Raw genomic sequence first — 143,938 nt, 5'->3', positions numbered from 1 at the left:
GCCCATTGACTTAAATAGGCGCACATAGAAAAATTCGAGAACTTCACGGGAAATTCACAAATTTTTCTGCGAAGACAAACGGGACAAATTCGCCACTGGTTTTGCTTCCAATAAGGATTAATTATATCTTAGTTTGGATCAAGTACAAGCTACTGTTTTATTATTACAGAGAAAAAGGAAATCATTTTTAAAAATTTGGATTAATTTATTATAATGGAGTCTATGGGAGACGGCCTTTCCGTAACTTTCTGGATAATGGGTTTCTGGATAATAGATCCCATACCTGTACTAGAAAATCATGCAAACATTAAGGGGCAGATTTACTAAACTTGAGTGAATAGTTTGAATGCATAATATTTAAATTTCGAAGTATTTTTTTGGGTACTTCGACCATCGAATTGGTCAAATTCGTTTGAATTCGATCGAATCCAATGATTCCAAGTAAAAATCGTTCGACTATTTGACTGAAGTACAGTGTTAGCCTATGGGGACCTTCCAGACCACTTTTCGAAGTTTTTTTATCGAATAAAAATCATTTGATTGATCGCTTAAAATCGTTCGAATCGAACCTTTTGCGCTAAAATCCTTTGAATTCGATTTTACTTCGAGGGGTTTCTTAACCCTCGAAATTCGACCCTTGATAAGTCTGCCCCTAAATAAGCCCAAAAAGATGTTTTTGCTTCTAAAAAGGATCCTCAGTTTATTACTGCAGAGAAAAGAGAAATCATTTTAAAAACATTTGGATTGTTTCATTGTAATGGAGTCTGTGGGAGACGGCCATTCTGTAATGGGATAATGGGTTTCCGGATAATAGATCCCATATCTTACCCAAAACATGAAGACAAAGTTCGGTTTGTAGATTACTGAATCCTACATTCACTGTACAGCAGTCCAGATTCTGCATATGAATATTTCTATAGTGTGTCAGTGTTTGTATGGTTAGATTTAAGATACGCACAGATACAGGACACAGCAGTTGCTCCAGTCTGGTCTGTTTCCTGTGACAGTGGCCAGTCCGTGCCCAATAACCTCTGCTTTGGATCAAGTACATTATCTATTCTCTGCTGCTTTTGTTTTTTCCTTATAAGGATTTGATCTTGTGGTGACACTACATGTAGACCTGTGACAGGAAGAAGCAGCGTTCTCTCATCCTGTTTGTAGCTACGAGCCTAGTTGTGAATCACACACCCCCATCACTGGCAGCTCTGCCAACAACAATATGGCGGCTCACAGACGCTCCATGTACAGCTATGGGGATAGGCACAGAAACCCAGCTAGATCAACTGGAAAATGAATGTTGTGCCAAAAGGTCCATGGACTCTTCAGTTACTGTTTTGTTAGTTATGTTGATAACTGCGAGGGTTAATGTTATGTAAAACAGAGACTGAGCAAAAAAGGATTAAAATTATTAATAATAATGTAGCACACCCGTGAGTGTGTTATGAAATTGTGCTATTGGGTATGATCTTGCAAAGTATACTGGTGACACCCCAGATCCAGTGAACAGACAAACAAGAATGGCAATGCAACAGGCACAGCCTTATTTTATTTAACAGCTGAAGCTGTAAGAAAAGAGATTAGTTACTTAGAATAGTAGTAAATAACAATAATATAACAACAATAACAGCTGTAAGAATAGCCCAGTGTAACCCTGGTGTGCACACCTAAGTCTCTCCCAACAAGTTGCCAGCTGGATATAGTGTGTATACCGGTGGGGGCCCCTTGTGATGAATGCAATGCTGTCAGCCTTATTTATAATCCTTGCAGGTTGATGAGGTGACTATGCAATCCCTGAAATCACCTTCAGTAACTTTACTGGTTCACTGCAACTCTCTCAGCTGATGATTGTAATAACAAAAAGGCACATCTGAACACATGTGAAAACATCCAGCAACTTAGGGCTCCTCTGTCCATAGAAACCTCACATTCTCACAGATAGAATAAGGCTGAATATTAATCTTCCAAACTGGCAGGGCAGGGGTTAATGGTGACTCGCAGTTTATCAGGAACTCTGCTTCTCCTCTCACTGGATTTTCCTCCTGATCAAAAATGGCTGGAAGGCCACAACCCAGGATCACACTGGCTACTGGGACCTTGTGCACTTTCCCTCCAGGGAATAACAGGAACCAACTTTCAGCAAAACTGCAGTGTCTTCCTCTGCAGATTAGTGACAGTTTCTCTTTCTGACTAATCACTAATCCTGGCTGCAACACAACTGCCCCAGTCACTAAGTCTTCCAGCACAGCACAGTCCTCCTTGCTGGTTAATTCCCCCTCCCCATCCGGTTCCTGGGTTGGGCTCCTATTGGCTGTCTCCATGCACTTCCTGTAGCAAGGGCTTGTTGGAAATGTAGTTCTTAACCCCAAGCAATAGTTCTGCCTCCATAAATATCAAACGTTTGCAGTCTCTGTTTTATCACATCAGGGAGCAATTTAGTAATCCATTGTCCATTAATACTAATTATAGTCCCGCATTATAATGTTCAAACAGTCTGCACACATAATAGGGTGCTACACTCTCCACCCACTATAACTCTTGAGCCCCATCAAGATGAACATGGCATTAATATATTAACCACATACATATTATCTAGCACATAGGTACATAATAGTACACCTAAAATACTTTATACGGTTGTTTCAATCTTATGTTTCACATTGCAAACATGAGTCTTATATGGGGTGCCACCAGATTTTTCTTCAACGAATGTTTCCTGGGCAGAAACCAATCTGTGTGAAGTGAGAACGCTCTCTTCAGTACTATTTCCTAGAGAATTGTAAATCAGTCTTTGAGGAGGTCTAATAGTTCTGGGCTCCCTTGGATTGACTACTTGGGCATCATTTAAGTCTCTTAAATCTTGACCTTCATCTTGACAATTGAGTCCAAGCTGATCTGTTGAAGAGTGATCAGTCTCTGTAGAATGTATTACGCCATTTGAGTCATATTCAAGCTCTCTGAAGGCTGATTGAGAAGCCCCTGAATTTACTATATGTAACTCTGGCATACATGGGACAAACTCAGGTGCATTGGCATTTAAGTTCCTGTTAACGTCAGAGTTATCATGGAGAGTTCCTTCCACTACACCATCTGAGAAGAGGTAATCTAACCCCCAATCATCATCATCACTGTTATCTTCACAATGATGTTCAGATGTGGTATTATCATTCCTTGAGGGTGTCTGTCCTTGTAGCCTCTGAGATCTTCTCGGTTTAGTATTCATTTGTCTCTTTGCTGGTTGAGACCTTGTCTCCCGTGTGGCTTCCCTTAAAGGTAAAATGTGATTTCTGTGCCAGGTTTTTATAGGACTGTCCTTCCCTTCTGGGCGAAGTTGGTATACTGGTAGATTTGGTAGTTGGGAGCAAATAATATATGGTTGTGATCCCCATCGATCAGCCAGCTTGTGTTTGCCTGGGACTCCCATATTCCTTAGAAGTACTCGATCACCTGGCTGCAAATCATGATATTTCACTTTTTTGTCATATCTGCTTTTGTTTTGCTTGCATTTGTTACCAGCCGCTGTCTCAGCTCTTTCATAGGCTTGCTGGAGGTTTTTCTTTAGCCTTTCTACATAGCTCTGATGCGATTTGACAGGAGTGTCATCAGCTGTGACCCCAAATATTATGTCAATAGGTAATCTGGCCTCGCGCCCAAACATTAGGAAGTAAGGTGAGTACCCAGTGGAATCATTTCTTGTGCTGTTGTATGCATGAACAACTGTGGCAATATAGTGACTCCAGTGGCATTTCTTCTCTTTGGGCAAGGTGCCTAGCATGTCTAACAGGGTCCTGTTGAACCTTTCAGGCTGAGGGTTACCTTGTGGATGGTAAGGAGTGGTTCTTGACTTCTGAACTCCCAGCATTGATAACAACTCATGCACTAGCTTACTTTCAAAGTCTCTTCCCTGATCCGAATGGATTCTTCTAGGTAAGCCATAATGAACGAAGAAACGTTCCACAAGAACCTTTGCAACTGTAATGGCTCTTTGATCTTTGGTGGGAAAGGCCTGGGCATACCTGGTATAATGGTCTGTTACCACCAAAACATTGCTAATACCACCCTCATCTGGCTCAATGGATAGGAAGTCAATGCAAACAAGATCCATGGGCCCATGGCTTTCCATATGCAGAAGATGAGCAGCCCTTGTTGGCAAAGTTTTCCTCTGTATACATCTGAGGCAGGTACGACAATAGTCTTCTACATCTTGTTTCATACATGGCCAATAGAAACGATCCCTTACAAGGCCTAGAGTTTTCTCATACCCCAGATGACCATGTTCATCGTGAAGGGCCATAAGAACAGAGTCTCTGTGTTTCTGTGGTAGCATCAATTGCCATTTCTCAGTGTCTGCTATACTTGGAGCCCGTCTGTATACTAAACCACCTCGTAGTTGCAGTCTGTCCCACTCTTTCAGAAGCAATCTGGCCAGAGGATGAAGATCAGTTCTGAGTAAATCAGCTTGTTGTTTCCTTAAGGCCTCCAGGGCCAGTTGACATAGGGGATCCTCACTTTGATCTCTCTTGATGTCTCCTTTGCTGAGAGTTGGGATGGTGGATGTCTCAACAGAAGTCACATTGCAATAAAGCCTAGGAATCCCACTGGAAGTCATTCCAACCTTCTCTGCGAAACATTCACTTGTTAGTCTAAAAGTCACCCCTTGACACATGCTTCTCACTCCAGGTGCTGGAATCTCAATCCATTCATCATCTGGGTGCAGATTTCCATGAGGTCGTCTAGACAGCCCATCAGCATCCTTATTATTCCGACCTGGTCGGTAGCGCAAACTAAACTTGTAGTGTGCTAGTGCGGCCATCCATCTATGACCAGTGGCATCCAGCTTTGCAGTGGTTAAGATATAAGTCAGTGGATTGTTGTCTGTCCGTACCTCGAATTCTGCTCCATATAAGTAATCGTGTAGCTTATCCACCACTGCCCATTTTAGTGCAAGGAATTCAAGTTTATGAGCAGGGTAGTTCCTCTCAGAGGGTGACAGGCTTCGACTGATGAAAGCTACTGGTCTTAATTCCTCATTATACTCTTGGTATAGAACACCTCCAAGGCCCTCCCTGCTGGCATCTGTATGCAACACATAGGGCTTAGATGTATCAGCATAGGCTAGCACAGGTGCATGAGTAAGGCAATACTTTAGCTGGTCAAAAGCTTGTTCACATTCTCGAGTCCATCTACCTTCTATGGACTCTCTGGCCCATCCTTGGCCTTGGGACTTCTTGCCTTCATTCGATTCTTCTGTCTCAGAGCTGATTTGAAGCAACTGATTCAACGGTTGAGCCACTTTTGAGAACCCCTTCACAAATCTCCTGTAATACCCACAGAAACCCAAAAAGGACCTCAGTTCAGTAATTGTTCTGGGTTTGGGCCATGATGAGACAGCTTCAATCTTGCTGGGGTCAGTGGCTATTCCTTCTGATGACACCACATGGCCCACATAGTTCACTGAGGGCTGACAGAATTGACACTTTTCTGGGGACAACTTCAGGCCTTCCTTCTCAAGCCGACTGAATACCTTCAGCAGTCTCTGTTCATGCTCCTCTAAGGTCTTGCCAAAGACTATTAGGTCATCTAAGTATACCAGTACTTCCAAAAGGTGCATGTCCCCTACTGTGCGTTCCATGAGGCGTTGAAAGGTGGCAGGTGCTCCACAGAGGCCTTGGGGCATCCTATTAAATTCATAGAAACCCAAAGGACATATGAATGCTGTCTTCTCCTTGTCTTCTGGGTGCATAGGGATCTGATAGTATCCACTTCTCAGGTCCAATACACTGAACCACTTGCTCCCAACCAAGCAGTTAAGGGCATCCTCAATCCTGGGAGTGGTATACTGGTCTGGAATGGTACGCTGATTTAAAGTGCGATAATCCACACACATCCGGATTGAACCATTCTTTTTCCGTACCACTACTATTGGGGATGCATAAGGGCTTCGTGATTCTTTAATGATTCCAGCAGCTTTTAGCTCTTCCAGGTGCCTGCGAAGATCTTCTAGGTCCCCTGGAGCAATGCGCCGTGATCTTTCACAAAAGGGTCTATCTTCTCTGAGACGGATTCTGTGCTGTGTGCTGGTAGCGCATCCCATATCAATGTCATTTTTGGAGAATAAATCACTGTGCTCTTTCAAATGCTTCTGTAAGCGCTTCTTCCACTCAAGGGGAATGAAAGGATTACTAAAATTGAAAACTTCGTCTTCATCTGTGGCTTCTGCTCTATCACTCACCAAGCTACCCATAGGCATAGGACTAGCTGAGTAGACTTTTCCTAAGAGTATATGTGAATGAATAACAACAGGTTCACTGGTTGTATTTTTCAGCCCAACAGTGACAGTGCCTTGGTTCTTCTTCAGACAATCAGTTGGAAAGGTTTCAGGAATCAGCTCTACTCCAGTAGGTAGATCTATCCCTTGCCCACCTTCAATAATCAAATTCGGTCCAGTATGTTCCCAGCACATTTTTACCCTGGCTCTCATGCAGGTGATTTTTCCAGGTGGTACTAGACATTCTTTCCTCTGAAGTGACCACACATTTCCTATTCCATCTGAAGGTTCCTCCTTCTGTTGAGTTAGGGAAGTCAGTACTGGCTGTAGCAATGGGTGTATGGGGGCTCTCTGTTTCCATTTCAACTGCAATTGTGGAGCTAACATTCGCCTCACCAAATCCGTATTTGTGCCCACCACTAAAGAGTTCTGCAGGGCTCCTGGAGGTCTGGGGCACACTACCGCCAATGTCTCAAATACTTCTTTGGTCCCTGCCACAAGAGGAGAAAATTCTAATTTAATGTTGACATAACCATCATAGGGGAATTTGGTTTCACTCAGACCCCATATTTCCAGATGTTCCAACTTCTCCAGAGGTATGTGTGATAGGTACTTCTTATAAAAATCTCTGTACAGTAGTGTCACTTGAGCTCCTGTATCTAGGAGTGCCTCGGAGTAAACACCTTCAATTTGCACAGGTACAATGAGAGGTGGGCCAACCAGGCGTGACCTTGGCTTTTGCAACAGTTTATCTTGGTCTGGTTTACCTTGTTGACAGTTAACTATGTTGTTGTTCTTTTGATTTTGCAGGTGTCCTTTTTCTGTGTCAGTATGCCATTTGAGTGGATTACTGAGACATTTATATTTTTTTTGAATTTGATGGGGAGGTATTGGAGGCTGGGGAAGTGAGTCAATCTTTTTGTATGGGGTGACTGCCTCTCGCACTTTAGAAATCCTGTAGGTTTTCCTGGAGCTTTCTTTAAATGGGCACCCAGCTTGCTCCTTCACTGATGCCCCTGTAGTTTCCCTGTGACTTTCTCTTTTCCTCATTCAGTAATTTAGCTAATTTGTCAATTACCTTCCTTGGGTTTGGTTCGCGGTGGCATCTTATTCTATAATGGCCTGGCTCTCCACACTTGTAACATATCTCTGTATTCCCAATAGAACGAACTTGGGTATGTAGAGGATTTTCAGTCTCTGCAGCTGCTGTACTGAGCATAGTGCCAGTCACCTCTGGAGTAGATACATGAGTCTTGGCTAATTGGGTTACTAGCTCAGTTAGCATGTCTAGTTGTGCCCTCAACTGGGTAACCTCTTGGCTCGATTCCATAGGGCATACAGTGTTTACTGCAACTTTTGTTCCAGATACATTGTTCACTGTAGATCCTTTAGCCTCTAGTCTGGCCTCTTCCTCCCTGACTTCTTTAATCAGCTGATTGTATATAAGTGTTTCTTCCCCTCCTTTCAGTCTCAACTTTAGCATGATGGGGTCAAGGGGTTGGGCCCCCTGCCAAATCTGTTTCACTCTTACCTTGTCCACCAATTTGGGATCCAAACCCTTCTTTAGCAATATCTGGTGTAGGGTCTTATCTAGACGTCGAATGTAGTCTGATAGTTTCTCCCCAGGCTCCTGATAGGTGTGCTCAAACTGGTATAGTAGGTCAGCTGCTTTTTCAGTTCTGCCAAACACATCCTGCAAAGCTTCCAAATAGTCATAGGCAGTGCAGTCTTGTTTACTGAGCTTCAGATTCCGCACAGTATCCGCAGCTGCTCCCCTCAAACTCTCAGAGATTCTTTGTTTCTTGTGGGCTTCAGGAATATCCCATTCATCCAGGGCCTGCATAGCCTGTTCCATCCAGGACTCATAATCATCTCCCCCTGTAGGGACAGGCTGTGATCCAGAGAAGAACCGCAGCTTGCGATAGCCAAACCCAGAATAGGGAACACTGCTATTGTTGCATTTCTCTACAAGGGTGCCTAGAGCAGTTATAAATTCAGACCCTATGGTTGTAGATGCGGCTGAAGATGACCCAGTAGCAGTGGGAGTGGCATGTGGGTTCTCTACAGGAACGACTAGCTGGGCTTTGTGACCCTCCTTTCCAAACTCTATAGTAGGGTACACATCCAAGCTTAATATCTGGCAATCCCACTCCAATAATGCATTAGTGGTATCAGTAACAGGGTCTCTTTTCATGCCTCTTATGAAGCAGCGGCTCTGGGGAATTACCTCATCCATTAGCTGATATATCTGTTTAGAAGTCATATCCTTTGTAGGAAGCAGCAGTGCCAGGCAATGATCTGGATTGGCATTTACAGCTTCACACCACTGTGCAACAGCTTGAGGATCCATATTTAATCTTTGGAATGTCTGCTAACTTCTGAGGGAAATGGGCATAGTCAGTACCAGTAAGTGAAGCCCAATCCCGGACGAGCCCCCAAATGTAGCACACCCGTGAGTGTGTTATGAAATTGTGCTATTGGGTATGATCTTGCAAAGTATACTGGTGACACCCCAGATCCAGTGAACAGACAAACAAGAATGAGAATGCAACAGGCACAGCCTTATTTTATTTAACAGCTGAAGCTGTAAGAAAAGAGATTAGTTACTTAGAATAGTAGTAAATAACAATAATATAACAACAATAACAGCTGTAAGAATAGCCCAGTGTAACCCTGGTGTGCACACCTAAGTCTCTCCCAACAAGTTGCCAGCTGGATATAGTGTGTATACTGGTGGGGGCCCCTTGTGATGAATGCAATGCTGTCAGCCTTACTTATAATCCTTGCAGGTTGATGAGGTGACTATGCAATCCCTGAAATCACCTTCAGTAACTTTACTGGTTCACTGCAACTCTCTCAGCTGATGATTGTAATAACAAAAAGGCACATCTGAACACATGTGAAAACATCCAGCAACTTAGGGCTCCTCTGTCCATAGAAACCTCACATTCTCACAGATAGAATAAGGCTGAATATTAATCTTCCAAACTGGCAGGGCAGGGGTTAATGGTGACTCGCAGTTTATCAGGAACTCTGCTTCTCCTCTCACTGGATTTTCCTCCTGATCAAAAATGGCTGGAAGGCCACAACCCAGGATCACACTGGCTACTGGGACCTTGTGCACTTTCCCTCCAGGGAATAACAGGAACCAACTTTCAGCAAAACTGCAGTGTCTTCCTCTGCAGATTAGTGACAGTTTCTCTTTCTGACTAATCACTAATCCTGGCTGCAACACAACTGCCCCAGTCACTAAGTCTTCCAGCACAGCACAGTCCTCCTTGCTGGTTAATTCCCCCTCCCCATCCGGTTCCTGGGTTGGGCTCCTATTGGCTGTCTCCATGCACTTCCTGTAGCAAGGGCTTGTTGGAAATGTAGTTCTTAACCCCAAGCAATAGTTCTGCCTCCATAAATATCAAACGTTTGCAGTCTCTGTTTTATCACATCAGGGAGCAATTTAGTAATCCATTGTCCATTAATACTAATTATAGTCCCGCATTATAATGTTCAAACAGTCTGCACACATAATAGGGTGCTACAATAAAGCAAATCATACTATTGTTTATGTTTAAAACACAGCCTTTTTCAGAAGGTAAGTTTCCCCTGGCCATTTTATTCTTATCGCTCCTTTAACACTAGGGGGCAGATTTATCAAGGGTCGAATTTCCAAGTAGAAAAAGCTTCGAAATTGGACCATCGAATTGGAATACTTCGGGGCAGATTTATCAAGGGTCGAAGGGAATTATCGAAGTAAAATTCGAAATTGGAAGTCATTTTTATATACTTCGACCATCGAATAGGATACTACGACTTTGAATTTACTTCTAATTCGTTTTGAAGTAAAAATAGTTCGAATAATCGACCATTCGATAATTGAAGTACTGTCTCTCTAAAAAAAACCTTGACTTCAATACTTCGCCAAATTAAACCTGCCGAAGTGCTATCTTAGCCTATGGGGACCTTCTACGGCATTTTTCTATGTTTTTGAAGTCAAAGTAAAAATTGTTCGATCGTACGATAAAATCATTCGAATCGTTCGATTTTACTTCGACCGCAGAATAGCCAAATTCGATGAAAAAAAGTTTGAATTCGATATTCGAATTCGAAGTATTTTAATTAGATGGACAAATTTCGAAGTATTTTTAACTTCGAAATTCGACCCTTGATAAATCTGCCCCTTCGAATATCGAAGTCGAAGTTTTTTCACATAGAATTTGCCCATTTGCAGTCGAAGTAATATGAACGAAGTAAAATGAATGATGAAATCGAACTATTCGAAGAATTTCATCCATCGATCGAACGATTTTTCTTCGACTTCAAAAAACTTAAAAAAATGCTGTAGAAGGTCCCCATAGGCTAACATAGCACTTTGGCAGGTTGAATTTGGAGAAGTATTGAAGTCGAAGTTTTTTTAAAGAGACAGTACTTGGATTATCGAATATTCGAATATTCAAACTATTTTACTTCGAATCGAATTCGAATTAAATTCGAAGTCGTAGTATCCTATTCGATGGTCAAAGTATCCAAAAAATTACTTTGAATTTCGAATTTTTTTATTTCGAAAATTCCCTTCGACCCTTGATAAATCTGCCCCGAAGTATTCCAATTTGATGGTAGAACTTCAAAGCTTTTTCTACTTCGAAATTCGACCCTTAATAAATCTGCCCCCTAGTGTTAAAGGTGCGCTAAGAATAAAATGACCAGGGGAAATTTACCTTCTGAAAAATGCTGTATTTTAAACATAAACAATAGTATAATTTGCTTTATTATTAATAATTTACCAGAAGAGCACCATGGCCAGGAAGTTCCCAGGGTAGAAGAACAAAGTCACTGTAAAATATTTTATTGCTATGTTTTTATTTATCTAAGTGGGATATCAAACTTGTAGATCTTTGGTTGTAGAGCTAACAACATGCACTTATCATAGAAGTTTATGAGGGATTTGGCAGTTGTAGTACAATAGTTTAGGGGTCTCAATTTGGACATCCCCGAGGCTACTTCTTTCAGATTGGTCCTCACTTTTCTGGCATTGTCATAGATATCCCTCATACTACCAAACATTCAAATTAAAATATCAGGAAAATACCTAGGAAAATTCCATCAGACCTTTCACCATAAACCTGTCCAGGTCTATATCTTTGCACTTGCAATATCCAGAATTTGCAAGTAAGCCCTGGATATCAGGTTCTATAGTGGCACCCCGCCTGCTCTGCGCTTAAAAGTTTAGCATCGGAGTGGATCAAAAGGGGCTGCATCGCTAGCACAAGAGTACTTGTTTTCAGCACTAGCGGAGCCGAATTTCCGGTTTAAAAAACGTAAATTCAGCTCTTAAAGTTACAGGAGGCGGCTTGTTGCCGCCTCTTGTAACTGGTCGTTCACTGCCGTCTGAAGCAAGATGCAATATAGTCTTTTTTTAATTTGCTTTTATAGTTCATTCTGTTTGAGACAAAAACAGATCTTAGTCCATTACAATGATAACAGTTGAGATTACAAAGAGTGATGGAACGCCATGCCTCTTAGGGACCATAAATTCAAGGGATGTTGAGTAGGTACATAAATCCTTCAACTCTGACTCCTCAGTTTATGGTAACTCCGACTCCTTCGTTTTAAAGGAACAGTAACACCAAAAACCAAAGTTCATAAAAGTAATTAAAATATGTACTGTTGCTCTGAACTGGGAATCTATTTAGTGTCACTTACTTACTCCGTTTACTAAAGTGCGGTAAATTTGACTTTAAGGGGCAAATTTACTTATGGTCGAATATCGAGGGTTAATTAACCCTCGATTTTCGACTGCCGAATGGAAATCCTTCGACTTCGAATATCGAAGTTGAAGGCTATACCGCAATTCGTTCGATCGAACGAAAAATCATTAGATCGAACGATTAAATCCTTCGAATCATTCATTTCGAAGGATTTTAATCCATCAATCGATCCATCACTTAGACTATCGAATGTTCGAATAGTCGAATGATTTTTAGTTTGAATCGTTTGATTCAAAGGTCGAAAGTAGTCCATTCGATGGTTGAAATTGCCAAAAAAAACATTCGAAATTCTAAGTTTTTTTTTATTCTATTGCTTCACTCGAACTAAGTAAATGGGCCCCTAAGTTTCCGCATGTTATCGCTGAGAATATTTTTCCGCCAGAATATTCGCAGCGACTAAAGAGCGATGCGCTCAGAAGTCATTGTGATCACTTGCGGTAACGAACCAGCTTACGTTAGCGGTTAGTTTAGCGAGTTTTGAATTTTCTGGCGACAAATTACGTTTTTGCAAATATTTATACTATAAAATAGTCTTGTTTTATGGCAGTTATTATGGCAATTTTTACTGTGACATTTATGGCCAGAAATGCATCTTCAAAACTCATAAACTTTATTAATGATTATACCATCCAATAACATTACCAGAGTAACACCAATCAAACATGTCTGCATCATATAAACCCTTCTGCCAATAGAATCATAGGAACAAGAAATCATACCAGTCAATCAATCAATGTAGCCAATCACAATGAAACCAAAAAATTAAACCAAAAAAGCCTCAAGGAAACTTCGGGCGACTTCGGAAAACAAATTGTCGCGTCTGATTAGCGCCGGCGGTTTTTCATTTTAACACGCGCAGAGTGAGGGAAGGCGTTTGGGGAGATTGGTCGCCGCAAAGACGAGGCGATTAGTCGCCAGGCGACCAAATCTCCCCAAAACGCCCAGTGTGACCCTTAATTCTCAAATTCTGTTTTACTCACCTTGTGTTAACTGATTCCTTGCTGTCTGTAAACAAGATAGTGAACCTTTCCATTGAACCCCATCAAGCTAATTTATGAAAGCAATTGCAATGTGCAAACAATAAAAAGGGATGCAAACACCAAAGTTTTTACCCATATTGCAGCATTTCCCCTATTTTACCTGCTACAATCATAGCAGGTACCTGCAGAAGTGGGTGATACTTCACTGTAAAAAAGTAAAACAAAGAGGCGATTGGTTGCTACTGGCAACTGCATTTAGCATTGTTGTTGCTTTCAAGTTGAAAGGAGCATATTTAACTTCTCGTATTTATAAATAAGCCTTTATGTCTTAAGATTTTCCTTTTTTTTTGTGTCCACCCCCTAGTAAAACTCTTGGAATCTTTAGGATGACCTTTTATCACTGGTTGACTCCTTTCTCTTAAGGGTGGTGGCACACGCTGCTACTTGGGGTCGCCCAGTGACAAACCGCCTCTTCTTTGAGTGACTAATCTCCCCCTGAGATGCCTTCACGCTGGCTAGAATGCAAATCATCGGCTGGGTGGCACTCAGAATTCTTTGTTTTCCGAAGTCGCCCGAAGAAGAGGAGATTTGTCGCTGGGCGACTATTCTCCCCCAGTAGTCACGTCTGACACCACCTTAATACTCAGGGGAGTTGGGTGGTTTGGAATGAGTAATACATTTTAGATAATGTTACATATTGCAGTCTTATGTCCCCTATATTTATTCTAGGAATCTAGGGTAGATATATTGTTGCTTGCTTTTTTCTGATTTCTTTTTGCTAGCATTATCTTTCGATTCAGGCCTCCTATTAATCACCCTCCAGTCTGGCATTTCAGCCACTTCAGAGTTTCTCGAGTCAAAGAAACCCTAGCACCCAGTTGGCATTTGAAGGGGATGTACATGCTTCCCAACTTTTCCAATTTAGGTGGGACTTGTTTTAATAAAGTGAACTAGAAGGTATGGGTCTACGGAAAAGACAGTGGGGTATTGGGAGTAGATAGGGAGTATGTTTAGATTCAATGGGCATGGCTGGGAGTTACCATCTATTTTTGATGGTTAATAGGGTTGGTAGTATGAGAGTAACAATCTCAAGTAATTTGCAGTCGGTCTATAGTTATAATTTTGTGGGTTTTTCTTTAATTCAATTGTATTTTTCAAGTAACGGCATAAGTTCCATAAACTGTATATACGAATGCATAACGTGAAAGAAAAATAACATAGAAAACAGAAAAACCAATTGCCACTACTCTCATGAACAGTACACAAGGGTATTGCTAGGCTTGAAACCCTAGGTCATGTTTCAACCACTTTCAGCTCAATTTAAGAAAGAAATGTTATTTAATTATTTACTGTTATCTGTTATTTTTGTACATTTCCTGGTCAAGGGGTTTTCTTTGTGCCAGGGGGCCAGGAGAGATGCTTTCTTTTCTCCTCTTCTTATAATGCAGCTTCGCCAAGCACAGACAGACTTCTCAGGAAATTATTATTTCCTGTGCAACTATTTATTTGCCAGATATAATCAGGAAGGGCAAAGAGTACTGAATCACAAATGACTGCTTAGAAACACAACTTCCCTCCTACAGAGCTGTACTGAAACTGTTAAACATCCACCCAACCCCATCCGCATTACAGAAATAAATTTCTCATTCTAATTTTAGGTAGTTCAGTATTACCAGGAATATTCAGTCAGCCGCTTTTAGGTTGTCAATGGAGGTCGGAAATAAGAAATTAATGCCCATGTGTCTAAACATAAAAATAAACAAAGCCTGGTGTATGTTCATTAAATTACGTATTTCTTTGTTTGATTGAGTTTATTTCAATTGGGATGTGGAGTTATAATTAAAATATAATCAACTGGCCTGCAAGCATGTTATTATTACATTGCAGATGATTTGCATACCTTGTATACAGTTTAAAATGAAAATTTGGCCTGGTTTTGCCATGCCTGCTAGCTACCCTGTTCATATCAAATTAGGGGTTATGCATGCCCAGATTTACCCAAAATCCAGCCCACTTGGGACAGGCACAACCCCTTTTAGGGGTCCACCAATTTGGGTTGAACAGTTATCGATAACAAACACTGCCCAATATATACACCCAAAATCCTTCCTATAATGGTCAAGCACAACTCCTTTAGGGGCCCACCAACCAACAATGCTCATGACTTTACCTTTGGCTGTATCACTGTTAATAAAAGAAAAAATATGGTGTTTTCCTAGATGTAATAAAAAAATAAAAACTTTCTTTGATGAACATCAATTGGAAACAGTAGTCCTGCATGTTTTTTTATCATCTGAAAATCGCAGATGATACAGTATATGTCTGCCATCTTTTCTGTTAAAACATACTAGCCTTTTCCTTTATTAAAGGGTAGTGAAAGTGTAAATCATGTGGGGGCTGCAAATATGTGATATTATGCACTCACCACTCACCAGTGATTATAATTGCTACTCTTAATGAAGACATATACAGTAAGATAAATGAAACCCCCCTAATTTTGTAGGCAATAATAAATAGTACAGTATATGGTGTTGGTATCACATTGTGCTACAAATTATTATCTTTTAAAATAGCTCCCCATATATGTTCTTTGGTCCCTCTTCAAATTTCAAATGAGGAGTGGGCGTGTCCTAACAATCCCTGCCAGAAGCACAGTAGTTGGGGGAAACCAATCACAGCCCTGCAGTCACAAAAGCAAAGACAGGCTTCAGTTCCCTATCAGGTCATCCGAGCTGCTGATTGGTTCCTATCCTAAAGTGCAGTGTACTGCTTCCCTGCACAGCTTGGGAAAGGAGGCAGCAGAAAGTGTAGCACTGTAAGGTTTTTGCAGAAATTTACAATAAAGTAACCAATAAACACAACTTTTTCAAGCACATTCCTTAAATGAGTAAAATGTACTGGCACATTCTTGTGTTTTACATAAAATGTCTCCTTTAAAACATCACAACCTCTTAGTGATATTAGCAATGACCCTTAATTTAGGCTTTCCTTGTCTTGCAATAACATTGCCATTAAGCACAATATTTACCAGCCTGGATGGCAAATTACCACTCAGACAACCATACAAGTGAAAAATTAAGCAGGAAACGAATGCATAGATGGAGCATTACAAAAAAAATGCTGCAATTATAATTCGGGTTTTAAGGACCCCTATGAAAAGGTCATCATCAATTACATCCTACCATCTCATTTTCATTTATGGAGTGTTTCATGGTATATTAAAATAATCCATCACATTTAACAGCAACAACAAAATCCATAAACATATTTCACATGTTTCTCTAGTCTTCTGTAAATACTGGCCAAAGGAAATTCTGTGCCAACATGACTATAAAGATTTTCATTCATCCAGGTCATGGTATATCTAGTATAGGTCAATCTAAAAACAACTGGACTTGCTGAGTAATCAATGAAGATTGATTTCATGCCTCGTTCAAATCACTTCTTTGAACGATGTCAAGGTGGAGAAACCATCCCTGAACAGAGGCGGGGGCCTTTGACACCACCTGTCTGCTACATACAATTCTGTTCTAACATCTGTACCCCGGCGGTTTCAGAACACTTCACACATCCATTCATGCAACTCTCACAAGTAACACCTGTATCTAGGAGTTGCATGACACATTGGTAATCCTATCACAGTAACTACACAGAATCTACACCTCTGTGAATTTCTTCAGATGTCACCTCTTTGAAGAGTTACAATGTGCCATTGTGATTGGATTAGTGGAAGAGTTTATATTCCGAAAACTTCCCACACCAGTCAGTTGAACTGAAGAAGCTGCTCGGATGAGTAGTGAAACATCTTCATTGATTACTCAGCAAGTCCAGTTGTTTTTGGCACTAAACTAAACTGGGTTAATAAACTACCCTATTTTAGCTTTTCTATTCCTTGGGGGGCTCTAAGAATAGGTGATGCCTTGAAACACATTTTATTTTCCAGGTTTCCTTGTCTCTCCCAGTAGGTACGGCTTCTACAGTATATGAACTAGGGTAACATTTATAGACGTTTAAACTACTGTTATGTCAGTGCACCGAATACCGGAAAAGGGATAACGTAGGCTCAGGGGGTGGTTCTGTGCTAAATTGCACAAGTGCAGTTAGCAACCAGTCAGTTATTTTCTTGCATTTTTCATGAAAATGGATCTCATTTCTTCAAATGAAAATGAATAACGATATCCAGATATGGGATTTATTATCGGGAATATTTGCAACCTGAGCATTTCCTGTAATTTAGAGCCTTAAAGGAGAACTAACCCCCTCCAATAGGAAAAAACCCATCCACTACCCTAGATATTCCCCCCCTCCCTGCACAGTACATTATTCCAAAAAGTGTCCCTAAATATCATGCTCACTTATTGAAGCGCACCGGAGCTCATTTTTTCCAGTCCATTATAATGTACTGATCAGTTATTTCTGTTTATAAGAGATGTTTCCCTTTAACAGTAGGTAACAGATCATTTCAGAGTAACTTGAATTCAGTGTGCCTCCCTTGTCCTGTTCTGAGTGTACAGAATCTCAGAGGTCAGAGCAAGGCTGACCACATCATGTGATAGTAACAGGAAATTATAAGAAGATGCTGCCTTCTAGTGAGCAAAGTTGGTATCTAATAAATGATTCAATGTTATCAGCTCCCAAGTCTATACAATCTATACCTAGGTCTAAACCCAGGGCACCCATTCACTAAAGATTGTTAAATCAGGCAATACATCATTACCTGTGAACAATGTGATTTTTTTTTCAAATGTCCAAGAGTCTATGGGTGTACAACATAATCATTACATAAACATTTTTAGTGGAAAAATTACAAAGTATGGTCCATATGCAACCTCAACCAAGTATTAAGCTAGCCATACACTGCAAGATCTGCTTGTTAGTTTGACAAACAATTGCATGTCAGTCGTTTTGATCATCTACGTACTAAGTTAAATTGGGTTGATCTGATCGTAGGCCAGTTTCTGGTACTGTACAGTCAAAAAAAAGATATACCTTCAGAAGGAAAACAGAGACGTGTTCTGATGTTACTTGGCTCAGGAAAGGGAACAGAACCCTCACATGCAAGATGACTCCAGAACACTTCTCTATGTTTCTTTAAAAGGTGCATCTCTTCCATTGTACAGTTACAGGAAATGACCAGCAGGTGGGGATGTTGTTACAAAATTCATTGTATTAGCAGTTAATAAAAACTTAAATAGCTCTGAAACGGAAAAAATACATAATTAATGTAAACTGCAGAAGTGCATTGGACCCTAAGCAATATCACATGCATTTTTAAGGCTTACTTATCCTTTAAAGGGTATGTAAAGTCTAAAATAGAATAAGGCTAGAAATGCTGTATTTTGTATACTAAATATAAACATGAACTTACTGCACCACAAGCCTAATCAAACAAATAATTTATGCTTTCAAAGTTGGCTACAGGGGGTCACCATCTTGTAACTTTGTTAAACATCTTTGCAAGACCAAGACTGTGCACATGCTCAGTGTGGTCTGGGCTGCTTGGGGATTGTGATAAACAAAGCTGCTTGAGTTCTGCATGGCTGGGAAGTAAGTATGATTGTTTCCCTGCTCAGCAGTTAGGGACCATCTCACTATTCCTATCCACAGCAGTAAATGAAGGGAGAATTTCACTGCATACAGTCAGGTTTCTTATAAAAATGGTACACATTTTTTAATTCACTCATCCAATCTCTGTACAGCTTTACTTCTATACTAAAAGGAGTGGTTCACCTTTAAATTAACTTTTAGTATGTTATAGAAAAGCCAATTGTAAGCAACATTGCAATTGGTCTTAATTATTATTTCCGATAGTTTTTTTTATTATTGCCTTCTTCTTCTGATTCTTTCTAACTTTGAAATGGGGGTCACTGACCCCATCTAAAAAACAAATGCTCTGTAATTCTACAAATGTATTGTTATTTCTACTTTTTATTACTTCTCTTTCTATTCAGGCCTCTCCAGTCTCTTATTCAAATCAGTGCATGGTTGCTAGGGGAAATTGGACCCTAGCCATCAGGTGGCTGAAATTGCAAATTAGAGAGCTGCTGAATAAAAAGCTAAATAACTCTAAAACCACAAATAATAAAAAATGAAAACCAATTTCAAATTGTCTCAGAATATCACGCTTTACATCAAATGAAAAGTTAGCTCAAAGGTGAACCACCCCTTTAAGCAACGAATGAGGGTACAGTGAACTGAATAGGAGAAAAATCATGCAGGCACCGGAGCTCCAGTCCTCTCTTCTGAAGCTTGCAGCAGGCTGACAGCACTTACCAACCATCACATTATACAACATAACTATGGTTATCTACACCTGGCCATAACTAAACATCATTGATGATCACATAACCTTACAATTTAGATTCCACTCAAACAAAAAGCATTCTACCTTCACCCTGGTGGGGGCAATAGAGTGACGCAGATACATACACATGGAGGACTACAAGACACACTACAAGTCATGTGAAGTGACTCAAGACTTGACTCTAATTATGTACAGGTATGTGATCTGTTATCCAGAAACCCATTCCAGAAAGCTCTGAATTATGAAATAATTGGTCTCCCATAGACTCTATGATAATGAAATGATCCAAATTTTTAAAAATGATTTTCATTTTCTCTGTAATAATAAAACAGTAGCTTGTACTTTCAAACTAAAATTGTATTAATCCTTATTGGAGGCAAAAGCAGCCTATTTGGTATGATGTCCTAGTAGATTTAAAGAAGAATTTAACCCTGTATAAAAAAAACTCGTACCCCCCACCCCAGGTTATACTCCTTTAGATATAGAAGAATTGTGCTTAAAAAAAAGTCAGGCTGATTTATTGAATATTTCTGCAAAACCCCTAATAATCCCTCCCTTCCTGCTCCCTGAATTCCCAGGCTGTGCAGGGAAGCTGGCGGGACTCAGCTCACTGCACTGTAGTACAGGAACCAATCAGCAGCTAGCAGGACCTGATAGGGAACTGAAGCTTGTATTTGCCTGTGTGACTGCAGGGCTGGGATAGGCCTACTGTGCTTCTGGCAGGGACCGTTAGGACACGCCCACCCTTCATTTGAATCACAGACAGGCATCAATGAACATCTATAGGGAGCTTCAATAAAGGGGCTATTTTTAAAGATAATATTACTTTTTAGCACCCTGTAAAAGCAACACCATATATTACTCATAATTGCCTACAAAATTAGGATTTTTTCATTTATCCTATATGTCTCCTTTAAAAAGTATTTTTCTGCTAAAACCTGCGGCCGAGCTGGGGGGGGGGGCTACATGGGCTGTCCTGCACATGTGAAATTAACACTTAAATGACTTAAGAACAAAACAATAAATGTCCTTAAAGGGTCCGGTCAAACCCCTGATCTCAGTCCAACTAATAATACAGTATTTAGGAATATTCCTTTGTAATTAAAGGGGTCCTGTCACCTTAAGAAACAATTCCAAATCCTATTTTATGATGTTAGTCAAGGAAAATAAACCTCACTTGCCCTATAAAAAAGGTTTAAATCTTGTTTTCTTTAGTTTTGGAATCCACAATCACAGTGAGACAGGTGCCATTATATGAACACTATTATAAAGGTATCCTTTGCATCATACCATAATCTTCAATTCTAATTTCAGAATGGGGCACCTAATGCCCATGCTACACAATTATATGGTGAGAGGGGGAATGTGGGGAGAGCAGTGACATCTAGGAAGTGCAGAATGGAAAGTGAAATTAATTGTCTGCCCCACGGCCTCCACCTCTATACCTAAGGTAGTGATCCCCAACCAGTAGCTCGTGAGCAACATGTTGCTCTCCAACCCGTTGGATGTTCCTCTCAGTGTCCTCAAAGCAGGTGCTGATTTTTGAATTCCAGGCTTGAAAGCACATTTTAATTGCATAAAAACTAAGTATAGAGCCTCTTATAGGCTGCTGGTCCACATAGGGGCTACCAAATAGCCAATCACAGCAATTATTTGGCACTCCAGGGGACTTTTTCATGCTTGTGTTGCTCTCCAACACTTTTTACATTTGAATGTGGCTCACGGGTAAAAAAGGTTGGGGGACCCCTCTAAGGCATAGAGGAGGGACAGCCAATATATGATTGACAACTGAGACTTTAAACAAGTTTATAACAAGTGTGGATGTTTTAATACAAAAAAGAATTTGGGTTTCATGTTTAATTTGTAAATTACTTTATTAATACAAATTTTATGTCTGGATGACAGGCCCCCTTTATAGGGGTTGTTCACCTTCCAAAGACTTTTTTCAATTCAGTTGTTTTTAGATTGTTCCCCAGGAATAAAGACTTTTTTCAGTTATTTTACATTATTAATTTTTTTTTACTGTTTTTCTAAAATCTAAGTTTAAAGTTGAATGTTCCTGTCTGCGGTGTTTCAGTCTGGCAGTTCAGCCTCAGTAATTCAGGCGCAGACTCTAAACTGTTACAATTTTGCAACATTTAGTTGATACATTTCTCAGCAGCATCTCTGGAGTATTACCAACTATTGTATCAATTTCAACAGCCGCCTGCTCATCAGGGACAAAGATAACAAATGTATTAACTAAAGATATCCATTTACAACAGTTTACAGGGTCGGCGACTCCACCCTCCCAGAGCTGCTTCAGAAGGTGAAAAATTACACTTTACACTTTAATATTAGAAAAACAGTGACATAGAAAAAGTCGTGATTTCTGGTGATCTATCTGAAACCAACTAGTTGTTTGAAGGTGAACCACCCCTTTAAGGGGAGCTATTTTTAACAAGATTCGGCTGAATCCAAGAGCCTGGCCAAACCAAGTCCAAACCCTATTGGAAAAAAAATAGAGTGTGCAGCAAGTTTTTTGGCTGGCACCTCTGCATTTCCGTAACTGGGTATCTACACTATCAATATGACCCACCCTTAACGTGTTTCAATGCAGAAGAGATAAGCACAGGCAGGGGCGAGTGGGGGGAAATATTGGGGCTGCCCCTAAAGCTACCTTGTGTATCTGTGGATATTATATACTGTTCACCCCATGTAGCCTTTGTCTTTCATTAATTAGATTGCAATTTATCTATCAGAACCAACTGAGATATCTCTGATAAATGCAAATACTTTCGAGGTCCAGCCCCTTATGCTGCCAACCAAGCACACAATCTGCCTGAAGCCCTCTGTCCCTCTACAGCCCTAGTTCAACTAAAATACCTCACCAACATCCTCAGAGAGTTCTGTCTGAATCCTTCACTTCCCCAGGACCAGCTCTACTGGAACAATCTCTTACCCACCCCCAACTCTGCCAAATCCTCCCCCATACCAGCTGTTTGAAACAATTAAGTCTCCCCTCCAACCCTTTGGGGACTAATGAACTTCTAATTAATGAAATGCCATTTAGCTGACACATCATGGTACCTAAATCATCCCAACCTCTTTGTTCAGTTGGTAGAAACATTGTATATGTAGCCCATTCAAATAATTTGAAGGTAGATATCAGTAGATATGTGCAAAACACATTTAAAGCTTAATTTCAGTGTAGCTATTTTAGTGTATAGCCACCATATATCCACTATTACAGTTAGATTACATATAGATATGTTCTTCTATGCTATAATCTCCACTGCTAAATCAGGTGCTGTTGTGTTATTAGTTCCACTACTACTGCTGCTATTACAGTTATCCCCACTTCTACTATAGGCACCATCTCTCCCTACTATACCTGGTATCCCACAGGCACAGTCCCTTCCCAGAGACTATTATCCCCACTGCTACTATAGGCACCATCTCTCCCTACTATACTTGCTATCCCACAGCCTCAGTCTTATCCCGGAGTGTCTATTATCCCCACTGTTACTATAGACACCATCTCTCCCTACTATACATGTTATCCCACAGCCACAGTCCTTTTCCAGAGACTATTATTCCCAGTGCTACTATAGGCACCTTCTCTCGTACTATACCTTATATTATCCCCACAGCTACTATAGGTGCTACTGTGTTATCCAGAGCCGGGCCAACCCGGGCAGGCGCCCTAGGCAGCCTGGCGGGCCGAGGCGTTGGCTCTGTGCGCGCTCGACTGCACATGCGAAATGTGTGCGCGTATGCGCAGAAGCGCATTTACGCGGAAGATGCTAGTGCCAGTCGAGGAGAGACGGGACCGGACACAGGGTAGGCGACAGAGCAGGTACGTGCCTGGTGCCCTCTTAGCTTTGCGCCCTAGGCACGTGCCTACTCTGCCTACCCCTAGTTCCGGCCCTGGTGTTATCATAGCCACTACTACAGCAGCTAATGTGTTAACACCACCACTGCTAGTAAATGTGCAACTGTGTTATTATACCCCCTGCTACTTTAAGTCTACTATGCCCATTGTGAGTATAGGGGCTACTGTGCTATTATCCCCCACTGCTACTATAGGTTTTATGCCTACTGCTACTAAAGCTGCCACATTGCTATTAAACCATTACTGCTATTGGTGCTAATGCTTTCTCAACTCAATCATAAAGCCAATTCTGTTGGAACAAGAGTTTCTATTGCGTGGGCATAGTGAGTCTATTCTATATGGCATGCCAATTCGCCTGTGGGGATAATATAGGCGCTACTGTGCTATGACTCACACTGCTACTATAAGTGCTACTGTGGTTTTATGTCTATAACTACTATAGATGCGACTGTGCTATTTCCCTCACTGCTACAATAGGTGCTACTGTCAGGCCTGGCGAGGCCAAAAAAGCCCGGGCCTAGGGCGGCAATGGGGAGCACTGGGGACTCAAAGCTCGCACATGTTGGAGGGGTTGTGCAGGCAGGTTCGGTGCTAGAACCATGCAGCCTGGGGGCGCCGAACCATGAAATCTGTCCCTGGCTACTGTGCTATTATCTTCATTGCTACTATAGGGCTCCTGTGCTTTTTCTTCCACTGCTACTATAGGAACTACTGTGCTATTATCCCCACTGTTACTATAGGGGCTTATGTGCTATTATCCCCACTGCTACTATAGGGGCTCATCATCCCCCCCGTTACTATAGGTGCTATTATTCTCACTGCTACTATAGGGGCTTCTGTGCTATTTCCTCCTCCTGCTATCATGCTACTATCCCTACTGCTACTATAGGTGCTATTATGCTATTATCCCCACTGCTACCTTTAACTGCTACTGTGCTATTATCCCCACTGCTACAAGAGGTGTGCGTGTGCTGTTATCCCCACTGCTAGTATAATTTCTACTCTGCTATTACCTTGTTGGCACTCTAGGATTATCTTTATTGCTACAATATGCATTGCTGTGCTGCTAGCACATTCAGGAATAATTGACAACTTTCTATGAACAGTACTATATTACCTATCTGTTTTTTATATTGATGACATTAGCTTTTTTTATTACCAGGGCTGGTAAAATGTTGGTCAATTGATGGTCAGTTTATGCTGCTTTCCCAACTTGATCGTTGGGTGGGTATGGTGAGCCTGCTGAATATGGCATTCCCATTGGCCAGCTTTGTTTGCACATAACTTTTCTTCTGCTTTACCTAAAGGTGGCCATACACGGGCAGTTTTAAGATGCCAATATCAGTCCTTTAGATAGATTCGGCAGCTTATCTGCCCATGTTTGGGGCATTTCAATGGGCCTTCTCAAAAGATATCTGGCCAAAAATCAACCTGATATTGATCGGGCAGGGTTTGATTTTCCTTTGTGAGCGAGAACCGTATTGGCTAGTTGATGCGATCCTCAGGCTCAGCCCAATGTCGCACTGCATTTGGTGGGCAACCGGATCTTTTTTTTTAATTTTTTATAATTCTTTATTTATAGTTGTTTTTTTTTTTGGGGAATAGGGTACAGAAAATAAAAAAGGGGGGGGGGAGAAGGAAGGGGAAAAAGAGGGTAATTTGGGCATATTATTCGCATAAATCCACTTATAACATCAAGTGCACATACCATTGGTTACAAATTAGTCCTCTGTATGCAAGTATACTCTGCAGCCTAATGTTTTTCCTTACAGGTTTAATATTTTCATATATTTTTCCCAGGGTGACCATATTTCCCAGTACTTTTCACTTTGGTTGTTTGCTAGCAATTTCCTCCATCTGTCTAATTTCCTCTGTTTTTATAAGCCACTCTCTAAATGTTGGTGGGATTGCTGATTTCCATCGCCTAGGGATTATCGCCTTTGCTGATTGTAGTAATTGCAAAGTGAGTGGGTCTTTTATTATTTTCCTTGTATTTTCATGTAAATTGAAAATAATACCACTTGGATTATCTTTCCTAATCTTGTTCTGTGTTATCTTTCCTATGGCATCTATTAAATTTTCCCAATGCTGCTTCAACACTGGGCATGCTGACCATATATGAGTATGGTTACCTTCTTCTTCATAGCACCTCCAGCACCTCCCCGAGTTATTAGGGTACATCCTGTTAAGTTTCATTGGGGTGTAATGCCACCTTATTAACAATTTGTATGCTGCTTCCCTTGTTTTTGCTGCTATAGAAGTTTTTTAAATAGTTTTAATAACATCTTTCCATAGATCTTCAGGGATCTCAATCCTTAACTCGTTCGCCCAGTGCCTACGTTGTGAATCGAAGCTAGGATGGTAAGTCTCAAGGAGTAGCTTATACATTGTAGATAGGGGTTTACTAATGTCCTTTTTGAGCAGTAATTATTGATTCCAAAAGGGTTTCTGCTCTCTCCCAATCTGAGCTCAGTCTAGAGTGTATAAACCCTTGCAGTTGAGTATAGCTCCAGCCATCTCTGGGATGTGAACCCCATCTTTTTTGGAATTCTGACAAGGGCATCATTCTCTTGTTTCTGATTAAGTCTCTTATTTTGGTAGTTTTAGTACCCCAATTCTCCCATCTACTAAATGCAACCGGATCTTATAGCATAGTGTATGGCCACCTAAAGACTGGGATACAATATTGAGTGAGAGCTTCTAACTGCTCAAAACTGAAGCTATGGGCCCCTGGTCATGTGTATATACAGGTGTAGCAAAAACAACTATGGCTCTCGCACACCCTGAAGTCAAGTAGAGTAACGATACCTGGTGCACTAAGGTAAAAGATCGGCTGCCTCACACATACAATGCTCCATAGAAAGAAATCCAAAGGCACACAGGATTGATGCAAGCAAGATTGCCTTGCATATTTAATGCAGAGTGCAACATTTCATGCCCATTTGTCAAGTACAAGTATAGGACAAGTTATCCAGAAAGCTTGGGACCTGCAGTTTTCTGGATAACAGATCATAATTTGGATCTTCATACCATAAGTCTACTAGAAAATCATGTAAACATTAAATAAACCCAATAGGCTGGTTTTGCTTCCAAAAAGGATTAATTATATATTAGTTTGGATCAAGTACAATGTACTGTTGTATTACTACAGAGAAAAGGGAAATTATTTTTACAATTTTGGATTATTTGGATAAAATGGAGTCTATCGGAGATGGCCTTTCTGGATAACGGATCCCATAGCTGTAATGTTAGACCAGAGAAGGTCTGCCACAGACTTACACTTACACTGCATGTTTTGGTGTCACTGAAAGGTGTAGAACCATACCTCCCAAAAAGTTAGACTCACAGCTTAAAGGGCAATTCACCTTCATTAGCAAAACTTTAATAACTGAAAAAAAAACACAGAAACATCTCCAGACTTTCCGTAACCTGCCAAATTTGATAAAATGACCATGGTAATTAGGGAGTGTGGCATACCTCCCAACTTTTTGGAAGTAAAAAGAGGCGCAGCTAATTTTTTTGACCACGCCACTTTCTTTGGCCAAACCCCATAATTACCATGTTCATTTTACAAAAATTGGCAGGTTATGAAAGTTTGAAAATAATTCTCCTTATCTAAATAATAATAATTCTCCTTATCTTTTGTGTCTCAAAATTGTTACAAAGTATCTTATTTGCACCTTTTAGCTGTTCTGGGCTCTCTGCTAAAAGCCAATTAAGTGAGAAACTTTGTTTTTTTTTTCTGGCTGTTCAGTGCAGAGAAAATAGGGACTTTCCAGTACAAATGAGGGACTGTGGGTTGAGCTGTCAAAAGAGGGACTGTCCCTGCGAAAAAGGGGCAGTTGGGAGGTATGTGCGGCCACAAAAAAATGGGCGTGGTCAAAATAATTATTAATCATTTTATCCCTCTTTTTATTTCCAAAATGTTGGGAGGTATGGACTAGAAGTCTAGATGAAGCCAACCATTGTTACATTGTTATTTGTGGCACAATAAGGCACTGACCTCGCTTCTTACAAAGGGTTATGTTCAGACTGTAGCCAGTTCTAAATAGATTGTGAGGGCTGTGCTTGAATGAGATCGGCGGGGTTGTCACATACACAACAGGGTTACTGGGCTAAAACTAACTGAGGGACAATGGGATGCAGCTATATCACCTGCTAGTGATCACTATGTGACCATTCATCCGGATATGAGCAGTAACAAGCCTTGTGTGATGTTTCCATCTCTCTCATACCACTCCGCTGCTCCCTCTCCTGACGTCACACTTGTCCCCACCCCTCTCGGGCAATGGGCTGCCCCATAAGGGCCGGCGGAAGGAGAGGCTCTAGTAGTCAGTAAGACCGGCTGCAGGATGGAGAGCGTGCTGGGATGTGACGATGAAATCTGTAAGTTGGGGTTATGCTCGTTATTCTGTGGGTCATTGGTTCTGTGCTCCTAAGGTTGACTTGCCCTGGTGCATGGATGCGCTCAGTTGCCATGGTGATGACGGGACTATAGGTACTACTTGCCTCTCCGGGATCCCGGTCTGTCACTGCGTGGAGCTGCGAGTCAGTGGCAGGGAAGTAGCGGCGCTCCTCGCAGCCTCAATAAAATCTTACTTCGCTGTCTGTAGGACTCCAACACAAGCTGACTGTCTCAGAGCGGGCTAGTGTTTATAGTAAAGGCGAGGTAGTGTCGGGAAATTGCATCTGAGAGATGTATAACCTGTAAGCAAAAGCTAAACTACAACTCACAACAGGTGCTCTCTCACCTGTCAGGCAACACTGCTCATCTTTCTTCATCTGTTGCAGGGAGTTGTCGTTTTAAAATTGCAAGAGACAATAGAAGGCGAGGTCCTGGCAGAATTGGACTCATTCCCAGCAAAAGAAGTATTTTAAAATGGGTTGATCTACCCACGTTAATGTCACAGGCACCAGACTAATGAATCCCAATGCCTAGGGGCCCACAGACGTTAGGGGCCAATCTTGCTTTTTCCAATATTAGTTTTATTTTCATTCAAAAATGTATTTTTAATTTTGCTGCTGGATGTGGGTCCTGTCTGGACGGAGGCATTGTACCTTCTGGGAGAAGATTAAGTTGTCAGACAAGGCGATGGGACCTCGAGGCGTCATAGAGAGCTCAGGCGCACGCACACATCTTACCTTGTCTGGCTGCCTCACCTTCTCCCAGCAGGTACCCACCATGCACCTGTCCTGACAGGACCCAAGCCCAGCAGTGCAGATAACAATAAATACACAAGAACATGCAAATAATAATTTAAGAAAGCGAAATCATGGACCCCTTCTGTCTCCAGGTGCAGCCGTGTTGTATATTTCGAAAATTTTGTTTAGTAGCCTAGAAAGGGGCCTGTGGAAAGTGTATTCTAGGGGGTTCACAACTTATTTATCCCCCACTGCACCAGGGGCACCTTCTCCACTAACAAATCAGCCCCATTTCTGCTGCCTAGAGAGATATTGCCAGTGGCTGGGAAATAGGAGCCAGAGCTGAGTGCCCAACGCAAAGCTGGCAGATTCTTAGAACACACAACTCTGTAGTTTAATTATAGTTATTATGTTTTCCATCACTTTTCTGTGTATCTACCACCCCATTAGTAAAGTTATGCCGACCAACATTATCAATGTGTGCTCTGTCCTCTCTCCTGGGTTTGTGTTTTTCCTTTATTTTCTTCTCTGAAACTTGTTTAGCCCCTGCTTTCATATAGCGTGTTGTTTGCCATTGTACTTTGTCAACCTTTCCTTACATGATCATTTAAAGAAATAGTTCAGTGTAAAAAATAAAAACTGGTTAAATAGATAAGCTGTGCAAAATGAAAAAAAAGGTTTCTAATATAGTTAGTTAGGCAAAAATGTAATGTATAAAGGCTGGAGTGACTGGATGGCCCTAGGCAACCTGGCCGGCCACGGCGCTGGCTGAGTGAGCCCAATAAGAAATACTGATACTATGTTAGACGTGACTATTAGCACTTCTGGTGCAAAAGTGATATTGTACCAAGAACACCTTTTTCTAAATAGCTCAGAAATCTCTGTGTACATAGATGTCTCTGTGTATATTATGTTGATGTACACTTTAACACAAACAACAGCCTTGGTAAATAATAAACATTACCATTTATAAATTATGTAGCATACAGAAGCCCCGTGACAGCAAAACAAATAGACATAGGCTGCAGTCAAGTGCACACACAAAGCAGTAAATAGCAGATGACAACAGCTCCTGTCACTTGTTATTCCTGCCAATGGGTTTAAATTCAACTCGTCTTTCATTCTTCCTTTTAATGGGAAAATATAGCAGTGCCTTTGTATAAATTCAGGACACCTGCAAGGTAAAACTGCAAAGAGCTTAAACAGAACCTGTGGCCTGTGATAAAATCTGGTGTTTCGATTTGTTAATACAATAGAACCCCCAGTTTATGTTATTTTGGGGAACAGAAAAAAAGATGTAATATCCAGGACAATGCAAGAACGGGGATATGATAAAGCTCAAAGGCAATATGATCAGCAATTAGATTTAAATATATACTTAAAAACAAAAAGAAGATGCTGGAACGTTAAAACCTTTGACATAAACGTACTTTGTGTGTGTAAAGGGGCTTATCAAGTTGTGCCCTTCCAATATTGGGATTTTACAGTTCACATAGAAAGGACTAAGAAAACAATATTTACTGGAGGTAACAGGGCATCCCAAGTGAATTTAACCCCTAATTGGTTCTTTTTTTTTCTGTTAAAGAAAAGTCACCTGCCCAGGCAACTTTCCATTTTAGCACCATACCCACATTTTTCTTTGCTTTCCTAGTGATGCCTTGTGCGACTGACACATGCGGGGTACAATTAATAACATTTCTGACGTTACTGGAGCGTGCATGCAACAACAAGGGTTCCATGGAAAAATGAAAACACAAGAAGCGTGGTGGCACTGATATATAAAGCACAGCATTTTTTACAGAGCAGGGAACACCAGTCTGGGGTCTTAGGTTAGAAATGACATTTACTGAGGAGAAATTGTCACCCCAGGGACTTTCCTTGTTCTTCAATTACAGTATCTGTTATCCAGAATGTTCTGGATACATGGGACTTTCCAGATAACGGATCTTTCCATAATTTTTACCTTCATACCTTAAGTCTACTAGAAAATCATGTAAATATTAAATGAACCCAATAGGCTGGTTTTGCTTCCTATAGGGATTAATTATATCTTAGTTGGGATCAAGAACAAGTTACTGTTTTTTTTTTATTATTATTATTATCATTATTATAATGATGATGATGGATAAAATGGGGTCTGTTGAAGATGGCCTCTCCGTAATTTAGAGCTTCCTGGAGCTTTTTGGATAATGTGTTTCCAGATAATGGATCCTATACCTGTACTACAAGTACAAACTAGGATTTAAGGAAATAATCTGAAATATGTGTTTGCTCCAATACAATTTTTGAAAATCCTGGCTTCAACATGAACAGATCTTGGAAAGGAAAAAGCAGGGAAATGTATATGGTATGGTAAATTTCTTGCCTAAGGCAATATAGGGAAATGTATAGCGTGTTTTGTGTTTGTTGTCCCTACTTTAACTGCTAAGGTGTATCTCCATAGTAAAGTTTGTTAATATTCTAACCCATAAAGACTTTTTTTGTATAAACATCCTTCTGTGCAACAAGGTTGTCACCAGGAATGTAGACCGTAGAACAGGGAGTGGTTCTGGGACTGGGTCGGAGCAAGAGAGCCACGGTTATTTTCTGGGGGTTACAATAGCTGCCCAGTTTGTAGGGAACAAAATAACAGGACACAAGGCCCTATTCCCACATCTGTGTAGTATTGTATTAAGGAACTTATTGTAGGAGATAAAAGAATGAGCTGTTTAAAAATAAAATTTCTCATTATACTCTTTCTCATGGAGAGCTTTATGGTAGAATCCTATGCTGAAACCTGAACATGCAAGCCACATTTTTACCTGTTCCGACTCTAATAGTGTAATAGTGTAATCCGTATTAATAATTGTACACATACTGCAAAAAATCCAGGGTCCACAAAATTTACAACAAATGCCACATATTTTTGTATAATATCCAGCCATTACATGGCATGAAACACTTAACACAGTTAAGTGTTTAATGTAAGTGTAACACCGGCACCTATTTGTGTTTAATGAAGGTTTTTGTTGTTGGGTATGTAACTCATTGTGAGACTGCTTGAGTGGAATGTTAGCATTCTACCCTTTCTATTCTATATTAGAGTAATATAGGGCAGCTCTGCATATAACATTGTGATATTGCAGCCACCCCATAAACTGGAGGTAAAGAGGCAAGTGCAGTGTTTTTAGTCCATTTGGGGCATGTCAAAGGCAGGTGTAAGAATAAGGAGGACTTGAGATTAGCTTCTCGTGTATGGGAAGATCTGGTTTGGAGGCTGCTTTTTTTCATATGAATTTAGATGTTATGAGGAGAACTTAAAGGTCAGTGTAAAAATAAAAACTGGGTAAAATAAAATAAAAAATGTTTCATAATATACAGTAGTTGGCTAAAAATGTAATGTATAAAGGCAGGAGTGACTGGATGTCTAACAGACCATAGCAGGCTACTTCCTGCTTTTCAGCTCTCTAACTCTGAGTTAGTCAGTGACTTTAAGCAGGGCCACATGGGACATAACTGTTCAGTGAGTTTGCAATTGATCCTCAGCATTCGGCTCAGATTCAAAAGCAACAGTGCCCCCCATGTGCCCCCCCCTCAAGTCACTGATTAGTTACTGCCTGGTAACCAATCAGTGGAAACCAAGAGAGCTGCAAAGCAGGAAGTAGTGTTCTGGCTATTATGTTAGACATCCAGTCACTCCAGCCTTTATATATTACATTTTTGGCTAACTAACTATATTTAAAACATTTTTTATTTTGCACAGACTATCTATTTACCCAATTTTATTTTTATACTATAGGTGTGTTTTGCCTTTACGTTAACTTTTAGTATGTTATAAAATGACCCATTCTAAACAACTTTTCAAATAATCTTTATTATTTCCTTTTTTTTTTTTTATACATTTTTAATAATTTGCCTTCTTCTTCTGACCCTTTCCAGCTGTCAAATGGGGGTCACTGACCCCATCTAAAAATCAAATGCTCTGTAAGGCTACAAATGTATTGTTATTGCTACTTTTCATTACTCAACTTTCTATTCAGACCCTATTCAGAGTCTCTTATTCAACTCACTATGTGGTTGCTAGGGTAATTTGGAATGTAGCAACCGGATTGCAAAAATTGTAAACTGGGGAACTGCTGAAAAAAAAGCTGAATAACTCAAAAACTACTACTAAAAGTTAATTTAAAGGTGAACAACCCATTGAAAGAAGCTTGTGTTGTGTGTACTTAAGCAGTAAGATGAATTTTATGAGCATGTGTTGCAATACCCTAAAGAGGATAGCTCCCATTGTGTTGTCACTTTTGGCCATTTAGTGTGACATAAGCCTACATGGCATAAGTGGTCAAGTAGAGATAAAATAAGTCAACAAAATTATCTGTACAAAAATCAGTTGTAGGTTAATTGGAAGTGTCACATGGAGGGATATGTGCGCTTATTTATTTATGGCTCGTGTGGAGAAAAAGTGGCTTTAAAGGAACAGTAACACCAAAAAATTAAAGTGTTTTAAAGGAATACAAATGCTATGTACTGTTGTCCGGCACTGGTACAACTGGTGTGTTTGCTTCAGAAACTCTACTAGTTTATATAAACAAGCTGCTGTGTAGTCATGGGGGCTACCATTCAAGGGCAGGATACATATTAGATAACATAAGTTCTGAAGAATCTCATTTTATAGTACAGAGCTTATCTGTTATCTGCTGTGTATCCTGTGACTTTTCTCCTTTTTCAGCTTTGAATGGCTGCCCCTATGGCTACACAGCAGCTTGTTTATATAAACTATAGTTGTGTTTCTGAAGCAAACACGTCATTTGTACCAGTGCAGAGCAGCAGTACATTATATTTTCATTAATTCAAAACACTTTAATTTTTTGGTGTTACTATTCCTCTCTCTCTCTCTCTGCCACGGTTACAGTTGCTGAGATTTCTCCATCCTTGTCTATTCTTCACTTGGTCAAATGAACCTTGATGAGCCCAGCATAGTGTTCAGAGTGGAGCCCCAGGGACAGAGTATCTAAGCGATGAGCTTCACTGAATGACATCAATGTTAACAGTATTGAGCTCTATTGCTGAATTGCAAGTAAACCCTGAGCTCCAACCATAGGATAGTGCTTCCAGAGCCCCCATTGGGCAGGACGGACATCTAACAGGGGCCAAGAGGAAACGGGGTAGCATTTACTACAACGAGTTGGTGTTTGGGTGGTTCTGGGGAAAGGGTTATGTAGTTGCAGTGGGCCAGGGGCATGGTTTAGCGGGTGTATAGGGCACACTGGGGGTCATTTATAAACACTGGCCAAATTTGCACCTGGGCAGTAACCTATAGCAACCAATCAGTGATTAGGTTTTTTCAGTCAGCTGCAGGTTGAACACTGAAAGCAATCATCTGATTGGTTGCCATGGTTTAATGTCCAGGAGCAAATTTGCCAGTGTTTATAAATTAGCCTCACTCTATATGAGTGTATGATGATGATGGGATCTGCCTGTGCTTTGTCTGTATTAGTGAGTAGTTACACCCCCCCACACACACACACACTCAAACAAACCGTGTATATAGCAAGATCTCTAACACAATGGCAGCCTGTCAGCTCTAATCACAGAATGCACTCAAATTCTTGTACCCTGCAAATGGGAGGGAAGTAATTTTATTGCGGAGCACTGAAGCACATGAGAACCGGATGAGGCAGCTAGTTATAAAATCTATCTTTAACTGCTCTACCCAACAACCAATGGCCTTGCCGTTGTTATTGTCATACTGTATTTGCTATCTATATATTTATAGACCATGGCTCACAGATGGTGGGAATAAAGTAAGCGTTAATGTATTGTCCTTATGATCAGAGCATATTTGATGGAAGATGTACAGATCCTGCATTGTTAGTTATTTATGTAATTTAATTGGATTCAGAGGCAGTATAATGAACAGCATGGGAATGGATTTACATGGTTAGTGCTTACAGCTCTACAGATGTTGCACTACAACTCCCAGCACCAGCGAGTATTAATGCTGTCTAACAATATCAGACTGTCCTTGCGATACTTAGTTGTGTGTTCTTGACTGTTTGCAGTTTAGGTCATACATGTAGACAATTACGATCTCTCCTGCAAACATTGTTCGATATACAGGTAGAAACAATAGAATTCCACCTCTATCTGATGCAATAACCCTGGTTGATATTCAGGCACCTTCAAAGGTGCCCGATCAAAATTTTCCATCTTGGCCGATTGATGAGACAACTGACAGCCAAGTCTTTTGCCAATATGAGTCGCCTCGTCTCCCGCCATACATACACACCAAATACGGTAGTATAGTACTTACCGTAGTAGTACCCCCATTTTATGTTTTTCAGGGGACCAGACAAAAATGGTGTAAATTCTGGGAAAATGTAAAATCAGGGAAAAGAATTATGCATATTATATTAATTACACAACATGTTTCAAGCTCTACTGGCTCTTTAACAAGTGTAATACTGGATGAGTCTGCATTTAGTATCTGCCCTGATATGGATAATTAAAATATATAAAAAAACACATTAAAAAAATAATTTTGTTGAATTTGTATCTTCTAAAAATCACTTGGTGCTCATGTAGTCTGACGTACAGCATTTGATATAATTGCAAGGTTCTTTCTTTTTGTGGTGTTCAATCCTGTGGTTTGTTTCAGTGCTCCGCTCAGAGAGAGAATTTCACAACGCAGCCAAGACAAACGATATCGAGAAGATGAGGCAGCTGATGAAGCATCGAGTGGATGTTCGGGTCAAGAACAGTGTAGGTACAGTGTCTCTTCTGTATTACTGGTATCTGGTCCGGAGAGCATTCTTTCTTTACATGGAATCTCTTACAGCCAGGGTCCTTTCTATAGTTTGTACAAAGCTGTAAGTTGTTTGTTGCTTTACCAGGAAACAGTAGTTATAATACCTGATCATTTACCTAGGACAGGGCAGTACTATGCTGTTGAGTTTTGCAAGTTCTGCATTTCTAGCAGATACAGAGACTTCTAAAATATCTATTCTGAGAAGTGTAATGAACCACCTATTTGAATACATGAAACTGCAATGGCTGGTACAGTGATCCACTTTGATACTGATATACGCAGCCATATTTTGTCCCCCTTTGTTGAGAAAGTTGTGGTTATTGTTATGGTATTTCAATTTTCAGGCAAAGCCAAACTATGACTTTGCTGTTGCTGGTTTTGTCTGCAGAAGTTTGTTGAGAGTTTTAGTTTATTGTTTGGCATGAAATAGGTTTGGTATTGAATGTTGATATACACATAATATTATAGCTTTCTTATCAGTGGATCATGTTGTTTCTCTGTCACCTCTGTTTCAGGCAGACAGGACAGCCCTACACTTGGCAGCCGGAGCTGGGCACAAGCAGGTGGTGCAATTACTTTTGGAACATTTACCTCTGGATGAGGAAGACAGTGTATGTATGAGAGCTGTAGATTGTCTCTATGGCTAGATTTATAATGAAATGATAATGAAAATAACTGCTGTTAAATTTAAGGATGTATAAGTCAAAGAATAGCTTGACCCTATAATGGCTGAAGATCACACAGTCAATATATATCTCCATGTATATCTGAAGCTCTTACAAATTCTGTCTTCAGTTTGCTGTTTCTAATAGACTACTCTTTTTAATTCAGTTTGGGATGAACGCTCTGCTGCTTGGGGCCTGGTTTGGGCATCTTCCAGTCCTGAAGATCCTCGTAAATGCTGGAGCCAAAATAAACTGCCAGAATAAGGTAATACTTTCCCTTTAACATTTTACACCTAACACAGCATGTACATCATTGCTGTAAGAATATTGCAAAGCGGAGGAGCATGTCTTACCTCAAATCATGTCTTGTCTATTGTCAAGGCAAACAGAATATATAATTGGAAGAGGAGCATCGATCACTCAGAGGGTTTGGGAAAGGCAAACAGAACTAATTCTTTAGTTATCAGAATGCTATGCCCCAGTTGAACCCTTTCTAAAGCTGTAGAGCGGTTGCTAGAGAATGTTACATTGATATCGGCATTAATGGCTTAGTTGTCTCGTTCCCCTGTGTATCATTTAAACTGCAGTTAGTAGGCTCACATATAACCTTTATGGCAGGCTTGCAAATAATAGAAGGTACAAATAGAAATTAAATTTTGTTAAAAAACAGTGGGTATTGTTTGGTAAGCGATTTGCACTTTGGAGCAAAAAATCTTAATTACTGTGACGTTGACGACATTTCACAATTACACCGCTGGAATGTGAAAGGAAGCCGATAGACTCAAAATAGAATGAAATGTCTTTACCTGAGGTATTGAAAATTGATAAAGACTATTCTTTTCTATAGCAGTCTAATGAACCTTAATGTTTTCAGTTGTTATTTATTTTTCTTATGATAATGCCCTTTAAAAAAGTCCAGTGCTGAGCTGTACGATGCTGTTCTAGAGGATGTTATTGATAGTGAATGAGAAACCTAATTTCCCATTGTTAAGTGCACTACTTGTTTCCTGATACAACTTGCCTAGCCTTAGGGGTTTCCCAGCTTTTATTTAAAAATTCATTTTCTGCTAATTAGCTTTTTGTATATAAGCCTAATGTGTGTGTAAGGCCCTGGTAGAATGGTTGGCTTTGGCCACCTAAAGAACGCGAGCAGCCCCTCAATTTGGAAACCTTCTTTTTTTATGTAAACAGCTCTGCTAACTTTACAGGAGACTAAGAAAAAAAAAAAAGTAATTTATATTCTAGGGAATCCAGCAGTAATTTGAGATGGGTTCATGCAATAAACTGTGCCGTGCCCTGTTTACCAATAGAACTTTCCAGAGGAAACAATGGCATCTCTTAGAAGTAGAAGAAAAGAGGTTTCAGCTTGAGCTGCAAAAAGGGAACACATTTGTTTTAGAGTGAAGACATTTTAATATAGGAATGGTGAAAAACAGCAGAGCAAAAGTTGCTTAAGTTAACCCAACCCAAGGAAACCTGCTCCACTTCTACCAAAATTAGAATTTCCTTTCTATACTAATGATACACAGGTTGAGTATTTCTAAACCCTTATTCACCATAACCTACCCGTTCTTAACCCAAACCAGCCTGACTCCATTGTAAAAAGTACTGAAACAAGATAGAGCGATCGCACACCCACAGCAGTCCTTGGCGATTGTAGCTTGGTGCTCAGTATGAGAGGACACGGCAGCCTCCCAAATATATCAGGAAAAGGAAAATACTGGCACACAAAGCGTTTGCAGCAGGTAAGCCTTGCTTTAATTCAAAAAGTGCGGAATGTGCAACGTTTCGGGGTCACGAAAGGGACGTGACCCCGAAACGTGACCCCGAAACGTTGCACATTCCGCACTTTTTGAATTAAAGCAAGGCTTACCTGCTGCAAACGCTTTGTGTGCCAGTATTTTCCTTTTCCATTGTAAAAAGGCAACACCATCCCATCAACAATGCTGTCAATGACGGGGAGCCCAATCACACCACAGTGACAACTACTGCGTTCTGTGGCAGCCCATGCACACCCACATCCAATATAAATTAATGTTTTGACCCAAACCTACTTGACCTGGGGGTAAACTAATGGGTCCCAATATTTTTGCCAACTCACTTCTCACTTATCTATACATGTTAATTTTTTGTTTTCAGAGCGGACTGAACTTGCTCCATTGTGCAGCTCTGAGAGGTCACATCAAAGTCATGGAATTTATTATGGAGGACCTGGAAGGCATCAAGCTTGATAAAGTAGATAAGGTAAGCCTGCCAAGTACTGATGATAATGATGAGTCAATTTCCTTTAATGTGTTTTCCGCCCCCCTTAAGGAGTGATTGGTGCTTTGCTGGTGCACTCTCAGTGCTCCGCCTTCTGGCAAAATAAATAGGTGCTTCTGAATTGGTGAAGAATTTAACTTTAGTGTTAAGAAATGTGAAAAATATGCAGCCACCATGCAACTCTGTAACTGCTGCTATTACTGTAAATTCCTCTTAAAGTGTAACCAGCAATATCTAACTTCTGAAATTCTTAGCAGTAGGGTTTTCAAAGGAACAAGCTGTCTTTTGTTTGTGTGTGTTTTGTCTTTCAGTTTTCAGTTCAGTGTTCATTTTAGGGTGAGGCTAAGCTTAAGGGTTGTAAAAACAAAAGGGAAAAAAGCAAACATTTCTTGAGGCCACACAAGTAACATAGTAAGTTAGGTTGAAAAAAGACACACGCCCATCAAGTTCAACCTTTTAACTCTATTTTAACCTGCCTAACTGCTAGTTAATCCAGAGGAAGGCAAAAAAACTCATCTGAAGCCTCTCCAATTTGCCTCAGAGGGGCAAAAAAATCCTTCCTGACTCCAAAATGGCAATCGGACTAGTCCCTGGATCAACTTGTACTATGAGCTATCTCCCATAACCCTGTATTCCCTCACTTGCTAAAAAGTCATCCAACCCCTTCTTAAAGCTATCTAATGTATCAGCCTATACAACTGATTCAGGGAGAGAATTCCAGATCTTCACAGCTCTCACTGTAAAAAACCCCTTCCGAATATTTAGGCGGAACCTCATTTTGTCGGAATGGATGACCTTGCGTCAGCTGAAAATTTACCTACTGGTAAATAAAGCATTAGAGAGATTATTATATATTTATACATAGTTATCACATCACCCCTTAAACGCCTCTTCTCTAGCGTGAACAACCCCAACTTGAGCATTCTTTCCTCACAGCTAAGATTTGCTCTTCTCTGTACCCTCTCTAATTCAATAATGTCCTGTTTGAGCGCTGGAGACCAAAACTGTACGGCACATTCTAGATGGGGCCTTACCATTGCTCTAGTCTATACAGTGGAAGAATAACCCCCTCCTCCCACAAATCAAAGCCCCTTTTAATACAACGCAAGACCTATTTGCCCTTGATGCTGCTGACTGGCATTGCTTGCTACAACCAAGTTTATTATCTACTGTACAAGAACGCCAAGGTCCATTTCTATTATGGATTTGCATACATTTAGTGGCTGCATGAGATGATACTTTTCTCTGCAGCATCTGGGGAACAACTATTGCAGTGATCCCCAACCAGTAGCTTGTGAGCAACATGTTGCTCCCCAACCCCTTGGATGTTGCTCCCAGTGGCCTCAAAGCCGGAGCTGATTTTTGAATTCCAGGCTTGGAGGCAACTTTTGGTTGTATAAAAACCAGCTGTACTGCCAAACAGAACCTCAAGTAGGCTGCCAGTCCACATAGGGGCTACCAATAGCCAATCACAGCCCTTATTTGGCAGTGCACCCCCAGGAACCTATGCTTGTGTTGCTCCCCAATTATTTTTACATCTGAATGTTGCTCACGGGTGAAAAAGGTTGGGGACCCCTGAACTATTGTATCAATTCTAACCGCTGCCTTTAATGAAACTGAGGGATTCTGCTCAGCAGGGACAAAGATAAGAAATGTTTCAATTAATCGTATCAATTTAAAACAGTTAAAGGGTCGGCAACCCCCCCTCCCAGAGCTGCTTTAGAAGGTGAAAAATTTAATTTTACACTTCAATATTAGAAAAAAGGATCACAAATATAGTTTAGAAAGTAATTACAAAAAGTCTTTATTTCTGGTGAGCTATCTGAAAACAACTGAACTGGAAAAAATGTTTAAAGGTGAATAAACACTTTAAACTTCAGAGTAGTGTGTGTATATATATATATATATATATATATATATATATATATATATATATATATATATATATATATATATATATACATACATATACATACACAGTATAACATTTCTGCATACTCTGTTTACAGCTGTACAAATAGACAAAGATTCCATGTGGGATTTACTAGTCAGCACTATCAAGTCCTTGTGGTTTTATAAGATGGCATATTAAATTTATATAATGTATTAACTAAACTTCTTTTTCCAGTCATCTGCCTTAGGTTTGTCTTTATAGGGGCCACAAAATTTGTCCCTTTATACGACTTTTACCCGTCATAAATCAGAGTCTCAACAGCTTACTTTTCATTTGGTGCTTGTACTCATAAACCATCTTTTTTTCCTTGTAGTCAGGCAAGACCGCTTTTCACTTGGCTGCAGAACATGGCCAGTTGGAGGCTGTGGAATTCCTAATTGGTTCTGGGTGTCAGCACAGCTTAAAGGACAAGGTAATTTCAAAAACAAAAAGTAGAGAAAGTAAATATAACTGCAAGTCTTCTTACAGACTTCTTACCAGTTGTATAAAAATGGTGTGTGATGAAAAACAGTGTGTGATGTTGGCAGAGTAGGTACTAATAAATGACTTGTCTACTCCTACTAGGATGAAAACACTGCTCTGCACTTGGCATCCAAGAATGGACATGCAGAGGTCTTGCAGAAGATTGTAGAGACTAGGGTTGACTTGAATGAAAGGAATACAGTAAGTGAAGTCTCCTATTACTATAGTCACTAAACACAATAGTAATAAATCAATTACATATGATAAAGGTCCATATTTGAAAGCCTGCATTTTCATTTCATTCTTGTATAAAACATCATGTAAAAAGGTGCATATTTCAATTGTTGAATAATTCAAAATGGCAGCCATACAGCACATCATAAGATGTTTGTTCAGTAAGACCTACCTAAGAAACATTGTAGTGGGGGCCACATAGTAATGATGAGTCTCCCCAGGAACATTAACAAAGTCTATGATTTGACGGTTAGTTGGCTAATGGATTGTCTGTTTGGTGAACATCGCAGGTAGTGCTAGTGTAGTACATTTATTGGTGAATAATAGACTTAATGAGTGTCAGTATCACTTTAAAGGGGAACTCCGGTTTCCAAACCAAAATTTGATAAAGAGGCCCATATAACACAGAAACCCCTAATATACCCTTCCCAGTTACCTGTTTCTTCAAAAGGTATCAATAAATGCCATTTTCTATGCTGAAATCCAGTTGTTTAACAGATCTTCTCTTTCTGCATCATTTGAAATCCTGGCAGGGAAGGAGGGACTAAACACTGATGTTACAAATTGTAACAAGTCTCCACAGCTTACAGAGAGCAAGCAGGAATTACATAACCCACAATGCATTGCAGTATGATGTTCTGTTCCTTATTGAAATCACATGTGCAGGGAATTGTGGGGTTTGGAGGATGCAGATGGCTGCTGATACAAAGTAACAGTAGTCAGACCGCTCAGCAAAGTAGTCAGAAAGATCAGCAGAAGAGCAGGGGGCTAGGCTTAGGGAAACCATTAGAAATCATGAAATGTCTGCATATTTTTTAATTGATGTATATTGCAAAGTTGCTTGATATTATGTTTACTTTTCAAAAAGCTAAAGTTATGGTTTTGCGGAGTTCCCGTTTAAGTGAACTTAAAATGATGGCTCGTATAATAATAATGTCTATTCTCCTGTCCCTTTCCAGAGTGGAGCTGGTGACATTGCTGTGATAACAGAGCGATATTGTGTACAGTATAGACAAGGGGTTATGTTTTGTGTGACTTCCCTTACTAAGAAGACTCTGAATTATCCTGTAAACTAGCATAGATTGTTGGCACATTTGCTGTACAAGGTTGTTTGATATTTACTTGGCACAAGCCAAGCTTTGTCTCTTGTTCATTTTGTAAAGTAACCTAATATTTTCATTCTGGGAATGTGTACAGTTGCCAAGTGTTTGTCATACAAATCAATGGTTATACGGTTTAAATAGCTTGGAAATCATTTGCTGCCCAGAAACCTGAGCCCAGCCTGGCACCTTCAGAATGTACACAATTCTATTAGAGAGTCTGAAGCCAACTCATTATTGTACGTCCGTGTTCCCAGGCTGCATTCACCCAAGATTTCTGTCACTAAATAGTGCTTATTAAAAATGAGTTACCTGACATAACAAAAAGGTCTGGTTTATAACCATAATGTAATTGGATCATATGTATAATACTGAAAAAAGGATTAGATTACCCCTTAGTCATGCCTTCTAAATGTGATTATTTGTAAAGAAATTTGTGAAGGCTATAAGGAAGAAGAAATGAAATAATGGCAAAAATACAGATACAAAAAAAGGAGGGTTGTGGGTGCACTCCTACGGCCATATAAAAACATTTTTAAGTACAATAATCCACTGTCTAAATAATTCAGTGAATATGCAAATGCATGTATTTAAAAAAGAAAAACAGGGTTTTTTGTTACAAAGTTATGATCATAAAATTGATAAGCCACCATACCACGTCAAGGTAAACCCCATACAGTGGTCCCTAACTTGTTTACCTGTAATCAAAATAAAAAAGGTTATATACCTCTCTGCTTAACAACATTACTCGGAGTGCACACTTGTGTGTGAGTATAGGTGTGGGTATAGATGTGAACAACTTCTATGGTCCAGAGGGCCGCAATTTTTCTGGCCTATGTGGTGGAGGGCCGATAATGGAAGCCATTATTGGCCACTCCCCCTTTTAAACCACACCCACACATTCCCTAACGAGAATTTCCAAATGCTAACAACCCTCCACAACCAGGTTCATCGTTCCCAGTCAGAGTATGGCACACACAGGTAAAGTAGGACAAGCAGATTATGGCACTGTAAAAACCAAAAAACTGCTCCAAGCTTCTTCTCCATTCGATACCCCCACCAGCAGTTCCTTTCATATACAATCCCAGGTGCTCAGCCCATCATCCCAACTGAATACACCATCCAAACACAAAAGAGGCGGCACTCCAGATAAATAAATGATTTATTGCAGCAGGCTGCCGACCAAAAACACCTGACACGGTTCTGGAATAACTCCCTTAGTCATAGGCTTCCAAACATTAAAATGCAAATCCCTTAAATACACAGCATCATATCGACTCCTACTACTTCATAAATAACATTTTAGTACAACTTACAATGTTAATTTAAAACCAATTTATTGTTATCAATTAAAGCCTTAGTGCACTACTAAAACAAGTAGAGAAATGGACTTATTAAATGAATTGTATATTGATGGGCCTTTAGTAAAGCAAAATTCACAAAAAGAGACCCTCAAGTATTATTACACGCCTAACATATTCACTCCTAACAGTTCAATATATCATTAATATGCAATATAAATGTAAAGAGATAATATAAACAAAATTTTCCAGCATTTTGGATATTCACATCCACAGGAAATCAAATTGTCAGCTTATGCATGCTTTGTACAAACTTTGTAACTAAAAGTGTCTTTTTTAAGAAAGTTACAGTTCAGTTGTGCAAGAATATTTTTTCAGGGGGTTATATATTGAGAGTGCTGGGGCTACCTTGTTTAGTATGTAAATTAAGCCTTGCCCCTAAGAAAGGGGAGGAGCAGCATTTCAGCTTGTTTGTTTAAAAATTATTTATATATATATATATATATATATATATATATATATATATATATATATATATATATATATATATATATATATAAAAAACAAAAAAGTGAGGTGCACACCAGGAACGTTTTTTAAATGGTTAAAAAGTGAATTTTATTTATTTAATGCATTTAAAAAGGTCAACGTTTCGGTCTGTGTCTAAGACCTTTCTCAAGACCATACATATATACATATATATATATATATATATTAGTGAAAAAGGAAAAAACAATTTCACTGCTTATTTCCCATGCTGGCACCCAGGTATTAATTATATATAATTTGTTGGATGTAATGTTGTGTTATAAATAAATACACTTCATTCACAAGAAATCAAGAGTGTGCTGATCCTTAATCGCTTTGTATATATAGATATATAGAGAAATAGATATATAGATATATAGAGATATAGATATATATACATACATTTATATATTTAGAAAAAAAATTATTACACTACTGGTCCTTTCATCCTAGAAACAGCATTCTGGGGACAACCAGAAACAAGAATATAACAGCTTAGAGAAGTGCATATACATCAATAGATATGAGGCTTTCTCAGACTTTAGGGCCACATAGGGGCTGCAAAGAGAGATGGGGAGTGAATACATGCTTAGAAGTAGAAATGCTGGTACCTGCATGTCTTCATATGCTTTGTACTGCTCCTGTCTGGACAAACCAGTTCCACTTTAAATCTCAGTAATAAGGCATACTTACTTGGTTGTGCAATAATTCACAGTGTACACTATACTGTGCAAAATAGGATGATGATGATGTGGCATCGAGTAGCAGTGAATCGGTATCTTATGTGTTTTGTTCTATGGCAGAAAAAAAAATGTATCCTACAAAAAGAGATAACAACATGTTCTTGAACACTCGCTTGGCTGGACTGTAAAACTGCACCAGTTGCACCGGCAATGATAGTAAACATATTAAACTGATGTTTAAAATGCAACATGTTAATTAGTAATTTGTTTCCATGGTGGAATGTTGTAAATTAAAAAACTGTTAATAAAAAAGAGACAATAGCAGTTCATGTTTATGATGTATTTGCAGGAAGGCATGACAGCTTTGCACTTGGCCACGGAAGGGGGATATTTTGATTGTGTGAGAATTCTACTAGATGCAGGCTGTGAGGTGAATATCCAGACAGAGGTATGTGTGTCCACTGAAGTTATACCTAGTGGTCCTCCTGCTCTGTTCTTTTATATTTGGATATATATTTGGACAGAGACAACTTTTTTTTCTAATTTAGGTTCTGTACATTACCACAATGAATTTTAAATGAAACAACTCAGATGCAGTTGAACAGCAGACTTTCAGCTTTAATTTAGTGGGTTGAACAAAAAGATTACATAAAAATGTGAGGAACTAAAGCCTTTTTTAACACAATCACTTCATTTCAGGGTCTCAAAAGTAATTGGACAAATTAAAAAACTGAAAATAAAATGTTCATTTCTAATACTTGGTTGAAACCCCTTTGCTGGCAATGACAGCCTGAAGTCTTGAACTCATGGACATCACCAGATTCTGGGTTTCCTCTTTTTAGTGCTCTGCCAGGCCTTTACTGCAGCGGATTTCAGTTGCTGTTTGTTTGTGGGCCTTTCTGTCCAAAGTTCAGTCTTCAACAAGTGAAATGCAGCTCAATTGTGTTCAGATCAGGTGAGTAACTTGGCCATTCAAGAATATCCCACTTCTTTGCTTTAATAAACTCCTGGGTTGCTTTGGCTGTATGTTTTGGGTCATTGTCCATCTGTATTATGAAACACCTCCCAATCAATGTGACTGCATTTAGCTGGATTTGAGTAGACCGTGTCTCTGAACACCTCAGAATTCATTCGGCGCCCAAGCCATCACTCTGCCTCCACCGTTTTGCAGATGATATGGTATGCTTTCTATCATGAGCTGTTCCACGCCTTCTCCATACTTATTTCTTGCCATCATTCTGGTAGAAGTTGATCTTGGTTTCATCTGTCCAACGAATGTTTTTCCAGAGCTGTGCTGGCTTTTTTGGATTTTTTTTTTTTTAGCAAAGTCCAATGTTGCCTTTCTATTCTTGATGCTTATGAGTGGCTTGCACCTTGCAGTGCACACTCTGTATTTACTTTCATGCAGTCTTCTCTTTATGGTAGACTTGGATAACGATACACCAACTCCTGGAGAGTGTTGTTCACTTGTTTGGCTGTTGTGAAGGGGTTTCTCTTCACCATGGAAATGATTCTGTGATCCTCCATCACTGTTGTCTTCTGTGGACGTCCAGGTCTTTTTGCGTTGCTGAGTTCACCAGTGCTTTCTTTCTCCAGATATACCAAACTGCAGATTTTGCCACTCCTAATATTGTAGCAATTTCTCAGATGGGTTTTTTTCTGTTTTTGCAGCTTAAGGATGGATTGTTTCACCTGCATGGAGATCTCCTTTGACCGCATGTTGTCTGTTCACAGCAAAATCTTCCACATACAAGCCCCCCCCCTCAAATCAACTCCAGGGCTTTTATCTGCTTCATTGATAATGACATAATGAAGGAATTGCCCACACCTGCCCATGAAATAGCCTTTGAGTCAATAGTGTAATTGCTTTTGAGCCCCTGAAATGAAGTGATTGTGTTAAAAAAAGGCTTAAGTTCCTCACATTTTTATGCAATCTTTTTGTTCAACTCTCTGAATTAAAGCTTACAGTTTGCAGTTCAACTGTACGGAACACATTTTAGGAAATATCAGGAGAACACATGCTCCTGCGTTCGATCTCCTAACGAAGAAGTATGCAGACTCTCCTCTTATTATAATCCCTGATCCCAAGAGGCTGCAGTCACACCTCCGAGGTGCCCACATATGCTGTTGCGATCACCCCTCTCGTGGCTCATTCCTCAGCCATCCCTCCCTCCTTGATCCTCAGCCCTCGTTACAAAAGCTCTCCATCCTCAGCCCTCCCTCCTCCGCTCTCAACCCCCCATGCTTAGACCTCAGCTCCTAAGCCAGGCTGATGGCTGAGGAGGGAAGGCTGATGGCTGAGGAGGGAGGGCTGAGGATGGAGAGCATTTGTACTGAGGGTTGAGGAGGACGAAGAGCGTTTGTACCGAGGAGGGAGGGCTGAGGATGGAGAGCGTTTGTACTGAGGGCTGAGGAGGATGGAGAGAGTTTGTACTGAGGAGGAAGAGCTGAAGGCAGTAGTAGGAGGACCGAGGACCCAGGACGGAGGTGCGACTGCAGCCTTTCAGGATGGGTAAGAGAAAAAGCAGGCGATGCTGCATTCCTCTGCTATAGGAGATCGCATGCAGGAGAGCGATTTTCCCTGAGGATGTCCTAAAATGCATTCAGTACAACTGCATCTGAGTTGTTTCATTTAAAATTCATTGTCAATTCATTGTACAGAACCAAAATTAGAAAAAAAATGTCTCTGTCCAAATATTTATGGCCCTAACTGTATGTCATTACTAAGAAGCCTTGTCTTATTCTGTTTAGCAGAAGGGCATGAATTCCCTTCATTACTGTGCCTTCCATGGATATGAAGACATTGGCAGGATCCTTATAGAAGCTGGGATCAACATCAATGCTGTAAACCATGTAAGTACATACTGTAAAGTTGAATTAACCATTCATGACATCTCCCATTCTTCCACATATGAACACTGCCATTTTTTTTATTTCACAGAGAAAATCAACTGCTCTGCACATCTCCATACTGCAGAACTTCCCTGCTATGGTCAAGCTCTTAATAGACTTTGAGTGTGATCTGGACATCCCTGATTATGTAAGATCTGGCGGATCATCCCATTTGTATGTATGTATGTATGTATGTATAACTTTATTTGTAAAGCGCTGTTAAGGAGCCTCAGCACTGTACAGTGCAGGAAAAGGGTAGAACAGCGATACTGATACAGGTATGGGACCTGTTATCCAGAGTGCTTAGGACTTGAGGTTTTCCGGATAATGGACCTTACTGTAATTTGGATCTTCATACCTGAAGTTGAATAGAAATTCATGTAATCATTAAATAAAACCAATAGGCTGGTTTTGCTTCTAATAAGGATTAATTAAATATCAGTTGGGATCAAGTACAATGTACTGTTTTATTATTACAGAGAAAAATGAAATCATTTTTAAAAATTTGGATTATTTGATTATAATGAAGTCTATGGTAGATGACCTTTCCATAATTCTAAGCTTTCTGGATAATGGGCATCCGGATAATGCCTGTACACGTTTTTCACTCCATGCACACCATTCATTATTATGGGCAAATGATTGCAGCTGTGTGTAAGTTATCTCCGTTACATCTGCTCCATTTGTCATGATATAAGCTTAGCGGAAAGCACACAAGAGAAGGGCAAGCCTACATAGAAATAAATCAGAGGAGCATATGTCAAATAATTAAAAGGATACTGGGTAAGAGACAGAACAAAATTAGGGTATACGGATTATGGGCAACCTGGCAGGGTAAAGGCTATGATAAGCCAATAACTGGTAAGATGAATGAAACATTTAGGAAATAGCAGAACCATCCATGCCTTTTAAGGAGAATTCAACCCTAACCCCTTCCCCCCAGCCTAAGTGTTAGCCTGGGCAAATGCCACAAACGCTTTACTTACACATCAGTGCAGATGCAGGCAGCGGAGTTCATGAGAACCATCTTCAGCCGCTTCGGTAATCTTCGCAATGAGACCGGCGTTTCGGCAATTTTTGTGAGTTTCGGCACGTGCTCAGTTGTCTGGAAACTGAAAATTGCTCCAACTGCACATGCTCCGACATGCTGGTCTCATTCCAAAGATTTCTGAAGCGGCTCAAGATGGCATCCGTGAACTCCGATGCCTGAATCTCCCCCGAGGGGTAAGTAAAATGTTAGGGGCATTTGCCCGGGGTAACACTTAGGGTGGAGGGAGGGGGGTCTATGTATTGTAAGGTGGTAGGGGTTTTTTACATTTAAGGTTGAATTCTCATTTAAGATTTTTCCAAAATTTATGTGGTTTTTAATAACTCTACAGAGGCTGCAAACTCCTCTTCATATTGCGGCAGAGCATGGACGACAGGACACGGCTGAAATGATTCTCATCGCTGGAGTACTGGTGAACCTTAAATCACAGGATAAGGTATGGTCACATATTGCAGAATTGTTCAGCAGTGCTGTTAGCAAGGATCCGGCATCTCCACATGTTGTTTATCTACAATTTTGAATATCCTTTCATAACAAAAGATTGTCAGTGTAATGCTGACAGGTGCATAATATTTTATCCTAAAACCACATTTCAACTTCTCATTCTAGCAGGGGAAAACGTCTCTGGATGTGGCAGCACGGGGGAATCATATCAATCTGGCAGATATGATTATTAAGGCTGATCGCTTCTATAAGTGGAAGAAGGTAAAAAAAAACAAATCGTTCATATTGTTGTTATGTTGTTTCCAAAGTTCCAAAGCCCATTCCTTTCAAATACTGATACCTGTATTACATTATGCAGCACACTGGTACCAGGCCTACAGCAAAATGTATATTCATGAACAAAAACTTCCATTTGGACCTAATAATTATTTTCTTCTTACTTTGATGTCAAATAATACCAATATAGCTGTGCTCTCCCTTGTTTTGCTGAACTCTAGATGATACGTATTTTATTTGTAGAAAGAAGTACAGTTATAGGATCTGTTATCCTGAAACCCGTTATCCAGAAAGCTCCAAATTACAGAAATCTCACATTTTTAAAAATGATTTCATTTTTCTCTGTAATAATTAAACAGCACCTTCTACTTGATCCCAACTGAGATAAAATGAATCCTAATTGGAGACAAAACAATTCTATTGAGTTTAAGGGCCCGAAGGCTCAAACTGGAGTAGCGGACCAAAGAGGAAGCTGAAGTTCAGCACAGTTCGCGGTACAATAGGATTAGGCAAAAGAATGGTCAAAGTCCAGGCAAATAGGTCAGTTCAGGCGGCAAGAGTTCAATAACGATAAACAGGCAATGGGTCAAGATCAGGAACAGGAATCAATATACACTAGCACACCCAGGAACACACGAAGTAGAACCTATAATTGGGCAATGTTTGCAGACCTTTAGGCTCCTTAAATAGGCCTCCATTGGCGCCAAAAGACAAACGTGATGACGTCACTGCGCTGGCGTCATTGCGCAGGTGTTCCGACGCTGGCGTCCATCCAGGCGCCGGCGTCTATTCTGACGCTGGCGAAAACGCGCTGGTGTCACAGTGCCGCGCCTGGGAAGAACCGCGTGGAAGGACTGGGCGCCACCATCGTGGACAGCAGGACAGCGTCGGCGTGGAGGCAGGAGGTAATTCTCCCTTACATTGAGTTTATTTAATGTTTGAATAATTTAGTAGATTTAATGTCTGGAGATCCAAATTACGGAAAGATCCCTTATCTGGAAAACCCCAGGTCCCCAGCATTCTGAATAACAGGTCCCATACCTGTATAAAGTGATAAATCTATATTTATTTTTCATTTGCTTCACCAAAAGCTTATAATAATTTGTTGATGACTTACTAGTTTCTCATGATGGCCAAACAAAATCCTCTATATCACCTTCCTTGGATCTCTCATTGCATTATAATCCTCCTATTATTGCAGGACAATCTAAACAGTGATTCAGACTCTTGGTTGGCCAGACACCTGACCTTCAGGCAGGACCATCGCCTTGAGACACAGCACATCCGATCTGTCATCTGGAGACTGGCAACCAAATACTTGAAACAAAATGAGTGGAAGAAGCTGGCTCACTACTGGAAATTCACAGATGCTCATATACGTGCAATAGAGCAACAATGGGCAGGTAGTCTGTAATGTTGCATTTGGCATGGAGCGAACAATGAAAGGATAACAGTATTTGTAGAACAGTGGTTTTGAAATGGTGGGCTCAGAGCAGACTATGGGGCAAATTCACTATGCGCCGAAGCACCTAACGCTAGCGTCAATTCGCTAGCGTTGGTCATTTTCGTTACTTCGCAAATTCACTAAGGAACGTTGGCGTAAATTCGCTAGTGTTACTTCGCACCCTTACGCCTGGCGAATTTGCGCAACGGATGTAACTACGGAAATTCACTAACACGCGCATGGTACTGAACGCTACCTTTTACGCTAGACTTCCTTCGCCACCTCAGACCAGGCGAAGCGCAATAGAGTAGATAGGGATTGCTTCAAAAAAAGTTAACATTTTTTCTAAGTCCCAAAAAACGCTGCAGTTTTTTCTATATTATGGGTGATAGGCTGAAAAAGATTGAAACATTTTTTGGGGCTCCCCTCCTTCCCCCCTACATTTCCTAACTCATGGCAACTTAACTATACAGTGGGCCCATGTGTAGGGCAAAAAAAAAATTTTATTTGATGTTTTGAAGGTTTCCCAGGCATTTGTAGTGCTGCTACATATTCCTCCATTGAAATTTGAATTTGGCGCCATATGCAAATTAACCATCACTAGCGTAACTTCGCTTAGTGAATCAACGCTAGCGCAACTTCGCAACCTTACGCTACTTCGGATTTTAGTGAATTTGCGGAGCGCTGGCGAAACTACGCCTGGCGAAGTGTGGCGAAGTGCGGCGAAGTTACACCTGGCGCAACTACGAATCTTAGTGAATTTGCCCCAAAGAGGGGTCTGCTCCACCCAGATAGTTAATTGGGTTAAAATTTAAGGGACAATGCTGATTTTGTGTGTTGAAAGTTATGCCAGTGGTTAATGATACCTATTGAGCTAAAGTGAGACCAAACCAAATTTTCAACTAAAAAGGATCAATCTTGAACATGATGCAGCATAATGAGGACAGTCCTTAATTCTTTGCTTTGTAAAGAGAAGAATTGTGCAGCAACATTGGCACCCAGAATACATTAGGCAGCATTGGAAATGGACTGACCTGTTTATAGCGCTGGATACACTCATGTAAAAAACTGGTGTCTAGGCTAAAGCAGATCAGTGGGTACAGTTTATCAAATTTGTAAGTAGTGTTAAGGTATGGGCAATGGAGGATCTAGATATAAGACATTAGCACCCACCAGTGCATAGAGGATAGGTCTATAGAAATGCCACAGAGAGAGAAAAAGTAAATTAATTGTCTGAAATTGAGATCAGGACTGTAATAGGGTCGTTGTGTAGGGACGATGGTTATTAAGTGGCAAGTAGACAGGGAGAAAGCAGTTGCATATGAGGGAATATACTCACAACCTGACTTACTGTTACGCTATTCCAGGTACTAAAAGTTTCCGGGACCATGGACACAGGATGCTGCTGATATGGCTCCATGGAGTGGTGATGGCCGGAGAAAACCCTATAAAAGGCCTTTATGAGGGTGTAGTGGGCATTGGAAGAAGAGACTTAGCAGGTAGGCCTATTTGTAAAATTGATTTTACAGTGGAAACTCAATTTTTACATCCCCTGATTTTTAGTTTCTCCTCATTGTACATTGTTGTTTTGTGGTCCCGCCTATATATTATGCATAATACATTTCCCTTATTATACATTTTCCTGGATTTTACACCATTTTTTTCTGGCCCCCTGAAAAAACATAAAATGGGGGTAGTTATTTCTTGCAGTTGAAATTGAAAGTAAAGTCCTATCCTATTTTTGTTCCTATGAGCAAAGTCACAACAAATCTGTAGCCCACTGAGAAGCCTCTGTATCATGAGCTGCTCCTCAGTTTGTTTATGCAGAAGGTTATTCGAGGTACTGGTGATTTATTTTGCTTATATATGCTCACCTTAAATTTGTGTGCTCTGTTGCAGAAAGCATCAGGAGCAAAGCAAACGCAGAGGATTCTTCTCCAAGGAGGTGTGCAGCCATGTGACCGTCTCTGTGCTGTGTACACAGCTGATAATATAACAGAGGTGGCACTGAAGGTGTTAAAACTGTAACAGTGCTATCACTTTAAGGGCTGATTCTAAAACCTATGGTGCCACTTGAAATCAGTATCAGGTTACATAACAGGACTAGGAACCATCACATCCAATTTGTAGCTGAGCAAGATGCCATTTACTGATATGTCTCAGCACTTGGATCACCCTGTGCCAAAGCTGTACAAGCAAATACGTCTAATTGTAAAGCTCAGTACTTGCTACCAGTTTACAATCTCTGCATCTTCCATGTTTCTATAATGGCATTTTTACAGTTCAAAGAGGAAAAATGACGTCGATCCGAGCACGTCTGTGATGAAGAAAAAGTCCTTTCTCTCTAGAAATGTGAACGTCACCCAGAATCCTTTTTGCTTGTGCAATATACAAGTACTTTGTGCTCTCTAAGTCCAGACACAGTAACCAACTCAGTCTGTCGTCTTGTTAGGAACAGGCTTACTATGCCAGGTTGTAACAATGTGGTGAGGCGGGGGACTCTGCCCACTATAATAATAATATGATAATAGGTCTAATATCCAGGTGTCCCATATTCCAGTGTATAGCTCCATCTGGTTATCCAGCTGGTATTGTAGTTCTTATCTGTGTATTTTCTTTAATTTTACAAATCAAAAATGTTTGTGTATTTGATGTGTGGCCCCCAGACAATTTTTCTTTTTCCACTGTGGCCAAAAGGTTGGACACCCCTGCTCTAAGCAGTTTTCAACAATTTTGCCACATTTTATTAATACATTTCTACAGAATCTCTGGAGTATTACAACTATTGCACTATTGTTATTTCTGGTGATCTATCGGAAAACAACTAGTCGTTTGAAGGTGAACAACCCCTTTAATGGGAAAAAAAGACACCATGAGATTTTATCTTGTCGGATGAAGGCGCCGTGTAGATTACACACTTTTGTATCAGTCCCATTTCACTTTGAACCAGCTTCCAATACCATCCTACAAAATCTCCAGTGAAGTTTAGGCGGTTGGGGGGAAAGGGAAGGGGTGATATCACTCCAACTTGCAGTACAGCAGTAAAGAGTGACTGAAGTTTATCAGAGAAAGAAGTTAGTCGAGCACCCGCAGTTTTAAATAAAACAGCCTTTATTGGTGCAAGGGCATTACAGCAACGTTTCAGACCATGCGATCTTTTATCAAGCTGATAAACTAAGGAAGAAAGTGTAAAGGTGGCCATAGACGCAAATATCCACTCGTTTGGCGACATCGCCAAACGAGCGGATCTTTCCCCGATATGCCATTAACGAGCATGGCTATATCGGGGGTAATCTGATTGTTCGGCCGTACGTTTTAGCCCATTACGATGTGCAATGGGCTCCGGCGGGATCGGTCGGGTCAAAATCAAACCTGTCTGATCGACCAAACGACCGATCTCCGCTGGACGAAAGATGTCACCACACACGATCCGAAAATCGTACGAATCCTCTATTCGTACGGTAGGATCTGTGTGTCTATGGCCAGCTAAAGTCGTGCTGACTACTAGTCTGCTAATTGAAGTTTATCAGAACACAAGTCACACGACTGGGGGCAGCTGGGAAACTGACAATATGTCTAGCCCCATGTCAGATTTCAAAATTAAATAAATAAAAAAAAAAATCTGTTTTCTCTAAATCTGTTTTCTCTACTACTAGATTACGATGCGCAATGGGCTCCGGCGGGATCGGTCGGGTCAAAATCAACCCTGTCCGATCGACCAAACGACTGATCTCTGCCGGACGAAAGATGTCGGCACTCGACACACACAATCCGAAAATCCTACGAATCCTCGATTCGTACGATAGGATCTGTGTGTCTATGGCCAGCTAAAGTCGTGCTGACTACTAGTCTGCTAATTGAAGTTTATCAGAGCACAAGTCACACGACTGGGGGCAGCTGGGAAACTGACAATATGTCTAGCCCCATGTCAGATTTCAAAATTAAATTAAAAAAAAAATCTGTTTTCTCTTTTGAGAAACGAATTTCAGTGCAGAATTCTGCTGGAGCAGCACTATAAAGCAAGTTTTCCCATGACAGTATCCCTTTAAACTTGTCTGCATAGACTAACATTGGACTTTTTTTTTATCCTGCTGGTGCTCACATGGGTCAGACTAATCACATGATATACTAGTGAGTACATTGGCAGGTTCAGAGAGATTCCCAGGTTAGTCAATGAAAGAGGTACTTTAAGAATCTTCTAAAAATATGTCTTTTGCAGCTTTCTGAATAAACGGGGCGCAGGCTGTAAATACCTATCTGATTTACTGTAACAAATGATCCAGAAACATATTTTTCAGGACCTACAGGGGGTCTGAAGCTTTGCACCAGCTCAGATAGGAAGAGGAACACAGTACCCTCTCTATGTGGTCACATGATATACAGGACTTGGGCAAGTAATTTACCTTTCATTTCTTTGACCTCAGAATCCGCGTGGAGGCAAAACAATATTTAGAGGTGTGTTTCACTCATTTGTACAGTGATTATTTATTAAGAAAGAAAGGTGGCGATGGTACAGTCATGCATTCACCACTAAGAAACCTTCAGTGTAGCTCTTTTTTACTGTTCTGGTGCTTGGAAATGGGGCATTTCTTATACTGCTATGCAATCAGTCTATAGGCAATGGTAGTACAGCTCAGTGATCTCACTGGCAGCTCACTAGCTCCATCAGGTGACCACCTGCCGGTTTGCCTTTGTAAATGCTAAAACATTGGGGCAAATTCACTATGCGCCGAAGCGCCTAACGCTAGCGTTAATTCGCTAGCGTTGGCCATTTTCGTTACTTCGCAAATTCACTAACGGACGCTGGCGTAACTTCCCTAGTGTTACTTCGCACCCTTACGCCTGGCGAAATTGCGCAAAGGACGTAACTACGCAAATTCACTAACGCGCGCATTGTACTGAACGCTACCTTTTACGCTAGACTTCCTTCGCCACCTCAGACCAGGCGAAGCGCAATATAGTAGATAGGGATTTCTTCAAAAAAAGTCTTAGTCCCAAAAAACGCTGGCGTTTTTTCTATATTATGGGTGATAGGCTGAAAAAGATCAAATTTTTTTGGGGCTCCCCTCCTTCCGCCCTACATTTCCTAACTCATGGCAACTTAACTATACAGTGGGCACATGTGTAGGGCAAAATAAACATTTTATTTGATGTTTTGAAGGTTTCCCAGGCATTTGTAGTGCTGCTACATATTCCTCCATTGAAATTTGAATTTGGCGCCGTATGCAAATTAACCATCGCTAGCATAACTTCGCTTCGCTTAGCGAATCAACGCTAGCGCAACTTCGCAAACTTACGCTACCCCTGAGCGCAACTTCGGATTTTAGTGAATTTGCGAAGCGCTGGCGAAACTACGCCTGGCGAAGTTACGCCTGGCGCAACTACAAATCTTAGTGAATTTGCCCCATTGAGTTTAAAGGCCTGCAATCTCTGTGTAGATTGTACAGTGTTACCCTGTTGAGCTGATCCAAGAACAGACTCCATATTGGAGCTAGTCTTTTAATGATGGCGGCTGGAGAATTCATATGCAATACAATTCGCTTATTATATTGCATATTTTCAATATGGCTATTGAACACAGCACTTCTGTACAGTATTATAAAGCCTTTATATTTCTACGGCAGCACAATGCTTACCAGCGACATTTCAAGTGGCCCTTCACTCTTTATCAAGCTAAATAATGAGTGTAGTGTACTGCTGCTATGGAAAGTTTTAGGCTTTTTAATGATATACAGGAGTGCTGTCTCCTACAGTTATATACTTTCTATTGGGAGAAGTGGACATTCCATGGAATGCATCATGGCAGGGGAAATCAATTCTATTTATCTGATTAATAAACTCCCTATGTGAAAGTAATAGCAAGCACTCGAAATAGCTCTGGTCAGTTAAGGAGACTTTTCAGTTTAAAAATAAAAACTGGGTAAATAGGCTGTGCAAAATAAAAATGTTTCTAATATAGTTAGGCAAAAATGTAATATATAAAGGCTGAAGTGATTTGATGTATAACATATCAGTCTAAACTCTACTTCCTGCTTTTCTGTTCTCTAACTCTGAGTTAGTCAGTGACTTTAAGGGGGGCCACATGGGACAAATCTGTTCAGCGAGTTTGCAATTGATCCTCAGCTTTCAGCTCAGATTCAAAAGCCACAGTTATGGCCCATGTGCCTCCCCCCTCAAGTCACTGATTGGTTACTGCCTGGTAGCCAGTCAGTGTAAACCAAGAGAGCTGAAAAGCAGGAAGTTGTATTCTGGCTATTATGTTAGACATCCAGTCACTCCAGCCTTTATACATTACATTTTTGCCTAACGAACTCGATTGAAAACCTTTTTTATTTTGCAAATCCTATCTATTTACCCAGTTTTTATGTTACACTGAACAATTCCTTTAAATGGTTGTAAGGAAAGCAAAATCCTGATTGGCTGCTAGAGGTTACTAGAGAAATGCATTCACCCACTCAAATTGCAGTTATTAGAATCTAACTCCTTTAACAAAAAAAAACCAAAAAAAAAACCTCAGCAATCAGGGGGAATAGGGCGGGATCATTTACCCACTCAATCCGTAGAACAGGGATGGATATTACCTGTATTTGCTCAATGTACTTCCACATCACAACTATGAGACTGCAATTCCCCCAATACACACAATACACATTGCTGTTATAATTAATCAAGGATTTGGTTTGGGATTTGGCCGTTTTCAGCAGGATTTGGCTGAATCCTTCTACCCATCTGAACCAAATCCTAATTTAGCAAATTAGGGGCACGGAGGGAAATTGCATGACTTTTTTTGTCACAAAACAAGGAAGGAAAAAATGTTTCTCCCTTTGCATATGCAAATTAGGATTTGCTTTTGGTTCGGTATTCGCCAGAATCTTTCGCGAAGGATTCGGGGGTTCAGCCGAATCCAAAATAGTGGATTCGTTGTATCCCTAGTTATAATAGAAGTCAGAAGATTCGTCTTTATGTAGTGACAATAATGTATTCATTTACCATGGAATATAGAGAAAGGTGTTTTGTCACTTCTGTAAAGCTTTACAATATAAGCCAGCCGAGACCTCAGCTCCAGAATCTGGGTATTGTGCAAATTTCTTATGTCGCATGTAAATCGCACATTTTCACAAGTTGTATGTTTTATAAATAAAGATATGCAGAACCTTTTTTGCGGTGTAGTCCCTGCTTGTGTGGCCATTTGTTAGAATGGGTAATTGTAAGCAACTTTTTTTTTTTTTTTTTTTTTTTACAGTTTTTGTAATTATTACCCTTCTTCTAACTCTTTCCAGCTTCCAAATGGGGGTCACTGACCCCATCTAAAAAAACAAATGCTCTATGTCTACAAATGTATTTTTATTGCTACTTGTATTACTCATTAAAAGGTGAACAACCCCTTTAAAGGAGACATATAGGATAAGTGAAAACCCCTAATATTGTAGGCAATAATGAATACTGTATGGTGCTGGTTTTACTTTAGAATAAAAATAATCATTATCTTAAAAAATTGCCCCTTTATCGGAGCTCCCTATAGATCTGCTACCGTCTATGTCAATGTTTCAAATGAGAGGTGGGCGTGTCATAAGTCACTGGCAGAAACACAGCAGAGGGGGGATAGCCAATCACAGCCCTGCATTTACACAGGCAAAGACAAGTCTTAGTTCCCTATCAGGTGAGCCAGGCTGCTGATTGGTTCCTATCCTACAGTGCAGTGTTCTGAGTGACCAGTAGGGTTTTTGGAGAAATTTTCAATAAATCAGCCAGAAACACTACTTTTTTTAAGGACCAGTAACTTAACAAAATTTGTTTCTACTTGTCGAAAAAAAAAAACACCTTTTAATTTTAAATTCGCAAAGTCTATAGTAAGAGATTACTTACAGATTCTCCGCTTCCGCTCCAATTCAGAAATGGCCACAGGACGACAATCCATTGTGCCGCGCTCTATTTCTCCTCCCTGGCTATCTCCTATAGAAGGCAGGGAATCGATGAATTGTCACCGTTTCTGAAGAGGAGCGCAATCGGAGAATCTGTAAGTTATTTCTTATTAAAGACTTTGCGGAATTAAACAGCAACGTAACTAGAGGGGGTGCGGGCCCTGGCCCAATCGCACCCCCTGCTCCCCCGGTAGTTACGCCACTGTCAAAATGGGCACCGGCGTCAAAATTTTTTCGACACTGGATTTTTGCGGGAAATTTATGGCAATGTGAAACGGGACAAATTTGATGCGAATTTGCGTCTGACATCCCTAGTTACGAGGCCGTAACCAATGAGTGACTTGAGGGGGCCACATGGGTCATATCTGTTGCTTTTGAATCTGAGTTGAATGCGGAGGATCAATTTCAAACTCACTGAAGTTATGTCCCCTCAAGTCAGTGATTGGTTACTGCCTCGTAACCAATCAGTGGAAAGTCGCTGACTGACTAGAGAGTTAGAGAGCTGCAAAGCAGGAAGTAGTGTTATGGCTATTATGTTAGACATCTAATCACTCCAGCCTTTATACATTACATTTTTGGCTAACTAACTATATTAGAAACATTTTTTATTTTGCACAGCCTATCTATTTACCTAGTTTTTATTTTTATACTGAACTGTTCCTTTAAGTAACTTTTAATATGTGATAAAACACCCTGTTCTTAGCATCTTTTAAATGGGTCTTCAGTTTCAATTTTTTTTTTATTATAGTTTTTGAATTGTCTTCTTCTCTTTCTAGCTGTCAGATGGGGGGTCACTGGCCCCAGCGGCCAAAACACTATTGCTCTGTGAAGTTACAATTTTATTGTTGTTACTTTTTATTACTTGCCGTATCTTTCAACTCAGACCCTCTCCTCTTCATTTTCCAGTCTTCTTCACTTTGTTGCAATTTCATTGAATCATCCTTTCTTCATCCTTCTTTTCTTGAGCAGTTTCTTCTGCATCATGGCTGGGCCCCCCTTAAACCTAGAAACTGCCTGGGCCCAGAATGGCTGTGACTTTCACTACTCATTACTCTATTGTATGTTGCAGAACAAATATTACTTGTTCTGGGTTTCACCAGAGCTTTTCCTGAAGTCCTATTATCCATCCTGGCCTCTATAGAACCACAGAGAAAAAAACTGTCCAGGACAATATCTTGGCTTCATTTTATTCGAAATTATCAAAGGTTTAACACAACATGGGTCTGATGAAAACAAATCTGTTATTGCTTACGCAAAGTAACAGGATATTTAAACAATATACAAATGATAATACTGCTGTTTATTCAGCAAATAATATTCATTGGCACTTTATAATATAAAACACAAAACAATTAAAGGCCCAACAACATTTCTACATTGTTATATATACAGTACAGTATATACAGAGGCAGAAATACTACTAAATGCACAGACAGACAGTAAAATGAATAAGGCACTCAAACGTTGGATTCTCTCCAGCCATGACTTGGCCCTTACACCAATTATAAAAAACTATAGTCCGACATGAACAGATGATTATCCATAGCTCTTAAAGGGATACTGTCATCCCAAGATGATGAACCGCTTGCAAAGTAATTTTTCAGGATACTTGGAACTAGGAAATGACACCTATAGTTGCATTCCCCACTACAGCAACACAGTCTTTCCCTGGACACAGATGTCCCCAGCACAAGTTAACATGGCAACAGTTTTTTTTTAGGAGTCACTTTTTGACCCAGTTTGCAACGGTTCTCGGCAAATTAGACCTTCAATCGTTAAATCACATGTAGTTATGTCCAGCTGCACAGAGCTATATAGTTTACCGCACAATGTGCTCACCGTTAAAGGAACAGTAACACCAAAAAAATTAAAGCGTTTAAAGAAAATATCATGTACTGTTGTGCTGCACTGGTAAAAATGGTGCGTTTGTTTCAGCAACACTTTTATACATAATTCTTTACATAATGATGCTGCCGTGTAGTCATGGGGGCAGCCATTCAAAGCTGTAAAAGGAGAAAAGGCACATGATACACAGATAAGAGAACAGAAACATTATATATGTATATAGTAAATAAAGTACCCCCTAGTAAATAAAGTACCTACTATTGTACAATATAAGGATATTATAAGTCACAGAGTTGTTCCCTGACCATATGCTTTTATACAGGTTATGGAACTCCGAGGTAACTTCTAATATCCTCATATTTTCCAACAAGGGCTACTTTATTTATTATAATACACAAGTTTTAGTGAGTCATGTGACAGAAACGGCATCGCTGCTCCCTGTTTATAACTTATGACATGACTAGTCACTTGGAGGATATCATTTACAAGATATTTATGGCTTTTGTGTATTCTCTCTCTCTCTCTCTCTCTCTCTCTCTCTCTCTATAGATAATACACAAAAGCCACGAATATCCTGTAAATGATATCCTTATAAACGGTGAGTTCTGATGTCATCAGTTACAGTATAAATGGTGATTTCTGATCATTTTTGTCACATGGCTCACTAAAACGTGTGTATTATAATAAATACCCCTTGTTGGAAAATATGAGGATATTAGAAGTTACCTCGGAGTTCCATGACCTGAATAAAAGCATATGGTCATGGAACAACTCTGTGACTTATAATATCCTTATAATACACAAAAGCCATGAATATCTTGTAAATTATATACTTATAAACGGTGAGTTCTGATGTCATCAGTTATAAACGGTGAGTTCTGATGTCATTTCAGTTACATGACTCATTGAAATTTGTGTATTATAATAAATAAAGTACCCCCTGTTGCAAAATATAAGGATATTATAAGTTAACTCTGAGTTCCATGTCCTGTATAAAAACTATATATATATATATATATATATATATATATATATATATATATATATATATATATATATATATATATATATATATATATATATATATATATATATATATAAATAATAATAGGGCTCCTTTATTTACTATATAATGTATTTATAGTTGCCTGTAACAGCAGTTTTGGTGGAGAAGTCACATTGAATAGCATATGCCTACTGGGCCTATGGAATTCTGAAGTGTTCCTAATACAATCCAATCTTAAGCCTGGGTTTCCTTGGCCTGCATCATACAACACAGGGGGCATGAAGTAACAGTAATGGGTTACTAACTAGGGATGCACCGAATCCAGGATTTGGTTCGGGATTCGGCCTTTTTCAGCAGGATCCAGATTCGGCCGAATCCTTCTGTCTGGTTGAACCAAATCCTAATTTGCATATGCAAATTAGGGGCGGGAGGGACTATTTGTCACAAAACAAGGAAGTAAAATCGTTTCCCCCTTCCCACCTCTAATTTGCATATGCAACTTAGGATTCCGATTCAGTTTGGTATTCAGCCAAATCTTTCGCAAAGGATTCGGGGTTCGGCCGAATCCAAAATAGTGGATTTGGTGCACCCCTATTACTAACTAAAACCTTCCATGTGATTTGCAGAGAGAAATGTTCTCTTGGGATGAATGAAGCAGGACTAAGAAACATCACTTGGCCCTAATTCAACATTCATGCATTATTCAGATAACTTGGAGACTGTTATACAGAAGCTCTGGTTTTGTTAATGGGAAAAAAAACAGGGATTCCAATATGAAAGTAGCCATTGTGTAGCTGATAAGTAGCACAAGATTTCTGCATCATCTAAACCTCCCGACTATAATACTTATTGTAGCAATGACTTATCATCACCATGTCATGCAGGCAGCAAAGCATAAATCAAATCTATTGTATGCAACCTTACAATATCTGCAGTGGTACTTACCTTAAGGGGCATATTTATCAAGGGTCGAATTTCGAACTTTTTTCAATTCAAAAAGAACAACCACAAAGCTTTTTTTTGGTGAATAGGTCCATATTCGGCCGAATTCGAATCGTACGAATTGAAAGAATAACGCATTCAATGTAATTAGATTTTCCAAAAAAAAAAACTTTGAAGTCCACCAATTGATTCCAAAGGTTCTAGGCGGTCCCCCATAGGCTAAAACAGCAATTCAGCAGGTTTTAGATGGCGAATGGTCGAAGTCGAATTTTAAAGAGACATGATAAATTTTTATTTTTTTTTCAAATTTAAATTGAATTTGGACTATTCCCTAGTCGACATTTGATAAATCTGCCCCTAAGTGTTTTACATTAGCAATGAGGACGTGTAGCAGCAAAAAAAAAAAAAAAAAAAATCGAGGGTCTTACAAGTAGTAAAAGCAGCCTAGTCCAAGGATACAGGCCTTTAGGACACTCACTTCAATACTGCAAGTCCAGATAATGGAATTCATTTGTGGAATTGTTCAATTAACCACTGTGTGGCTGAAATCTCTAACACACAAAGATCACTGAAAGGCATTACCCCTTTCATGATCACGTGATCTAATGTACAGAATCAATTAAAGCCTGGCTAGAGCTTCATTATGCCCAAGAAGCAAGAGTATTGGTCAGTTGTTTTTTTTTAACAGTAATTCATTGGTCCGTATTCTTGCCACCAGTATTGCTAGAGACCAAAACGATTTGCTGTTGGTGCAGTTCTTTCTTGCTGGGAGGTTGTGAGTGTGGGGTTTGCTGTGTATAGTTTATAGTCATTCCTTCTGTGTCAGACAGACATCACCAGGAGGTAAAAGTCTGCTGGGAGAGATGTAGTAGAAGTAAAGTCTTAAGGGTATAGTGGTAGAGTTTTAACTTTCCTCTGCCTCCACAGTGGTTTGGGGAAAGCTCTTCTGGACTTCCAACTCCTCTTCAGACACCATGGCAGGATCGATTGCTGCATATCTTGTACCATGAAATTGTCGCAGGTGAATCTGAAAGTCAAAAAAAAGTCACGAAAAGCCCAAGTTAGGAACATGGCGCATAAAAGGGATCAAATGTGTCTTTTCAAAAGACAAGAAGGTTGTTAATACAGCCTGTAATAGTAAGGACATTACTGACTTAAAGATATCAGCCACAGAGTCCAGAGAAGTAAAGCTTAACTCAAGAAGTAGCTAGAAATGTTGTACATTATGTTTTGTGCTTCTGTACCAGCCCAAGGCAACCACAGCCATTTAGCAGTAAAAATCGGTGTCTCCAAAGATGCCCCAGTAGCTCCCCATCTTCTTTTCTACTGATTCACTGCACATGCTCTGTGCTGCTGTCACTTACTGAGCTTAGGGACCCACTCACAATATACAGTACACATAGAATAGAAATGTCACAGTATAAGGCTGATTAGTAATAAATACAGATAATTACTACATGGCAGCACAGAAACCAGTGCAACTAGCATCAGAATTTAATAATCAGCCCTGTAGCATCAGCTTATATTACAGACAAACCTCATTTTGTGCTTGATAATTTGCGACGACCCCGTAAGTTTAGCTTCTCAACAGCTGCTCAGAGCCCACTGAGCATGTGAGTGTCACAGACACTTTCCAAGATGGTGGCCCCCTGTGACAAGTTTGAAGTCCTGGATCATTGCTGCTATTGACAAGCTGAAACTTTAGGCTGGTGTAATAAATTCACTACATACAATATGGCATTTTAGCCATTAACACGGCCCTCAATTGCTAAATTAATGTCTAGCCCTTTTGCATCATTGACGAGCATGGGTGTCCACAGAAAATTTTCCAGGGTGGGGCAAGGAGGCATCTGTGGGCGGGCCTGTGAGATAGGTGGGTGTGTCACTGCCATCAAGGGGTGGAGCTATGCCACGGCGATCAGCCGATCGCCGGGTCAATCAAGGGAATCCTGCACAGTTTCCCTAATTTGACCCGGGCAACCCTTCAAAATACCGGTTGTCTGACAAGTGGCAACCCTAGTTTACACAAAGATGGCAAAGTGGCAAGTTCATGTATAAATACCCCCAGAACTCACAAACAGATGGCACAGGGGCACGTACATGCATAAATACCCCCAGAACTCACAAACAGATGGTACAGGGGCAAGTTCATGTATAAATACCCCCAGAACTCACAAACAGATGGCACAGGGGCAAGTACATGCATAAATACCCCCAGAACTCACAAACAGATGGCACAGGGGCAAGTACATGTATAAATACCCCCAGAACTCACAAACAGATGGTACAGTGGTAAGTACATGTATAAATACCCCCAGAACTCACAAACAGATGGTACAGTGGTAAGTACATGTATAAATACCCCCAGAACTCACAAACAGATGGCACAGGGGCACGTACATGTATAAATACCCCCAGAACTCACAAACAGATAGCACAGGGGCAAGTACATGCATAAATACCCCATGTAGCCACATGTTCTTTTTTACAATTCATTCTGCTGGGTACCTACATAATCTAGATGACAGTCCCAGACCCAACACCACAGTAATAAAAGCCACACAAACATGGGAGATAAAACAAACACTAGAAACCCACTGGTTACCAGGGACCCCCATACAAGTTAAAAAAAACAATTGGTGGTTAGGATAGGGGCCCCCCATAAAAGTTAAAAAAAAACTTCATTGGTGGACAGATAGAGACTGTAGAAAGAGAGGGACTCACAGAGAGAGTCAGAATGCAGAGAGAAGCAGAGTGCAGTGAGACAGAGTGCAGAGAACAACAGAGTGCAGAGAGAGAAAAAGACAGAGTAGAGAGAGAGAGAGAGAGACAGTGCAGAGAGAGACAGAGTGCAGTGAAAGAGAGAGTGTAGTGAGAGAGGCAGAGTGCAGAGAGAGACAGAGACTCACAGAGAGAGACAGAGTGCAGTGAGAGAAAGAAAGAGTGCAGCGAGAGAGAGACAGAGGGACAGAGAGAGAGAGGCAGAGAGAGAAACAAAGACTCAGAGAGAGAGAGGGGTAGAGAGAGACAGAGTGCAGGCTAAAGAGATTCCTGAGAAGCACAGTGACTGCTGGCTTCCCCTTCTTACCACATCAGTTCCTGTACTTCCGTCTTCGGCATCAGTGATGTCCACGCTCGTAAGGGGGGCTGGCTAATCCCCCTTTGAGCCTAAATCCTGCCTGGCCCAAAACTTTCTTCCTTGTTCCCCCCTGATGGCAGGCAGGCAGGCCTGCACACAGCACAGCATGAGAACGGAGACGAGTGGAAGGGGCGGAGCCACAGTGGGAGCTGGGACGGAGGAGCGGTCCTAGAGCCCACAGTTTGAAATGAACATTATAGATCAGGAGCGGCCCACATTACAAAATGCCCGAATAAACAGATGGTCAGTCTGCTGGTCCCAGGGGGGGGCACTGACCCCTCTTGCCCCCCTCTGTGGACGCCCATGTTGACGAGTAAAAATGTATAAGGCCCTCCAGTGATTAGAACTGCTCAAGAATCTCTCTAATGGGAAAACATGTTTTTTTCAAAATGAATCAGTTACCGTAATAGAGCTGCTCCAGCAGAATTCTGCACTGAAATCCATTTCTCAAAAGAGCAAACAGATTTTTTTAATATTCAATTTTGAAATCTGACATGGGCCTAGACATATTGTCAGTTTCCTAGCTGCCCCAGTCATGTGACTTGTGCCTGCAGGCTGTTATCTCTCCTACTTAAAGGGATACTGTCATGGGAAAAAAATTTTTTTTCAAAATGAATCAGTTAATAGTGCTGCTCCAGCAGAATTCTGCACTGACGTCCATTTCTCAAAAGAGCAAACATATTTTTTCATATTCAATTTTGAAATCTGACATGGGGCTAGATATTTTGTCAATTTCCCAGCTGCCCCTGGTCATGTGACTTGTGCCTGCACTTTTGGAGAGAAATGCTTTCTGGCAAGCTGCTGTTTTTCCTTCTCAATGTAACCGAATGTGTCTCAGTGGGACATGGGTTTTTACTATTGAGTGCTGTTCTTAGATCTACCAGGCAGCTGTTATCTTGTGTTAGGGAGCTGCTATCTGGTTACCTTCCCATTGTTCTTTTGTTTGGCTGTTGGGGGGAAAAAGGGAGGGGGTGATATCACTCCAACTTGCAGTACAGCAGTAAAGAGTAGTAGCACTATTAACTGATGTGTTTTGAAAAAAACATGTTTTCCCATGACAGTATCCCATTAAGCTTAGTCTAAATATATGGAATTTCCAGCCACAATCATTTTTAGGGTTTAGTTTTCCTTTAATGAGAGCTGGATATAAAAAAAATAAATCATTCCTGCCGTGTACATTCATGAAAGAATTTACAGCAGACTGCAAAGCATGAAACAGGCACAGTTCTATTTATAGGGTTCAGGGAATACCTGCACATAGAGGCTGACCTCCGCACTTCTGCATAGATAGGGGAAATTACCCCCAGTTTTCAGATGGGCCCTGCGGGCATTGGGATACAGCTTGTACATTTCTTCTTTGGCATCCATGGAGAGCGCACTCTGATCAAACACCTACCAAGATAAAGGTTTCATTCAAACACATAAAGAAATAAAGTCAGAGATCAGATTTTTGTTAACGTAAATGATGGTACATGGGCAAGAAGGAGTTTTAGTGCCCAGTAACAGTTCTGTCTGCATTATAGATAGGACAGAATCCCAACATTTTTGAACTACTGGATAGGACCAGAATTTATGCAGTAAAGTGCCAACCTATTGCACAAGTGAGCTTCCAGGGTAGAGTCTCTGCAAGCAATAGGCGGTGAGGTATCCTATGAGTTGAATTAAATCAGTCTCGTACTGCTATATTAGTCTCAGGAACATGTCCTGGGATAGAGTCCTGCAGCGGGTCGGGTAACCTGCAAAAACCTGCGGTACCCTGCAGGTTGCGGGTAGAAGTTGCGGGTGTTGCAGGTCGGCGGTTCTGCGGGTTCGCGGGTGTTCTCAATAGAGATTTTTACTCCTTTTTTCTGATCACGTCTACTTCTGATGATGTCACTTCTGGTTTACAATGACAGCACTTCCTGTTTTACTCCTTTTTTTCTGACCACGCCTACTTCCGATGATGTCACTTCCGGTTTACAATGACAGCACTTCCTGATTCTTGACGGTCAGCGGGTCGCGGGTCCAGGTTGCGGATAAGGTACTTGCAGGTCAGGACGGGTAGCAGGTCCAAGTGAGTAAGAATGCGGGTTGCGGGTCCGGGTTGCGGGTACGGGTTCCAAAAAATGGACTCGCACAGGACTCTATCCTGGGATCAGGGTTGCCAGGTTTACATTTCAAACCAGCCAAAGACTATCAAAAAAGTAGCCAAAAGCCGTCTTAAAAATAGCCCAATGTGTACACTGAAAAAGCTTAATAAAATAAAGTAAAACAATAAGGGTATGAAATCAATGACATTTTCCAATAACATCTCTACATTAAAGAGGACGTTTTTACATTTTCCCTGGAAGTCGGGAAAGATTTCTATAGACAAGAAAAAGTGCGTTACTATTGTGTCTTTACTGAAATGCTGCATCAAACGCTTTGTGGACTTTTAAGCTGGCCATAGACGCAAAGATCTCATTGTACGAATCGTTGTACGAATCTCATTGAACGTGTGTGGAGTGTCCCGACATTTTTCGTCCGGCGGAGATCGGTCGTTTGGTCGATCGGACAGGTTAGAAAATTTCTGTCGGATATCTGTAAGTATTCTGGCAGTTTAGATGCCTTTTATGTTTAAAAATATGAACAGTACTGAGGGCCACAGCTATAAGATAACCAAATATCAGTGCTGAAACTCTACCTGGGGGATGTATCAGGAAAGCGGGATGTCCGCATCTGCTCATATGGGACAAGTACATTTCTGACCACCAAGCAGTCAAGGAAATTGTCAGGACAAAGAAAGAAAGAGGCTGCTCTGATGTTCTTCGGCTTAGGAAAAAAATGAAAAACCTCTCTCAAACCTTTCCTAAGCAGAAGAGCATCAGAGCAGCCTCTTTCTTTCTCCTGACAATTTCCTTGAATACTTAGTGGTCAGAAACCGGCCAGCAGGTGGCGCTGTTGCCACAAAATTCATTAATATTAACAGTACATGTATACTTTAATATCTTGGAATTCAAGAATAATAAACAATGAATGTAAATTACAAAAGTGCTTAGAATAGCCCCCTCATCAATTTTACATTCACTTATTTTAAAGGTTTACTTATCCTTTAACGTGCCTGGCCCTATTCTGAATATCGGTCCAGACATTATTGGCAGCCTGTACCATTCATTTTGTAATGTGTCAAATACTTATAAAATAGGTTGAATGCAGATCCACCTAAAGCCAAGAAAACCTATCACACGATTGTCAGACTTATTTTGATTATTTTATCTTTATGCATACATTCTTATATATACAAACTGGCAATCACTACTGGTATCTGTACAATAGCAGCAAGTGAAAATGGCTACTTGATGAGCGATAATAAGTATGTCAAGAACGTTCACCAAAAAAACAAAGACTCCTTCTGCAAAAATAAGCCAACTGAAAAAGAAGACTTACATCCATGATGGTAACTGCAGTGTCACGGATCTTGTGAGGTTCCACATAAGCATTCTGACAGTTGAGGGTTAGGCGAGAGGCCAGTTCACTCTGATTTAGGCTTTCAAGCTGTAAACACAAAGAATGACAGTCAGTTGCTCAACATTCCTTTCATAGAAAAATCCTACTCTGAGGCAAAATAGGTTCCAGGACAGATTAACCCATCTGCATTTCTCCATCAAAAGAACTGTACAAACAAGATCAATGGATTGTATTATATATAATATTACTGTTTACACATTGAAAGAGATTAAAAAAAACAAACAAATTGGCCCCAATTTCTATTAGGGATGCAATGAATCCACAATTTTGCATATGCAAATTAGGATTCAGTTCGGCCTGGCAGAAGGATTCGGCCGAATCCTGCTGGAAAAGCCTGAATCCCGAACCAAATCCTGGATTCGGTGCATCCCTAATATCTATAATAAATGTTTATTATTTATACAACATATATTTTACTTGAAAGAAAGCAACTAGGATAATTGTTAATAAAGTTTTTTTAAAAAAAAATCTCCTGAACTGCTCTATCCCACTATCACCTATTTCCACAATAGCCAATATGACTTCAAAAATACTTGTTCCTACCAACAGGAATATTTCCATATAACCTGAAGACAGTTTAGTCCTATCTACAACTTGATTTAATCAGGTGTAAAACTATGTGCGAACAATATAATTCCAAAGTAATGTTTTCTTTTCTTTTTATTATTATTGTTGTTATTCTCTTTTCTTTCGATTGTTTCTCTTTTTATTTTATTGTTGGTATATTTTCTGATTATAAAAACATGTGCCCAATAAGGAACTGATCAACGCTATACAGTGGAACCAAGAAATATCTATGATCTCTGTATTTACATATCTGCTTCTATATGCAATGTACAATCGTATATTTTTCTGATGGACACATGAATAAAAATTAGGGATGCAGTTAGGATTCGATTCGGCCAGGATTCGGATCCGTCCGAATCCTAATTTGCATATGCAAATTAGGGACAGGGAGGGAAATCGTGTGACTTTTTGTCACAAAAAAGGAAGTAAAAAATGTTTCCCCTTCCCACCCCTAATTTGCATATATGGATTCGGTTTGGTATTCGGCCGAATCTTTTGAAGGATTTGGGTGTTCAGCCGAATGCAAAATAGTGGATTCATGCATCCCTTATAAAAATATTGAAAAAGGAAATACTTGCTCCATTTTGTAGCTCTCTGTATGGACAGCAATGAACTGGACTGCCTCTCTGCATTAGACACACTTTTTTTTTATACATAAACAACCCAGGCAACAGCTGTTTTCCTGTGCAAGTATTGTATCTATATACCCATAGACAGCTAGTTGTGTATTATCGTGTAGGTTTGGCTTCCAGCTCATAAAGAAAATATAAACAGAAGAGATGCATCTTTGTTTCTTACCCGGTCGACCATAAAATCAATGGCATCTGCCATGACTGGATCCACTGGGCCAGAGGAGAAATTCCCCAGCAGTATCTTCTTGAGCATAAAAGCCGGCATAAGCCAGAAGCTGGAAAGGAGAAATATGTTGTCAGAAAACGAGGGCACAAATAATAGAATAATTCCAATACCCCTCACGGGACACAAGCATCCTATGTACTTAACATCATATCTCCACCTACGAGTCATAATCACCACTCTACTCCGGACTTATCATATGCCCAATAATGAAGCATATCATCTGACAAGTAATGTAAATAATATAGCACTACTGACATCAAGCAGAATAAAGACGCAGCTTTTATAAGCCCCCCACCGCGCGACGGCCATCACGAATCAATCACACTCGTCCTGCATCTATCCGACAATAACTATATCTATATTATTCCCAGCTCTTCCAGCACCTCGTCTCTCCACCCATCAAATACTGTCTCATCTCGCTACACCTCACCACATAAGTCTTCACACTCTAAATTTGATCTGCCTTCATCTTGACGCACTACAACACACAGCTCTCATGAACTCATCCTTACATCTCTGTCCCTTTCTATCTTAGAACTTAGCCCTGCTATGACACCAGAATGCTATCCCACTGATACCATCAATGTCCTATTCCACTCTCCCACCTATTGACCCTTCTACAGCTCCTCATGCATCAAATCTAATCATCCTTACTCATCTAACATTCACCCTTCCCATATACACAACTTCTCTCTACGCTGTTGTCTCCTACTAATCCCTCACAATAAGCCCCGAATTACCCCTCAAATTAATCGTACACATTACAGCATCAGCCAATATGATCCACACCATACCCTCCATTTAACAATCTATCCCCATCAATTACAATCTACAACCATCAAACACATTGTCATCAACTACCTACCCTATCGAACATCATTCTTACACTTTAAGATCTATCTTCACCATCCGCTTTACTACTCTCCTTTAGCAGCGCTCAAAATCTCGAAATAAAACATAGACAATTTTTTGCATATCGATACTATGAACTCCATGTCTAGGCGTGGCATTATTATTATTACATTATTATGACGCTAAGCAGTAAAGTGATAAATGCAATACCTATTTGCTGTCCAGGTCTGGTTGAAAATGGAGGTATCACTGAATGAATTACAGAGTATCAGGGACTGGACTCGGGGAGACTTGTGAGTGTACTCCGCAAACTTCTGAGCTAGGAATCCCCCAAGAGATGCTCCAAATAAATGAACCTGCAAGCAATGGATAAAACAAGTGAGTAGATAAAAATACGCACCATGCCTTAGTACATATTCTAAAATGTATTAGGAGGCACCAAATCTCCTGATGCTAACAGGCAAGACAAATATAATATCTGATCAGAATTCCCACAGAGAGCAAGAATGGGCAAAGAGTATAATCATCTATGGAGCTGCCTCATACTGAAGCATTAAAGGAAAACTATACCCCCCAAACAATGTAGGTCTCTATTAAAAGATACTGAGTAAAACAGCTCATATGTAAAACCCTGCTTCATGTAAATGAACCATTATCATAATAATATACTTTTTTAGTAGTATGTGCCATTGGGTAATCATAAATAGAAAATTGCCATTTTAAAAAAATAAGGGCCGCCCCCTGAGATCGTATTATTCACAGTGCACATGTACAAACCACATGTAAGGTCACATGAGCCAATTAACAGACAGAGATCTGCCTTTTGCTTCCTCACTTCTTCCTGTTACAGTTAGTGTTGTAGTATTTCTGGTCAGGTGATCTCTGAGGCAGCACAGATAGAGTCATGAAATGGTGGTTCAAGGCAAGAGATGTAAAAGGGCAATATTTACTTAAATATATATTCCAGTTTGGTGAGATTCTTTAATATGTCATTCAATTTGATATAAACTATCTGTTGCTTAAGTATTCATTTTGGGGGTATAGTTTTCCTTTAAGTTGGACACTTAAGTATAGTGAATAATATAATATAATGAATAGTTAAGGTAGGTGTACATAAACGGAATAAAAATCAAGGTAAAAGCATAGTTTAGAGAAAATAATTGGTGACTAGTGATTATAATGTGATTATAATGGCCTACTACAGTAAAATGAGAAGTGTTATCCAGAATAGCTCACCTTATCCAAGTGCAAATCATCCAGTAGTTTCCTGAATCCATCACAAAACTCTAAGTGGTCCCAATAAACAGGGTACTGGAGCTGAAATGGGCAGCACTAGTCACATTACATTTATTCAATTCAAACAATACTGAGATTCATTAGTTTTCAAGGACAAGGATCATATTAAAAATTATAATAGACTGCACAGAGGAGCTCCCATACAAAACATGCGGGTGCTTAAACTCTGAACTGACTGTGCACCAACACTCTGGAGCCTTAGGCATCATGCTGTGTAAAACAATGGAGAAAAAACCATACCAGTGATGTTGTCTATAGCAACCAATCAGATCTTTGCTTTATAAAAGCTTGTTGGTAACTTTTGATATCTATTTGCAGATTGGTTGCTATGGGTAACACAAGTGGTGATGTTTCCCAACACTGTTTTATACAGCATGATATGCAGGCTGTTTGCAGTCGTATGTTAAAGGTCGACTTGTGGATAACATATTAAAGGATGGATATTGGATAGCTAAACCTCTGCTAAACCTTCTAGTACAAATATTCTGGAAAGATAACCATTCTAGCACTAACCTGGACAAAGTACTAACAAATTTTACCCCCCACCCTGGAGAGTTAAACCTAACACTAACCATAATGAAGAGCTAGCTCTTCTACCACAAACTAGATTGCTAATAATTCTAGCTTGAGCCTGTGTAAATATCCAAAACTACTAGCGCTAACTATGCCAGAGAGTTAACTTTTCTAAAGTCAGTCACAGTATTTAGTAGTAGCATGATACATTTCTCCTTCACTATGGGTGTATGTTATCAGCTATTGGTTTTAAAGTAGAATTCAACCGTTTTCAAAATATTTAAAAATTCAATAACACATTTGTGGCCTTACAGAGCATTTGTTTTTAGATGGGGTTAGTGACCCCCATTTGAAAGCTGGAAAGAGTCAGAAAAAGGCAGAAAATAATTAAAAATCTATAGAAGATAAATAATGAAGACCAACTGAAAAGTTGTTTAGAATTGGCCATTCTATAACATACCAAACGTTAACTGAAGGTTGAACCATCCCTTTCATTTATGGATAATTTGTTTTGAGTTCTTTGTATGTGTGGACTACTTGGGTTATTACCGACTTCTGGTGTAAAATTCATGTCAGAAGCCCCATAACAAATATATTTACTGAGAGAAACGTTGATGTGTTCAATACTTATTTTCCCTGGTGGGTGGGTGTGTTCCTTCTCTCCTGCAGTTTGATTTATTACAATATAATACACAATATTTTGTAAATGATATAGTGAATAAATTATTCCCTCTTGTAAATTATAAGGATATTATAAGTTACCGATGAGTTTCATAACCATATAAAAACAAGAGGCCAAAGGCCGAGTGCTTTTATACAGGTCATGGAACTCCGAGGTAACTTCTAATATCCTCATATTCTGCAACTGGGGGTACTTTATTTATTAGAATACACAAATTTCAGTGAGTCATGTGACAGAAATTACATCATAACTGATGACATCAGTACTCGCCGAGTTAGTCATAAACATTCATAGCTTTCGTGTATTATATCCTTATTAACGGTGACTAGTGATGTCATCCGTTATACACGGTGAGTAGTGATGTAATTTTTGTCACATGACTCACCAAAACATGTGCATTATAATAAATAAAAGTACCCCCTGTTGGAATATATTAGGATATTAGAAGTAACCTCGGAGTTCCATGACCTGTATAAAAACACGAGGCCTTCGGAACTCCTCGGTGACTTATAATATCCTTATATTTTACAATAGGGGGTACTTTATTAACTATATCATCAATATAGTTGAGGTAGGTCATGGGCTGGTGGTATTGAAAGATAGGTATTCCTGATTTATATTTTGTGGCACACAGCGAGTTCCCACAACCAACTCTATCTAATTCTGACAGAATGCTAATCTTGCAACAGTATCCACGGTAAAGTAAATGCTCCAAGCACTAAACTGCAGAGAAGTGCTAAGCCTATTAACTATAACCCTAACAGAGAGCTAAACCTCTCAGCTTTTAGGAGTTCTTTTGACTGCAGGTTACACTACTGATGACACATCCGTAACTCTTGGTTTTTTAATAAAGGAAACAAATGCATATCTTTAAAATGTCTTTTTAGTCCAGGTACAGATGTATTTTATTTATAGCCAAGCTTTAGAAACCAGCAATGAAAGTGGTATCAGTATCAGACAATTTTACACTCTATGTTTTGTAAGAATAAAGAGAGGATAAAGTAATTGAGGCTTAATGTTAGACCTTCACTTTTAGTCAGAGGTGTGGAGTTCTATGTGATTTCTTACTCACAGCAATAACTCTGTAGCCCCAGCCAGTCAGTGCCAGGATCTGATGGAAGAAGACATCAGCAGTGCCGCTAACTGGAGGCAGATATATAATGGGACAGCGCACACTGCGGGGGCCGGCATCATAAAGAGACCACACCTTGCTGTCATCATCATCCACAATGATCTACAGAACAAAACACAGCTCATAAATGAATGTCAAAATCCAACATATAAGAGCTACTGTCCACAATTATCCCACCATCTGTTTATATCTCTCTTTGCTTTTGGCAGACACACAGTAATTCCAGACACTTTCATTTTCCGCCCTATGGTCTAAGTATAGAAACACAGAACTAGAAGAACAAAACCAACTTTCGCGGTCTACTCTACTTCATTAAAAGTTAATTTAAAGCTGCAGTTTTTTTTCCTCTCGCCCTGCAGACAATGCTACTTTTCTGCACCCCATCACAATTTCCTAAAAGTATCCCATTACAACTCCAGCTTCGACTGTTGCCTTTAGATGCCAGAAGTCCACACATATTTTGTATAGCTGGGAGCCCTTTGTGTGGTGTTGATGGTGCATTATAAAAAGGGTGCTTGGAGCTAACATCCCTGATATCGAAGCACAATAAACAAGTCTGCACTGGTATATATTGAATTAATTGAATCTCAAATAATATTAACTTTACAGGGCCAGTAGCGCAGAAGAGGGAGAAAAAGTGCTTTGGCTTCCAGCCTCAGAATGGTCTCCGGGGCAGTGAATACACTAGGGGGTCGAATTGAAAATTCGAATTTTCGAGTGGCCAAAACTGTCAAATTTGACTAGGGAGTTATTCAAATTTAATTCGAGTTTTTAAAAAAAATGTAATAAAATTTTCGAGATTTATCATACTCTGGCCCTTTAAGAACTCGAATTCGACTGTTCGCCAACTAAAACCTGCCGAATTACTGTTTAAGTCAATGGGTGAGGCCCAGGGATCAATTTTAAGTTGTTTGCAGCCTTCCTCAAGTTTTTTTTTGGAGTTTTTTAAATCCTAACTGGATTCGATTCGAGTTTTCTGGTCAATTCTATTCATCTGAGTTTTAGAAATTCGATTTTATTAATACATTTTGATTGGTCGAATTTGAGTTCATGGGAGTTTATTGGAGTTTTAGAAAACTCTCATGAATTTGACCCTTGGTAAACGTGTTTCCCAGAGTAAGAAGAAAATCCCATACTTATAACTGTAATGATTGTAAGATTTTCTTTACTGTTTACACCAGTGATGCCCAACCTGTGGCTTCGACCTGCTGGTGAAATCGGACATTTGTAGTTTAACAAGAGACTAGGGGGCAGATTTATCAAGGGTCGAAGTGAATTCAAGGGAATTTTCTAAGTAAAAATTTTTTAAATTGAAAGTAATTTTTTGGCTACTTCGCCGTCGAATAGGATACTACGACTTCGATTCGAAGTAAAATCGTTAGAATATTTGACCATTCGATAATCGAAGTAATGTCTCTTTAAAAAAAACTTCGACTTCAATACTTCGCCAAATTAAACCTGCCGAAGTGCTATGTTAGCCTATGGGGACCTTCTAGAGCATTTTTCTAAGTTTTTGGAAGTCGAAGTAAAATCGTTCGATCGTTCGCTGAAATCTTTCGAATCGATCTTACTTCGACTGCAGGATACCCAAATTCGATCAAAAAAACTTAGACTTCGATATTTGAAGTATTTCAATTCGATGGTCGAATTTAGAAGTATTTTTAACTTCGACATTCGACCCTTGATAAATCTGCCCCTAAATGTCACAGATAATAGGTCTGATTTACAGAGCTTTTGTGCCCTAGTTTTCCTGCTTTGCCCTGGGCTCCGTCGCTCCAGGCCTGGAAATGTAATGCTGAACACATCCTGGCTCCTACTTATGTGAGCAAAGTCAATAAGTTACGCCATAGAATGTAAAGGACAAATTCCAGCACAGAAGTATAAGCCATAAGTATATGACTCTCTAGTGCCATATGAATCCTACTTACCCTTTTTAGGGGAACTGTGCTGCGAAACCAGTTATAATCCGGAGAGATTTTGATGGCTCCCATCGTGCCGTGTGACCAGAGAGGCAGATCTGCAGAGAAGAGGCAGGCATGTGATGAGTCAGGCTCAAAAGGCAGAAAGTACACACACACATACACACACACACACACACACACACACACACACAAAGAAGCCTTGTGTCTGCACTATAATCAGGAAGCCTCCCTTCTTATCAGGCTGGAAAAGGTGTGCCTTCTGACATACACTTCCCTATGTTTGCTCAATACTCTAACCTGTTACTGGAAATCATCATATATTGTATGTAAAGGCTAAATGGGACAGAGAGACACTATTTATAGAATTATTTTGATAAAATAAGGCATTGTGGAGTTCTGTGGAACTGCACTAGTTACTGTGATAGTTGTGCACACTAGTAGAATGCTGCGATTTTGTCCAGTCCACAGTAAATCAAGCCAATGTATTTTATGGTGCCACTATGGAATCTCAGTGAAGAGTAAGTCCGTTTTCTCAAAAACCAATGCCTATGCATTTTTTTTTAAAAGACACCCCAACATTTCGGCGTAAAGGAATTCCCCTTGACAAAGGCTATTACGCCGAAATGTTGGGGTTAATTCTCATTGCTGGCAAGTGTATCCACTGCTTGCGGTTTCTTTTTTGCCTTGATTTCACACAAACTGTGGTATGTATCTTTACTTGATGACATTGCTATGTGTGTATATATATATATATATATATATATATATATATATATATATATATATATATATATATATATATATATATATATATATATATATATACACACACACAACACACACACACTTGCGGAATGCCGGCACTCACGAAATAATTAGTCAAGTAAATGCCTGTGTGCAATCCTTAAACGTATTATCAAGAACGAGTACTCACAGGACTGGAAACAATCTATTGAATATGGGCACAAAACTAACGTTTCTTTGATAAATGAGAGACTTGTTTGTGCAATTTATTGATTGATAAATATACAAAGATTTTTTTTGTGAGTGTGCAAACCCAGAGTTTGTATGTTTACCCTGTGTCTTTGTGGGTTTCCTCTGACACTCAAAAAACACACAGGCAGATTAATTTGCTCCTGATAAAATTGGCAATCGTGTGCAGATGCTTTAAGGACTTTAGATAGTAAGCTCCACTGGCACAAGTACTGATACAGGTGATATGTGATTGCTGTAAATGTGTTGTGCTATACACATGGCTATGTAGCATGTTCCCCTTGCATATTGCTGGGTGAATGTGTATGTTATCAGATAATTTAGAAAGCTTTGAAGAAGGCAGTTGTGCTAGAAGGGTTAGAATGAATGGGGTGGAAAACTGTCAGAATTAGTTTAAGAAAATGTATGAAAATGTTGGCCTCTGCCTAATCAACCACACACAGATACTCATCTTGTTGCTGCATCACATTCCAGCTGCAGTCATGTGAATGAACTAATCTCTGTTTGGCAAGTTCAACTGTTTCATGTTATTATTGTGCTATCTTTCTGATGTCATTACTTCCCTAAAGAAAAGGTGCCATTTTCTCTGCTCCTCACACTCCCGTCAAAACAAGTTTAAAAAAAAATGAAGTTTAAATTAGTGAGGTGGTGGAGGTGACCCTGCAATCAATGGCATGACACTCAATTCTACTGGCACCACAGCTCATCCAGGGAAACCTAAGGTGGTTTGTAAAGAGTCCCTGAACACAGATACATACAGAGAACACCCTAAACACATTTATACTTTGGTTACAAAAAAATGTGTTACCATTACTAGGATTTTGTGCATTTCTATGTTCACGTTTTTTCATATACAAATATCATGAAAAATGAAAATAGAAACGCACAAAATCCTATAAATGGCGACACTATCTGAACTGTTCTAGCAGGACATTTGCGGGTACATTAAATGATGTGTTTTAAGTCTCCAGTGAAAACGACATACCCATCAGGGCTTTATTTTAATAATTGATAAAAGGAGCCTGGATGCAGCATGTAATGGCAAACTCATTGCAATAAAAAAAAACTGTTAATTCAAATTATATTTTTGGTTTTGGTTGTACAGGTCCTTGTGTATAAATACTGACAAATATTAGACAAATATAATGATAATCAAAGTATAATTTGGAAAGCACACACCCAGAAGGACAATTGCTGAGGTGCCAATCCCATGGAGACTGCCCAAATAAAGCCTCCCAATAAACATAATACCAAAAAGATATATGGATTGCACACTCAGTCTTATGTAAAAAGTCAAAAATGTATTGTATCAAAACACTTACATATTAGCAAGCAGCCCTACGCGTTTCAACCACCTTGGTGGTCTTTATCAGGGGCAAACACACATCAAATACAAAAAAAGATAAAAAGGGCGCTTTTATCTTTCTTGTATTTAATGTGTGTTTGCCCCTGATGAAGACCACCAAGGTGGTCGAAACGTGTAGGGCTGCTTGCTAATATGTAAGTGTTTTGATACAATACATTTTTGATGGAGTGTGCAATCCATATATCTTTTTGGAAATATAATGATAATAGCAGAGACTGCAGTTTAATACTATGTCCCAATTACAAAAAAATTGAACTCAAAACCATTTAACTTAAACCCAAAGAAGAATCAAAAGCTTCTCCTGAAGTCAGACATACATAGCAAAATCTGCTTGTTTGACTATGATGGGCCAAATTAGTCTGATCCAATCCTCAGTGCCAATGATAACATAACATTGTGCCCATTTGTCAATTTTTATAAAAAAAAAAAAGAGAGAGAGAGAGAGAGAGAGAGAGAGAGAGAGAGAGAGAGAGAGAGAGAGAGAGAGAGAGAGAGAGAGAGAGAGAGAGAGAGAGAGAGAGAGAGAGAGAGAGAGAGAGAGAGAGAGAGAGAGAGAGAGAGAGAGAGAGAGAGAGAGACTCTAAACTGCAGGGCTTCGTCTATGCTTTGCTTACAGAAGGCTGTTGTATAAAAGAGTATTAAAGGCAAACCAATACATGTGACTCAAGCTTTAACACTTTTGACTAGGCTGCTATAAGTGACTTGGTTTTAAAATAACTTTAAACAACAGAAAGCAAAAGTATGAATGATACTATTACCTTTGTATATGAAGATCACACAGACAGATCAACACGCAAGGTAAGACAAATGCATTCACAGTTTTGCATGAAGGTGAGGTTTACAGTACAGAGACCTACAAATAGAACTAAATATAGCGATTGTTTTCCCTAAAGATGCGCATACAAAGACTGATCGCTCACATTAGCCAACCAAGTGGCCCTTGGGCTGAACAGGCAGAAACCTCATGAGGGGCCATATACAGAATGGCCACCGGTCATTTGTTCAGTTCTTTTGGCCCGACAGAGCCTGAACAATCAGAACAGCAGGAGGTGAAAATATATTTCCAATTCAAGTTTAAGCACCTTTTCAAGTGTACTTAATCCATACCTCCCAACTGTCCGTTTTTCGGAGGGACAGTCCCTCTTTTGACAGCTCAACCCGCAGTCCCTCATTTGTACTGGAAAGTCCCTCTTTTCTCTGCACTGAACAGCCAGAAAAAGAAACAAAGTTTCTCACTTAATTGGCTTTTAGCAGAGAGCCCAGAACAGCTAACAGGTGCAAATAAGATACTTTGTAACAATTTTGAGACACAAAAACACAGTTTAGATAAGGAGAAATATTTTCAAACTTTCATAACCTGCCAAATTTTGTAAAACGAACATGGTAATTAGGGGGTGTGGCCACAAAAAATTGCTGCGCTACGTGCGGAAATTTTTTTATTGTCCCTCTTTTTACTTCCAAAATGTTGGGAGGTATGCTTAATCCCAGATTTTCTACATACCAGAGAGACCTTTCATACCCTTATTGGACTTTCTCTATTTTACAAAGATCATTTTTGAGTAATGGGGTCCAAAATGTATTGTATACACTAAGGGGTTATTTATGAAAATCTGAAATTTTCTCTGTTTTCTGAAACCACTCTGACCAAATCTGCACTGACTTGTCCCCCCTATTTATCATAAATTTTCACGAAAATTTCTTATGCGGGAAAAGACTCGATAAAATTGTGAAAAAATTCAAATTTGTCGACTTTTTTGGATTTGATGCCTAAAACCACAAAATCTTCAGATTATTGAACAAAACCCAGTGCAGATCAGGATATCTTAAGTCAACGGGACATCTGCCATTGACTTCTAAATGACTTCACAGGTCTGAGTTGGAGTACTTTTTTTATTCAGACTTTTAACACCATCAAATGGAGGTTTTTTTTTTCACGAAAAAATTGTGTTTTTCCTCTTTGAAAGTCCGACTAGAAAAAAAAAATCAGATTTAATAACCCCCTAAATCTGTTTTACTAGTAGTGAACATGTGGCTTGGATATTATGGGTTACTGTAATCTTGCATTTTATTAACTGTAGTATTTATTTTAGTGAACCTATTCCCCACTTTAAGGGGCCCATTTACTTAGGTTGAGTGAAGGAATAGAATAAAAAAATACTTCGAATTTCGAATGTTTTTTTTGGCTACTTCGACCATCGAATGGACTACTTCGAGCTTCGACTACGACTTCGAATCAAACTAAAAATCGCTCGACCATTTGATAGTCGAAGTACTGTCTCTTTAAAAAAAAAAAACTTCGACCCCCTAGTTCGCCACCTAAAACCTACCGAAGTCAATGTTAGCCTATGGGGAAGGTCCTCATAGGCTTTCTAAGCTTTTTTGGGTCGAAGAAAAATCGTTCGATCGATGGATTAAAATCCTTCAAATCGTACGATTCGAAGGATTTAATCGTTCGATCGAACGATTATTTGTTCGATCGGATGAATTGCAGTAAATCCTTCGACTTTAATATTCGAAGTCGAAGGATTTCCATTCGGCAGTCGAATATCGAGGGTTAATTAACCCTCGATATTCGACCATAAGTACATTTGCCCCTAAGTGTCTTTTCTAGTGTAATTAATAGCAGATTTTTTTCATACTGGAGAAACCTGGAGAAAGATGTTCTTCAATGGACTTTCTCAATTTCAGAAAGGTCCTTTTTCAGTAGTGGAGCCCAAAATGCCTGTATACATTAAATGAGACTTTGCATCTGCTTTGTAAACTGAACACTGATTTTAATACATCTTGGTGTCCCTTTCTGTAGGTGAAAAGCAATGTTAGCTACTATTTCGTTAAATATCAAATATTATTTTCCACGCCTCTATGCCTAAGGCAAAATTATCAAATATTTTTGCTGTTGTTGAAAGTTATTTTAAATCCAAGTCATGTATAGCAACCTAGTCAAAAGTGTTAGGGTTTGCTGGGTATAGTAAACCGGAAAAGTAATTTCAAAATAAACAGGTTTGGGTTATACTTGAGCTTAACATATTTAGAATAGTATTTGTTATATAATTACTTTCACTTTACATTTAGCAATTCAGACATGTCACTGCCCTCCTCACATTAACCCTTCCCTGCTCACACTCTATAATTGTGTAGGGCACTGCGCGTGGGCATTAGGCCCCCCATTCTGGTGCATACACGAGATTCTTGGGGGGGATACACAATTTGTCTTAATAACAGTGTCCACAAAATGACTCCTGGCTGCTTGCTGTGATTGTGTCATTGCAAGACTGAAGGAAACAAAATGTAATAATAATAAATATAGTGTAAGAGAAGTTCATTTTGGTCAACTAACATGACAGAAAAGAATTTGGAATTGTTGCTTAGGGTCCCCTTTAATTATTTGCCTTCTTCTTCTGACTCTAGCTTTGAAATGGAGGGGGGGTCACTGACCCCATCTAAAAAATAAATGCTCTGTAAGGCTACAAATGTATTGTTATTGCTACTTTTTATTACTCCTCTTTCTAGTCAGGCCCGCCCTCTCCTATTCATATTCCAGTCTCTTATTCAAATCAGTGCATGGTTGCTAGGGGACATTAGACCCTAGCAACCAGGTGGCTGAAATTGCAAACTGGAGAGCTGCTGAATAGAAATCTAAATAACTCAAAAACCACAAATAACTATGCATATACATCAAGCAGAAACACACGTGCTGCCTGTTACAGTACCTTTCAAGCGCCGACTGCGATCCCACTCTCAGTCTTCCCTGCTTTCAGCTGCTTCCGGGTTCTATCAGGCGCTGAAGGAAGAAAATGACGCGCGTGGAGACGGAGAGCCAATCACGTGATACATCATGTGCTCCGTGTTTATTTATTTTCTGGATTTTATAAGCGTCCTTTGTCCGAGTATAATGATTACCTACGCGATAGTTGTTGTAGCTGACGTGTAAGCTAAGGAATATCATTTACAATAAAATTTGAACTTTCTAGTCACGTGACGTGCCCCTTCAGCTACTTACTATAGTCATCACTGTTATAAATTCATAACCAAACTTGATAAAACTGTGCGTACACTGGTTAGCTCCACAAGGATAGGGACTTATGTGAAGAGTGTGAGTGACTAAACATTGCCTGTGCCGTACTTTTTTTAATGCCAGTGATAATATTATATAACGAATACTAATTTAGATCTGCATTGTGGAGACTAACCCAAACCTGTTGACTTTGAAATTACTTTTTTCCGGTTTACTATACCCAGCACACAAATACGCACAAGTCACGTGAACCTCGTTATCCAATAAGATGCGGATATATATTGCTTTCGTTTAAGAGAAAAGGCCATATTGGATTCTGGCAAAAGTTATTCATCCTAGTCATAAGAACAGAAGGTCGTGAAAATGTTGTTTGGTTTTAAAAATGTGAACCCCGCTTCACGCTTTCCTCTTCCCAGTCGGATGTTAGTCAAAGGCGAATCTGGAATCCTTGGCGTATTAAGCAGTCTCGAACAAAATTAAAAACAAGATAACTCATCTGTAGGTATGAAATCGAGGCGTGGAACGCTGACGTCAAGCTGTCATTTTTTTTCAGTCCCAAAGTGGCCGCTGATTGGTTACCTACGTCCAGTGCGCCGGGCTGACGACCGTCGCTGCTAGTTGGGCCTGGTTCCGTGTCCCCGCTGCTAGCTCCGTCTTTCTTTGCTACTTACTCAAGTCCCCAGCCTTAAGCAACGGCTCAAACAAATACGTTCTCACTTGGCCGGTGTCAGGCTTTCACCACGCTTTTATCTTGTGCGTTCGACGGACCGTAGGGGGGCCATGTCCCATCCCGGCTGTTTCTGTACGGCCAGAAGTATCGCCAGTTCTTTAAACAGAGGTAAGTAATGACACGGATACCGGAAGTTTCGAGTTCCAGTCACCTCCTAGGCAGCCACAAGGAGAATTCAGATTTACTACACTGTTGTCCACCAAGGGAGACCTTCTCCCTTTACCCTGTCCCTGTCTAGTCGGTTGTTCTGGGAATTGTAGTTTAGCATTGTAGTTTATTTTTTGACTACTTCGACCATCGAATTGGCTACTTCGACTACGACTTCAAATGGAACGATTCAAACTAAAAATCGTTCGGCTATTCGATAGTCGAAGTACTGTCTCTTTAAAAAAACTTCGACTACCTACTTCGCCACCTAAAAACTACCGAGCACCAATGTTAGCCCACGGGGACCTTCCCCATAAGCTTTCTAAACAATTTCTGATCGATTCGAAGGATTTAATCGTTCGATCGAAGTTTTTTTCCTTTGATCGTTCGATCGAAGTAAATGCGGTAAATCCTTCGACTTCGATATTCGAAGTTGAAGGATTTTACGTCGATGGTCGAATATCGAGGGTTAATTAACCCTCGATATTCGACCCTTAGTAAATGTGCCGCCGTGTGTAGTTTTATAGAAAGCTGCCAGATTGTATATTGTGCCATTTCTACCAACCAGACCAATGTTATATATAGTGTCTGGGACCTAAATGGCCTCCCAGGATTCCATTTCAGATCAATTTGGACATTCTGTTTAATCTAATGTACAGTTGCCCTGCACTGGTAAAACTGGTGTGTTTGTATCAGAAACTCTACTATTGTTTATATAAACAAGCTTCTGTGTAGCCATGGGGGCAGCCATTCAAGCACAGGATACACAGTAGATAACAGATAAGCTCACAAGAATCTCATTGTATATTACAGAGCATTTGCTATCTCCTGTGCCTTTTCTCCATTTCATCTTTGAATTCCCCCATGGCTACAGAACAGCTTGTTTTTATAAACTTAAGTAGAGGGTTCAGAAGCAAACAGACCAGTTTTACCAGTGCAGGGCAGCACTACATTATATTTTCATGACTTTAAAATGGTTTCATTTTTGGTGTTACTGCGCCTTGTAAAGATCTGCTTGTTTGGCGCGGTCACCAAATGAACGGATCTTTTACCGATATGCTCACATTGAGGTAGGCGATATCAGGCTGATCGAGTAAGGGGATTGTACCAGTTGCACGACCCTGATTCCTATTCCACTTGCTTCTGTCCCAATTGAAGCTCATGCCAATGAATATATAAAAGAGTTGTCGAAATACACAGGCTCCAAAAACCGCAGAAGCTGTGCGGCAAGGACCAGCTTCTGCGGTTTTTGGTGCCTGTTTATTTCCACAACTTCTCTTTTATATGTTCATTGATATCAGGCTGATCCAATTGTTTGGCCTTTGGACCAAATGCAGGACAGACAGTCAGTCGGGGGAAAGGACAAAATCAACAAACCAAATGTGTTCCTTACCAACGGGATTTTTGGCCAGGAATCTGTCAAAAAGGGCCCTATACACTGGTCACTAAGCTGCAGACACGGTCTGCCAGCAGCTTTTATTAGTTCATTATTTTGTATGGCCCCCTTAAGGAGGACATCTTATACAAAGAATTACTTATTTATTTTCTGAACATGGAACATAATACAATTTCTAAAATAACTCAATGTACACCTTAACAAATAGAGCACACCATGGTATATGCAAAAGCAAAACGATGCTGTGCAACAGTAAATCTACATCACAAGTAATGGCATATATATACCACCAGTTTCACAGTGGATATAATCGTATATGATAAATCAGACACCTTGTGCAAAGATAAAAGGTGGGAAACACCGGTGTTTTGGAAAAACCTGTTTCTAAAGAGGGTAAACAGGATGCAAGCCTCCACCCCAGGCATTCAGTTTGAAGAGAAACCAAATCTGTACCTTAGTTGGCCAAATTGCCATTCCACATGTGATTGGAGCTGTCCATGTAGCTCATTAGTAAAAAAAAAAAAAAACTCATGAAAAGGGGAGTTAAAACAAATGGAAGCGTTATTGCTGTTTTATATAACTAAAGATAAATATGTAACCTAATACATAGGGAGCAAAATGTGTTGGTGCTAAACAATAACTTCATAAAGATTGTTACCTGATCAGAATGCAGCAGTGTCAACCACTGTGATCCACATAGAAGGAAATCATTTATGGAAATGCAGAGTTATTAATATCAGACAAGACTCACATACATTTTTGTATAGGTGTTGTAATCATGAACTTAATCATAAATCTTGATCATAAATTTTCACTGCCCTTATTTCACTTTGATTAAATTTGGGTACCTTTAATGAAAAAAGACTTTGGTTACAACCCCATACCATTTGCCTCAACAGTCCTCTGGAAAGGTTGCTGGAAGCAAAAAAATGCTTTACATACAGTAATCCATGGAAAATCTTTAAACCACCGCACTCTTCTGAATACAGCAAAGTGCAGTTATTTACAAATTGTTTTCTTTGGTAATAAAGTGATGGTAATTCAACATAACTTTGTGTACAGAATTTACTAGCTTATTCAGACTCCACAAACCTTACAATCTTACTTCTGGCATGCAAGGTTAAATGGAGGTGACACAGGAATTGAACTCAAGTTTCATGTCTTCTAAGGTAATTAACACTCACAGTGAATTGCCCAGGGGTGTCTCACTGATAATGGCAGTTTTTTTTGTTTTTGTTTTTTACATTATGACTGCACAAAAATATGTAGTAGGTGTCTCCTAATAACTACCTTGTTGTTAACAGGTTGAGGGCATTGCTATTTTATTAAGGGGGTTGTTCACCTTCAAATTAACTTTTAGTATGATGTAGAGGGTGATATTCTGAGATCATTTGCAACTGGTTTTAATTTTTTATTATTTGAGCCTTTTGAGTTATTTAGCTTTTTATTCAGCAGCTCTTCAGTTTTAGCAAAATACTAGGGATGCACCGAATCCAGGATTCAGCCTTTTTCAACAGGATTCGGATTCACCCGAATCCTTCTGCCCGGCCAGACCGAATCCTAATTTGCATATGCAAATTAGGAGAGGGGACGGAAATCGCATGATTTTTTGTCACAAAACAACGAAGTAAAAAATGTTTCCCCTTCCCACTCCTAATTTGCATACGCAACCCATAATTTGCATATGCAAATTAGGGTTTGGTATTCGGCCGAATCTTTCATAAAGGATTAGGGGGTTCGGCTGAATCCAAAATAGTGGATTCGGTGCATCCCTACAAATTACCCTAGCAACCACACATTGATGTGAATGAGAGACTGGAATATCAATAGGAGAGGGTCTGAATAGAAAGATAAGTAATAAAAAGTAGTAATAACAAAACATTTGTATCCTAAGAGAGCATTTGTTTTAAAGACGGGGTCTGTGACCCCATATTTGAAAGCTGAAAAAAGTCAGAAGAAAAGGGCAAATAATTAAGAAAACTATCAAAAATAATGAAGCCCTATTTAAAAGTTGCTTAGAATTGGCCACACTACAACATAATACACGTTAACTTATAGGTAAGCCACCCCTTTAATAGGAACATTTTTGCTACACAGTAAAGTTTCAATTCACAAAACATAAATATTTAACATCTATGGCTTAATAAGGCCTTCATACATGTAGGCGGTGACACTCCTACTGAAGAAAAGTCACTTTGTGTAGCTTAATTGTTCTATTATCCTGACAAAACCCTGCATGGATTAGTGTGGTGTGTGTTGAACTGGAACTTTAGGTTAGTGTAAAGCAATGTGTTGCAATGTGATCTGATATTCTGCTGACTTGTAGAGAAAGGAATGGAGAGCAGTGGTGTGTAAATTATAAAACCATACACAACAGTAATACCCATTAGAGACTTATTTAATCTAGTGAGTGTATAAGGGGGGCTCCTGTTCCACTGTGTTCAAAATATTATTGGGCCCTCAAATTGTATTTCTGTTTTTGTTGGTAGATGTTGATATATTTTTTTGTAGTGGTCATTTTCAGCATGTGTGCTTAAAGGAAAAAGAAAAAGCTTACTTAGTTAGCCTTTCAGACAGGTCTATATAAATACACCAGTAAACCCTCAAAGTAATGCTGCTCTGAGTCCTCTGACAAAAGAAACACAGCATTTCTTTCCTTCTATTGTGTACACATGGGCTTCTGTATCAGACTTCCTGTTTTCAGTATAGACCTCCAGGGCAGGGCTTGAGCATGCTCAATTTGCTCCTCTTCCTCTCCCTGCTGTAATCTGAGCCCAGAGCTATGACTGAGAAGGGAAATGCAGGCAGGAAGTGATGTCACACCAAGTGAATATGGCACCTGCTATCCTTAACAAACAGAGAGTTTCTAGAGCTGGTATGGCAGAGCATTCTACAGAATAAATAGTGTTATAGCTTGCATTATTGTGGCTAATCTATTGACAATAAACTGCTTCGGTACCTTTCCTTCTCCTTTAACACTATTGACTTTAACGTAAGAGTGTTTTCACTTGTTGCTTTAACATAAATTGTTAAATGATTAAAAAGAATAACTATAACTCTCAGGGGGTTATTTATCAAAGAGAAAAAAAAAAAAGAAATTTAGAGTAATGTGAATTTTTTAAAACTGTAATACATGTGATTTTATTCACAATTCGAATGGTTTGTTATTTATGAAAAAATTAGAACGTGTAAAAATTCAATTGAATAGTCCCTACCCGAAAACTGGAATCAATTTTTTTTTTGACTTGCAACAATTTTTTTTCTCTCATTGGAGTGTACAGGGTGTCATTTTTGCAGCGAAACTTGGCAAAAATTTGGCTCATCACTGCTATTAACAGCTTCAAATAATTCAAATAATCTGCCCCTTAATATTTGTCATTTGTTCCAATCAGTATTTCATAGTGTTGAAGGGTTCTTGCCATAAATAATCTTTCCTTTATATTTAAAGAAAGAGGTGGGGGGGGGAACAATTTTAACAAAATGCTCTTTTTCTCTATTTCATTCTCCTTAATAAACATAGGGAGACTCTCCCCATGTGATCTATTTGGTCTAAACAAAAAAACACACCAGCACACGAGACTTGTATCTGCAGGGCAAGCCCTTGCAAAAGTTTTTACTGCGGTGGTGCAACGTTTCGGGGCTCCGCCCCTTTGTCAAGCATACTACATACAGGTGCAGATGAACATTATAAAGGCAAACCAATTAGTGAGTCATTATACAAAAATGTGAAGAATCAATTTCAATACAAAAGGTCTTTCATTATAAAAATTGCCAAATTATCAAAGATACGTAAGATAAATTCACATCAGAAAAAAGATTGTTATAAAAATACTTTGTTTTTTTTCGCAATTATTGTACATGGGTGTCAGTATAAATAGAAAAAACAGAAAAAACACAGTACTTTTGAGTCCATGTTAATAACACAAAACAGCAAATTCAAAGTCCCAGTGTTGTACACCTCAATTGAAACAATTGTTGCAATTAACCTAAGAGGAAGATAAAAGTTACAAAAAATCTATACAAAGGTAAAAAAGTTCAAAAGTAATCTTACCCTACATATCAAGGGAGAAAAATTACAGATACCTGTCCCTGTAGTTTAGGCAAAGAAATTTTCTTATCTGTAAGGGAAGTAAAAAAGCTTATTAGACACTTATTTTACAAGAAACAAGACAAATTAAATGCCTCATTTAATCCCCTCGGATATCTTGTTTGCAGTAACCAAATCCAATAACACTCTCTCTGCGAGAGTAGACGTTTTTTATCCTGTCCCTGTTTAGTTGTAATTTTTTCCAAAATTTGCCACCGGATTTGTGCCACCCCGGTGCCCGTGTTCAAAAAAATGTTTGGCTAACATGGTCTCTTTTTTATATTTTGTAACATCAGATTTAATCTTTGCATCTTCCCCAGTGATTGTTGGTGGATGATAATTACGTATGACAGATTTGTGTTCGTTTAAGCGGACTTTTATAGGGCGTGATGTCTGTCCCACGTAAGCAAGTCCGCATGGGCATTTAATGCAATAGATGACCTCAAAACTGTCACATGTAAAAAACCCTTTTATTTTATGTTTTGTTCCTTGGTGGGGGTGGGTGACTGCATTGCCTGGAATTATTCCGTTGCAGGGACCACAATTCCTGCAGGGGAAGGTGCCAATGGAATGTTCAGTTAGGCGAGTGGTATTAGATTGTTGATTACTAAATTTAATTAGTTGGCCTACATTTTTCCCTCTCCTATATGAAAATAAAGGGGGGCCTGAAACAAATGTCCAAATTTAGGATCTGATTTTAATATTTCTCCAATGTTTGAGAATAATTCTTTTACAAAAGTGAGAATTACTATCAAACGAACTGATAAAAGGAATTCTTTTGACTTTACCCCCCTGGCTGAATTGTTTTTTAACTAGTAACTCACCCCTTGGGAGTTTTCGTACTTCTTCTTTTTTTGTTTGTAGGTTTACGCTGTCATAGCCGCGTTCTTTAAATTTGTTAAGCATTAATTCCGCTTGAGTATCATACAGATTGTCAGAGGATGTAATATGTCGAACGCGTAATAACTGACTTTTTGGTAACCCCTTAGTAAGCCCAGGGGGGTGGAAACTAGTGGATCTTAATATGTTGTTTCTGTCAGTTGGTTTAGTATATAATGAGGTTACAAAAGTTGCCCCTGTAACTGTGATGTTAACATCCAAAAAATGTATTTCTTTGGGGTCAAATTCAAGGGTAAATTGGATTGTAGGGTGGACTGTATTTAGATGTTTCAAAAAATTAGTCAGTGTTTCAGGTGTGCCAGACCATAGAAAAAATGTGTCATCCACATATCTCATGTATGCATAGATATATTTGGCATACTCCTCATTGGAAAGAATAAACGTATTTTCGAAAGAATCCATAAAGGTGTTAGCGTAGGCTGGTGCCATGTTGGCACCCATGGCACAGCCCTGTAACTGGAGGTAGTACTCCTTATTGAATAAAAAGTAATTCTTAGTTAATACGTTCTCCAATAGGTCACAGAGAAAATTTATTTTAAAATTAGGTAGGTTACCTTGGGACAAGTATGTACGCATACATTCTATGCCCTCCTCGTGGGGTATGGAGGTAAAGAGGTCCTTTACGTCCAAGGAACACAAAAGAAACTCACTTGTTGGCACAGTTACCTCGTTAAGTCTATTTAAAAAGTCAGTTGTATCGACTAAACAATGTTTTAAGGTAGGTAAAACCTCTTGTAGGTGCATGTCGATAAAATAGCTAACGGTTGCCAGAGTGAGCCTGGAGGTTTAATGAGACATTTATGGATCTTAGGGAGGAAATACACCTGTGGGGTTTTTGGGCAGTCATTGAACAATTGTTTGTACAAATCTTCTGTAATTATTCCTTCCATAACTGCAGCGTTAAGCAGTATATTAATGCTATTTTTAAATTTTAAAGTGGGATCTCCCATCAATTTTTTGTACAATACTTTATTGTTCAATTGATGCTCAGCCTCTATAATGTAATCAGTGGTATTAAGTAATACAGTTCCTCCACCTTTGTCATTTGGTCTAACTCAGGGGTATCCAAACTTTTTGCAACGAGGTGAAAATGTGTGTGGGCCGACCATTCAGCCTGACATCCATTCCGAGGTAGCTAGCTTGTGATCAGGATCATTCACTCCTGGCGATGGACGCGTACATGACATTTAGGAAGTGGAGTCTGTTTGGACTTATTCTCCGTGCCTCATTTAAACAAGAAATCGTGTAGCAGTAATATTTGGGCACATGATTAGTGAAACGATCGTCTATAAGAAGTATTCGAGAGCAGCGCGTCACTCAGTGCCAGTACGTGCCTATTGCTAACACCTTCAGCACACAGGTAGTATAGATCAAGTGGCAGATCATTTCACTAATGTGCCCAAATATTACGGCTACGCGATTCCTGATTGCATTGTGCTGGGGGGCCACATTATTATTAATTTCATGATGCCACAATTATACCCCTGGGCCGGATTTTGGACATGCCTGGTATAACTAAACCTAGCTGTGCATGCAAAGATATGCTTGTATGACTGGTGTTGGTCAAGCAGCTGAGTCAGCGCATGTATTGACTGCAGTTGCATAAGTCATTATTTAGCTTCTCAAATATTTTTCTTTCATTACTGAACAGTATAAGCCTAATATTTGTCTATGTTCTCTTATTTTATTATTGTTTGACACTTATTGCAAGGAATGTTGCACGCACTTTGTCCTCTGGGTTTAAAGCCCAGATATGCTGCTCTGTTAAAACAACTGTGAGGTCATAACTTTATGGAAATACAATGTAATAAACCACATGTAGGCCTTATCTTTGGCATTTCTTAAAGCTACATTGTTATTGCTTGGTTTTTTAAAGGGGCAGTATACCCCCTTGTTCAACATGTTTTCAATAAATAGGGTTTGTGCCAAAAATACTTTTTGCCTATTTTATTAATCACAAAAAAAAATCTATGGTTTTTGTTATTTATTGAACTAAACAGGGCAGCCAGGGAAACTGAAGGTACTCCATGTTTGGTTCTTAAATGTCCTTAAAGGAGAACTAAAGTATAACTAAAGAAGTTGGCATGAAATGTTGTACAATATGTTTTGTGCTTCTGTACCAGCCCAAAGGCAACCACAGTCCTGTAGCAGGGAAGATCTGTGCCTCCAAAGATGCCCCAGCAGATTGCCTTCTTCTTTTCTGCTGATTCACTGCACATGCTCTGTGCTGCTGTCACTTACTGAGCTTAGGGACCCACTCACAATATACAGTACACATAGAATAGAAATGTCACAATATAAGGCTGGTAAGTAATTAATACACATAATTACTACATGGCAGCACAGAAACCAGTGCAATTAGCATCAGAATTTAATAATCAGCCTTGTAGCATCAGCTTATATTACAGGCCAACCTCATTTTCTGCTTAATAAATTGAGATGACCACTAAGCTTAGCTTCTCAACAGCTGCTCAGAGCCCACTGAGCATGTGAGTGTCACAGACATTTTCCAAGATGGTGACCCCCTGTGACAAGTTTGAAGTCCTGGATCATTGCTGCTATTGACAAGCTGAAACTTTAGGCTGGTGCAATACATAAAATATGGCATTTTTATCTATATTCCTTTTTAGGGCTCCTTTAAGAAACAGATTATTAGATTACCAATATACAACCTCCTGCTCCCCCCTTTGTTGTGAATGTTTTGTTAGTAGGAGTCCATTATTCATGGTCATATAACTCACAATCTTGCAGGGACTAAAATAAAGAGGTAAATACAGATGTAAAATTTACTAATTTAATGTAATTGCTAAAATTTTCTTAAAGAGATACTGACATCAGAAAATACCCCTTTTTATATACATCATAACATTATCTTTGAATGCTTTTTATAATTTTGCCATAAAAGTATTTGCCTGATGCTTTTACATTACCTTTCTTACCCCCATTTTCCTGTATGAGGGGGCATGTAAATAAACCATTTTCATAATAATATACTTTAATAGTAGTATGTGCTATTGGGTAATCATAAATAGAAAACTGCCATTTTAAAAAATAAGGGCCTGGGATCGTATGATTCACGGTGCACACAAACATAACAAAAAAACTATACATGTTAGGTCACATGAGCCAATTAACAGACAAGTTGTGTCTTTTGCTTCCACACTTATTCCTGTTACACAGAGTTGTAGTATTTCTGGTCAGGTGATCTCAGAGACAGCACACAGACAATCACAAAGTGGTGGTTCAAGGCAAGAGATGTAAAAGAACAATAGTTACTTAAAAATATATTCCAGTTTGGTAAGATTCTTCAATATGCAACTTGATTTGATATAAACTATGTTGCTCAAGTATTCATTTTGTGGGTATAGTTTTCCTTTAAAGAGTGGCAGAGTAACCAAGCCATTGCCATAAAGTTTCCCAATAAGCCTTACCCTGTTGCCAAAATACAAACCTGCCCCATACCCTGTGTCAAACATGACTTTTATACTAAATATTAAGCAAAGCCTTACCCTATAGCTGAGTTTTTTTTGTTTTTCTTTGCTCTTTTTTTGCTCTTAAAGGGGTGGTTCACCTTATTTTAGTATGCTATAGAATGGCTAATTATAAGCAAGTTTTCAATTGGCCTTCATTTTGTCTTTTTTTATAGTTTTTTTTAATTATTTCCCTTCATCTTCTGACTCTTACCAGTTTTCAAATGGGGTTCGCTGGCCCCATCTAAAAAACAAATGCTCTATAAGGCTACAATTGCTATACTTTTTATTACTCCTCTTTCTATTCAGGCCACTCCTATTCACATTCCAGTCTCTTATTCAAATCAATGCATGGTTGCTCGGGTAACTTGAACCATAGCAACCAGATTGCTGACATTGCAAACTGGAGAGCTGCTGAATGAAAAGCTAAATAACTCATAAACCACAGATGATCATAAATTAAAACCAATTGCAGATTGTTTTAGAATATCAATCTCTACATCATACTAAAAGAAGTTCAAGGTGAACAACCCTTTTAAGACTTAAGAGGATTACATGTGGAATCTGAAATTGCAATTTTTCAACTGTGCTTTCAGTTGCAGTCTTTTATTTAGCGCATATTTTGAGCAATAATTTGGGTTCCTTATATTAGGAAAAATAGCACTTGTAGTTATTATTTTGGCAGTGCATGTGAAGGTATACATTTCCCTCACCAGCTGAAGGAGCTGACTTTGTGAATGGTCTATACTAATAATCTGATGCAGCATCAAACAGATGGCAATTGGATCTTGCTTACAGTAAACTGCTGAAATGTACCAGCTAACAATATACCCTGTTAGCCAAAACCTGTGCATACCTTTTTTTGTGTTTTTGTTGACTTTTAACAATTATATTTATTTATTTTTTTGTTGTGCCAGGTTTCGTGTGTGGCCGGGGACATCTCGCTTTATTAAAAAGACCAAGAAGTTCAGAATTTCATTTGGTACGGAAGGTCCCATTCAGGCATTTTACAGCGACAACTGTGTATTATGCCTCTAAAGATGCCAGTAAAGATGGATCTGGAGATGGAAATAAGGTAAAATCTTCAGGACATGTATATAGTATAAATTCTAATTTATCCATGTGTAAAATATATACTATACATACTATGTCCTATGCAATAGCTCAGCACTGTCACAAACCACTTACCCACGCACCTCATTATAGTTCTATACTGTGAGGTCGACAACCTGCTTTAAGCATATCATTGAATTGAGTACTGTATTGGGCAGTTATTGTGGATAGATCACTAAACTGGTGCGTGGAGTTGCTGGACCATGGTGGAAAAGGAGCTTGGTTAACCATGGCATGATCTTGCTCCTTGAATAGAATTGCTTTATATATGGGCTTGTATAATCATGGCATGACCTTTAAAGGGCTTATTCACCTTTGAGGTAACATTTAGTATGATGTAGAGAATGATATTCTGAGACAATTTGCAATTGTTTTTTTTATTTTTTATTATTTGTAGTTATTTAGCTTTTTATTCAGAAGCTCTGCAATTTGGAATTTCATCAATCTGGTTGCTAGGGTCCAAATTGCCCTAACAACCATGCATTGATTTGAATAAGAGACTGGAATATGAATAGGAGAGGCCTGAATAGAAAGAGGAGTAATAAAAAGTAGCAATAACAACTGTGTAGCCTTACAGAGCATTTGTATTTAGATGGGGCCAGTGAGCCCCCATTTGAAAGCGGGAAAGATTCAGAGGAAAAATGCAAATAATTAAAAAAAAAAAAACTGTAAAAAATAAATAATGAATAACAAATGAAAAGTTGAATAATTGGTCATTCTATAACATACTAAAAGTTAACTTAAGGGAGAACCACCCATATAAGTCTGCTTCCTTGGGACAATGGTACATAAAGTACTTATGGGTTGGGGAAGAAGGGCAGATTTAGTCGCCTGGCGACTAATCGCCTCTTCTGCGGGGTGACAATCTCCCCGAACTGCCTTCCGCCTGCTTGAATGAAAAATTGCCTGTGCTAATGCACTCGCGGCACATTGATTTCCGAAGTCACCCGAAGTTTCCTCGTGAGGCAATGTCGTAAATCGAAACACCGCGAGTGCATTAGTGCAGGCGATTCTTCATTCAAGCAGGCGGAAGGCAGTTCGGGGAGATTGTTGCGCTGCAGAAGAGGTGATTAGTCGCCAGGCGACTAAATCTGCCCATCTGCCCCAACCCTAAAGGGGTTGTACACCTTCCAAACACTTTTGTTTTTTAGTTGAGTTGTTTTCAGATTGTTCACAAGAAAAACAAGACTTATTTTCAATTGCTTTCCATCTTTTATTTACCGTTTTCCCCACAATTAAAGTTTCTTACTTGAAACAAATGGCAAAAGTCTCTTTAACACAAGTTCTGTACATTGGCTCTCTGTTGGGGATAAAGGTGTATGCAGTCCCTTTGACAGATTACGCTAGGGTTAAACTTTAAAAATTGTGAAAAAAAAAGTATATTTTATTGATTTGTAATGGTGTCTGTTCTCATTTGCTCTCTCAATAATGAGTAGAAATCGGTAGGAGAAGGTGCAAGTAAGAAATCGTCTGGTGGTTCTGGGAAAGGAGGGAATCAGCTGCGCTGCCCAAAGTGTGGAGATCTGTGCACCCATGTGGAAACCTTTGTCTGTGAGTTATCCCCTTGCTTTTTCTCCTCTCCCTTCTGGCCTTTGAATATGCAGACATACAGTACACCAGGTAACTCTTTTTTTTTTTCCTCTTCCTTCTATTCTCTGCAGCCTCTACTCGTTTTGTGAAGTGTGAAAAATGCCATCACTTCTTTGTTGTGTTATCCGAGGCGGATTCAAAGAAAACCATCAGCAAGGACCCCGAGACTGCTGCAGAAGCAGTGAAATTGGCATTTCAGCAAAAACCTCCTCCACCCCCAAAGAAGGTGCAAAGTACATTCTTTCTGTTCTGCTTGAAAATCAAAGCTTGCTGTATGTGCTAGCTTGTCTTGTGTGTTTGAGGAGGGGGATTGACATTGAGACAAAGTGCTTAGGGCTACAGATTTGCAGACATGGAGGGTTCACTGTAAGGGGCTTCTTATTTCTCCTCCAGATACAGCTGCTGTATGTAAAATCAACATTTTTAAAATGTTGTTTGACTTTATTGACCCTACAGAGTAGCTGTGTAATTTATTGTATGCATAGACAATTTCTTCTTTTCTTTTGCATTTATACACACCACACTGCTAATTATCTCTCTTGACTTGGCAAACTCTCTCATCTAAAATAAGTATTTTCATAACATACAAATTTAGATACAGGGACTGTTGTTGCTCTGACTCATACTTCCTTTTAATGGGAAATAGATAACAGATAAACATTACTTTTACATCCCTAAGAAACTGCTTCTAATTCATACACGTCACAGCTAAAACTGGCATACTGAATCTACTACATTGCATAACTGAGCAGTAGCTGATTTTTTTTAATCATTTATCGATTTTTGTTCTAGGCTGTCTCATTTGTTAGTATGTGATCTCATGTTCTAATAGTAATAGATAGGAATATTTCAAAATTATCCCATACCATGTGATCTTAAGAATGTTCCTCAAACAGCAGCTGTTAAAGTCAACAAAGGCAAGATCACTTTGAACGCACATGTACTGACTCATGGAGTTATGCCATTTTTAAGGTGACATGCACTGTATTCTAAAATCATAAGATTCCAACTTAAAGAGAGTATATATTTGTGGAGAGATCTGTTATGTATTTGGGGGACTTGAAAATAATTTTAGGAAGTTTCAGTCAGGAATTAGTGTATCACTAAAATCATCCTATTACATTGAAGAGAGAGAAGTGGTCGATGAAATGAATATCATTTACTGGTGGTTGAATTTCTGCTGTGACACTTGAAATAAGAGACACTTTTCTTCCAAACATTCGAGACCTTTGGACAGACAGTGTGCAAAAAGTTACTTAAACCACCATCCCCCTAGTCTCTAAGTCCATATATTGCAGTACAGGTATGGGATCCGTTCCGAATTACGGAAAGATCGTCTCTCATAGACTCCATTATAATCAAATAATCCAAATTTTAAAAAATAATTTCCCTTTTCTCTGTAATAATAAAACAGTACCTTGTACGTGATCCCAACTAAGATATAATTAATCCTTATTGGAAGCAAAACCAGCCTATTGGATTTATTTAATGTTTACATAATTTTCTAGTAGATTTAAGGTGGGAAGATACAAATTACGGAAAGCCCCAGGTCCCGAGCATTCTGGATAAAAGGTCCCATATCTGTATATTTAAGCTAGCCAGATGCATTGTCACCTTACTACTTGCCATTTCTACTGTAATTTTGATTTGATTCATTGTCTATTTCAACTGTTTGCATTGGTGTTTAATTCACCACTGACTTAAAGGAAAACTATACCCCCAATACTTAAACAACAACAGTTTAAATTATATTAAATGGCATATTAAAGGTATATATAATTAAGTAAATCTTGTCCTTTTACATCTCTTGCCTTGAACCCACATTTCGTGATGGTCTTTGTGCTGTCTCAGAGATCGCCTGACCAGAAATACTACAACTGTAACAGGAAGAAGTGTGAAGCAAAAGACAGAACTGTCTATTAATTGGCTCATGTGACCTAACGTATAGTTTGTTTGGTATGTTTGTGTGCACCGTGAATCATACGATCCCAGGGGACGGTCCTTATTTTTTGAATGGCAATTTTCTATTTATGATTTCCCAATGGCACATACTACTCCCAATGGCACACGCTACAGACCAGTTTCACTATTGTTGGGGATCTTAGGGTAGCACAAGAATCCTGATCTGCATTAATGAATCCAAACCAGGGGATTGATACAATAACCTATTTATAGTGTAGTATGCACTAACCACTGCTTTTATGAGCATTCATACTGTTTTGCATATAAAGATGTCAAAGAAATTAATCCATTATTCATTTTAGTTTGATATACCAGTGAGCAAGAAGTTGTTATTGTTTTTACTGACCTCCTTCCTGCCTGTATAAGTCATGTTTAGTACTGATCGTTTTTGTTTTTCCCCCACAACTTTTAGATCTATAACTACCTCGACAAGTTTGTAGTGGGTCAGCCATTTGCAAAGAAGGTGCTGTCAGTTGCTGTATACAATCATTACAAACGGATATATAATAATTTTCCGTCAAACCTCCGGCAGCAAGCAGAGGTGGAGAAACAGGCATCTTTAACACCAAGAGGTGAGTTTTAACCTTAACCTGTAGAACAGGAATGGCAGCATAGGCATCTGACTGTCTTTAGGGATAAATGTCTCCTGTCCTTGCTTTGTTGAAAAACTGTGCCTTTGTGTTAGATGCTTCCTTGGCTCTTAATATGTTTACCTGAATTGTTAGGGAAACGATACACTGGACTATTCATAGCATTTTGTTGCCCGAGCGGTTTCCAGCAGCGGGTGGTCAACGAACTCTTGGAATGAGCCCTCATTCATTTCAATTGCAAGTCAAGTAATTGTTGCTCAAAAGCACTGACCAATGCATTTTTGAACAATAGTAACCTGACCTGGCAAATGCACATGGAGTTCCTGGGGCAACTGGCATTGACATAAAGGATGGGTGATGACAAATATTTTGTCTGCCACTTGCTGAGCTAGGAATTGTTTGGATTGTAAAATACTCTGAAACATCCAATGTGTATTGCCATCACGGTGAGTGTTGGCCCTCCTAAAGTTCTTTCAAGAAAAGAGACATTTGTCAAAATGCCCTTCTCCTTCAACAGCTTCCCAATCAGATTTCTAGACATATGAAAAAAGCCTTAATTTTCATATTATGGATTTTGAAATGTATTTTTTTTTTCTTCTAAACAATTTAAGAGCCTTTTTTTTTTTTTTCAATTGTGTACTTAAAGGAGAAGGAAAGGCTAAAATTAAGTAAGCTTTATCAGAAAGGTTTATATCAATACCTCAAAGTAATGCTGCTCTAAGTCCCCTCAAATATAAACACAGCATTTCTTTCCTTCTATTGTGTACACATGGACTTCTGTATCAGACTTCTTGTTTTCAGCTTCAACCTCCAGGACTAGGGCTTGAGCATGCTCAGTTTGCTCCTCTCCCCCCTCACTTTCCCCCCCTCCCTCCTTGCCTCCCTGCTGTAATCTGAGCCCAGAGCTATGAGTGAGCAGGGAGAGACTCGGGCAGGAAGTGATGTCACACCAAGCTAATATGGCAGCTGCTATCCTAAAAAAAACTGAGTTTCTAGAACTGTTTACCGGGTATGGTAACTTTCCTTCTCCTTTAAACACCGGTCTCTCCAACTGGATCCCAGAGGCCTGTTTATTGCCCTTTAGAGGGATTTGTTTGGCCTGCAGTTTTCCCAAAGCTGTAGACTTCTATGAAAGATTTACATTTTAAATATGGCTGTGAAACATATAGTACATTATAGAAGCTGCTCACTACATGGAGAACTTGGACAGGACAGCACTGCGTTGCCTCTAACCACTGTACTGTAAAGTTCCTGTTTGTAGTTACAAGCATGAAATCACTTGTTTGTTTTTCTTGCTGGGTGACAGATTAACTTTTTTTTATAAACTTGCTCTCTGACCCTGTGACTGTTGCAGACAGACAGGACTTTGCTGTGTGAGCACCCTGACATAATTGAGTATTAGTCTGTGAAGTGTTATTATAATAATATTAATAATATTATAATAATAATATTAATAATAATATTATAATAATTAAACTTAAAATGTTAAAGCAACAGTATAGCAATGTTGTGATATGTTTTTACATTTAAGCTGCTTGTACAGTGATCTATTCACCTCCCCCCTATGGCCTAGAAATACTACAGATCTCTGCTCTATTAATAACTCTGCATTTTAAACATGTTACAGGGTGATGTATGCTTTGCTCTGGAGGCTTTGCTTTAGACCTGTTTTTGGAATATGCTCTGTATACAGTATATCTGATATAACTACATTATAGTTAAAGGAGAACTAAACTCCCCGTTAATCAAAAATCCCCATCCCCTTCCGTCCATTGGCCCCCCTCAATGCTTTCTCTGTCTTCTGTATCTTCTGGGGAACAATCTGAAAACAATTGAACTGAAAAAAAGTGTTTGGAAGGTGAACAACCCCTTTAAAGGAATGACAATATAATGTACTGGTGCTGTGCTGGTAAAACTTGTTTGCTTCAGAAACACAACTATAGTTCTTATAAACAAGCTTCTGTGTAGCCATGGGGGCAGCCATTCAAGCACAAGATACACAGTAAATAACAGATACATTCAGATGTGTGTGTGTGGCACTCACAGGACTTGATTCGTGCCAACAAAGTAGGGGGTCATTTATAAACACTGGGCAAATTTGCACCTGGGCAGTAACCCATAGCAACCAATCAGATGTTTGCTCTCAGTGTTTAGCCTGCAGATGGCTAAAAGAAGCTAATTACTGATTGGTTGCTATGTGTTACTGCCCAGGTGCAAATTTGCTCAGTGTTTATAAATGAGACCCACTGGGTTTTATTCCGACGTTTCAGCTCTAACAATCGAGCCTTCTTCACTTCCTGATACGGATGATATTGGAAAAAGTTTTTTTCCTCATTGACTGTTGGATGTAAACGCATAAAGAAAAAAATGTATCCGACTTTATCTGATCCCACTTTACATTCTCGTTTAGGGGAAATCAGATATCACAGCATCCTACAAAATCTTGTACTGTTGTGCGGGGTTGCATGGTGGATCGGATAAAATCTGACCACCAAATTCTGATGAAAAGCTCTCATGGAGTTTTACCCTAAGGCACATTATTATACAGGTTGTAAAGGAATTAATTAACTATGTGCTGTAGCTTAGAAAAAAAAAAATAGACAACAGAAAAGTTGAGACCATCAAGTAGTAGAGGAAAGGACAGGGAGAGTGGCCAAGAAGGAAAAAAAACAAAAGATGGGGAAACAATTTAAATAAACCATTTCGTCTAGTACACTTATTATTTTTAATGTCCAGCTGACAGTTATGAGCTGGCAGCTAGCTGCTGTTCAATGGGTTTCACTGCTGGGGTTGTTGGGCAGATCAACCGGTCTTTACATACTGCTTTGTACCAGAAAGTGAGCTGCATTTTTTTTACCCTTCAAACTTACTAAAGTATGTGTGCGCTGATTTACAGCAGGAGGCCAGGATCACTTTCTCTGTTCTTTTCACTTCCTCTTTTGAAGAACAGGAAGTTTCCTTGCCTAAGAAGATTGGGAAGGAACCGCAAATATAAGTTTAAATGTTGATGAACAAAAATACTTGTGCACTAGCATATACACAGCAGTAAATTATATATAATACTCTTTTGTGTTCAAATTAAATACACTGTGATGTTAAAAAATGCACATGTATAACAACATATTTAGATTATCGTTATTTAATGTTCTATCAAGGCCTGAAAACACAATAATTTAGTTTTGAAAATGACAGAATGTTTATATTTTGCCCACCCCAAGGTTCTGGACATAACCTGGTAGGGTAAAATGTCAGACTGTCTCCCATACGATATCCTTTCTCAAAAGAATAAAATAAAAATCTTAAAATCAAGGTTCTGTTTTTACCTGTGATTTTACCCATAGACAAATATCACACATGGTCCTGTGTGTTTTATTTGATATTTGTGATGAATGCCTTTGCCAAGGAAAGCAATATGGCAGCTATTCCTCTAAAAGGGCCCTGATTGCACCTGCCTTGTGTGCCAGTGATTCTTATTTTTACTTATTTAAAGGGAGGTTGCCAATTCCTCCATTACTGTGCACCGGCGTTCAACTGACAGAGAGCCCAATGGTTAGCCCAATGTGCGAGTGCCTTATACCGTACCTTCTGTAATCAGAAAGTGGCATGTAGACTCATAGCATGACAAGTTCAGGGGCCCTTGAGATGCATAAAAGCCGGCCAAGAATTCTGTGTGAACAAAAGCAAACACGTGGATTCCTTGCTCAAATTCAACCTTCTGAATCCTCACTGAAGGTGTAGTGCCAAAATCAAAAAAGCAGGACACAACACAACCATGCTATTGAATGGCAAAGCCCTTTATTTGGGAAATATCACACATGTTCAAAGAATTATCTCTTTTCAAGTGAGTGTTTAGCAACTATAAGTAGGTCACTCATTATTTCTTCCTGTCACCATTTCAATCCCCTTTCTGTAGAGTTAGAGATAAGAAGACGGGAGGATGAGTACAGATTTACAAGTAAGTGCAATCTCCTCTAGTATAACATTTTCACAGTGCTGAACAACTGAAAGGACATTTTTTTTTTTTTGGTTCTCCTTCCTGTTTAAAGCACACAGACTTCACCACATTAATAATTGAAAAAGATCCAGCTGTCCTTTGCATAGTTGCCCTGAGGATCTAGCTAAGCTTAGCAGTGATTTGTGTGGCCCTCCAGATGAAATGGAACTACATATGAATGCAGATTGCCCTGCCTTATACTGTAGTTCGTTATAGTAGTATATTGTGTTAAGGATGCACCAAATCCAGGATTCAGTTCGGGATTCACCCAGGATCCGGCCTTTTTCAGCAGGATTCGGATTTGGCTGAATCCTTCTGCCCGGCCAAACCGAATCCTAATTAGCATATGTAAATTAGGAAATGAAATTGCATGACTTTTTGTCACCAAACAAGGAAGTTAAAAAAGATTTCCCTTTCCCACCCCTAATTTGTTTATGCAAATTAGGATTTGGTTCGGTATTTCGCGAAATCTTTCGCAAAGGATTCGGGGGTTCGGGCGAATACAAAATAGTGGATTCTGTGCATCCCTATATTGAGGCACCAAATCCAGGAATTGGTTGGGGATTCAGCCTTTTTCAGCAGGATTCAGATTGTGCCGAATCCTTGTGCCTGGCCGATCCAAATCGTAATTTGCATGTGCAAATTAGGAGCAGGAAGGGAAATCACTTGACTTTTCATCTATCACAAAACAAGGAAGCAAAATCAATTTTCACGCTTTTTCCTTTCCCTCCCATATGTAAATTAGGATTTAGTTCGGTATTCACAATGGATTCGGGGATTTTGCCAAATCCCAAATAGTAGATTCGGCATCCCTAATATTGGGTATAATAATTTCACCCTAAACCTTTCAAAATACATTTTAAAATGTTCCTTGATTAAACTCATGTTGTACTCAGTATTTCACTGCAGCAAAGACCTCTGCTCTGATTTATGTTCAAGTCTTATTCTTCTGTAATGTTTGTGTCCTTTCTTGCCCAATTAACACCATATCTGCATGCTTTGCTGTATGTTTATTAAATACGCATTTATGTTGCATATCTAAAAATGTGAATGTAAAAAATGGTATCAAATAACTGTGTGAGCAATATATTCACTGTGCCTCAATGCTTAACCAGTAACAGATTCTAGCTCATTAGAATTGGGTGCAGGGATTCAATGCAGGTCATGCTATGTGGTGTTGAGGGTTAAACTGTAGGATATCAGACCGATTTCTGCCCTACAGCTGTTCTTGTATAAATGGGCAACTTTTTTCAACATCATGTTTAATCCTTCACTGAAAGGAAATTTTTAAGCATATCATATTTGTTCATTAGTACTGTAATGAACTACGTTTTTTTTTATTAGACATAACAATGATCCTTATTGGCCATGAATAAACCAGATTATTATTATAATAATTATGGGAGCACTGAAATATCCACTAAATGTAGGTGCCTTTTATTTTTGCCTCTCATAGAGCTGCTGCAGATTGCTGGAATCAGCCCTCATGGAAATAATGCCTTAGGAGCATCTATGCAGCAGCAAGTAAACCAGCAGATGCCACAGGAAAGGAGAGGAGGGGAAGTACTGGACTCCAACCATGATGAGATCAAACTGGAGAAAAGTAACATTCTACTTCTTGGTCCAACAGGCTCTGGTGAGACCATCTCTCTTAATGCCTTCAGCCAGAAATGCTCATGGAACCCACCTTCTGAGAATATAAAACATGTATGATTATCTGATCTGTAGATATGTTATATGCGCTTGCATGTTTTTATATGTAGATACTTTCAGTAACAGACCCAAAAATGCGCTTTTATATTTTTACAGCTTTTGCGCTTTCCCTTATCAAATGTAGAGTCGCAACAACTTACACAACCTTGAATGGATTTGTTATGTTCACTGTCCTTATTTATCAGTACAACCTGGTGTTCCACCTATCCTGGAGTATCCCATTTAGTTCATGTGCTTTCCACAACAAATATTGTTTCAGATGGGTACATCTCTCTTGTACATGTTGGAGACCCATCCAAAAAAAGGTTTGTTGTGGGGAGCATATAATGTAAGATATTTCCTGTAAAATCCAAAAGTATGAAAGCAAATAAGAAGGAAAAATAAATTTTGGACTATATGTAGTATACAGAATTCAACAATTACTATTGCAGTCTATGCTCTAAAGCTGCATTCACAATAACCGCAATAAATGGGGAATTACTTTTGAATGCTGCAAGTTATAGTACTGCAGCAACACTTGCCTCTAGCCAGCAATAGTCTTGTGAATATGGGTGATGGGTAATATGCAATTTTGAGTTACCTTTTTTCCTCTGATATGTAACTGTATAATAATTTCATTATTATCTTGTAGGTAAAACTCTGTTGGCACAGACACTGGCAAAATGTTTGGATGTACCTTTTGCAATCTGTGACTGTACAACATTAACCCAAGCTGGCTACGTGGGAGAGGACATTGAGTCTGTGATTGCTAAATTGCTGCAGGATGCCAACTACAACGTGGAAAAGGCACAGCAGGGTGTGTAATAATTTGCTAAATAAACACTCAAACTGGATCATTAACCTATTGGCTTCCAGTGGGGAAGGGGTTTTTGATGTCTGGTTCAATCCGAGGGGCCCTTGGCATGAAAAATGCATGACTGGGCCAAAGCTTAGATCGCATATAGAGCCTTTGCAGTCTTGTGGTGGCCCATTATTTTAGCTTCATTAAGCTGCCGACATGATCAATAACCAGCAGGCGATATTGTTCCCTGTATGGCCAGCTTTGTGGATTCTTGGCCAGTGTCAGAGTGTAATTATAAGATGTGAATTGCTCCAGTTAAGAGGAAGCTACAGATCAATAGAGGATCATCTGTGTTTCCTGGCTGCACAAATATGGCAGCCCCCTCATAGAGGAGCATGGAGGTAAGAAAGGTAATTTAAAAGCATCAGGCAAATACTTTTATGGCAAAATTATAAATAGCATTCAAAGACAATGTTGTGACAAATACAAAAAAGGTTATTTTCTGGTGTCCGTATCTCTTTAACATGGGTGTCCGTTTATGGCTCATCTTGAACAAGGTGGCTGTCGTTGATGGACTTCAGTCTTACATTTAGATATGTCTGAATCAATAATTCATCACTGCATCTCCTGCAAGCTGCCCAGTCCTTTATCTGGTGCTGCTGTCACCATAAGAAATTTTTTCAAATTCATACAATAAAAATTGGAGCACTTATGGGAGGAGTTTATTTATTGGTGGTTATCAACGTTTTGGTCCCAGCAAGAGGACCTTTCTCAAGACATCATTTACCAAGAAACGATCCTGGATTTGAGTATTGTGTCTTGTAGCTGTAGGCAGCTGGCGATTTTAAATATCTTTTCAAATATTAAATACAATACTGTTTTCCTGTTCTCTTTCTGCAGGAATTGTATTCTTGGATGAAGTAGACAAAATTGGCAGTGTACCAGGTATCCATCAGTTACGTGATGTTGGTGGCGAAGGTGTTCAGCAGGTATGTAGCCATTTAGCAAAGGCCAAGTTTAAATCCTTTTGAAAAACATTTACAGGCCCTGTCATATAAAACTTATTTTTGCCTGTTTACTTGTCTAAGCATTTTAACTAAAAATATTTCTAGATCTAATTTTGAATTAAAAACAATTAAATGTTCCCATACTTCAGGTATGAATATTGGCAAGAATTTTCTTCTAACAAACATTGCACCATTTTGCTTATAACGGGGGTACAATGTTTGTTAGAAGAAAATTCTTGCCAATATTCATCAGAAAAAAGATCAAATTACATTATAAACTGTTGAAATAGATGTGACTATTGCAGTATGGATCAACAGAAAATGCAAAAGCACAATACTGAATTGTGATTTCTTAAAGGACCAGTAACATAAAAATTTTTTTTTAAAAAAAAATGTTTTATTTTAACAAATAAAAAACACCAAGACAGTTTTAACTTTTAAACTGCAAAGCTTTTAATAAGAAATTACTTAGCGATTCTCTGCATGCGCTCTTCCTCAGAAACGAAATAATTATCTGAAATATTCCTGGATTTCAGTGCAGAATTCTGCTGGAGCAGCACTATTAACTGATGCGTTTTGGAAAAAACATGTTTTCCATGTTTTTAAGGTTCTTATTTGAACCACTGAGGGGGGTTTATTCTGCTGGATTATATTTCAGGTCTTGGCAACACCTCCACAATATGATTAGTTCTGTTTAGAACACAGCCGTCCCTTCCCTTACATATCCAGTCACTTGAGTGACTTTTCCAGCATGCAGTTTATTCAGTGTGCATCAGAATAGGCAGCTAAAGTTAATAAAGTATTAAATGGGTTGTTCACCTTCCAAAATTTATGTTCAGTTGTTTTCAGATTGTTCACCAGAAATACTTTTTTTTTTTTTTCAATTACTTTTCATTATTTTTTTTACAGTTTTTCCAAAATCTAAGTTTAAAGTTGGATGTTCCTGTCTCTGGTATTCGAGTCTGGCAGCTCAGTAATTCAGGTGCAGACTCTAAACTGTTACAATTTTACAACATTTAGTTGAAACATTTCTCAGCAGCGTCTCTGCAGTATTAGTAACTATTGTATCAATTCTAACAGCTGCCTGTAATGAAATCCAGAGATTCTGTTTAGCAGGGACAATGATAAGAATTGTATCAACAAAATGTATTAATTGAGAACAGTTTACAGGGTCGGCGACCCCCCCCCTTCCCAGAGCTGCTTTAGAAGGTGAAAAATTACACTTTACACTTCAACATTAGAAAAACGGTGACATATAGAAACTAGAGAGTCTTCGGAAAAAGTCAGTATTTCTGATGATCTATCTGAAAACAACTAGCTGTTTGACGGTGAACCACCCCTTTAAAGCAGCAGCAGCGGTCCACGTGCACACACTGCTATTTAAAACAGGTAGACCTGTGCCAACAATTTGTTTACTGGTGTACAAACATGCAGTTCGGTGGAAAATAGGTAAGACTTAGTAGTGGATGTCAGATACAGTAGAAGTGGATCAAGGAGCAATCATTCTGGCACTTTCTATGGGCTTGGGTAGCATATGTTATGTTTGTTTATTACTATAACCTACTGTATGTAACTAATACATTGGTCATTCATTATATAAGCAGGGTTTACATTCATAATTTTGTTTAATAAATGTTCAGTTAGCCATATGGACAAAAGTAATTTTTTTGTTTAGAGCCTTATTTATCACAGCAGCCTGAAGTATTGTGGTCTGTGTGAATCACATGGATTCAAACAGGGAATCCAAGGCACAGCTGGTCAAGGTTGTTGTTCTTTACAATGTTTAATATGTTTGTGCATTGCTGACACTCTATTTCTTCCACATTTCTGTGTGCAAACAGGGCTTGTTAAAACTTCTGGAAGGCACCATTGTTAATGTCCCAGAAAAGAACTCGCGCAAACTGAGAGGAGAAACGGTACAAGTCGACACAACCAATATCCTCTTTGTGGCATCTGGTGCTTTTAACGGTCTGGATAGCATCATCAGCCGAAGGAAGAACGAGAAGGTTTGTCATAAGTCATGAGCAGGGCTCTGTTATCATAATGATTCGTTTTGTAGCATGTTCATTATTGTAGCACCCCAGTTTATTTTAATATTAGATGCATTTATTAAACAAATATATGAAATTGAAACAGACTAGGACATAGGCAGTGCTTTAGTCTGCAATCACCATTGGTGCTGAATCGCGACATGTTTTGGGAGCAGGTCCCTTTTTTAAGTAATACAAAAAACCAATCAGATACACATTAAATAACCTGGAGACTACAGGTCTCCTCCCCTTAATTACGCCATGACCACATTTGATTGACAGCATAAATTCAACCTCCAAAGCCATGTGTCAGTAACCTTCTTACAGAGCATTCCATTGTGTTTTAATATAAGTCCAAAAAATACTGTTAGGGTAAGGTCACACTGGACGATTTATGGAGATTTAGACTCCTCGTCTTTGTGGCGACCTATCTCCCCAAATGCCTTACCTCTGTCTTGCGCCGGCTAAAATGAAAAATCGCCTGCTGCGTGATACACGCATCGATTCTAGCGCAAGACAGAGGAAAGGCATTTGGGGAGATTGGTCGCCGCAAAGACGAGGAGATTAGTCGCCAGGCGACTAAATCTCCTCAAATCGCCCAGTGTGACCTTACCCTTAAAGGAGAAGGAAACCCCCTGGGCGCAAAAATCTGGCGTTTTTGGCGCATGCGCAGTAGGAGCATTTCACCGGTACGGATCTACTGCGCATGCGCCAAAAGACACAAAGTTTTCCCATTTCACATGCGCAGTAGATCCCTACCGGTCAAAGCAGGAAGAAGACGGCTTTGGAGAAGATGGCGCCTGTGAACTCCGTGGACTGGACGTGCGCAGAGGGATGAGTAACAAGTTAGGGGCATTTGCCCGGCGGGACAGGTAGGCCAGGGAGGGGGGGCAACACAGGGGCGGGGGGAAGGATTTTCTGCCCAGGGAATTTCCTTCTCCTTTAAGGCAATTCTAAGTACAACATCAAAAGACTGCAATATGTTTGCCTGTCTAACATAATAGGTAATGTCATTTACTTTAATCCTTTTATTAAACATCACAAATTACTACAGTGAAAATACTGTGCTCTCCTCTTCCAGATTACCGTATAGGGCAGTTCTGATTACATTCTTTAGATAGATGGATTGATGTAAAGTGCATACCATAAACCGTTCTTTTACCTGGGTGCCAGAGCTAAGAAACCACACAAACAATGCAGAAGAACAGCATTTGCAGAATTTGCTGAATTTATCTTTTAAAGTTTTATTTTGCTCAACATTTTCGTCCTCAACAGGGACCTTCATCGGGAGTTAAATGGCAACCCAGGGTTTTATCAAAGATTTATTTCTGCATCAGGTCCTTGCTTTGCACATCTGTCTGTCTGTGTATCTGAAATAATCCTTTGTTTTTTTTTCTCCCCTTAATAGTATTTAGGTTTTGGGATAACTTCAAATTTGGGCAAAGGAAGGCGAGCAGCAGCTGCAGCTGACCAAGCCAATGCCAGTTCAGAATCTGATGCTGTGCAGGACATTGAGGAGAAAGACAGATTTTTGAGACTTGTGGAGGCCAGGGACCTTATCGACTTTGGCATGATTCCTGAGTTTGTGGGCCGCTTACCTGTGGTGGTTCCTCTGCATAGCCTGGATGAACAAACCCTTGTGCGGATCCTTACAGAGCCACGCAATGCAGTAGTGCCACAATATCAAGCCCTCTTCAGTATGGATAAGGTACACTACCTGCTATTTACATTCTTGAGAAGAGCTTTACATTACTGGTTTGTATTTAAAGGAGAACTAAAACTTAACTAAAGAAGTAGGCTAGAAATGTTCTACATTATGTTTTGGGTTTCTGTACCAGCCCAAGGCAACCACAGCCCTTTAGCAGTAAAGATCTGTGTCTCCAAAGATGCCCCAGTAGCTCCCCATCTTCTTTTCTGCTGATTAACTGCACATACTCTCTGCTGCTGTCACTTACCGGAGCTTAGGGACCCACTCACAATATACTGTATATACAGAATAGAAATGTCACAATATAAGGCTGATTAGTAATTAATACAGATAATTACTACATTGCAGCACATAAACCAGTGCAACTAGCATCAGAGCCCACTGAGCATGTGAGTGTCGCAGGCTGAAACTTTAGGCTGTGCAATAAGATCAGTATATAAAATAAAATTATATATATATATATATATATATATATATATATATATATATATATATATATATATATATATATATATATATATATATATATATATAGTTTCCCTTTAAACCTTCAAGATATTGCAGCAGGAAATGTATCCCTAAGACATTTGCCATATTTGGCTTTTAGTCTTGCATTTAGGTTTAAGGTTTTTATAGAGTAAAGTTATTAACCTTTTCAACCTTTTCTTTGAGCAGTGCGAGTTAAGCTTTAGCGAAGATGCTTTGAGGGCCATTGCCAGACTGGCTCTTGAAAGAAAAACTGGTGCTAGAGGACTCCGGTCTATAATGGTAAGCTACTAGAATGTTTCCATTGTTTTGTGAGTTTAAAGGGGACCAGTCGCCCAAAAAAATATTCAAAATCCTATTTTATCACATTAGTCAAGCAAAATGAACTTTTAATTACACTTTATAAATTATTTGAATCTTGTTTCCTTTCATCTGGGAATTCATAATTATAGTAAGCAGGCAGGAGCCATTTTGTGGACACTTATTACAGTAAGCCTTGCATCATCTCAGAATCTTGTTTGTGCATCACAATGGGGGACCTGATGTCCATCCCCATGCCCTGGCTACACAATTAAACGGTGAAGAGAACGAGGGAATGTGGGGAGAGCAGGGACATCTAGGAAGCGCTGAATGGAAAGTCAAAGTAAATGACCCACCTCTATGCCTAAGGCATAAAGGAAGGGCAGACAATATTTGATTGACAGCTGAAATTTTTAAATGAGCTGACAACAGCTTTAATAAAAAATAGAAATTGAATTTCATGTTTAATTTGAAAAGGACTTTTTTATTATACAGATTTTTATGTCTGGGTGACAGGTCCACTTAAATGGAAAAATATGTCCTTATTTACAGCTGTGTGTTCTATTCTGTTTTCCATTATATTGGAGGTAATACTGTATAGGGGAGTGTAGTGCATTAATGCAGAGAAGTCAGCAATGCAAAAGTGTCCACTGCCATGCTGATTGCCCTTGCTAAGTGTACATTTTATTTTTTCTAGGCACCTGTGCTCAATAAACGTCATTTGTTTTAATTGTTCTATAGCAAATTAAATTTATTCATAGATCCCATGGTTTCATTTTGGAAAGGTGACATTATAGAATAAGAATTATAATAAGGCAAATGTTCTTGTTTATTTAAACTCCACAAAAACATTCTTTTGTATCAAATATATTAGATTACCTAACATGTTGTCTCCCTACCCAGGAAAAGCTACTACTGGAACCAATGTTTGAAGTTCCCAACTCTGACATAGTATGTGTGGAGCTGGACCAGGAAGTGGTAGAAGGAAAGAAGGACCCCAGATATGTCAAGTGAGTTTGTTGTATGTTTTTGTTTGTCTAATAGAAGTAGTAAGTGGCAAATAAATGTATAAAAATATTTAGTATAAGATGTTTATCACAAACCTTGGGACAGGCAGCCTTCTGTACCCTGTTTGTTGCTAATTCACATATTTCAACATTCCTACCAAAGCATAAAAACAGTGGAAGTTGTAGTTACGCTGCATCTAGAATTCTGAAAGTTGCTGAACTTTCTAGTGACTGCTGTTTCATATAAGGAACTTCTATGCATTAGGAATGATGGTGATCGATATGCTGTTAATCTAATGCTTTACATAACTAAATGCCAACTTCTGATTGGTTGGTTTGTGTTCCTGTGCCTTTTATTTATTCGATTTTCCTTAGGAGAAAGCACAGTCATTGGCAAACCTTTTATTTTGTGCAGTGGGGCAGGATTATGGGAGATCACAATATTACCAGTGCAAAGAATAGTTATAAATTGCACATGTTCAATAAAAATCTTAACTTGTGAAAAATTAGGGGTAAAGAAGTAACCATAAAATTGTTGCCCTCACAGTTTTTTTTACCCTGCCAGGGTCAGTTAACCTGCATTTGAGAGCTGGAAAGAGGCAGAAGAGGAAGTCAAATTCTATGAAAAATAAAAAAAATTATGGCTAATTGGAAAGTTGATGAGTATAGGCCATTTTTAACTACTAAAAAAATTATTCGAAATCCTATTTTATCTCATTAGTCAAGCAAAATGAACTTTAATTACAATATATAAATTTTTTGAACCTTGTTTCCTTCAGTCTGGGAATTCATAATTATAATAATAATAATAAGCAGGCAGGAGCCATTTTGTGGACACTGTTATTAAGGCAAGCCTTGCATCAGCTCAGAATCTGGGGACCCGATGTCCATCCCCATGCCCTGGCTACACAATTAAACAAAGAAGAGAACAGGGGAATGTGTGGAGAGCAGACATCTAGTGCTGAATGGAAAGTGAAAGTAATGCTTAAGGCATAGAGGAGGGTCAGACAATATTTGATTAACAGCTGAGATATTTAAATGAGTTTACAACAGCTATGAATGCTTTAATAAAAAATAGAAATTGGATTTCATGTTTAATTTGAAAAGGACTTATTATACAGCTTTGTGTCTCTGGGTGACAGGTCCACTTTAAGGTAACTACCACTTTATGAAAGATGTAATACAATTGTTTAAGACAATATGTGTAACATCCATTCACGCTTTCTCTTTTCTTCCAGGACCCAAAGAAAAGAAGTGACCGAGGAAGAGTATGATTCTGGAGTTGAGGAGGAAGGCTGGTCACGACAAGCTGATGCTGCAAACAATTAGTTCCATTGGTTTTCTTGTCCGTTGCTTCCCAAAATGTGTAGTTGACACAGTATTTACTATCCAGAAAAATGAGGAATAATTATTAAAACAATTGAAGCAATTAATTTTAAGAATGCTTCATATTTCTACTGATAGCAGGCAATTTATACAATGTCATGATGCTAAAGACAACAAAAAAAAATCACTTTCGGGCAATTTTTTTTGAGATCGAACTGATCTAAGCCCTTGAGCAGTTAATTTTCCAATTATGTTTCATAACGGAAATGTGGTGTTTGAGAAACGCAGAAAAGCTTTTATTTTGGAGGTTGCATATTGGGCTAATGAAGAGCCTTCTCCCCATGATATTTTACACATTTTCTATTTGATTACTACCAATAACAGTTCATTGTTTTTTTTTTTTTATCTTAATTTTGTTTTAGCCTGTGGCTGGTTACTAAATTTTTTTAACATCTAAATGGTTGTTCATGTCAGCATTTACCAGCACATTTATAATACGTACAAGCTACTTTTCACTGCGTATGCACAGCTCATATGTGCTCTGGCCAGTAGAGTGCAGGTGGGTAAATTCACAGGCACAGAGATACAAAAATAACTCCTTGTTAACAGGTTTAAGGAGAAGGAAAGGTTAAAACTAAGTAAGCTTTATCCGAAAGGTCCACCTAAATATACCAGTAAACCCCAAAGTAATGCTGCTCTGAGTCCTCTGTCAAAAGAAAAACTGCATTTCTTTCCTTCTATTGTGTACACATGGGCTTCTGTATCAGACTTCCTGTTTTCACCTTAAACCTCCTTACCCTGGGCATGAGCATGCTCAGTTTGCTCCTCCCCCCTGCTGTAATCTGAGCCCAGAGCTATAAGTGAGCAGGGAGAGACTCAAGCAGGAAGTGATGTCACACCAAGCTAATACTGCAGCTGCTATCCTAAATAAACAGAGAGCTTTTAGAGCTTTTTACTCAGGTATGGTAAAACATCCTACAGAATAAATATAGCATTCTAGCTTGCACTATTTCAGCTATTCTATTGGCAATAAAATGCCTCCGTAGCTTTCCTTCTCCTTTAAACTGTGCATAAGCCACAAAGCCAGTCATGCATGTAGCCTAATGGCTTCAGATTTGGGAAACAGACATATGTTTTTTTTCCCTTTAGCACTAGGCTTGTAAATGTAGAAAAAGTCATTCAAGGTGGCTTTCAGGCAGCAACTGCCAGGGACAAACTTTGTGTAGCTTCTTTCTTGTTGCATAATAAAGAAAATGACCTCTAGCGTTATGTCACTTAAAACAAAAGCCAATCGTAATGGTTAAACGGCTGTATTATATCCATGTAATAATAGACAATTCGTATTCTGTTTATCACAGCAAGAAATGTAATATACTACACTTCAGGACTCATGTCCGAATGAGAAGGGAGAAAATTGGACTGCTTTTAAGTTACAGATCCATATGTGTGCAATTTTTTTTTTTTATTTTTTTTTTTTTTTTTGGTTTTAGTATTTCACTAAGCAAGGCTAAGAAATCAATGTTAGTCCCCTATGGCATATATTTAAATAAACATGATCTTTTAGCCACATTTTTGGCTAAGACTAACAGATTTGTATGTTTTTGTTTTGTTTTTTAACAAAATAAATGGTGAAAGTTGAACAGGTCACTTTGGTTGTATGTTTGTGTGCATGGGGGGGTGGAATATGATTTTAAAAAAAAAAGAGAGCCTGCAAATTGTAGATGAGGACTTACCAGTACATTTATAAAGAATAGAATTACCTTTTCCCATAAATGTGTACTCCTTTAAAGGACCAGTTCCGTGTAAAAATAACATCTGGGTAAATAGTCTGTGCAAAATAAAAAAATGTTTTTAATATAGTTAGTCAAAAATCTATAATGTCTGGAGTGACTGAATGTCTAACAGAACAGAACTTTTCAACTCTCTAACTCTGAGTTAGTGAGCGACTTGAAGGCTACATGGGACATAACTGTTCAGCGAGTTTGCAATCCTCAGCATTCAGCTCAGATTCAAAAGCAATAGTTATGACCCATGTGCCCCCCCCTCAACTCACTGATTGGTTTCTGCCTGGTAACCAACCAATGGAAACCAAGAAAGCAGGAAGTAGTGTTCTCTCTAGGCTTGGGTGAATTTGACCCGTTTCACTTTGCCAAAAATTTGCCACTGTCGAAATGTCGCCGTTTCATGGGCGTCAAAAAATTTTGACACACGACGCCATACAAGTCTATGGGCGTCATTTCCACGGTGAAAAAATTCACCCATCCCTAGTTCTGGCCATTATGTTAGACATCCAGTCACTCCAGCCTTTATACATTACATTTTTGCCTAACTAACTATATAAGAAACATTTTGCACAGCCTGTCCATTTAACAAGTTTTTATTTTTATACTGAACAATTCCTTTATATACATTATCAATATCTGCAATATCAAAATTAATGATTGGAACAGATGACTCTTGTCTTGGGAAAAATTACTGGGAAAAAGATACATTATGCTGAGAATGGTAATAATATGAGAAAAAATCATAATTGCCTTCTATAAATACATGCACCATTATTGTAACAGGTATGTGCTTATTGTGAATGCTGGTAAGAATGAGCACCAGTGCCAGTTGTAAGACCTATGTTTTCCTAGTCACCATAGATAATAAGGGGCACATTTTTCAAACCTAGCCATTGGGAGTTTTCCCAGCTTTCCTTTCACATGTACGGGATTATAGAGACTTTTTTTTAAACTGTTCTTCTTTGATAAATATGCCCCCCCCAATAAAATCACATAAAAGTGGATCTAGAATTGTGTATTATCTTTCTGCTGAACTCTATTTAATCTGTAGATAAATATGACCCATATTGTTATACAAAAACAAACCATCAGAGAACAATTACTTGGGACCCAGCCAGTTTCACTTTATCACAAGCACGTGCAGTATATATCCTTGCTGAAAACTTGAGACAAAAAATAAAAAAATATAGCATTGTTTAAATAATTTTTCATATACCACTAACATTATACCAGTGCAGGTGTAATGGGGAAAGTGCAATTTTAGAAGTGTAATAGAGGCTGCAGAGGGAGTTGCACCCAGTGCCTCGAAGTGGACCCGTTGGTATGTGGTCGTAAATCAGAGCTGTATCCAATATTTTCAGATGGGATTGCATAACTTCTGCATTCAGTATTATAGACACAGCAAGAAATGGCAGAGGCTATAAGAACAGATTATAAAGGGGAAGTGAAAATATGGGCAGCAACATAGTGAAAGGGAGGCAAGGAACTGGATGAAAATCTAAATACTGAAGGGAGGAGAAATGGAGGGTGATAGAAATGCAGAATGGAGGAGAGGAAATGGGGGAAATATGGAGCACAGAAGACCTGAGGAAAAAGGTAAAGAACAACATTGTAGTGTTAAAGCTGGAGTAGGGCACTGGTCGTTTGGTCTAGACTGCTATCTGTTCTTAAAGGGCATGTAAAGGCAAAAAAAAAAATAAAATCCCATTTTTATTTTATTTAATGAAAAAGAAATCTATCTCCAATATACTTTAATTAAAATATGTGTACCGTTTTTATAAGAAACCTGACTGTATGCAGTGAAATTCTCCCTTCATTTACTGCTGTGGATAGGAATTGTCAGACGGTCCCTAACTGCTGAGCAGGGAAACAATCATACTTATGAACAGCAGGGGGAGCCCCTCCTTCCCAGCCATGCAGAACTCAAGCAGCTTTGTTTATGACGATCCCTAAGCAGCCCAGACCACACTGAGCATGTGCACAGTCTTAGTCTTGCGAAGATGGTGGGTTTTTGATTAGAAAAGAGAGGGCTGATAATGAAGGATTCAGAAATGTATAGATTATCAAAAAAGGTGAGAAAAAGGAGCATAGTTAGGGAAAATGTGTGTATGCACACAGATTTAGTGGCCTGCACACACAACACATTTATTCTCACCTGAGCACAGTTTAAAATGTGAACTTGATTTGCAAGCATCACCAATAAGTGAATAGAGGGAACAATGGTCAAAGAATGTGGGTAATGTACAGGAACTTTGAGTGGCCAGGGAGTATAAAAATGAAAACAAAGAATATTGTGCTGTGAGAGAAAAGTAGATCTGTGAGAACAGAAGGTGCTGAAAGATGGGAAAACAAACAAAAAGAAACAAGCTGGAAATAAGGGAAGGAGAGCTTGGAAACACAAGAGGTCAGTAGGATGTTGCTATTTTATCTGCAATGTTTCTAGCTGTGGGTCTGTGCCTCAGTAGTAGCACCTTGGTGTAAATAAAGTCTAACCCTGCATGTTTTTCTAAGGATTGTATGTTAAATAAATGTAAGGTTTTGGGAAAACGTCAAAACCGTGAAGAAAAGAGAATACAGCGCGAGACCGCAAATAATCCAAGAAACCGTAAATTTGGCGACGGGACGTAACGTGAGAGGGTGCAGCTCTTAAATTTGCATCTGGTAACTAGGGTCCAAATTACCCTAGCAACCATACATTGATTTGAATAAGAATATGAATAGGAGAGGGTCTGAATAGAAAGATAAGTAATAAAAACTAACAATACATTTGTAGCATTACAGAGCATTTGTTCTTTAGAAGGGGTCAGCAACACCCATTTGAAAGCTGCAAAGAGTCAGAAGAAAAAGGCAAATAACTATAAAAAATAAATAATGAAAACCAATTGAAAAGTTGCTTAGAATTGTCTGTTCTATAACATAATAAAAGTTACCTTAAAGATGAACCACCCCTTTAACTGTTTTCCTGGCATGAGAGGGTGATGAATGCATAGGATGCCAGTGCTCATTCTCTTTGCCGATATATTGCCTGTGGGTGGCAGTATCTGATCTCTTTGACTATACAATGTGCTTGTGGTTTCCTTACCAGACCAGTGAAGTAACAAGTGTTAGTCGCACCATCTCTCACTTCTTATAATGAGACTGGGATATCGTTTCACACACTCACTATATACGTGACTGTACCGAGCCTCTCGTTGTTTATTGTGCTAGGGTTTCGTATGCAGTTTATTACAGTTTTGAGTGTTCTTTCTCCAACTATACACAAGATGGCGCAATACACGCACCCAATTCTTTACCCTTCCTCTATACATAATTTCCTGTGATGTTTTGGTCTCTGCTTTCATGGAGAGACGACTGCATCCATGTGGCCTTTAAAGGTCACAATTTGGCGACCAGAAATCAGGGAGCCAATTCCAAACGGGTCAGGGTTGGCAGGTTGGTGGTTTTCCAGCCAAATTGGGCTACTAATTTAAAGCCCACATGGTAGACTCCTGCGCAGGTCCATTTTTTGGGACCCGTACCCGCAACCTGCATTCTTACCCGCTTGGAACTGCTACTCGACCCTACCCGCAAGTACCTTATCCGCAACCCGGACCCGCAACCCGCTGACCATCAGGAATCAGGAAGTGCTGTCATTGTAAACCGGAAGTGACATCATCGGAAGTAGACATGATCAGAAAAAAAGGAGTAAAACAGGAAGTGCTGTCATTGTAAACTGGAAGTGACGTCATCGAAAGTAGCCGTGACCAGAAAAAAGGAGTAAATATCGCTACTGAGAAGACCCGCGTCTTTACCCGCACTTCTCCCCTCAACCCGCAAGGTACCGCAGGTTTTTGTGGCTACCCGACCCGCTGCAGGACTCTACCACGTGGTTTTGAAAGTACAAACCAGCCAAAGTTTTTTCTTGCCCTACTGGGCAGAGCCTGCGTCTCCCAATGCATGTTGGCTTTCAAAGGTCACAATTCGGCGACCATAAATCAGGGAGCCAATTCCAAGCTGGTCAGGGTTGCCAGGTTGGCGGTTTTCCAACCAAATTGGGCTAATAATTTAAAGCCCACGCGGGTTTTGAAAGTACAAACTAGCCAAGGTATGGATTTGGGCTATTTTTTGAGCCTTTTGCTGGTTTGCTGTATGGAAACCAGCCAAAGTTTTTTCTTGCCCTACACGGCAGAGCCTGCGTCTCCCAATGCATGTTGGGTAATGTAGTTTTTGTTTAACAATTTGGCAACTGCCAAGTTTAATGTAAGACTACAATACCCAGCATACAATGGGACTGACTTGTGTAGAAGTCGGGAGTTACCAGATTTTGGGCTTTCTACCCCACTCTCCCATCCCTCTTAAGCATTCTCATATTTTTCAATGACTCCTCAATTTCCTACAATTTTGGGGCAAAAATCTGCTGCCCAACCAAAATGTGTAGAGGTTGAGCTATTTTACCAATATTTATTGAAATTGTATATGTAATAGGGACCCTTATACCTCCTGGGCCCCCCTCTGTAGTTACAACACTGTTGACAGGCGAATTTGTCCCATTTTGCTTCATGGAAAAATTAGTGAAAGGGAAAAATTGAAAAGGGTGTATTTTCACATATATTCATTTATTTTTTAGACTTTTTTCACTGCACATGTGCTATTTTTGGGCTACTTTCGAAGTGCCTCTTGGCTAGTTTTGGGCTGGTTTTGTAGCCGACTTTGGCTGGTTTTGAAAGGTAGACCTGGCAACCCTGAACCGGGTGACTACAGCGCAGATTATCAGAGAGGCCAGCAAGTCCCGCAGTGCTGTTATGGAAAACGATTCCAACACGTCGAACCTCACCCCCCGCATGGGCTGCCTTGGTTTAACTTCCCGGTTCCTGGATCTTACAGACATCTGCATAACGAGGGGGGCCCAGCTTTTACTCCTCGAGATGATGACCCAGAATTTACTATGTCCCCCCAGATCTGTCCGTATAGAGGGTCCCAGAATGCAGAATCCAGTGTTGGCATGCTCCAGCAAAGTGGACCTCCTGGTGGACTGCAACAGTGTAGTGGACCTTGGGTAGGTAGACCCTATAGTGAAGTGCCTCAGTGTGACCCCAGGGTGTGATACCCGAGCATAACCTACCCCCAAGTGGTGTTTCTCCTCACAGTATACCACCGGGTGTAATGTCTCACTATGGAGGGCTGCAAAGTGACATTTCAGTGCACAGGGGTCATCCAGATGGCATTCCCCAGCAAGGAAGTGTCCGAGTTGTCATGCACCAGCACAGAGGACCCCAGGTCAGCGTGTCTCACTGAGGAGCTCCTCATGCTGGGATGCACCATCAGGGAGGTCCCTTTGGAAACCACTTCTCAGCATTTCAGACCACATGAAGACCAGGAGCGATGTTGCATAGCTCTCGCCCTGGTTCTTTTTGAATTTAGCTCACTACCATATAGCCACATACAGGCTATGTAAGTGACAACCGCATTCAGCATTCTTTACACAGACATGGTTTAAATCAGTCTTCTCATACTAGTGAGAGTTCAGAGAGGGTAAATCTGCTGGATGAAGGTATGTCTGTTAAGCATAATATATCTGAACTGAAGAGGGAAAATAGGCATCTGCAGCAAAAGCAAACCATACATTTTGTACCACAAAAAGGAGGCTAACTTCATCCATGAAGTTGAGGAAAAGAAAAGTCTTGGTATATGCATACATTTACCAGAAAAAATAGCAGAGATCACAATTTACTATCTAAGTAGTGCCAAGTGTACTTCAGTAATGCAGAAGCCTATTTATATATTTTATATAATGTAGGCAATAAACAATTATTTTATAATAATGCACTCTTTGTTTTGTTAATTTTGTTCTTAATTTTTACACAGAAAGGGGTACTTAAAGGGCATGTAAAGGCAAAAAAATAAAATCCAATTTTTACTTTCTATAATGAAAAAGAAACCTATATCCAATATACTTTAATTAAAAAACGTGTACCGTTTTTTATAAGAAACTTGACTGTATGCAGTAAAATCCTCCCTTCATTTACTGCTGTGGGTAAGAATTGTCAGACGGTCCCTGACTGCTGAGCAGGGAAACAATCATACTTATGAACAGCAGGGGGAGCCCCCGCCTTACTTCACAGCCATGCAGAACTCAAGCAGCTTTGTTTATGACGATCCCTAAGCAGCCCAGACCACACTGAGCATGTGCACAGTCTTAGTCTTGCAAAGATGTTTAACAAAGTTACAAGATGTTGACCCCCAGTAGCCAAATTTGAAAGCATAAATTATTTGTTTGATTAGGCTTGTGGTGCAGTAAGTTCATGTTTATGTTTAGTATACAAAATACAGCATTTCTAGCCTTATTCTATTTTAGACTTTACATGCCCTTTAATATTAAATGCTTTCTTGTTGTTCTGCACATGAAAGGGAGCTGAAGGCTGTGGCTGATGGTGTACTTGCAGAAGTTAGAAAGAAACAGAGTGATGCCAAGAAGATGCTGGTTCTAAGTTCTAAGATCCCTGGAGAAACTAGGAAGGAAGGAAGCAGCTGCACAGAAAGCTTAGTGATGCATGAAAATATAGTAAATGCTCAGCTTTAGGCTAGTTTGCCACCTGTACTATCCTGTACTGCTGAGTAGCAAGTTAAAGCGACGGGCATATTGGTTCCCCTCTCAACAGACCCTCTATTATGTACATACAAATGTATGCCAACATCTTTTCTCTCTTGACTGCTGCAGTAGTGGTACTGGGCATGGAATGGGGACAGTTAGATCCAAAATATCTTATAGAGGGGCTTCCTTTCTTATCAGATGTATTAAGCTCACTCAAATAACTGATTCCAGTACAAAAAAATTTAACAAAATGACTGCATTTTGCACAAATTCTGGATGTACAGAGACAGGATTTCTGGTGATTTTAATAGAGTGAGCTCTAATACATCTTCTAGGCAAAAGGAGCCCCCCTATAAGATATATTGGATCTAACTGTCAATGAATATCTGACACCCAACTGCTGCAAAAAGACAGAATGAAGAGAAACAGATGCTGAGAGAGGAATAGTGAAGATAAACTTTATTTCTGAAACAGTATAGAATTTTTAATTGATTGTATATAGAAAGTTTCTTATTTCAGTATGCTGAAGCTTACAGTCATATGAAAAAGTTTGGGAACCCCTCTCAGCTTGCATAATAATTTACTCCACTTTCAACAAAAAAGACAGTGGTATGTCTTTCATTTTCCAGGAACATGTGAGTACTGGGGTCTTTTCTGAACAAAGATTTTTAGTGAAGCAGTATTACAGTTGTATGAAATTAAATCAAATATGAGAAACTGGCTGTGGAAACATGTGGGTACCCTTGTAATTTTGCTAATTTGAATGCATGTAGCTGCTCAATACTGATTACTGGTAACACCAAATTGGTTGGATTAGCTCGTTAAGCCTTGAACTTCATAGGCAGGTGTGTCCAATCATGAGAAAAGGTATTTAAGGTGACCAATTGCAAGTTGTGCTTCTGTTTGACTCTCCTCTGAAGAGTGACAGTGTGGGATCCTCAAAGCAACTCTTAAAAGATCTGAAAACAAAGATTGTTCGGTATTATGGTATAGGGGAAGGCTATAAAAAGCTATATTGGAGATTTAACTGTCAGTTTTAACTGTAAGGAATGTAATCAGGAAATGGAAGGCCACAGGCACAGTTGCTGTAAAACCCAGGTCTGGCAGGCCAAGAAAAATACAGGAGTGGCATATGTGGAGGATTGTGAGAATGGTTACAGACAACCCAAAGATCACCTCCAAAGACCTGCAAGAACAACTTGCTGCAGATGGTGTGTCTGTACATCGTTCAACAATTCAACGCAATTTGCACAAAGAACATCTGTATGGCAGGGTTATGAGAAAGAAGCCCTTTCTGCACTCACACCACAAACAGAGTCGCTTGTTTAATGCAAAAGCTCATTTAGACGAACCACAGTCATTTTGGAACACAGTGCTTTGGATTGATGAGACAAAAAAATAGTTATTTGGTCATAACAAAAAGCGTTTTGCAAGGTGTAAAAAGAACACCACATTCCAAGAAAACACCTGCTACCTACTGTGCTGTGGGGCTGTGTGACTAGTTCAGGGACTGGGGCCCTTGTTAAAGTTGAGGGTCTGATGAATTCAACCCAATATCAACAATTTCTTCAGGATAATGTTCAAGCATCAGTCACAAAGTTGAAGTTACGCAGGGGTTGGATATTCCAACAAGACAATGACCCTAAACACATTTCTAAATCTACAAAGGCATATATACAGAGGGAGAAGTACAATATTCTGGAATGGCTGTCACAGTCCCCCGACTTGAATATCATTGAAAATCTATGGGGCATGTTATATATTAAAAGGAAGTTGCTACTTTGAAAGCTCAGCCAATAATAAATAAAAGTCCGCAGAGTTAAGAGGGGTTCCCAAACTTTTTCATATGACTGTGTATTCAATTTTCATTTTCGCAATTGTTCCCCTTTAAACACATTTCTCCAGACTGTGGTTTCATTCCTATGTCTGTATTCACATACATTCCTATACTGATGTGTATATGTGAGTGTATTGTTTTATGCTCTTCCATATATGTGCACAAAACGAGAGCCACAACCTTCCATTTTATCTTTTAACAGTTCCAGTGGTATCAGTTTGGGTTCCCTAGACGAGGCAAGCTTATAAAAATGCTGTCCATTAGGGCATTGGCACTAAGTGGGGCACAGCGAGTGCATGTGAACGAGCTCTTTCAAATCATTCGAATAGAGGGCAGTAGAGATTTCAGGTGGTGTCACCTGCACGTTTTCGCTTATAAAATTCGGTACAGGCAATAAGACAATACAAGATTGACTTAGAGGGGATTTTTTTCTGTAAAGTCGCTGTTACAATGTGTTATGGACAAACCAATCCAATGTAGTTATTAGCAACAGTGGGGCTCATTTATAAACACTGGGCAAATTTGCCCCTGGACAGTAACCCATAGCAACCAATCAGTGATTTGCTTTTTTCAGCCAGCTGCAGGTTGAACACTGAAAGCAATTATCTGATGCTGCGTCTGCATCCGTCAGCTGTGTCGTTTCTGATGAACGCTGCAACACCATCCGACATTGCTGCCGCTTACCTTATTTTCCGTCGCATCTGACTCAATCCTGCAGTTTGACTCAGCACGTTGGATCCGCTGAAAACGCGTGGAAATCGCCCATGTAGTTCTAACCTTAGATAAACCCAATAGACTGGTTTTGCTACCAATAAGGATTATTGGAGTTTTATTAACACAGAGGAAAAAAATAATTGTAAAAATCTGGATTAGACAGCCATTCTGTAATTCAGAGCTTTCTGGATAACGGGTTTCTGGATAATGGGTCCCATACCTGTACATCATTCCATCACCCTTGAGAAAGTTGGGACACGACGAAACAGATGTAACAGACTTTTACCCCCCCTACAATTTCATGTAATGAGCAGTATGTATTCCCATTTATGGTGATCCATTTGTTTTGCAGATTTCTTTCCTGTGGTATCACTGGTCAGGGTGGTATATGTTTAGTATACCAGGTCTGGACTGAGAATTAAAATAGGCCCTGCCATTTCAGGTACACAGAGGCCCAGACAGTCCCCCACCAGCCCACTAAATACTGACTTTCTATGGCACCTCAGAGCAGCCCCGCTGGCATTTGCCAGAACCCACAGATTGCCAGTCCGGGCCTGGAGTATACAGATAGTGGAAGTGAAAATGAGACACACACACATATACGTGCATATATCTATCGACTATCGAATAGTCAAACGATTTTTAGTTCGAACCGTTCGAGTCGAAGACGAAGGTCGTAGTAGCCTATTCGATGGTCGAAGTGCCCAAAAAAATACTTTGAAATTCTAAATTTTTTTCATTCGAATCCTTCACTCGAGCTTAGTAAATGTGCCCCTGAGTGTGCTGGAGTTACCTATTCATACATTGGCTTCACCCAAGGGTGTGCTACATAAAGAAATCATATGAAGTCTTGTGGTTAGAGATGAGAAGACCCAAGAAGTCAGGTTCCAGGAGAGGAGGCACAGAGGGCAGCGTGAGAACCTAAATAACACAGGACATCTAGAAAACGAAGTGAGCACCATGTTGGGAACAGGAGAACCAACTATGAAACAGAGAGCAAAACACGCTTCTCTGACATATCCTGGTTATCACTGAATACATTCTATTTCTGTTAGTGGGAGGAGTAGAGAACAGCAGATGGTCATGTCTGTAGTTTGTGTTATATTTGAGACATGATCTAAAGATAAAGACAAGGGACACAAGAGGCCAAAAGGCTGGTGGATGTGGCCAGGTTGTCTACAGCTAAAAACCTTAGTTAACATCCAAAGTTTCTGCTATGATAGACAGGTCAGGAATCCTCAAGAAATCCTCTTTGGGTTAATGCAGAGTGGGCAGATGTTGCATATCCTTCAGTGCAGTAGTCATAGAATTCACCTCTGTATGAGACATTCCTTAATCTCACTTGTCCATTCTAAGAATTGTTCCTTCTGAACATTCTCTCCCTTTATAAGGAAGCACCAAAGACTAAGAGAAGAATTGCAGATGAATAATTTAATAGAAATGTTTACATATTCTATGTTAAAAGTATGTATTATAACTAAATTATGATGATCATTCTAATAATAATCTATACTGTGAAGTATGGGTGCATTGCTTACTGGGCATGAAAATAACTTTATTTTTACATTAGGAAAAGCTGACAACCAGTTTCGTACCCTGGTTGAAGTATTTTTAAAGTATTACCCATAAACTGCACCTTTAGTGGTTGATCTACAGCTGTCAATGGCAAATTCCTCTCTTCATATTGTTCTACTCTGTTGTGTGTTCAAGGAAAGGAAACAATAAATCACATATACAGGTATGGCACCTGTTATCCAGAATTCTTGGGACTGGGGTTTTCTGGATAAGGGGTCTTTCTGTAATTTGGGTCTCCATACCTTGTCTACTAAAAAATAATTTAAACATTAATTAAATTCATTATGGACGAAATGTATCTTTAGACAGCGTCAAGTACAATGTACTGCTTTATTCTTACGGAGATAAAGGAAATCATTCTTCATATAACGTGAATTATTTCATTAATGTGCAGTTTATGGAAGATTACTTTTCTGTAATTCGGAGCTTTCTGGATAATGGATGCCATACCTCTATATGTATTTCCTTTTATATTTTCATTGTCAGTTCTCCGGAAACTGCTGCTAATTTAAAGTATGTTTAAACAAACATATTATTGGAAATGTTTAAATATCAAATTCAATTTAACAAGCAAAAGAAGCTACATAACTACTTTGTTTTCATTGGTTACATCAATATTTTATTTTGTTTTCTTGATAGCATGATTTTAGCATGGAGAGGAAGATCTTGGAGTGGGTAGAAGGACTGTATAGTAAAAATGGGTCTCCTGCTGATATCAGACCCATTGCCCCTCCTTATTGGCTGGTTCAGGATGGGAGGGATGTTTCTCCAAGAAGACACACAAGCCCAAAAAGACCCATCTTTTCCACGTGCAGATGCAGGAACCTGAGCACTTCAGATGCCATTCTCATACACCAGAGGAGCAGCTGGGTGCCATAGAAAGCATGGAAAATGGAGAAATGTTTGAAGAGGATGGCTACTCTGAGGATGATGAGTACTCTACATCAGAGGTAAGTGAGATGGAAGCAAGGCAAAGAGAGGCAAGGTCACGATCTTTCATGACAAGTCCTCTGCCACAGTGGTCATCCCAACCTCGCACTTCTCTGTTTGTACCAAGCCAGATGCAATTTTAATAAAATAGACTTCTCTCCTCCCTCTTGCAGCATTAAGAAGAGGAAATCATTAACCCCTCTAAACAGTTCAAAAAGTGAGGTAGAGTTGGCTAACAAAAGAATTTAGACTCTAGTGCACCCCACCAAGGGATTCTCAGAAGGTAGAGGACTTCCCCAAAATCATCATTATGCCCACCCCCACAGTCCAACTCCACCACCTCCTGCTCCCAGCCGCTGCTGCCGAGTAAAGAGACCCTACAGTGCAAGCTCCATCCCACCAGTACAATCCCACAAGCCTATTACTCTGGTAAGGAGCATTGGCCATTTGGATCAATAACTTTGAGATGTGTAGTTAGATCACAACATAGCTGTGCTGAGTAGTCTTCAATGACTGCTACGTGTATTATATTCCTTTTCTTCTTACATTTCTACTCTTGCCTTCCTCCTACAAGACATGACCAGTCCGACTCATCAGGTGATGTCCTGCTGGCCCTTAGACAAGAAGTGTGTGATGTCATCAAGGCTGTGACATCACTGGGTATCCACTGCGTAGAGCCATGATCAGAATATGGGAGAACATAGCCTGGAGCAGGTGAACAATGACAATTGTTAAAAAATACATATTTTTAAGCAGTCAGAATGAAGTTATGTAGCAATTACAATCAGTAGAGTAAATGTGCCAAGTACTTTTTAGATTGCATGTGAATAAGTTATAGATTTTGGTTGAGGCCCTGGTTTATAACTTCAATCCTATGCAAATAATGCTACAATGGCCTGATTGGTTAAAGTTTGGATTAGTATGAAAGTTTTAAGACAGCATATAAATCTACTGGTAAATCAGCTGACCAAGTTGCACTGTTGCCCAAAATAATTGCGTCATGACACACGGCTGTTGTTATTTTGGTGGGGGCTTTGTTTTAGAATGGGGGGGGGGACTGACAGTGTGGTCTCTGATCCAAAGAGAAAAGCATAAGGTTGGAGGCTGATTCTCCAAAACACCCACTAAGTTTCCCTCACATTACAACAGTAATCTTTAGTAATGGAATGAATGTTTTTCCTCGAATTCCAAAAATAGCACTGTTAATGATTTTAAAGACTTTACTGGAACATCTGCAGGTCCTGACTAAGATAAAAAATAGGCTCTGGCATTTTAAGTGCACCAAGGCCCAATCAGCCCCCCACAGGCCCATTAAGAGTTTCATTTGCAAACATTCTAATCTTCTGACTACAAGTTGGTGCTAATCCAAATAGCGGAGGTGCTGCATGCACCTGAAACCCACATGAATGGTGAACAGATACAGTAAACCTATTAGAGCTGATTTAATGCCTAACTTGTTGCTTAACTACAGAATCCTCTATTCCAATAATTGTTTTCTACATAAGTCCTTGGATACTTAGGAGCCACTGACAGACTCTGCAAAGTTGGGTATGAGGAGGCTTTGGTAGAAGAGGCCATAAAAATGTTCCAAAATTCTGATATAAGGTAAAACAGAAGCCTACTCAATGTGAATGCTTTAGAGCAATGATTCCCAACCAGTAGCTCGTGAGCAACATGTGGCTCTCCTACCCCTTGGATGTTGCTCTCAGTGACCTCAAAGCAGGTGCTTATTTTTGAATTCTAGGCTTGGAAGCAACTTTTAATTGCATAAAAACTAAATATAGTGCCAAGTAGAGCTCTTGTAGGCTGCCAGTCCACACAGGGGCTACCAAATAGCCAATCACAGCACTTATTTGACACCCCAATGGACTTTTTCATGCTTGTGTTGCTCTCCAACTCTTTTTATATTTGAATGTGGCTCACGGGTAAAAAAAAGGTTGGGGCCCCTGCTTTAGAGTAATTGCATAGTGGTGAACACAGTATTTTCTCTACTGGCGTAACAACACTTCTGTTTTATTTTAGTCATATTCCTGCTTTTTTATGTGTTAACCAATTCTACTGGAACCATAGCCATAATGTACAATTGGGATGCAGCATCTTGGAATTGTATAAATGAACACAACTAAGTGGATCTAGGCAGGCCAAGGATTATCGGTACTGATGGAAAATTTCCATTGCTTGGGGAAAAGTGAATTTTACCGGTGAGAATTACAGGAGGTAAACCTTTACTCAACAGACCATTAACACTAAATTATTTTATTAGACAAATGTTCATCTGGTCACACTGAATTAGCCAGAAGAGCATGCAAATGAGTTATACCTATACCCTATTATGTTAACCATAATTATCACCAATTCTCTGTGAAATCAAACTTGGCTGATGAAAAGTATTCTTCTTTTGTCAGGTGGCTGTAGCTTTCCATTTCCAAAAAGCTAGCCATGATCCATTAGGTGTCACTTCCCATAGCATGCTATTATTACCCTTCCTGAATATATATATAACTCCTTGTTGCAATAGTTTTCCGCTTGATTTAGTGTTATCACATTACCCATTCTCTTCTATAGGGATTTCAGGGTTAATCTGCTAATGATTTCCAGATGTACAGTTTATTTAAGTGGAAAACATGCAAAACCAGATTAATCCTTTTTTCCCCTGCTGGGGCCATGCCTGTCTCCATGCTTTTCTCTTGGTTTTTAAACCAAGGACCCATGGATGGCAAAAAATGCAAAGAGAGGGTAACAAAGCAGTAAAATATGCCTTTCCATACAGCATAGTAAATGCAGAATTAGATTTTTGTCCCTTTGTGACAGTGGCTTGTGCTGGGACAGTGAAGTATGACGGCTCAGAGCTCTGCCTTGTCTGGGAAAATACACTCATTTCCTGTTTGCACCAGACCCAGATTAGAGATCAGGCAGAGGCTGTGAGAAAAGCCCCAAGACATTGCTTCAGGCCCACGTTTGTCACAGGGTCAGCGGGGCATCCCTGGAACTCCATATGTGACACCTCTTTTCTTCTTTTATACACTTTATTTAAAGCTCAAGTACAATTCTTCCCACCCTGGATGCACTGCACTGATCAGAACATCTTGCTCTACATTCTCTAACAGTGTACGTGGTATTATTCATATAAAGAGTAACTGAAAAAGTAAAGTAAAGGGAGGGGAAAATAATATGCGCAGAAAAGGATGGAAGGTACAAACAAGTTGTCTTTTAAAAGGGTCCAAATTGAGTCAAATGCCCAGACCCCACAAGATTATGGACTTTGCAGAGCAACTGTTGTAGTCAGCAGGGCCACCATTAGAAATCACGGGGCCCCGTACAACAACATTTTTGGGACCCCACACACACACAAGTTATAAAAAGCCATTGATGGTCAGGGCCACCCTACAAGTTAAAAAAATAATTGGTGACCAGGGCCCCCTATAAGTAAAAAAAAACATTGGGGCCAGGGTCCCCCATAAAAGTTTTTTTAAAAAATCATTGGTGGTCAGTAAAAAAAAAATGTTGATGCCAGGGCCCCCCATAAGTTTTTTGTTTTTTTTAAACATTGGCACGGGGGCCCCTTCTTACAAGTTAAAAAGAAACATTAGAGCTCCAGAGAATATTTTTTTTTTTAAAAAAAACATTGGTGGCAGGGGCCTATAGAGTATTGCAATAATACATTGGTGGCCAGGGGTTTACTGAAATAAAAAAACACACATTGGTGTTCAGTAGAACTGAACTTGTGGCTTAAGGACTTCAAGTTCTGCTCCTTTTGTAATTTCGGGTCTTTTCGTGGCTTCGGGACTTCAACTTTGGCGGTTCGGGACTACGGCAGATGCAGCTCAGCAGTCAAGGGGGGGCCCGGCTATTTCGAAAGGTGCAGCACAGCCAGGCCCCCCTTTAGCCTGGGACAGTAGTACAGCCTGTGCCCCCCTGTTGGCGGCCCTGCTAGTCAGCATCACCTGCAGTGGGATCCTGCAATTGAGTACCTTGGTCTGAACAAGCAAAGGGTTGACAGTGTGGGTGTAAAGCGAAGAAAATGTATTCAACAATATATGCCTGAACCACATATTATATTTATATAATCACATAATGGTAGTGTGTAGTAATGTGCAGGTCAGGAAAAACTCCACCCACACTAGAGCTTATCCCAAAAATCCTTAACCCGCTCCCAATCCTAACCCACAAAATGTTGCTATTGTAGGACCCACACCACACCCGTACCCGCATCATTACGCCCTTTACGGTGGGTTCCTGGCACACTGTGATAGCTACATAGGACTTGGGCCCAGAAGCAGTTTTTCCCATCTGTTGCTGAACAGTAGCACCAAAAAATAAAACCATGTTAAAATAATGAAAATATAATGTATTATTGCCCTGCATTGGTAAAAGATAGGTGTTTGCTTTAGAAAGACTACTATAGTTTATATAAAGAGGCTACTGTGTAGCCATGGGGGCAGCTATTTACAGTTTGCTGAAAAAAGGAGAAAAGACACAGGATACACAGCAGTTAACAGGCAAGCCCTGTAATGGAATACAATGGTATTTGGCAGAGTACATCTGTTATCTGCTATATAACCTGAGCCTTGAATGGCTGCCCCATGGCTACACAGCAAATCATTTATATAAATTATATTAGTCATTCTGAAGGAATCACACCAGATTTACCAGTGTATGCAAACAGTACATACTATTTTAATTACTTTAAAATACTTAAATTTTTTGGTGTTACTGTTCCTTTAACCAAATGCAGGCAACGGTAAATATGCTCCAAGGTGATGCAAACCCAAAAATAATATTTGGCCTAAGATTTTGGTAATTTTAAGCAGCCTTCCAATATACATTCATTACATATTCCCACGGGTTTTGATGTTATTTGTAAATATAATTGCTTATAAAAGACTCTTCTGTTCATATAACTGTTGGTTCTGACTTTCAAAACAATGTAGCAGAAGTCTTCTTGTTAACAGACCTGGGGAATAAGCAATCAAGGCTGACATTGCTTTTAAGAGACGGACTCAGCAGAACAGAGAGGGGCAGAAATATACTGTTTTCATATATAATTTAATTTACAAGTAACATTAAAACCACCGAAAATGTTTATTTAAGGCATATTGGGAAGTTACTTGGAATTGCATTTTCTTTCATTAGGCAAAATTGTATTTTGGGGTTTATATCCCCTTTAATATTTTATATAGCTAGAAAAAAGCAGCATGATTCCATTGCTTTTAAGAGACGGACTCAGCAGAACAGAGAGGGGCAGAAATATACTGTTTTCATATATAATTTAATTTACAAGTAACATTAAAACCACCGAAAATGTTTATTTAAGGCATATTGGGAAGTTACTTGGAATTGCATTTTCTTTCATTAGGCAAAATTGTATTTTGGGGTTTATATCCCCTTTAATATTTTATATAGCTAGAAAAAAGCAGCATGATTCCTCTGATGCAGAATCTTTCCAGGCCATGCTTTTGGAAGGTCGGCGTCAAATAATGCACAAGGGCTGATGGTGGGGAGATGGGGGACTTGGTTCGTGTTCAAATATTAAGAACTGCTCAGAGAAAGAGTTTAGTGTCTTTGTATGGAAACAAACTGAGCAGCATGAAGAAAAAAGCTTTATCCCCTCAATTCATAATGGAAACTGTAATTGTAATATGAAGACAAATGCACAAATTACGATTCCCTCTGTAACAAAACTAGTCATTTACTGCTTAGGTTTTTAAGACTCTTCCCTCCCTGAACAACTTAGTTCTCCTATTTTTTGCTCTTCCTGGAAACAGAGATGATAAGGCAAATATGTGGATCTGCAGGGTAAGGCAACAACCCAGGGCTGAATTCATTTTTCATTGTAAGGATTAATTTGGGGAGGGGCTAGAATTTAGGTAAACTTCCCCTTTAAAGTGATGTTGGCAACAATAAATTGTATTCCCAATTAATGCAGCAGTGCCACCCATAGGACCTCATATTCCTAAGTGATGTATTTTTGGAGCAGCATAAAAAAGAGCACCAGAAGTTGGGTCATTGCCCTTCTTCCATTGTACCCTAGGCATGAGCATCTTCTGCCTACCCCCATGTTACAGCTCTGGACCCACTGTCATTGGAAAAAAAAAGTGTGTGTATATATATATATATAAAAAACAAAAAAGTGAGGTGCACACCAGGAACGTTTTTTAAATGGTTAAAAAAGTTAAATTTTATTTAATGCATTTAAGAGACCTTTTTTTAAATGCATTAAATAAAATTTAACTTTTTTAACCATTTAAAAAACGTTCCTGGTGTGCACCTCACTTTTTTGTTTTTTATATACTGCTAATGAGAGTAGCACCTGGGTCATTATTTCTGTCATGGTGTGCTGAACGTTCTAGTACTTTCCCAGGCTGTGCAGGGGATCAGCACACTGCACTGTAAGATAGGAACCAATCAGTGCCTAGGCTGACCTGAAAGGGAGCTGAAATCTGTCTTTACTTGTGACTGGAGGGCTGTTATTGGCTATTCCCCATCACACTATGCTTCTGACAGGGGCAGTTAGGACACACCCACCCTTCATTTGAAACACAGACAGCTACCGTTGCAGATCTATAGGGAGCTTCAATACACAAGGCTTTTTTAAAGATAATTTTAACTTTTAGCCAAACCAGCATCATATATTATTTAATATTAACTACAATATTAGGATGATTTTTTAGCTATACTATATGTCTTCCTTAAAAGAATGCCACTGATAAGACAATTTGCAGTTGTTTATTTTTCTGTTGCTTTATTGAACATACTTGCTCTTCAGCTCTCCATATTTGCATTCAAACTGCTTTATGGTTATTAAGGCCGCTAACAACCAGATTCAGATATCAATGACTGATGAATCTGACATAATGTGTCCTTAAATCATTCAAAACAGTGATGTGCAACTTGTTACCTTCTCGCATTGATAAACTATAACTAACAGACTCACTGACAGCCAAATGTTGGACTTACTGTACCTGACTAAATCAGACTGGGCCCAGCCTTCTTGCTTTGCTGGAACCCTTACCTCTAACCACGTCCCTGGCAGAATAGATATCTTTTGCATACCTCTTACCTGTCCCGTTTTCTGCGGGATAATCCTGGTTTTCACAGTTCAGATCACAGTCCTGGTTTTATATGAAAAAGTCCAGAATTTCTCTTTGATTTCTTGCACTGATGTCAGAAAAAAATACAAAGTTTCTTCAACTTTATTAAATAAGAGGCTTTTTGGAAGAGCCCAGAACACTCAGCACCTGCAGATACATTTGTAATAATTTAAGATAAGCAAAGATACAAATGTAACTATTTAGGACAAACAAGTCTCTTGGGGGAAACGGAGACTCGTGGCTTAAAGGGAATGTAAAGGCAATAAAATAATTTAATGAAAAATCTATTTCCAATATACTTCAATTAAAAATGATGTACCTTTTTTAAAAGAAACCTGACTGTATGCAGTGAAATTCCCCTTCATTTACTTGCGCTGACTGCGGAGAAATGATCATACTTTCAAACAGCAGGGGGGAGCCCCCGCACCTTACTTCCCAGAACTTGAGCAGTTTTGTTTGTTTCCCTGTAGAGCAGTAGGCGATCATGTAGAGATTCATATCCGCAGACCCAGTGCAGTCTGCATATTCAGATTATTAACCAGTCTTGCTGTATCAGCTTCTATGGCAGATATTATTTGATTTGTGCTGTTTTGATCATTCATGACGATCCCTAAGCTTAACCTCCCAACTGAAGGCCGGACCACACTGAGCATGTGCGTAGTCTTGGTCTTGCAGAAATGTATAACAAAGTTACATGATGGTTACCCCCAACTTTGAAAGCATAAATAATTAGTTTTATTAGGCTTCTGGGGCAGTAAGTTCATGTTTCTAGCATTATTCTATTTTAGACTTTAGTTCCCCTTTAAATGTAAAATTGACATGGTAATTAGGGCGTGATTAAAATGTGCTGCACTGCACACAGCAGATGTTTTTGTCCCTCTTTCCATTTCTCAAATGCTGGGGGTTATGCGTTTATGTTATAACACTCCCTCCATAGGCTTCTGTGAATGGAACAAGATCCCTGGAACACTTTCCCTAGTAAAAGTTGGCAGCAAAATACCAGCTGGCAACTGCGGAGGGTTTCTGTGATCAATGCCATTGTCTAAACCAAGCTTTTTCTATGTGTCCCTGCAGGCAGCAGAATACCTCCATCTCTTGCTCCAGTTCCATGATATGGACTTCCAGCAGGATGACATTAAGGAGGTCCTCCTGGTCTATGACAGTCACAGGGATCACTCTCTGGAGGAACTCATTAAGCAGAGGGATCCTCCAACCACCATGTCCAGGCACCACAGGGACAGAGAGAAGTGTATTATATGCACTTGCTTTAGACTGAAAGTGGGTTCTATATGCTTCATTTGTTTTTCTTGTAAATAAAGTGCAAACATCATAACAGCCATAACACCCTGCTCTTAGATGCTTTTTGGACATTGGGGCCACAAGCCTCCATGGAAGAAGAGATTTTGATTGTGACACAAGTAAATGAAGGGACAGTGGAGAGAGGGGGAATGTAAACATGTAGGGTTTTTAAAATGATACAAATCTCTAACACATTAAAATGACTTTAAGCACTGAATGTATCATTGATCTTCAGCCCAATTTTAATACCTCAGTTCTTCCTAAATTTCTAAAGGGAATAAATCATTACAACAAACAATACATGTTAGAGCATGTAGTATGGGCTCGGATGGGCGCAAATGACTGCACTATGGGGATCAAAAGTAGGGATGCACCGAATCCACTATTTTGGATTCGGCCGAGCCCCCTCGAAGCCTTCCCGAAAGTTTTGGCCGAATACCGAATCCGAATCCTAATTTGCTGGGAAGGGGAAAACATTGTTTACTTACTTGTTTTGTGACAAAAAGTCAGAAGATTTCCCTCCCCGCCCCTAATTTACATATGCAAATTATGATTCGGATTCGGTTCGGCCAGGCAGAAGGATTTGGCCGAATCTGAATCCTGCTCAAAAAGGCCGAATCCTGGCCGAATCCCGAACCGAATCCTGGATTCGTTGCATCCCTTATCAAAAGCAAATGCAAAGTGCAATTCTGGATGCAAAACACAGTCTATTTCCGTAAATTCAATGGAATTGCCAATCTGCAAACAGTTCCATTGACAATGAGAGTGGAATATATTCCAGTAATGTATTCAGATTCATTTAGCTGTTGCCATTGTTAGGACCTAGCACTATGGAGGTCTCAGCCTGGATTGCTGGAATTAGCAGTGCATCTATAAACCATGGTTGTGTATAATAAATGCCTTACATTCTGATATTTGTTATGGACTGTATGTAACCGCCATAGATTACATATACGAACTGACGTATTATGGATCCTTCCTCCCTCTGCTAAAAGCATTGTATATTATTCACAAGCACTGTTTCCAATTTTACCTACAGTATATACATACACACAATATATATATATATATATATACATTATACTTTATAAATGCTCTCATTTTGTTTATTTAAATTTAAATAAAATAGGGCTAAACTCCACTGGAGATTTTGATCAGCTTTTGTGGGTCAGATCAGGGTCGCACTGGAGCCTTGGGGGCCCACTGGGGCTACAAAACGAAGGACTCTCCTAGCAGTATCTACAGGCCTCCTCCCAACCTCTAAATACCTGCATGTATTTGCGAAAAAACACCACTACTCACGTGCATGTGTGAAAAAACCTTGCTACTCGCATGCATGCACAAAAAACTGCTGCAGCGCAACAACTGGTCAGCAGGGGGAGTAGGTCTGGGCCAGCTGAGGTTTGGAGCCCACTGGGTTTTTTCTCTGTGTCCCACCGGCCCAGTCCGACCCTGGGTCAGATTTTAAGAATGTAAGGGTCCAACTACATGAGCATCTTCAATGCGATTCTGGCGGATCGGATGCGTTGCGCCAAAATACAGGCATTAAGTGCGACAGAAAATAAGGTAAGAAATACAGATGACGGATGATGTCGAAGTGTTCATCCGATGCGACATGACTGCTGGATGCAGACGCTGCACGCTGCGTCTGCATCCGACAGTCATGTCACGTCGGATGAACGCTGTGACACCATCCGACATTGCTATAGCTTACCTTATTTTCTGTTGCATCTGACTTGACGCCTGCGTTTTGGCACACCGTGCCGGAATCGCGTTGAAGACGCTCATGTAGTTGTACCCTTATGTTGGATCAGATAAAGTTGGATGGTGTAGTTTGTTCAGGCATCTACATCCAACATTCAATGTATTTCAATGGAAATAAAAGTCAATCAGACACTATCAGATTTTATCTCGTCGGATAAAGACGCAGTGCTTGCATCCAACAGTCCTATCGGATGGAAAAATTTCCATGTAGTTTATACACCAGATTTTTGTGTCAGTCCAATTATATTTTGACTCATGCAACTTCATCCGACTTGTAGGATGCGATTTATTGATCCAGGACTATCCTACAAAATCTCCCATGGAGTTTAGTCCTTTGGCTGCGGCTGCTCACCAAATCGACCTGACCCAGAACAGTTCAAACCCTGATCATTTTTGTGTATTCTTACTTGATTATCCTGCCTAAATCTAGATCAGTGGTGGGTGGGAGAGCTACAGCAGGACTTGGGGAGGCAGTGTAGGTGAGTCCCCACAACATTATTGCTTATCTTTTCATCATCTTGACTACACCATTACGCATCACAGTGCAGCCAAAGGGATTGATGTTTAGTGGTGGCCACAGACCGATGTTGTACAGCAAGGCATAGCTTTTCCAAAGTGTCACTTATTCAGGCCAATCTGTAAATTCCATTAAATGCCAAGGGGGGCTGTTATAAGATGCCATAGACAGGACCTATTTTGGATCTCAGTCTGGACCTGCACGTATGTATCTGGCTTTAGCACAACAGCACCGCAAAATTATTTGTGCATGAAAGTCTCCTGTCTTGCCCAAACTTAGTCACAAAAGGCCTCCTTATCCAACATCTCCCAGCCTGCCAAGCAAACACCCAGCACCTGAACATATATGGACAATTATGGCTGCAGTTGGTGCTAATGATCATATTGCAATTATGACTTGTGTATTCGTAGGGACTAAAAAGCAGTGGTCATAAATGGGCTGATTTTGCCTTCCACTTTTGACCTAATACGGTGGGTTTTTCGTGTGAGCTTAAACGAATTCAATTTAATTTGTATTCTGGCCTTGAAATATATAAGTGGATAAGTGTATTGGAATAGAGAACTTCTGCATCAGTAGTCTAGGCTCAACTGGATATCAATTTGAAAGCCTGGAAAATCCATTCAGGCATCAACTACAGTTGGCTGTGGACATTGTCTTCTCCCAGTGGGTCTGCACAGGCCCCCATGTGTCCTTATAGTTTGCCCAGAAATGGTCTTGCCAATTGAGCAATTGTAGTCATGACTGGCTAAACCTTGAGCTTGCCTGGGGCATCGGGGGTGTTTGGAGGAATTCAGTTAAGTTTATACATATGTAGGAGCTTCATGAACACCTGACACAATCCCCTTCCAAAGTTGCAAACTAATGAAGGGTGTGTGTGGGGGGAACCAAAAGAATTTAAGGAACAAATAATATTTCAATAGTGTCCTTTTAAGGAAAGAAATGAAAGCTAAACCCTTCTTATAAACAAGATATTTCTGACTTTAATCTTTCCGTGAAGACTATTCCACGGTTTATTAAGGAAAATGCTATCTCACCTCTACGTCAGCCTGGCACCTTCCAGCATCAGATCTGAACTGACTGTTCTCTTGTTTCTCTTTGATATAATTCACCCTCCTGAACTTTCCTGAATTCCTTCATTGTAAGCAGGATTCTCTAGTGCCAATCACCCTTCTCATCTCGATATATTGCCATGCTCCGAGTCCTCCAGCCTGAAGATCAAAAGAGAGATGCAATCTGTACAGGAACCGGCAGCAGTTTTATGATCACACATGGAAATGCTTGGATTTAATACAAGTTTTTAATTTGTTTGTGGAAGCAAGGGAGCGCTCTGGGTTTGGCACATGCTCTTGCCTTGCTACATACATTTCACTTTCACAGGCCCTAAATAAGGCTGCTTTTCTTGTTCTTCCAGGATTACATGGGTCCTTATATGGCTAGTCCAGTCTCAACATCATTCTTGCCAAGATGAGGTCACTGGTTCGAGCATGTGACCCTTCTGAAAGATAAAGGCAAATACAGGTTGAATTTTTGCAGAGACTTATAAACTGTAAGGTTATACATTGCCACAAATTTGAAATTGCATGTTTTCTGGCACGTTATATCTCTGGCCAGTTTAGCTAAATATCTCATCTTAATGTCTGAGGCTCATTGATGCTATATAAACAAGTTTTCTTCCTATTAACTAATACTCACCCACTGGGAGGGCCCTGTTTCTAAATCTTAATTGGCTTTTGGCTGAGAGCCCAGAATACATGGTGGGTGCACTTAGATACTTTTGTAACAATTTAAGATACGCAATTGTAAAAATTTAAGATAAGCAGGTCTCTTGGGCAATTCACCTTCATTAGCAAAACTGTAACACATAAAAACCACAGAAATGTGTTCAAACTTTCATAACCTGCCAAATTATGTAAAATGGACATGGTAAATAGGGGGTGTGGCCACAAAAATGGGCGTGGTCAAAATGTCGCCGGCAAATCTTTTTGTCCCTGTTTTTATTTCCAAAATGTTGGGAGGTATGAACATGTAGTCCTCCAACTGTTGTCCAACTCCCGACAGATAAAATATTCAGTTTAGACCAAACAGTGACTATTTTTTTATTTGGTGCAAAGGTTCCCAAACTGTGTGGACTGAACATCTGGGAGTTCCTAGAGCAGGGATCCCCAACCTTTAGAACCCGTGAGCAACATTCAGAAGTTAAAGGAGATGGGGAGCAACACTAGCATGAAAAATGTTCTTGGAGTGCCAAATACAGGCTGTGATTGGCCATTTAGTAGCCCCTATGTGGATTGTCAACCTACATTGAGGCTCTGTTTGGCAGTACACCTGGTTGTAATGCAGCCAAAACTTGCCTCCAAGCCTGGAATTAAAAATAAGCACCTGCTTTGAGGCCACTGGGAGCAGCATCCAAGGGGTTGGAGAGCAACATGTTGCTCACGAGCTACTGGTTGGGGATCCCTGTCCTAGAGTAACAGAAGGTGGGCCCACCCGGCCCAGTTTAATGATTCATTTAAAAAGAAGTGGGAAGACTAGTTTGCTTTCCTAGCTCGCCTTAAAGCTCATTTTAAGGGGTCGTATACCCATATATCAAGATGATTGCAATGGATAGGGCTTGCGCTAAACATACTTTTTGAATATTTTTGAAAATCTATATTTTTTTGTTATTTCAGGAGCTAAACAGGGAAAATGAAGCTAAACCATGTGTGGTCCTTGAGAGTTTTATAATTAGACCACCAATATACAACCCCTTCGTATGCTCCCTCTGATGTGACTGTTTTGACAGTCACAATATCCAGGGCAATTATCTGTGTACGTGTAAACTAATTTTCTACTTCGCAAAGGTCAAACATGGAGTAGTTTTAATTTTCCTGTTTGTCCTGTTTAGCTAAAAAATAACAAAACCCATAATGGGGAATGTAATATGTTTCGCAAACGTTAGCGACCATGTTTGTGCCATTTTTGACATATTAAAGACCTCAACAACTTCCTCGCAAAGTTTGCAACCAAATTGTTTTTGCGAACGTACGCAGTTTATGTAATAAAATGTCGCAATAGCAAAACAGTTTTTGCGACAAAATATTTAATGAGTCTTCAGAGCAGGTTTTAAAGGTTCGCATTGCACAATTAACAATAAAATGTTAACAGAGAATATTACACTGCGACTGCAAATTTTTAAACAGGGAAGAATGCATGGAACCGTTTTGTGTTCCACTTCCCACTCACACAAAATGTATAAGAAGACAGCTGCTGGCAAATCTTCCCCACACTCTCAGGATCCCCCCAGGCAGACGGCTGTTTGTGCAAGTCCTCCCAGTGGAACAGTCACATGCAGGAGAGTAAGGGTTAAGCAATATCTGATCTCACCAGTGGGCTCCGTTGAAGAGTCACTTTCAGTGTAAAAATAGAATTTATTTTCCCAGAGCGCCTCTGTGCTGCTCAATGAAAGCTGGCTCTGTGTCTCAAAGCCTCTAAAGTTCTGGTTCATTATTCACATTAAATCTGTATTTCTTCGTTTTTTTTTGAGGTTCACCTTAAATGCCCTTTTCCTGGCATTTGTAGTTCTGGTCATGCAACTGCAAGGTTGCAGTTTTGGGTAAAGACCCTTTGTCAAAAAACACTCTTTGTCAAAAAAGACCCTTGACAAAGGGGCTTTACCCGAAACATGTAGGGGCCGATTCACTAACTTCGAGTGAAGGATTCGAAGGTAAAAAACTTCGAATTTCAAAGTTTTTTTTGGGCTACTTCGACCATCGAATGGGCTACTTCGACCTTCGACTATGACTACAAATCATTCGACTATTCAACCATTCGATAGTCAAAGTACTGTCTCTTTAAAAAAAAACTTCGACCCCTAGTTCGCCATCTAAAAGCTACCGAAGTCTATGTTAGCCTATGGGGAAGGTCCCCATAGGCTTGGCTAACTTTTTTTGATCAAAGGATATTCCTTCGATCGTTGAATTAAAATCCTTCGAATCGTTCGATTCAAAGGATTTTAATGTTCGATCGAAGGAATTATCCTTTGATCGTTCGATCGAACTATCTGCGCTAAATCCTTCGACTTCGATATTCGAAGTCGAAGGATTTTAATTCCTAGTCGAATATCGAGGGTTAATTAACCCTTAATATTCGACCCTTAGTGAATCGGCCCCGTAGTGTGTGTTTTAAAACTGCTAAAATAAAAATAAAACTTTGCAGTTACAAATTACTGCCTTCAAGCTGTTTATTCCATTTGCTCTACATTTCTTCGGTATACCTGCTCTCCCTTCCCAGAGATCGTTATCCCTACTTTCATATGTGCTGCCAGTTAAGAGGTCAATATCTGGTTTATTATTTTTTCCCCACACTTACATCTTACTTCAGCTGCTCTATAGAGCTCCACAATGTAAAGGACAAAGAGTAGTCACCCTTGTTTAGATACAACTCTGGGCCTGTGTCCATAGATACTGTTTGTTTGTAATGCGTTAAGGCAGCTGAGAATAGCTGAGCCTGGGAAATGAACGGCTATGGAGCTTTTGGATGACCCCTCTTTCCATTTTTAAGATTTAATTCATTTTGCAGCAGTGATCACTATCCAGGTTTCAGGACATCCTCAGTAGTAGTCTATGCCATTTTAATCCTAAATAGAAAATTGCCATTTTTAAGAAGTAAGGACAAAACCATACATCTTAGGTCACATGAGCCAATTAACAGACATTGTTCTGTTGTTTGCTTCCACACTTCTTCCTGTTACAGTTAGAGCTGCAGTATTTCTGGTCAGGTGATCTCTGAGGCAGCACAGAGAATATAATTAATTTGAGGCTCAAGGGAAAAGATTATTAAGGGCAAGATATACTTAAATATATTTCAGTTTGATAGGATTCTTTAATATGTCACTTAATATGATGTAAACTCCCTGTTGCCTAAGTATTTATTCTGGGGGCGGAAGAAGTGTTGTACAGTATTAGTATGTACAGTACATATGTTGGCTGTTAGTTGCTGTTACATCTTACTGTGATTGAATGTTGTGTGTTTGCATGTACTGTATATGTGTAGGGACCTATAGGTTCTGCTAGTCCCTTTAGAGTTAATCCCCTACCTTTCCTTGTAGTTTCCCTTATCCTTTGTTATTTGGCAAAACCCTTGCAACAGTTTAAGTGTAACCACCTCACCTATTGGACAAAGAGTGTAATGACACTGCCCTGCTACACTGCTATATAGTGTTGTGCAGGGAGTGGCCTCTTCCTCTTTGGCTCCTGGTGTCTCTGCTGCTAGGTGTTTCCCATTGAGCCTGGGATCACCAAGGCCCCAGTAAAGCCATTTACCCCAAAGGGACCTGTACCTTTGGTGCCGAAGTCGGGAACCAGGCAATCCCGTGAATGAGGTTAGATATCATTAGGGCAGACCTGTAATAGTCTCTCTAGGAGAGAGAGATAGTCAGCGTTGTGTAGCATGAGCAGCTGTGTGCTCCATCAAGGACAATAGCCGGGAGTAGCTTGCCAAAGGCTTCTTGTTTGCCTTTAGAGCAGGGAACTCAGTGATAGGGAATCTAGGTTAGCAGTGGACTGCTGTACCCTACCTGATTGATCCCGATCTGGTATCTTTGGGACAGAGCTATTCTCCTTGACTATTTGACTATGGGAGTGACAGTCTCTATCATGCTGCATCATCATCCTGCTATCCTTCCTCCTCTGTGATATGCTATACCTGTTACAACTCCTGCGTGAGTAAACCTGTGGTCAATTGCATTTGCATATTTTTTCAATAAATACCACTCTTTTGTTTCACAAAGAACCTTCTGGCGTCCAATTCATCTATTTTACACTAATTAGCCTGTGTGTTGTAGTTCTACAACATCTTAAAGGGGAAGCTTTCATTTAGCGAAGGCTCCGCCCTGAGTGTAGATTCGCAGTGTAACCCATGCTCATACACTAGTTGGACACCTTTAACTATCTATGTGCTAAATAGCCCAAGAAAGCGTTACATATGTAATGCATGTTTACTGAAAACAGACAATGGGCTGGGGAAATCTATACATATCTGCAATTACTGTATAGAGGCTGAATGATGAAAAGGAGGGAAGAAAGAAAGGGATTAGGAAGAAGTAGACCCATTGTTTGTGGCCCAAGTAGGGTTGCCACCTATACCGGCCTTCCTATATATTTATCTTTTTTCCCTATTAATAACATTGGGATCAACCATCATTTTTACCGGTTAGGCCAGTAAAATACCGGCCTGGCTGCAACCCTAGGCCCAAGGCTTAATTTAAAACAGAATGTAACACAACAAATGTAACACAACGTGAGCGTGCATTCATTTGCTCAGAAAGTATAACAATTTAATTGGGAGCCAATTAACCTGGCTAATTTTTTTATTATTTAATTTAGAACTCCAGTGCTAACCACTGAGCCACAGTGCCATCTTGTTTTAGTGCCATCCAGCCCCTGTGCCATTAACTAGAACTGATGAGAAGCCTGTGATAAAGGATTGGCATTATGAAGTCCTATTCTTGTTGGTTTTTCCAGCCAACCTAATTCATATATGTCCAAGCCACTACCCAATGATGACTCAAGAGTAGCAAAGTCAGCAAGGTAAAAGAAG

General features: G+C 39.5%; 3 protein-coding genes and 1 pseudogene across 11 annotated transcripts; 3 read left to right on the top strand and 1 right to left on the bottom strand.

Moving 5' to 3' along the window:
* Positions 1 to 27,437: 27,437 nt before the first annotated feature.
* ankdd1a.S (ankyrin repeat and death domain containing 1A S homeolog) lies at positions 27,438 to 52,758 on the top strand. Of its 8 annotated transcripts, none has more exons than XM_041588209.1 (15): positions 27,440 to 27,571; positions 34,965 to 35,072; positions 35,634 to 35,725; positions 35,946 to 36,044; positions 37,919 to 38,023; positions 40,309 to 40,407; positions 40,560 to 40,658; positions 44,653 to 44,751; positions 47,058 to 47,156; positions 47,245 to 47,343; positions 48,575 to 48,679; positions 48,853 to 48,948; positions 50,165 to 50,369; positions 51,775 to 51,906; positions 52,307 to 52,758. In XM_041588209.1, the coding sequence occupies exons 1-15, from the start codon at positions 27,538 to 27,540 to the stop codon at positions 52,366 to 52,368; spliced, it is 1,533 nt and encodes a 510-aa protein (XP_041444143.1). In that variant the 5' UTR covers positions 27,440 to 27,537; the 3' UTR covers positions 52,369 to 52,758. The 8 variants fall into 8 exon arrangements, with proteins under 8 accessions (XP_018110750.2, XP_041444143.1, XP_041444141.1 ...); XM_041588207.1 differs by having other exon boundaries at positions 47,055 to 47,156; XM_041588205.1 differs by having other exon boundaries at positions 27,443 to 27,571; positions 34,965 to 35,068; positions 35,630 to 35,725; positions 47,055 to 47,156.
* Positions 52,759 to 59,500: 6,742 nt separating this feature from the next.
* Positions 59,501 to 82,691, bottom strand: spg21.S (SPG21, maspardin S homeolog). The gene is given in 10 exon segments (NM_001095797.1): positions 59,501 to 61,206; positions 61,279 to 63,149; positions 66,513 to 66,653; positions 68,667 to 68,774; positions 70,113 to 70,221; positions 71,235 to 71,380; positions 72,261 to 72,341; positions 74,588 to 74,749; positions 76,576 to 76,664; positions 82,639 to 82,691. Coding segments are annotated over 8 exon segments (933 nt in total). The 5' UTR covers positions 76,639 to 76,664; positions 82,639 to 82,691; the 3' UTR covers positions 59,501 to 61,206; positions 61,279 to 63,026.
* Positions 82,692 to 83,516: 825 nt separating this feature from the next.
* On the top strand, positions 83,517 to 113,855 carry clpx.S (caseinolytic mitochondrial matrix peptidase chaperone subunit X S homeolog). 2 transcript variants are annotated; one of them, XM_018255259.2, is made up of 14 exons: positions 83,519 to 83,781; positions 94,591 to 94,748; positions 96,223 to 96,337; positions 96,448 to 96,602; positions 98,751 to 98,910; positions 102,842 to 102,883; positions 104,379 to 104,558; positions 105,267 to 105,431; positions 106,317 to 106,405; positions 108,265 to 108,429; positions 109,862 to 110,161; positions 110,837 to 110,929; positions 111,851 to 111,957; positions 113,193 to 113,855. In XM_018255259.2, the coding sequence occupies exons 1-14, from the start codon at positions 83,724 to 83,726 to the stop codon at positions 113,281 to 113,283; spliced, it is 1,878 nt and encodes a 625-aa protein (XP_018110748.1). In that variant the 5' UTR covers positions 83,519 to 83,723; the 3' UTR covers positions 113,284 to 113,855. The 2 variants fall into 2 exon arrangements, with proteins under 2 accessions (XP_018110749.1, XP_018110748.1); XM_018255260.2 differs by lacking the exon at positions 102,842 to 102,883 and having other exon boundaries at positions 83,517 to 83,781.
* A 6,361-nt stretch (positions 113,856 to 120,216) lies between these two features.
* Positions 120,217 to 127,682, top strand: LOC108712305 (annotated as a pseudogene).
* The last annotated feature ends 16,256 nt before the right edge of the window (positions 127,683 to 143,938 follow it).

The sequence above is a fragment of the Xenopus laevis genome, chromosome 3S (assembly GCF_017654675.1).
Source record: "Xenopus laevis strain J_2021 chromosome 3S, Xenopus_laevis_v10.1, whole genome shotgun sequence".
NCBI lineage: Eukaryota > Metazoa > Chordata > Amphibia > Anura > Pipidae > Xenopus > Xenopus laevis.
This window is presented reverse-complemented; position numbering and strand designations above follow the sequence as displayed.

What these genes read in the sequence shown, in the direction of transcription:
- clpx.S (XM_018255259.2), top strand. Translation starts at nt 83,724, where the DNA reads ATGTCCCATCCCGGCTGTTTCTGTACGGCCAGAAGTATCGCCAGTTCT. An exon ending in GCCGAAGGAAGAACGAGAAG is followed by an intron (nt 108,430 to 109,861) that starts GTTTGTCATAAG and finishes TCCCCTTAATAG; the next exon opens with TATTTAGGTTTTGGGATAAC. An exon ending in GAGGACTCCGGTCTATAATG is followed by an intron (nt 110,930 to 111,850) that starts GTAAGCTACTAG and finishes CTCCCTACCCAG; the next exon opens with GAAAAGCTACTACTGGAACC.
- ankdd1a.S (XM_041588207.1), top strand. Translation starts at nt 27,538, where the DNA reads ATGGAGAGCGTGCTGGGATGTGACGATGAAATCT. An exon ending in AGGTGAATATCCAGACAGAG is followed by an intron (nt 44,752 to 47,054) that starts GTATGTGTGTCC and finishes TATTCTGTTTAG; the next exon opens with CAGAAGGGCATGAATTCCCT. An exon ending in ACCTTAAATCACAGGATAAG is followed by an intron (nt 48,680 to 48,852) that starts GTATGGTCACAT and finishes TTCTCATTCTAG; the next exon opens with CAGGGGAAAACGTCTCTGGA.